The sequence below is a fragment of the Schistocerca piceifrons genome, chromosome 6 (genome assembly GCF_021461385.2).
Source record: "Schistocerca piceifrons isolate TAMUIC-IGC-003096 chromosome 6, iqSchPice1.1, whole genome shotgun sequence".
Taxonomy (NCBI): domain Eukaryota; kingdom Metazoa; phylum Arthropoda; class Insecta; order Orthoptera; family Acrididae; genus Schistocerca; species Schistocerca piceifrons.
The window spans coordinates 335,545,607-335,672,828 of NC_060143.1; the positions used below are offsets into that span (position 1 = coordinate 335,545,607).

The window sequence follows — 127,222 nt, forward strand, 5'->3', positions numbered from 1 at the left end:
ATATCCTACGTAGTTTCGGAGTATCCAGCCATTTTCTAATTTTCGCATATAATGGTGTCAAAATGTACGTCAAGCTTGATGAGTAATGGTTATGCTAAGTTGCAATTAATTTTGCTGACGATTTATGAGGCTCACATTCACACTAGAAGATGAAAACACTTTAAGCTGAAATTGATTATGTGTATGACGGGTCACAAAAAACGACTTAATAAAGAGAAGTACTGTAGTCTGAGTAGAAAAACGTTGCCTTCATACATTACACACAATGCTTTTGTTTCTAAATGACCACAGCGATTTATTATGAGACTTTTTGCGTACTCATTCTCCTACATCCTATGATTTGATATTAAGATGTACTCTGAAAGCAGGAGCATCTCACCTAGCCACTGACGCTGGAACAACTGGTATCCTTGAGGATTTTCGTAAGGACATGAATGCTTTACCAGTTGCAATCGTGAGCATTTATTTTGAATTCTCATTGCGTGCGGTTCCTTACATTTCCTACATCATTTAAGCGCCTGTTATTAAATGTTGCACCTGTCGTAATGCTTTTAAGCCTTAATTGTTCCAGAATTACGAAGCACGTTCCGTAACGTGCTCCGAGCATCAAAAAACCACGCCTCGCAGTCTTTTCATAATTTATGGGCTACGGAGCTTCAGTCACCACCTCGGTAGTAATTATTCTATCTACAAAAGATTCATTCATAGTTACCGCCTCTTTTCATTATAGACAGTAATCAGCATTTTTATCATTTAAAACCTCCATAACGCAAGTGTCCGCTAATGGTATAGTTATCCGACAAATTTACTTATCCGAGATTTGAAGACTTTTTTTAAGCAACCACTTTTAATATCGCTCTTCTACCCTGGTTACCCTGAAGAAAGAGAAGGACATAGTAGGCGGGCAGTTCGTCACGCACCGGCTGTGTAAGATATTGGCTTCCGTGATCTAATCGAGATTGTTCCAGAATGTGTATTCAGTCAAAAATCTTGGTTTCATAGTTATGTGAGATGACTGCTAGATAACGTCGCAATAAGAACCTAGCAAAAGAAGAGGTGAGGCCAAACGAGCAGAAGAAAAACTTCTAATACTACTTTCCGGAAATCAAGGAAAAAGAATATAGTGACTGTCAATCGAGATTTTATGTTGAGCACACTTTTTATATGGTGTTTGAAAGTGATTATAGACCACAGGATTTTGTATAGGAAAGTGTTGTGTCACATAAATTCGATACTCGACTATGAATGGTGACGACCTCATATTTCTTCATTAGTGGACGTTAGTAATGATGCCAGTAGCAACCACTTGTCAGAAATGATAGCTTGAACCGTGAGTAACAACATTATGCCAATGAACTCGGACTCAACACTGTTGTGTGAAGATATACGTTTCCTTCTCATTCGTACCGGTGTAACATCAAGCGAACAACGCTTTACTGTCAATAACTGAGGACGTAGGATGTGTTAAGAAGGTTAGCATTACATTCGATGATTGCCCCGGCCAGGTTGTGTCTGCGACTGCTGTTTGCGTCACTTAGCGGCATGCGAAACCTGTCGAAAGGTAGTATGTGCACTCTCATTTACCAAACACTCAACGTAGGAAATAAATTTTTGACCTCTGCGTATCATTTTTCCTTTTCTTCTACGCAATGCTGAGTAAAATCGTGTTTTAATATAATTTGATTTGTTGACTCCGCTGCTGCAGAATTCTAGAGCATATTCTCAGTTATAATACTATAATAAATTTCTGAGAGACTGAAAAGTTTATGTCCACGAATGAAAAAGGTCTCGTGCGAAACTCAGCTTGCCCTTTTCTCGTATGATATCATGCTAACTATGGATGAAGGGCAACAGACAAATTCCATTTTATTGATTTCCGGAAGGCAATTGACACAGTGCCCCACAGCAGACTGCTAACGAAGGTACGAGCATGTGGAAGAGGTTCTCAGATATGTGAATGGCTCGAACACTTCTTTAGAACTCCGTATTTTGTCCTCGACGGGGAGTATTCAACAGAGACAAGTGTATCGTCAGGAGTGCGCCAGCGTAGTGTGTTAGCGTCGTTGTTACTGCCTATATACATAAGTGATCCGGCAGAGAGGTTGGACAGCACTCTGCGGCTGTTTGCTGATGGTGCTATGATGTGCGGCAAGGTGTCCCAAGTTGAGTGACTAAAGGAGCACACAAGGTGACTTAGACAAAATTTCTGGTTTGTGTGGCATCAAGCGCTAAATGCAGAAAAATTTACGTTAATGCGGACGAATGGGAAAAACTAACCTATAATGTTGGTATACAACATTAGTAGTGTCCTGCATTACACAGTCAAGCCTTTTAAACATCAGGGCATAACGTTGTAAAGCTATATGAACTGGAAGAACATGAGGGAAGTGTAGCAGGGAAGGCGAATGCTCGACTTCGGATCAGCCGAGTATTGGCGTCGTCTTGTCGCAACGTTTCGATGAATTTCGTACCCGTCATCCTCAAGCGAAGGTGATGAGTACGAAACTCATCGAGACGTTGCGACGAGACGACGCCACCACTCGGCTGATCACCCGAGAAGAGTTCACCACTGGAATACACCGAAAAAGCTTGCAATGGCATTGGTCGACTTCGGTTTATTGGGAGATTTTTAAATAACTGTAACTCATTTGTAAAGAAGACTGCATTTAGGAGGCTAGTTTGATCTATTATTGAGCACTGCTAGAATGTTTGGGATCTGCACCAGAGCGGATTAGAGGAAAACATCGAAACAGTTCATAATGCTGCTGCTAGATTTGTTACATTTGTTACCGGTACGTTCGAACAACACGCGAGTATTAAGAGAAGCTTCGGGAACTCAAATGGGAATCCCTGCAGGGGGCATTTGAAACTGATTGCAGAACGATTCTACTGCCGCCAACAAACATTTCGCTTAAGGTCCACGAAGGTAAGGGGCGAGAAATTAGGGCTCATATGGAGGCATATTGACAGTGGTTTTTTTCCTCGCTCTGTTTGCGAGTGAAACACTGAAGGAAATGACATAGTGGTACAGGGTACCCAGACCCCCCCCCCTGCCACGCGTCGTACAGTGGATTGTGGAGTATGTGTGTAGGTGTGGGTAAGACTCTATTCATACAAAGATGGTCTGGCATATCGTGTTGCTTTGGGTTCATCAGATCAAGACTAGTACGACAGTAGGACGTGGTGCATCACATTACATAAGATTACGTTACGTTAGTTGTGTTCCATGGATCCCACGGAGAGTGGTCTCTGGTATGTAGAAATAAGTCAAAGATACACATTTAATTAAGAGGAATCACACCCATGCATAGCCGAAATTGCTAACGCACACGGTGGCACTCGATTCGGAAATAAGCTGGTTCGAACACTGGTAGTGGATTCAATTTTCACTGCCAGTATTTATCTGGCAAGAACAGGAGAAGTGATGGCGTAAATCTCCCCTGTTTCACTATACTTGGCTCCAATGTCTTGCATTACATTTGAAAACTCTATGGAGTGTCTCATGAAGTGAGAGAATATGACACTATTGATGCTGATCCTTTAAGTTCGGACGCCCAATTAGTGCTAACCGAGAGCAGTAGGCTATGTGCCGATTCAGGCTTCCACCCTCTTCCTCCTCTCATCAACAATACAAACACAACACCTTACTATACAAGCATACATTACAGTCACCTATACTCGAGAACCACACAGAAAACACAACTTTCTCATATTCACACTTAAAGGGACCATTGTGCTCGTCGTAAGAAACTCGGCGTCTGAAGCTACCACTCGGGGTTTCCCAGCCAAGAGTCTCATACGACATTACTTTACTTATTTTAAGTGCAGTGCAGTGAAACGACTTTATGTTATTTATTGCAGTGCTAAAGCAGATTATAAAAACCTGAAACTTTGTAAGACTTTCTATGGATACACAGTGTGGTTACAATTGCACATTCGTTTTTTTGAGAGGGCTCTCATGACAAACGAGTGATCGTAGGACAGTGAAACTTTCTGGAAACGTGTAGAGGCTCACGAGGAAGAGAAATAACGAATAAACCGCGGAAGGAAACATTTATTAATTCACCCACGAGTGGGTAACATCTGTTACTTGCCTATCATGTTTACCTTCCAGGTTACAAACGTTGCTCAATGCGAGGACCGCCGACCGAAGTGGCCGTGCGGTTAAAGGCGCTGCAGTCTGGAACCGCAAGACCACTACGGTCGCAGGTTCGAATCCTGCCTCGGGCATGGATGTTTGTGATGTCCTTAGGTTAGTTAGGTTTAACTAGTTCTAAGTTCTAGGGGACTAATTACCTCAGCAATTGAGTCCCATAGTGCTCAGAGCCATTTGAACCATTTGAATGCGAGGACCACCTGCATCCACGACAGTCTAGAATCGCACTAGAGATACCATTTCACAATTGTTCGTAGCACTTTTCGAACGGTGGACACACAGCTCGTGCACTACTTGAAGATTGCACATTGCGTACAGCATTCTCCGCCATGACAAGAGTAACTTCTTCAACAATTTGTGGTCCAATTGGCAGTCGGCCATTCCCAGGAGAAATTCCTAAATTACTAGTTAATCGAAATCCTGAATCATGTTCTTCAGCCACAGTACAGAAAGAGCACATCTCTGTACAATTTTAATGTGTCGGTCAGACCTTCCGTGAGAGAGCACTTGAAGTTGCTGATGCAGATATTGGCGAGTACACCGTTCATTTGCGAATTATATTTAAGAACCTCAAACAGGAGCGACTTATTTTCAGTTATCTGTATTTGTACTAGTTTAGTTTTTTAATTTTTTATGTGTTCGCGTTGTTACTCACTTTAGGGCATGGTGCAAAAAAGATATGAGGATGGTCATTACGAACTGAAACCAGTCATCGTCTAAAGAATTGATATTGTGATCAAAGACTGGAATAAAGAACATTTGACAGTCTTCCATTCTTATAACTCTGTAGTGTATAGTTCTGGGGTCTTTGCTACGGATGGGGACTTTGATTGCTGTGTTCAGATGAGAGCTAGGTTGGTATCGCTTCACGCACAGCTCCAGTCAGTGTTGACTTTGATCAGGCCGCTTGAGGTTGTTGCCAATGGACCTCACTGTGGGGGGACAGACGTGGGAATCCAGGCGACGTCCAGTACGTCCGACGTGTCCCGCTGTTGGTCCACTACCGTGGCCGTTCCAGGTATTGCCGCGCTTAAGTTGACCCCTCTCTCGGGGTCGAGTGGGAGGTTGCTCCAAGAAAATGCAGGCAGCGAAAGAGTTTCCCAGAGGCCTATAAGAGGGCCACGCCGGTTCGTCTGATGAACAGGTTTTGGGCGCTGTCTGTTGTTGACAAAGCTAGATGAAGTCGCTCACCCTGTTCCAGGGGGAAGCTCTCGGCTCGCAACGTCTGGGCATTCACTGAGGGTGGATTTACTGGTAGTAGGGAGCTCCAACGTTAGGCGCATAATGGGACCCCTTAGGGAGATGACTGCCAAGGAGAGGAAGGAATCTGTGTGAGTACTGGGAGGAGTCACTCCAGATGTGGAAGGGTGCTTCCGGATGCCATGGAGAGGGCATGGTGCAGCTGCAGGTGGTGGTTCATGTCGAAATAACAATGTGTGTCGCTTTGGATAGGAAGAGAGTATGGTTTCGGGTGGCTAGCTGAAGTAGTACAGACTGTCAGTCTTGCTTGTGAGATGAAGGCGGAGTTCGCCATCTGTAGCATCGTCCACAGAACCGACTATGGTCTTTTGGTACAGGGCCGAGTCCGAGTGTAGGATCTGAATCAGAGGCTGAGACGGTTCTGCGACCGTGTAGCCTGTAGATTCCTTTGAATTGCGCCATAGGGTGGTGGGTGTCCGGATTCCACTTAATATGTTAGGAATCCACTACACACAGGAAGCGGCTACACAGGTAGTGAGGCCAGTCTAAAGCAGATGGGGAGATTTTTTAGGGTAGAGGGTTTCGGGGAAACTACTGAAAGGGTATCAGTCTACAATCGTGCAGGAAAAACACAGGAAAGTAGACCTAGAAACAATCGACAGTGTTTTGATGATGTTGAGCCGCAGCCATGGAATACCGTTTAAAAGAGTAAACAGTCTTTTGCGTGTGTATTATTATATTTATCTTTTGTACTATCTAGATTTCGTCTCTTATGCCATTCTCAAGTACAATGCTGAAAGTTGTTAGACCATTATTATGTCATATCTGTTAAGGCAGTCCAAAGCAGATAAACAAGATTAAGACATATCTTTAAGATGTAAGTTGCATCTTAAAGACATGTTTAATCTTGTTTACCTGTTTTCACATTGTAAGAACTATAGGGGTATATAATACTACGTCATGTCGTTTTATGAACCTAGTCTTCCTTGAAGCTTTATTTTCCTTGTGGAAAAAAGTAAAAGCCTAGTTTTTCAATGGATTTTGAAAAAAATATGTGGTTGAAAAATCTGATCTTGGTGCTCATCTAGTGTAGCATTTCAGCTTCTTAATAAACCGTTTACATTTTCGTATTTCGTAACAACCATGGTGAAATGACGCTATTTGCCAACCATGTGCACTTGATTTACTGGTCTTGTAGAGAAAAAGTTTGATAGCTGGTAACTCATTCTTTGTGAGTTAAATTTAGCTAAATGTACAATAAAGTTTTTGAAATAGTAGTGACACCGATATCTGTCTCCGTTCACAAGTAAACGCTAATTGTTGAGTGGCATCAGTGCGGCATCTGAGTCATACGAAGTCCACTTGGTTTAGCGTAGTGTGAAACACTACACGATAGAAAAAAACGAATTACAGGCCATCAATGCAGGTCTAGAGCCGATCCCTCGTGTTATGTTAACGATCCATGTCTAGAAAACTCAAAATGTATACCGACGTTTTACCTCGGCGACGTCCTACTATTCTGGACAATCATCTGCTATTGTTTTACAATAGGACCCAATTTACGTCATAAATGGCAAACAATTGTTTGTTGTCCACATCCAACAATTAGTAGAATGTGCATTTCGTATATGGAACTAGAAGAATAAATTAACCTAATATGATACTTGGCTATGAATGGACTGTAATTATACCTAATTTCTTTCTAGTTGGAGATGAAAAACGCAGGTGGTAGAAATGTAATTACATTTATAGTTTCTATGTCTAAGTCTGAGTAATACGCTTTTGTAGCTGTAGGAAAGTGTAGTACCACAGGGTGTAAATGATAATATGCTTTAGATCGGCCGTATCTCTAGTTTCAAAGAACTGTGCATAACTCTTACGAGTAGTATTTATTTTAGGAAGTTAACGTAATGAAACCAAGACTAAATGGAACTGTATGTTTTATCCTGATAGCAAAAATAAGAATCAGTGTCTTCTTAAAATTGCCGTTCATAGGTGTCGTTATTACATTTTCTCTGCAGCTCACAGCTACAAAACTCCCTTCGTATACGTTCTGAGAAACCACGCGCAATGGACAGCAGTAAAATACGCCACTGCTGGAGTCACATTGAAGCAGCCAATCGCAGACCAAGTTCCAGGCCCTGCAGTGATGGTAGCAGTGCAAAATACGAATCAGCTTGAAACCTTCGCCTGGCGAGATTTGTAGTGAACAGCAGGACGAGCAGTAACGTTGCAGGTTAAATGGACCGGTAAGACTCAGTGGGACTGATTCATCATGACCGTGCCATGCCCGCAAGCAGCGAGTAGCGAGGTGGCAGTATAAACGCACCATAAGCATAAACAGGCCACCAGTATAATTGCATTGTGGGAGAAAGTGAAAGACTTAGAAGGAACAGAAAAATTAGTGATGAGCTTGTTCGTATCAGAGTTTGGGGGCCTGCTGAATGCTTGGCCTTGCTAGCGACCGTGGAAGCGAACACAGAATTCCAACTACGAAAAAGTCCATAGTCCAAATCATCTGGCTCGTCACATATACCCAGCGACGTAGTAGTTCGTTAATCAACAATTTTGCATGGAATTAGTGAAGAATGTACCGGTGCTTTGAGCCACCAGAGTTAAATGTACCAAAAAAGCGTGGATGCTACCAGAGCTTATTGATTTTGCTGTGACTACATATATCGTAAGAGTTGTATAATTACAGTCGTGTATCCAATTCCAAATATAAAGAAACCTTAAACAATTTTGGGCAATATAAATGTATTTCTACAATGGATTTGGAGAGTGGTTACCCGTCAGCTAGAAACAGCACTGGAGGATCCGCCAAGAAATGGATGTACAGTCCCTTCTTGACACTGCTATTGTTGTCGTATACTATTTAGGTTGAAAAATGCGCCACCTGTATTTCAGAGCTTGTTGGCTTGAGTTTTGTGAGGGTTAAAACCAAGGCAGTTTATGAAGCGTTTGGAGTATATAATTGTTTTCATGAAGGATATGGAGGAGCATGTGCCATGGTAAGGGAAGTATTGAAGAGGTTACACTTAGCACACCTGATGCTAAGTATAGAGACATGTAACTTCACGTTACAAGTCGTGCAATATTTTTGAAATGTAATCACTTGTCACGGAGTACAGACAGATCCTATGTTAGTGAACCCCGTATAAGATTTTCTAACACTTCATAAGGAGAGAGAATTAGAGTCATTTTTTATGTTTATCAAATTTGTGGAAAGTTTATCTGGAAATTTACGGAAGTAACAGAGTCAAGCCACTCACTGACTGAAAAAAGTATAAAATTCCTGCCGCACGGTCTCAGGCGCCTTGCCATGGTTCGTGCGGCTCACCCCCCGTCAGAGGCTCGAGTCCTCCCTCGGGCATAGGTGTGTGTGCTTTCCTTGGCGTAAGGTAGTTCAAGTAAGATTCAATAGTGTGTAAGCCTAGGGACTGATCACCTCAGCAGTTTGGTCCCACAGGAACTTACTACCGCCACCGTTAAAATTCCGGCAGACATCAGAGTATGAAGAAGTGTTCGAAAAATTGAAATAATTATTGACAACTGATTCCAGTGCTGCCTTTCTCATATTGTAAGATAGAGTTCATATTGCCTCGTGATACCAGTAATCATGCCCTTGATTGTGTATTAAGTCATGAGGTATATAGCATGGGACAGCTGATTGCCTATACCTCACCTCAGTTGAATAAATAAGAGGTAAATAATTTCTCTACACCAGTGCTCAGTAATACAAACTACTGTGCAGTTCAAAGATTGGAGCTCAACTTCTAATAGTTGTATTTTATCTTTTATTGATTACATGTTTTGATGGAGGATTGTTAAGTTTATGAAATGCCCCATGTTACTCTTTCTCCAATGGTTTGTTTTTCTTTGTGGCATCTGGTATATGTGATATTTGAAGTGTTTAAATCTGTCTTGTGAGTGATTGTTTGAGTATTTTTTAAACTGCTGGAGATACTCTTTAGGCAGGGGAGCCTGTTGTCTGGATTTATCCTAAAAAAGACCTCTTTTCCTACCTATGACAAGAGGTATTAGACCATGTGTGGCCCGAGATCCACCCTCTATACTTTCATGAATCAGCTGTACCAATCTTCCCTTCCCAGCCCTGTTTAGGTGTAGGCCATGCCTAGTGAAACTCCATCTGTTGATAGTCCTGACAGGCATCAGAGAAACATGAGCAAAGTTGGTTGTCCTCAGAGCCATCCCTAACCCCACATTGATTCACCTCACAGCTCCATCAAGGTGTGGTCGATCGTGACACCGAAACAGCTCAACAAAGTGTACGTTGGTGCCATGAGTCAGGGAAACTATCTTGTCGAGGTCACCACCTATGTCATATGTCCCATCCCTGTCAAACTGTTTCCCACCCCACCCACTATCACTACATGGTCCTCTTTTGTAAAGTCCTTACATAAAGACTCTAGGTCCTCTATCACATGACTTAGCCCTGCATTTGGCTTGAAGATACTAGTGGCCTGATATGCTGCCCCTAAACTTTCCTGTAACTGAGGGCCTACACCTTGCCCATGGCTACTACCAAGCAGCAGCATTTTCTTCTTCCTAAGACTTTGTACATTCCTAGGCTTCTTGGTCTCAGTTGAAGTGTGCTGCACGTTTCCTGCTTCTTATTATACCTGAGGGTCTTCACCACTGAACTCTGGCAGTGGTAGATACCTGTTTTTGGTGTTGATAATAAAACTGTGATATCGCGTTCTCTTTCTTCCTACCCTCCTACCAGCTGCCAGTTCCCAACCACCCTCCTCCCCCCTATCTCCCTTGATCCTTATGCGTTCCTTCCTTGCTTCCTCCAACTGTGCCTGAAGGGCACAGATTTTCCTCTCCTGTTCCCCAATCAAAATAGGAGAGGGCCTCTTGTGTTCTCCCAACATTCTCCCCACTGCATCTCCCCCCCCCCCCCCCGCCCCAGTGAAAATATTTCCTACAAGATTGGCAACAAATCCCTCAACTCACTACCCTATAAAAGCTCCCACATCTCTCAATCATGGTCAGTTTCGAAAGAATAATTAAGTTTAAAGAATGTTTTAAATTTGTCAAGAACACGAGGTTGGTATTGTGTAAACAAAAAACGACACCAAGGTCTTATGAGTGGTGGTTGTTGTTTTTGTACTGAATTAGAGATACAATGACAGAAGAATGAATTTGTAATTACTTTGTTTTCAGAGAATTTACGTTGTCAAGCCTAGCTCGTTTCTATCGAACTAGTAAACAATACGAAATGAGTCAGTTAATTACGATTTAGAAACGTTTAATTACACTTTTATTGCGACAATATACACTGATGAAACTAATAGCTGGCCTTTTTAAACGAATTTTGCACTATCAAGAAAATTTTGGGCTATGTTGTGACTATCGGGACTTCAGTTAAAGAACAAGTTTTTTCAAGAGAAAGCTCTGCAGGGACGCTAATATTCAGTTGTGTGACAAGAACGGACACTACACCAAGCATACAACACAAAGAAAATTTAAATTTGACAGTATTTCCTCTTAAATAAGTTCTTCTAGAGGACGAAGAAAATACCTGTTATCTCACTCGGCCGCCATCCTGGAAAATTTGTCCAGTGATGAAGACAAATTCCGAATGCCTATCAACAGAAGTGGATGACATTCAGTCCAAACAGGACAGCTTTGATTCTACTTAGGTGCTTTTCAGCCCAAACTGAATGCCATTCCTGATGCTACAAAAAAGTTAACAGCCAAACGGGTTTAATACGATCGGAAGAATCTAACCTTCCCCCCCCCCCGCCCCCCCCCCCCAAAAAAAATATGACGACAGTTAATCGTGAAACAAGACGTAAAATTAAAAGAAGAATTTGATATACAGAGCCAGAACATTTCCTATGAATTTACGAAATGGATATCTGAGAGAGCCGCAGAGATTAATTACGAACTGGACTCTTTGTTAAAAGTTGCTATAGAACGATCTAGTTCTTTAACCTCATCAGAACGACATGCTCCAGGGGAACTAATCCAATCTGAATTGTGTCAGATTGAAACTGCATTAGGTACTGGTCTCCTGAGTAGCGTAACAATGTCGCTGCACAGATTAGTGATACGAGGACTGTTAAGGAAATAGTGCATGAGACAACACCCCTTGGTACAAGAGCAGGTGATATTTATAATACACCGAGTCAGCTTTATAGGCTACATAGTGCCGAAGTAGATCGTGGTAGCGAATAGCCCAATCCTTTGTTATCAGTTCTGTCAGAGGTAATTTTAGTGAAACATAGGCATTTCAAATCTTTTCACATGATAAAAAGAGCACACACCTGGTCAGTTGTATAACACGCTTTAAAGCAATTTTACCTAAGACATGAACTGATTTATAAAAAATTCCGTTCATTAGCGGATTTATGCAGGGCAATACAGCTCTATGGACAACAGAAACTGTCGAGTGTTGTCAGATGTATGGACAGTTTGAGTTGGCAAGGTGTGTGCTGATCTTAATGTGTTTAATGAACAACATGAAAATCGAGTTCAGGCTGCCGTTAATGCTGTAGTGGAAAACTTTCCAGCTGTGATTCTGCTATAAACTATCCGTGTGGTGTCTACTGACTACAAAAGTGCTTACCTTTCCAATTCAGAACTTTAATATTTTCTGTGCAGCTGATAGTAAGTCACGCAATGTCAAGGCGCAATCATGAACGTCCGTAATCCTAGAAAATGAATGTTTTTAATTGTGGAAGGTTTAATGACAAATTGTGTTCTTCTTATTGAATTATTACGGGAGTGGGTCGCAAGATAATCTCTCTAATAGAAAATGCTGCCCGTCTATTGATGGAAAGACTATTACTGTAGATTTACTGTCAAAAAAAGTCAAACATGGTAAGCACAGTCAAGGTGTGAATGTCAAATTTGTTAAAACAAAAGTGCTGCATATGAGCAGTCAACAATCTCCTTGCAAGAATATGAACACTAGTGAAGATCATATTAGTGAAAAAGTCTCAGAATCCAGGTTACTTAGTTCACACGTTGAACTAATTAATTGTTGTTAATGTATGTAGATGAATTTGCAGTACAACCAAGCATCATCTGAGGTTACGAATACCATTGAGGTAATTCCTCACAGTGCTTATTGTTGTACTCCATCCTGTGATCCAAGCAGGATGCTGTTACCCCAAAAATACGTAAAATGTTAGCCTGAAAGATTATTGAGCCATCATTGACTGTACTTAACTCTTAGCAGTGGCTAAACATGTCTTACTATGTAAAGTGTTTTAAGAGTCAACCATTTTTTAACTAAGATAGTGTTGACACTTACTCAAATAATTCTAGTTTCATGATGATCAGTACTAATACAAAAGAGAATGTACATGGGCTATGTAGGATAAGTAAACACTTCACAGTTCTACATGCCTGTATATATGTCTGTATGTATGGTAACTTAAGACTGTAGTCTAAGAACAGTTTCCGAGCTTATATATGTGGATGTTCATAGACTGGGAACATAATACTGGCAGCTATATGGGCATTGAACAATATATTGTGCAACTGAAACTAGTTCACAGCTACGAAATTTGTGTTTCTCCCTTTTTTGGGCTTATGGTTGCTTTCTATTTTCATGTTATTTGGAGTCTACTTCTCGTATTCTGACGTACTGTAAGTGTGGTACATACACAGACTTATACCTGCAAAAATCAACAATGAGGTCCTATCCTTCAGTAAGTATAATAAGCTTATGATGGCATATATCTGTACATTTCAATAAAAAATGTCACATTCTTATAAATGTATATCTTTAGTGTGGATTGAAGTTCTTGTTTCCTATGAAATGCATAAATACAATATAATTATTTTTGGTTATATTCTGCATCTTGAGAAATTACGACCCATCAGGACAATAGTAAAACGTGTGTTCACCTAATATGAGAAATATTAGAGTTAGCTGCTACGAACTTTATGTGGAAATGTTTGTGTTAAAATTTTGCAAAATGAATGGTTGAAGATGCTCCGCTAAGTGATACTAGCAATTGATGACATGGACGACAAGTCTAGTACAAAATGAATGAACTGAGATTTGTCGCTCACATTTTTCAAGTTTGTAGTAAAATATATTCACAACCGTGATCCAGTCAGAGACTTCAACTCGAGATAATTAGATAAACTCTTTTACATAAGCTAGTGTGTGCTTGTCCACTGTGAGTGAACAGTAAACAGCCAAGGTGTCTGGGCTCACTGTAATGGACAGTACTGTCTGCACTTTACTTAATTGTCAAAATGGAACACTGGGCATACAATCGGTGTTGACTTAAACTGTACAATACCAATTTTTAAACTTAATCCTACAATGACACTTATCCAGTGCTTGTAGTGGCCACTGACATTTATTAAGTTACAGGTCGTGAATAGTAGACAATAATTAAATCAACGCACAAAATATACTGGTCGATGGACAGTGAACAGATCCACAAGCCTAAAAGAAAAGAAAAACAGATCCCTAATAGAACCACGGATCTGTTTAATATATTCGAATGATTAACAATTTGTATGTGTTCTCATGTGAATTTTCTGTCTATTTCAGAACAATCTACTGTCTTATGTTATGTGCTATTGATGTAAACGTCCAACTGTTTCATATAATATTGTTGGACAAGATGCAAGGCGTCTCCTTGAAATCAACCTGTCATGAAGCCTGTGACCAACTACCACTTCTGTGGCCTGACTGACTGGATCCCTACCCTTTTACAATGGGTCGTCTAGTCAACGACTGAAACTTCCTTCCTACCTAGAGTCCAATTCATCTCATCTCAACACAGAAGATCATACATTGACAGCAACTGTCCAAAATGACCAAACTTCTCAAACAAACTTTTCTAACATACATACTAACATGTCTTCTTTTTCGAATACGTTAACAAAAGTCCATGATTACAAAACTGAACTCATGTTTTCTATGGATGAAGAGATTTTCTTTTCTTTCACACCATGGGTATGAATTACGTTTTTGTGAAGATTATTATGATTTAACGAATTCCATAGAATCTAATTATTTGTTCCAAGGCAAATCATTTTGAACACAACAGTATATTCACTTCTCATGGACAAAATTAAAATATTGTTGGATACCATATTCACCAGAATGTCTGTACTTTTACTAATCCTTTTTGATGCATATGAATTTTATCTAAAAGTCAGACACTTGTGCTGGTTTCCAAAGACCTCAGATTCATTGTATGTAAAATAAGTTCCAAACTTTAAGTGGCATACACCTCCAGAGCCACACTATTGATAATAATGAATTATGTTAAGGTCGGAGGACCCTGTCCTGGATTTTAGCGCAGGTATTTCGTAGACTTCACCTTGATCGGGGAGTAAGCGAATTAAATGGTTCAAATGGCTCTGAGCATTATGGGACTTAACAACTTAGGTCATCAGTCCCCTAGAACTTAGAACTACTTAAACCTAACTAACCTAAGGACATCACACACATCCATGCCTCAGGCAGGATTCTAACCTGCGACCGTAGCGGTCTCGCGGTTCCAGACTGAAGCGCCCAGAACCGCTCGGCCACCCCAGCCGGCTAAACGAAATCTGAGAATCTAGCTTAGACTTAGTGACTAATTAATGAAGTAAATACCATGCTGTGGAAAGACTCTAATAATAATGCTTGTTTTGTATAGCCACACTCGAATAATAAGCAATACTGTTCAGTCAAATGTATCACTTATCACAAAAGTGCTATAGAAATTGGCACTCTGACCCCTTTTGTCCTGCCCTGGTTCCCCCGTGACCTCGCAAAACGAGTCATCATCCTTATCAGCGATGTCACGCATAATGCCCTTCCCACTCCCTATGTCCAGCCAGTGACATAGTGCAGTACTATAAATGTAATATGGTGGAAGTAGTCCAAGAGTATGACTGAAAATTTTAAAACGTCTTCCTTCCCCTGTCCCAACCAATCACCCAGTGAAATACTTTTGTCTCCAGCCAAAAAAAATTAAAGTTGGCGCTAATAGTGCAACTGTAATTAGCCCTCGAGGAGGAGCATTGTTTTTCATTACACAAGTGGGGACTCAATGCGCTTCGTACACATTTAGAGAATGGTGGTCTTTATGTTACCAAGGTAAATATGTATGATCAGAATTACAGTTTAATCCTAGTTTAATTAAACAACGATATAATAAACTCACATAATGTGAGCTACAGCACTGGTTAATTAAATATTAAGGAAATAGAGTTTCATTACATCACTTTATTGCCAGGGAAAGGTGTTATCACATAGTAGTAACCCAGTACAAGCATTAAACAGCGCAACTGCATCAGATCCCAGCCACCCAGTTATATGATTACTAATTATCTCGTAGACAGTGGCCTCAGTGTGGGATTGCGTTTCTAGCATGTAAGCTGGTTCATTTTCTTGCATGGATCATAAATTTTTTTCTCATATAGCTCGCTGTTTATTTTATATCACTGCTGCTTATTTGGACGTATGACAACACAGTTTATAACTGTGTTAGCTGTAGCAATAGTGAAGGAATAGGTATGAGCTGGTAATTGTGAAACAACAATGGAACGGTGCTAAGCAATTTTATTTGTGGTTGGCAAACTTTATGCATTGTCACGCCCGCTTGAGTGTTAATCGAAGATTTAAAAATACCCCTCCTCTCCATATAGCAAAATTTATGACTCAAATTTCCCATTTTCGCTCTTTCTCGATTATGGCAAGTAGGCAAACTCCTAATCCAGTAAATGATGTCTGTAACTAAACAGAAATCTTTACTCATATCAGGATGATGCTGAATGTCAGAATTTACTGAAGCCTCTCGTATTGTAACAAAATCATTCTCACAATCATCCTCCTAATCCGTAGTGCATTTTCTCAAAAGACTTGGGAAGTTCCAACTGTTTAAAAGCTGGATGGGTAGAAATCAATGAAAAAATCAGCAGAAACCCAAGAATGCCAAGAATTTTTGATGGAATTAATCTTATCAGAGACAGTTGTTATTCCAGTAGAGGTGAGAATGGGACAAGAAACTTAACCTTCTCTCTGTCGAATTAAGACTTTTACAAATTTTCTATCACTTCTATCTCAGAGAATTTGTGTAGTGTTTCTTCTAACAGTAGTATGTGTTCTTGCCATGTGTGCGTAGCTATTAGTATATCATCAAAACATGAGTACATCGAAATTGATCAAGCAGTTCATGTACTAGACAGTATCTATGGCAGGGTAAATACTCCTGAACTTTTAAGCCAAATAGCAGTACATAGAACTTACAGCTTCTTCCACTGAAAATAAAGGCAGCGTTCTTCCTAAATTCTTGAGTGAGTTTACTTGGCAGTAAGAACTTTGTGATTGGAGACTAGTGAGGAATTTAACCCCAAGAAATGTCCTTAATCGTTCTTCTAGATTCTCTAGAAGAGTTCATACAGGACTGATAACCTCGTTGATTACCCTAACATCCAAAACCAAAGGAACGTCTCCACCAGGTTTTGTAATAGTTAAAAATGGACTGCAAATAGGACGACGTAAATGGTTCATCTGCTATGATATACCAGTCAGACATCTGTTTTATTTCCTAATTAACTGCTGGTTTCTCAGACCGTGGGATGGAATAGGTACTGTTGCACTAAATCTCATAGAGACAGACTTCCGTATGGTACTGATTAGTGTTGACGACACCAGGTTTGTTACTAAATATGTGTATAGACTTTAATAATTTTTTTAACTCTATTCGTTGTGATGACTCAATAGTTGTAGGCTCCATTACTTTGACCACTATCTGGTTCTCAATATTTTCAACCTTATTACTTTGGTCGATATGCTATACATGGGCGCTATCTTGACTTTACTTGGCAGTACTCGACTTGATTTACTCCTCTCTTTAGCAGATCTGTTGTGATCCTTTGGCTGTCTACATTCAAATACTGTTTACTCATAGAGAAGTCGATTCTTGTGTCCTTCTTTCATAAAATATCTAGGTCCAAAATACATTCTAGTATCTGTCCATTTGTAATTAAGAGCGGGCATTTTATTACTCCATTTTCTAATCTTACTTCAACCTGTGCTTGGATCCTAACCTTTCACGGTTTAGCACCGATAGCAACCAGGATTCTAGATTTCTGTGCATTATATATAGCTAACTTTGTAACCTCATGTATTTTGATGTAGAAATTAGTTCTACTACTTACCACAGCACCTGTGTCAACCACAACATCAGGTGATACACTTTCTTACACTGCCTGTACGGTATCCTGTACAACCTGTTTGGTCTGATTACTTCAAACTGATCTGTTGCCAACTATTCCCTCATATCGGTAAGGTATTAATAACATAGCATCCTTACTGCATTTTATACGTTGACCCCAGTCGATTCCACGTATTGCCAACTGCAGTTCTCAAAAAAATGGTTCAAATGGCTCTGAGCACTATGGGACTTAACATCTGAGGTCATTAGTCCCCTAGAACTTAGAACTACTTAAACCTAACTAACCTAAGGACATCACACACATCCATGCCCGAGGCAGGATTCGAACCTGCGACCGAAGCGGTCGCTCTGTTCCAGACTGTAGCGCCTAGGACCGCTCGGCCACACCGGCCGCTGCAGTTCTCAATCACAACTGAAGCAATCACAGGCGAACATGTCGATTATACCACTGTGCACATGTAGCGAATAGTCTCAAACACAAATGTAGTTATCGAAATTAAATGCTGTGTCACATATTATTTAAATCAACCAGGAAATCATTTGCATTTTTACTCCATGATAGTTTACACATTTGAAGAATGCATTAAAAGTCATGACGGCTGAATGCATCCTTCAGATTACATTCGTTTTATGTGAAAGAAATGACTCCATTAGCATTGTATCTAATTAATAGTTTCGGAATTTTATTATATGTTTTTAGTGGATAAAATGTGTTTATTTAATTATGATGCTCCATAGAAAAAGAGAAGCAAAAGAAGAATGCAGAGAATGAAAGTAACAGAATATTCAAACAGTCCCAAGTAGTCCAAGGTGTCTGGAGCCAGACAGTAATTTCATAACAGCCTCAAAAATAGCTCGTAAAACTGCTTCAAAAACTGCTCCAAAAGGAAAATCTCTTTGCAGAGAGTGTATAATACCCATTCCCACAAACAGAAGGAGTATTTCCCATCATGCTAATATTTTCTTTCAAAGTTATGGAGCACAACAATCAGTCGTCCTTTCCTTTCAGGCTTTATTAAAGCAAATATAGATTTCGGGTGGTGCCTAGCCATTATCACAGCTAAAAATTACGAGACGTGCGTAGTTAGGCGATTGTATAAAAACTTTCAACTCATGGCATAACCTATATCGCTTATACATTAAATTATATACCACTATTTCACAGTTTCAATAAATGTCCTAGTACATCAGTCCCCTGTTGTTTGGGCTTCTTTTACAGTTCATTCAAGACCACTGTATAATGAAGGCAGGCTTTGCTGAGAACACATCAGTTGGCTGTATGACGCCCTCCATATGAACTACGTAATATTTGTTCTACTAAAAAACTTGAAATTTGCATAGGAATAACATATAATAAAAATCAAATAAAATTACTTACGTTGCTGTCTGACTTACTGCCACATTTATCAGTAAACATAGAATATTTAAAAAATGGTAGATTCAGTTCTTGTGATACAATTTTCTTGTTATTCTTTAAAATACAAACGTAACGTTAGATTGGTAAAAATTATTTTAAAAAATATTTACAGAACACTACGACGTACATGTTGTATACTGTGACTATTAGAATTGATTTGATTTAAATATTTTTATCTTTTGTACTATTACTCTCTTTATTTAATCATCGCAACGAAGTATGTGGTTCTTCTTATTTACTAAAAAGTTCATAGATGGCGTCCAATGTCAACAGGATTGTTGGTGTGACTTGCTGTTCCGTTATGAACGTAGAGGGTACTAATTTCTGTGCCAATTGAAACAGATTTTAATTATAAGTACAATAGAACCAATATACTGAATTGCTGTTATTAACAGTGTACATGTATCTAAACCAGTGTAACATGGAAAAAGTTCTGGGTCATATCCTTCACTGCTTCCTAGCAAGCAGTTTTCAAACAGCTCCCAAAATCTCACATTTTTCATGATGATTCGATAATTTAGCAGTTTTCAGCTAACATTTTTGTGATGGAAAAAGATCTCTAGCTCTTTTAGGAAGTCGAGGAACCCGACCTTCTCACACTTACGCAGCAACCTCACGTTAGATATCAAAGTCGGCAGCTTATGTTTTGTTGTAAGAAATGATCAATCATACTCGGTTTTCCCATGGAATCTTCTCTGTCCCACGCAACGTGTTGGACAAACCTAATTTCCTGCCTCCTTCCTGTTTGGCCAACGTAACAGGCCCCACAGTCCGGACAGTCAATTTTATAAACTCCAGAAGTATGTATCTACAGTATGTTACAAAATACATCCTAGGCTCTTTTTGGTTCCAAGACACATGGAAATGAAATCATTCTTTGGGTTGTTGCTATTATCATGTATACCAATCTGGCCATGAAAATATAGAAAGTTTATGGGCAACTGATGGAACAGGCCGAGATATATTCAAAATAACGATGTCAGTGAAGCGATTTATGTTACTGTTACCTGCTTTGAGATTTGATGATGTGAATTCTAAGGAAGAAAGAACAACTAATGATCACACTGCTCTCATGTCAGAAATATTTGGAAATTTCATTCAGAACTTCCAAAAAAACCATAGATGCTCAGATGTAAAATGTTTCAGGAAGCAGTATAATCAGCTGTTGGTTTCGTTGGCGCACTGAGGTGACCGAATGAGATGCAGAAACAAGAACGCAGAGTTTTCAACACAACAGTACAATGTTACAGATGCAATAAGCTGGGTCTCAAGCGTAAGGATTGTAAAGAGAATCGAATCTGCTGCCATTGCGGGATGCAGGGTCATGTTTCGAGAGATTGTAGCAACAAGAAGAAAGGTAGTGCGAACAACAGACAATCTGTAAGATCTTTAAACGAGTTCGGGGAGGTACGGGCCACCACTCCATCCGCCCCTTGCCAGAGACAGTGATTTCTGTTAGTTCCAGTGAAAATCAGACCGAAAATGACTTCATGGTAGGTGCTGTATATCGTGGGATAAACATCAAACTACTTATTGACGCAGGAGCAAAGACCTCATTAATGACATGTGGCATAGATAAATTGAATAAATTGAAACCGCCGCTATTAAAAGTGCGAGAGTTAAACGGAAGAAAACTACGTAACTATGGAGAAGTTGACGTAGAATTAATTCTTCGCCAAGGCCAAGATGAAGATGAAAATAAAGATAAAGATAAATACACAGCAAGGGTGCAAGTAGTTTCAAATAACGAAAGACGTTACGACAGTGTACTTGGATTTGATTTCTTGTCTGCTAACGAGGTAGAGATATTTGTCGCAGAAAGAAAGAACAGACTAAGCCATAGCAAGTACAACCTAGGAAATCGTTCTTCAGATCGTACTCACAAGAGCAGCAATACTGACGTCATGGAAATGGACCGCACAAACGATGCATCAGTTCAAACCGCCTGAATCGATGGTCAAGTTGAGCAGCCTCAGCAAACTCCCAAGAGAGCAGGAAAGACAATCTACGTTGAAGTAAAGTCATCCCGATGCAAGGAAGAAGTATGTTATTAATTGAGCGATCCGAGAAAAGTGAGTTACTGGATACAATGAACTGTTATGTTGCTAGAAGTGTAGGTGTCAGTACAATGGCGAGACAGAATGTCGCAAAATTCCTGGTTACAATAACGAATATGAGCAATGAGGATGTTGTTTTGGCAGGAGAAACGAAAGTTGTCGAGCGTAAGTAAAAATGACGTAATACAGATTCCAGATGAGGTAACAAATGCTGCGGTTATAAACACAGATTTTTGTAACAGTACCGCAAAATTGCAACGAGGAGACCAAGTTAATAATGAACTGAAGCTCAAGATTTGGAAGAAGATAGAACATTTGTCAGCTGATGAACAGAAGATTTTAGCACCTGTTTTGTTGGAGTATGCATATTTATTTCGAGAACGTGCAAATTTACCTGTTACTCATTTAGTTCAGCATCGTATTCCTACAGGGAATGCAGCCCCAATCACACAGAAGCCTTACCGACTACCATTTAGTCAAAGAGAGTTGGTAGAAGACATGGTTAAAGAAAAATCAGAAGTCTGAATTATAAAGCCAAGAGATCCTTCAGACCCACCGTGATGTTCACCTGTTGTAATTGTAAAGAAGAAATCAATTTCTGGAGAACCACAGTTCCGTTTATGTGTTGATTACCGATCTTTGAAAGCTGTGACCACACCCGACGTTTACCCCTTACCAAATTTAGTGGAAACCTTGGATTACTTGGCCAGATGTCGAATTTTTTCAGTATGTGATTTAAAAGTGGTTATCACCAGTTATTAGTGCATCCAGATGATCAAGCAAATACTTCATTTGTAACAGCAACAGGAGTATACAAGTATCTTTGTAAGCCGTTTGGACTTCGTAATGCTCCAGCTACATTTCAACGCCTGATGGATTCAGTTTTACGAGGGCTCACCCCAACACAAGCACTTGTTTACCTTGATGATGTAATAACTTTTGGTGAAAACATGAAGCAGCATACTGAGAGACTACAAGATGTTTTTGATCGTATAATAAGCGCAAACCTGTCTTTATCAATAGATAAATGTCATTTTGCACAAAGTAAAGTTAACTATCTTGGTCATATTATAACCAGTGAAGGTGTTCGACATGATCCAAAATTAATTGAAGATGGAAAGAATTTTCCTGAATCACAGAATTTGAAAGAACTACAGTCATTCATGGGATTGTCAAATTTCTGCAGAAGATTTATAGCCGGTTATGCGACTATAGGACATCCAATTACATAGCTACTGAAGAAAGGAGTCATATTTAATTGGTCAACAGAGTGCAAAAAGGCAATGGAATAACTTAAAACTGCTCTAACCACAGCCCCAGGGTTAGTCTACACAGATTTCAGCAAACATTTTATTCTTTCAACAGATGCATCCAATTTTGCCATAGGTGCAATCTTGTCTCAAGAACTTGATGGTCATGAACATCCAATCTCATTTGTTTCCAGACAATTAAACAAAGCAAAATGTAATTATACTACTACTGAGAAGGAGCTTTGAGCTTTGGTGTTTGGTATAACACATAACAGATGTTTCTTAACAGGAAGAGAATTTACATTTGTTACAGATCATGCCTCACATAAATCGTTATTGTGCTTAAAGGATCCAAGTTCCAGATTAACAAGATGGGCATTAAGACTGAGTGAGTACCAATTTAAGGTTATTCACCAACCTGGTAAACAACATGTGAATGCTGATGTAATGAGTCGAAAAGTCAATGTTTGTGTTACAATAAGTCGAGAAGAAGAGTTAAAGGCAGCTCAAGAAGAAGATCCACTATGCAAATTATGGAAAAATGATCAGCCTTTTCTCGAAATAGGTGGATTATTGTACAAAATCACTAGTAAAGGAAACCGCCCAGTTATTCCAGAAAGCATGAAAGAGCAAATAATGAGAGAACAACACGATTCTTTATTATCAGGAAATTGCAGTAGAAAAGCAACATACATTAAAATAGCTCAAATGTTTTGGTGGCCAAGCTGCAAAGTTGACGTTTTCGAGTTTGTTTCACAATGTGATTCCTGTAACAGACGGAATAATGTAGGAAAAGTAGAGCACCATTGCAAGATCTGCCAGAGATAAGAGAATCATTTGAAAGAGTAGGACCGTTGCCTAAGACTAAAGATGGAAACAAATACATTTTGACAGTGTTAGATCATTTCTCTAGATACCTTCTCATGATACCAATACCTGATCAGAGCGCTGAGACTATAGCTAATGTTTTTGAAAAAGAATGGATTCTTAAGTTTGGATCATCATTAAGTATAATTGGTGATCAAGAAACGAATTTTATGAGTGAATTACTTAAACAGACTTGTAAGCTCGTGCAAATAACTCAGTTAAGGGCTACACCAGCACACTCTGAAGAAATGGAAGAGTCGAGCGGGTCCACAGAACAGTTATTAAAATGGTTAGCCATTATGTAGGCAGCAAACACGACAATTGGTATGTCTGTTTACCGTATTTGGTAAGTTGTCACAATGCCAAAATGTACAGCTTAACTGGCCTGAGTCCATATGAGATCGTCTATGGAAGAAGAATGCATTCACCCATGGGCTTTGCACGAGCGACTGCCGGAATCAGCAATGAACACTTAAGGAATCTAGTACGCCAAGCGGCAGTGATACAGTATTGAGTTGGAGATCTTCTGTATCTGACCAACGTGGTGTTGGAAAGAAGAGTCAAGTCAAAAAGTTTAAGAAGTTTTGGAAGGAACCATATACAAGCTTGGAGGTGTTGCTGCCAGTCACTCTTAAGCTCCAACTGCCCTGTCGCTCGATTGTCGTTCATGTCAATCGTGTAAAGTCATTTTTGGATAGATTTCCTCTAGTATCTCAAGGCGACGAGGACCGAGAGAGAGGTAGACCTGCTGTTCTCAAACCCAGAAGCGTGAACCGCGAGGTTGCGGTCCAGACTTAGAGACTGAGGCATCCCCATGCTCCGAGCGATCCTGTTCCAGACACCCCTACAGTCTGGATAAACGTGTGTAGTGTGTGAGAGTGCAATCCGTGAGTTTATTTCAGCCATGTGCTTATGTGAATGTGTTGTGAAAATTTAGTACTGAAGCTGTTGCACGAGTACACAAGTGAAACTAAATCTTTTATTCCACAGGTTACCACAAGAAACTCATTTATTTTATGTTCATTTTTAACACTAGTATTTAGAACTAATTAACCATGTTCATTTTTATTCTAATGTTTGCTACGATAGCACATTTTATTAATGCTGTAGTAATAGTATCACAGAGTACATGTGTTCTGTTTGAAACACAATCAGACATGGTAGTTTCAACAAGTAATGCAAAACTTGTCCTCAGGTACAATCTGAGTGAAATCCAGCAACATTTCAATTCTGTAAAGAAGCAAATTGATCTAATTCGTTCTGTTAAGGGTAATGAGACAACTTTGGAAATGGGTACATCTTGGTGTAATAACTGGATCACAGCCAAAATTCAGATAGAGTCTACATTTACTAATTATGAACAAGAGATTTACTGCTGTTTAAAGCTTTTGCCACACAAAACTTTAATTAGGCGTAAACCTGCCTGGTTTGATTTTGGAGGGAGTATCCTTTATACTGTATTTGGTACTTTAAATAGTCGAGACCTACTGGAAGTTTACGGCAAAATATTAGCTCTTGAACAACAGTCCAGTACAGATTCAACTAACCTCTCTATTGAAATTATCATATTAAAGAATATGCAAAGAACAATTACTAACCACACAGTTTCTATTGAACAGATTGTAAAGCAATTTATCTCACACTTCCACGTAATTCGTAATGAAAAGAATGCAGATACCCAAGAACTATTTCAAGGATTAAAAGGCTGTGAGTGCACACTTAGATTTGAACACTCTTTTGTTAAGGATTACTGATAGTTTATCAAATGCTAGAATTGATGCCCTTAACTTAAGAACAGCCTTAGAAAGTAGTTCAACTGATTGTTTCAGCTGTGTACTACTACATCCCGGACAATTTTTACAGATCCTACTATCAATTGAACGAAAGCTAGATGCAACCTATACTATGATTTATCCTGTCAACTCTTACAATTTATATGATTATTATAAGTTAACCACCACACACTCTTTAGTGATTGAAGATGAATTAACTGTAATTGTTTCTATACCCATTGTTAGATCAAAGCATAATTTTGAAATGTATAACATTTATACTTACCCTGTGAAATGGAGACAGGCAGGTATTCATGTAAAGTATATACTGAATGATTATCTACTGATCAGCAAGGATCTAAGATACACTCCTGGAAATGGAAAAAAGAACACATTGACACCGGTGTGTCAGACCCACCATACTTGCTCCGGACACTGCGAGAGGGCTGTACAAGCAATGATCACACGCACGGCACAGCGGACACACCAGGAACCGCGGTGTTGGCCGTCGAATGGCGCTAGCTGCGCAGCATTTGTGCACCGCCGCCGTCAGTGTCAGCCAGTTTGCCATGGCATACGGAGCTCCATCGCAGTCTTTAACACTGGTAGCATGACGCGACAGCGTGGACGTGAACCGTATGTGCAGTTGACGGACTTTGAGCGAGGGCGTATAGTGGGCATGCGGGAGGCCGGGTGGACGTACCGCCGAATTGCTCAACACGTGGGGCGTGAGGTCTCCACAGTACATCGATGTTGTCGCCAGTGGTCGGCGGAAGGTGCACGTGCCCGTCGACCTGGGACCGGACCGCAGCGACGCACGGATGCACGCCAAGACCGTAGGATCCTACGCAGTGCCGTAGGGGACCGCACCGCCACTTCCCAGCAAATTAGGGACACTGTTGCTCCTGGGGTATCGGCGAGGACCATTCGCAACCGTCTCCATGAAGCTGGGCTACGGTCCCGCACACCGTTAGGCCGTCTTCTGCTCACGCCCCAACATCGTGCAGCCCGCCTCCAGTGGTGTCGCGACAGGCGTGAATGGAGGGACGAATGGAGACGTGTCGTCTTCAGCGATGAGAGTCGCTTCTGCCTTGGTGCCAATGATGGTCGTATGCGTGTTTGGCGCCGTGCAGGTGAGCGCCACAATCAGGACTGCATACGACCGAGGCACACAGGGCCAACACCCGGCATCATGGTGTGGGGAGCGATCTCCTACACTGGCCGTACACCACTGGTGATCGTCGAGGGGACACTGAATAGTGCACGGTACATCCAAACCGTCATCGAACCCATCGTTCTACCATTCCTAGACCGGCAAGGGAACTTGCTGTTCCAACAGGACAATGCACGTCCGCATGTATCCCGTGCCACCCAACGTGCTCTAGAAGGTGTAAGTCAACTACCCTGGCCAGCAAGATCTCCGGATCTGTCCCCCATTGAGCATGTTTGGGACTGGATGAAGCGTCGTCTCACGCGGTCTGCACGTCCAGCACGAACGCTGGTCCAACTGAGGCGCCAGGTGGAAATGGCATGGCAAGCCGTTCCACAGGACCACATCCAGCATCTCTACGATCGTCTCCATGGGAGAATAGCAGCCTGCATTGCTGTGAAAGGTGGATATACACTGTACTAGTGCCGACATTGTGCATGCTCTGTTGCCTGTGTCTATGTGCCTGTGGTTCGGTCAGTGTGATCATGTGATGTATCTGACCCCAGGAATGTGTCAATAAAGTTTCCCCTTCCTGGGACAATGAATTCACGGTGTTCTTATTTCAATTTCCAGGAGTGTATTTTGTGTGCCTAAATGAAAATGATTTGCATATGTGTAAACGTAGTCGTAAGTTAATTTGCCCTGAATTGGCAGTATTCTTAGATAGTGGAGTGTACAGCTGTGAGAAAAAATTGTTTATGAATCATCCCCCACAGGATGAATGCCCTAGGATTTTAACACATCTTTATCATCCATTTCTTAAACGATGTTCTGAAGGTATAATTTTCTCATTTAACTCCTCCCTTGACGTCAAATTTACATGCAAAAATTATGATACACCTGAGTTACCCTCTACACTCAAATTGAATAATAATGGATTAATCTTGAATGCCACACATTGTGATCTATCAGGTGAACTATTTGATATTCCTAGTGTATTGCCGACTACATTGCATACAACTGGAAATTTGCCATTAACGAGAATGTTATCTGTTTATTACAATGATTCACACATATTAACATATGAAAAGTATTCCTTATAAAGTATTTCCGAAGACAATAATTTAATTAAGGATATCCACAAAAATTTGATTTCTTCCAATAATGAGTTAAACTTCATTGAAGTAGCCAATAGAATTAAGTCCTTCGATTCATCCAGTAATGTTAATGCATACTTGTTGTCAGTATCATGTTTTTATTAATTTGTCTTTTGTCAACAGCTTTTCTCGTGTATGAAATTGTCATCCTGAAGATACACTTCTCTGTAGCGAACGTTACTGTTTCTGCAGATGAAATACATGTTGCAATGCCTTTTGATGCCAAAAATGGTGAAACACATTCATAACATGCAGGAGGTCGTTTTGAGCCACCTATGGTTGCTCTTTTTCTCTGGGGAGAGTGATGTAAGGATCTACGGGTTGCACCCATCCATATGCTACATAACACGTGGTCGCCTGCCGACCTATATGGAATGCTGAAAATTTGCTTGGTCAGTGCACGTGCGTCTGGCCGCAGTACGACACAGGGAGTAAGCGACTGGCCGCCGTCTGCAGCGCGCCATTATAACTAGCGTGGACTCGGGCGCGAATATATCTGTTTTCTTAGCTCACCATGGAGCCTTTCGATACGAGCGTAATTAGGATGTAAGACACAGTGATGATGGGTGTCCATAGCGTGCGTGTTTTATAATCAGCCTTTGTTAATAAAACTGTTCAAACTTACTTCTCGGTGTTCGCGTATTGCCATACCTCAAGGACCGATTGCTTACAAATCCTGACAAATATTTCTTCTAATTATCATCTGGGGCAAAAACACAAACAACCCCCTTATAGCTGCCTGTATTCCAATCTCTGTATTTCTATACAGTTTTTACCCTCTACAGGTCCCTCTAGTACGAGGGAAGTTTTTGTGTGATGTCATCACAGATGTTCTACCATCCTCTCCCTTCTCCTTGTCAGTGTTTTCCACGTATTCCATTTCTCAGTGATTCTCAAAAGAACCTGATTCCTTACTTTGTCAGTCTCACCCAAATTTTCAACTTTCTTCTGTAGCACCACATCTCAAATGCTTCGCTTCTCTTCTGGTTCGGTTTCCCCAAAATGCATGTTTCACTACCATACAATGCTGTGCTCCAAACGTGCTTTATAGGACATTTCTTCCTCAAATTCAGGCCTATGTTTGATACTAGTAGACTTCTCTTGGCCAGGAATGCCCTTTTTCCAGTGCTATTCTGCTCTTGATCCACCTTGCTCCGACTGTCATGGGTTATTTTGTTGCCTAGGTTTCAGAATTCCTTGACATCATATACTTCTTGATCACCAATCCTGATGTTAAGTTTCTCGCTGTTCTCATTTCTGCTACTTTTCATTATTTTCGTCTTTCTTCAGTTTACACTCAGTCTGTGTTCTGTACTCGTTAGATTGTTCATTCCATTCAGCAGATCCAGTAATTCTTCTCCACTTTCAGTGAAGATAGCAATGCCATCAGCGAGTCATATCATTGATATCCTTTCACCCTGAATTTTAATTCTGCTCTTGAACCTCTCTTTTATTTAGATTATTGCTTCTTCGATGTGTAGATTGAACAAAAGGGGCGAAATACTACAACCCTGTCTTAGACCCTTTTTATTCCAGGCACTTCATTCTTGGTCTTCCACTTTTAATATTGCCTCTTGGCCCTTGTACGTACTGTATATTACCCAGGAGCTTACCACCATTTTCTCCAGATCGATAAATCCTATGAATGTCTCTTGATTTTTCTTTAGTCTTACTTCCATTATCAGTCGCAATGTCAAATTTTCTATCTATTGCTTTTACCTTTCCTAAAGCCAAACTGGTCGTCATCTAACACCTCCTCAGTTTTCTTTCCCATTCTTCTGTACATTATTGTTGTCAGAAATTTAGATTCAAGAGGTATTAAGCTGATTGTGCGGTAATTCTCGCACTTGTCGGCTCTTTCAGTCTTCGGAATTGTGTATATGATGTTTTAGCGAAAGTCAGATGGTATATTTCCAGACTCAGACATTCTACACACCTACGTGAATAGTCGTTTTGCTGCCGCTTCCATCCATAACATTAGAAATTCGGATGGAATGGTATCCATCCCTTCTGCCTCATTCCATCTTAAGTCTTCAAAAACTCTCTTAAATTCTGATACTAACACTGGATCCCCAGTCTCATCTATATCGACTCCTGTTTCTTCTTCTGTCACATCAGACAAATACTCACCCTCACAGAGGCCTTCAATATATTCTTTCCACATATCTGCTCTCTCCTCAGAATTTTAAAGTGGAATTCCCATTGCACTCTTGAGGTCACCACCCTCACGTTTAATTTCACTGAAGGTTATTTTGACTTTTATAGATGCTGAGTAAGTCTTCCCATAGTCATTTCTATTTCGATTTTTTCACGTTTTGCCTTAGCTTACCTGCACTTACTAGTTATTTCAGTCCTAAGTGACTTGTCTTTATGTGTACCTGAAGTTCCCTGAAAATTTTTGTACTTCCTTCTTTCATCGATAAGCTGAAGTATTTCTTCTGATACCCATGGTTTGTTTGCAGTTACCTGCTTTGGACGTACGTTTTTCTTTCCAACTTCTGTGATCTCTCTTTTTAGAGATGTCAATTTTAGTTCAACTGGACAGCCTACTGAGATATTCCTTATTGCAGTATCTGTAGCCTTGGATAACTTCAAGCGTATCTCTTCATTCCTCAGTGCTTCCGTATCCCACTTCTTTACACGCTGATTCTTCCTTATTAGTCTCTTAACCTTCGGCCTGCTTTTCGTCACTGCGTCATACAATCCAATATTTGATTTCGGAATCTCTGCCTGAGCATGATGTAATGTAACTGAAACCTTCCCGTATCTCCCAGCCTTTTCCAATTACACCTCCTCCTCTTGTGATTCTTGGACAGAGTATTCGCTATTACTGGCTGAAATTTATTGTAGAACTCAATTAGTCTTCCACCTCTCTCATTTCTTGTATCAAGTCCATATTTTCCTGTAACACTTGCTTCTAATCATTCCCCTACTATCGCATTCCAATCCCCTATGACTACACTATTTTCGTCCCTCTTTACATAATGAATTACCCGTTCCGTTTCCTCACATACTTTCTGCTTGCGACGTCGGCATGTATAGCTGAACTACCGTTGTCAGTGTTAATTTTATGTCGATTCTGATGAGAACAACCGCATCAAAGCCTATAGGCTTGCTGTTGCAGTTTTGTGTTGAAGTTTTTTCCCTTTTTGTTCCATTTATATTTATTTACTGTTCAACTTTTTACTTTTATGTTGCATTACCACCACACTATCAAAGATGTTATTTACTGTACTTTTAGGCTTCCGTCCACATGTGTAGCTTCTTTTCCAGTATCGTTATAGGCATTTTAATTTCTTTAGCGACAACAATTAATAAACGTCTGAAGATGGTATGTAAGCGGATAACTGGTTGACGCAATGAAGGTAATACTGTAGAACAAAATCATACCCATGTTGTTGATCATTGCTCATTCCTCCACCGTTAGGGGCAGTTTCCCAACCCAAGGGCGAGAGAGTGCCCTTAACCTCCGTCTGCTCCTCCGCACTCTTGCCCTCTTTGACAATGCTTTTAGCTGAATGAGGGTGACTTGTTGTGCCGGAAGTTTTTGGCCGCCACTGCCGATAATTTTCATTCAGAACTGAAATGGTGGCGGGGTTCGAACCGAGGACCCGGACGTGTTGATTACTAAAGAAGCTACCCCTAGATCACAGGGACACCTCTCTCTGCTCTTGCTGTCTGCTTCCCACTATCTGTGTTCACCTCCTCCCTTCTGTCTCCACACTATCGCGCTCACCCCTGTAGGACACTGGTGGTTCTTACCCTCCACAGCATTTCTTTCGAGATCGCAACCAATGTGTGTACCAAATTTCGTTAAAATCGTTCCAGGGGTTTAGGGTGAACTTTTTACCCTTGGCTTTGTCCACGTATGTACATGTCAAACACATTACACATTCATTTAATATATTTCACACGTGTTTGTACATAATTCACCTGTATGTATAGCGAATTTCGTGATGTTGGACGCCGCCTGGTGGCGTTGCGGCCACGTGACGCCGTAACAAATGTATGTAAGTGGAAGATATGGGCTGCAAATGGGAAAATCCATTGTGATAAGAAACTTTGACAAAGGACAGGTTATTATTACTCAGACACCTTGAACGAGTATCTCGAAAACGGCGAAGCTGATCGAATGTTCACGTGAACTCTCGTCAGCATCTATGGAAAGAGGTAGAAGGACATTGAAACTACATCAAGCGCTAAATGTTGGAGTCCACGACTCTTCACAGAACGTGGAATTCAGAGGCTTGTCTGCTCTGTAAAGTAGGATAAATGGTGACCTGTGGCATCTCTGCTGAAATTCCACAACGCTGGTGCACGCACAAGTGTTTCGGAGCACACCGGTATTCGTACATTGTTCAACACGGATCTCCGCAGCAGGCCAACTCCTCCTGTTCAGACGTTGACCCAACGACAACGTCAATTATGATTGCCGTGGGCACGGGACTGTCGCGATTCGTCTGTCGATCAATGGAAACGTGTCGGCTCTTCTGGTGGAACACATTTTTTCTACACTAGATCCATGATCTTCATCGACGTGAACGGGGGGTCGAAACGTGCAGCGTGCCGCGGGAGCAGGCTAGTGGGAGCAGTATTATGCTATGGGAGACATTCTCCTGCGTTTGCATGGGTCCTGTGGTAGTAATTGAAGACATGCTGAAATCTCGGAACCAACTGCATTCCTTTATGCTTGATGTCTTCCCCGACGACGATGTCATCTTTCAGCAGAACAATTGTTTGTGTCTCGGAGTCAATTCTCGTGCATGTAGTATTCTGATTTTGATGTAGCCGTGAGGGCTTTCACGAAAATGTTTGTGGAAGGTCTTGCTCTTACTTGTGGGTTGGAAACGGAAGCAAATTATCTTTGAGATTCCATCAGGTGATATCTTTAGCAGACATCCGAAATGCGGTTTCGAAATTAAAGAAGGAAAGGACTCAAATTCGCGAGTTTGTGTCCGCATTGCACGACACTAGGCTGTGAGCAAATACAGCACTGCAGCCACCCAAGCTGAAGACGACACTTCCTCCAGACACTTCTGCACCCTACAAGTTTCCACAAGTTTGCATTTAGTGCAGATGTCTGGACTTAGAATTCTGAGGAGCGGTGAGTTTTATTGGGCACTTAAGTTAACGATTCGGACATATTTCATGCGGTGGTTAGCCTGGGGCCAGGTTTTATGTCACAGTGAATGTGAGACAAGGTAATATGCATAAAGAACAGTGTTGTTACAACAGACACACTATTAGAAGCGATTGGAATGTATGAACATTGGTGGAAGTATCAGTCAGTCTATGTTGTTTTCGGTTTAAACTGAGAATACATGTCTGCAAATACATGAGTTTGTACTGAATGGTTTGCTGTGGAACAATAGTTCGATATATGAAAGAATATAACAAGATGCTGCCTAATATTTGAAGATGAGATACATTATATATTGCTTATGTGAAGAATTCAGTGCATGCCAGCATTCAAACTTTAAAATTCTTAGTTAATCCGAAACCGAAAATTAAGTCTGACGTATGTATAGTGCTTAGTGTACTTTTTCGCTTACTTACCCGAAATAACCCACAGTGCAACAGGGCTTTTATGAACCCTGTGCCTGAGTTGGCACTACATTAGAGTTAACATGTTAACTTTTTGGCTACTCTTCTTACTGTAAGTCCTTATTTTGTATTGCTGAGTGCATTCAGGTGCTGAATATTTTGGACATTTTCTATTTCTTGTTTACGTAATAACTGTGGAAGATTTCTTTATTTTTATTTATATCTTATCAACACTTTGCTACAAATGTTTTACACCTCATGTCTCTTTCTTTTTTAATTATTAATGGCATAAAGAGCACGTAGCAACTGATAACAAAACACAAAATACAAGACAGTAACAGGCTGTAAGACAAAGTAAAAGCTAAGAAGTTGTGCAAATTCACAAATTTATTGAAGTCAAATGACGACACAATCTTCTGATTATATGGCTATTTCCATGGTAAAGATTAAGCATTAAACAGACGCAGCACCTATCTGCTGTGTTTATTAAACTTATGGAAAAATGCTGTGAAGTTATGCACCAACTAGATGTACCATCAACAACGACACAATTATCTCAAAATAAATTTCCTTTGATGTAATGTGTAATACATTTGTTAACATATTTTTTCTTTCCTTTACGTAAAATGTCGCTGATACAATGTTTTAATTATGTGGCATTCTCACCATTATAATACAAAAATACTCATGTTTCATATACTTTACAGTTTGCTGAGATTTACTCGTAATAATAATGTTTAATCTTGTGTTAAATTTCATATTTTAGAGAAACATTGGTTTGTATTCGTATGTTGGTAGTTTTAAACTATTACTCTTTTATCCGTAAATTGAAAATGACTGAGGCAATGTTAAAATTTTTAAATTTTGTTAAGAATAGTAACCAATGTGATTCTACATAGCTTCTAAATTTGTATAGTTGATTAGACTGCTTTACTCTTATATACTATTCTCCAGTGTTTGATACACAATACTTCCCATGACAGAAAAAGACATAACAAGTACAAAATTATACAGGATTTAGGTTATAATATCACATGATTGTAGTTACATCTGTGACTGAAGTGAAATGCTGCTATTGACAATCTGAGTAATGCTCTGACAGTCTTTTTCAATACTGTCTAAAATAAGTGAAATGTATGAAACTTACGTAGGTTTTGAGAATATTTTGAGTTTGGAAGGAGCCCTAATTCACATCCTGAGCCCATCGCGGAATGGAAATATACTTCTTGCAGTGCCGTCTGCTATCTATAGATAATATCCCTCCATAGTGAAAGTTTCTTTCATGGATTTGCTATCTGCGAGCATAAAAAGTCCACCACGACGGAATTCCCAGTTACATCATTTTTTTCTGTCTGCCTGTGAAGGAACATGGTATTAAAATAACAAGTGTGCTACATATGCTATAGCTCTTCTCGATAGAAAGTTCTTATGTGGCATTGCATGTAATAAGGTATCTGTCCGGAATTCATGGTCACTGAGAAAATTTCATTGTTTGGGTAGCGTTCTCTAAGTCTTCCTGCCGTTCGAATACATATGCAAACGTGATGTAAAACTATACCTTTTATGTTAAAAGACTTTATAGCTATTTTTATGGTCATACTCGTACTATCAGATCCATCTTTGGTTTCTCTGCTTATATTATTTTGACCGTATATGACCTTTATTGAAAATTTATGTGGTTTCAGGGTGAAATACGTAAGACAGCTATAAATATACGATCCTTTATTTTAGCTTGATAGCATTATCTGAGCAACTTATTTAAGTAAAACTCTCACAACCTGAAGCATGTAACAAAACAAAAGACAATACTAAGTAGCTGTATGTCCATGAGAATATGAAGAAAGTCTTGAGTGTTCTGCCTTCCTCATTCATCCACGATAATTTTTAGGTCAAGTATTACATGACTTTCGGTTTTCTGTACTTTATTCTCACGAGAAGTGATTAGAAACATTGAACGACTTCCACTACAGCGCGCCTCACGCCAAGTACCATTCATGAGAAGAGAGACGCACTCTTTACTGCTTACTGCTGGTGCGTGAAAGCGGCTATGAAAGACAGTGGATATGCAATGGTCTTTGATTTGAAGTACGCAGTACAGGAAGAGATGGAGAATGGCATCAAAGCTGTCCGAAAACTGGTGGCAAGGAACCTCACTGCAATAATTCTAGCGGTAACAGAGATGACTTACAAGCATATCTACGTGGCAGAAATATTACATTAAATGTTGTAACTGTAACTATTTGCACTGAAACATATGCGTATGTTATTTTCAATGGTATAATGCACAAATTTAGGGAGGAATGAAGTGCCATTTACGTACCGATATGTGGCTCCGCCACTTCCTTTGGAAACGTGACTGGGACAGGTTCCCAATCTTCTGCTGCTTTAATTCCAAACCGTCAGTGAGCTGTTCACTTGACACAGTATGAGCATATAGTGTTTTCTTACATAAAATTTTATTTCTGGATAAAGGATACAGATCTTCACGACATAATACTAACGAATATTATTCATGACATAGTTTTATAAAACAGCAATGCCCTGAGACAAATTTACGCTACTCTTGTTCATCCTTGAAATTCCGAAGAATGGCGAAGAATGAATATGATACATTGACGACCTGCGAAGAAATAAAGGAATAATTAGAGGCAGTTTTCAGAAAATAGTTATCTGTTTTTTAATAATTCTTACGTAATATCTTTTTAGTATCTTTTATCTCCATCAGTTCTATATGAAGATTTTAACAAAGAAAAATTCAGTTCGTTAACACGATGTTTCACCACTAGTCTTTGTTTGTAATGTCAGTGAGACAATTGTGTTATAATAAAAATGCACGTCCCTTATTGTTTGATCTTGCTTTATTTGTAATGACCTTCACAGGATCGTGTAACGTGACACTAAATTTAGTGATCAATTGTGAAAAACATAGAATAATAATTATACCGTATCAGATTATTTTAAATTAAATAACAGTTTACGGAGAAGGGCATATAAGTGACTTAAATTTTTCCATGCAACATCAGGAAACGGACGTTTGAGAAGAACGACGTGATAGTGACAATTAACTTCTAACGTATGTATAAATGCCAAACACTTTCATTCTGTCAGAACTGAAGAGACGACGGATAAGCGCAAAGAAGTTTTTATTTTCAATAGGATGAAGAGGCATCGCGTACTGAGAACGAAGCCATGGCAGTGTGAGGGATATTTCCCTCGAAGCCCCGTTTCTCATTTCGGCAACGTGCCGTAGCCACCAGTTCGCCAGACTCGTCCACTTCGATTTTCTCTCCTAGGGTTATCTAAAACAGTGAGTCTGTATTAACAAACCTGAGAGCTTAATGGTTTTGAAATCTGCCATTAAAGAGGTGGGTCTGAACGGCTACCGCCTTTGACTGCTAGTAGAGAGCTGAAAATTGTGTTCGAGAGAATGATCACCGCTTGGAGGACATGATTTTTCATAAGTGCCATTTAAGCCAAACAGAAGATGTTTACCTTGATTCTGAATGAAGAAAAGATTTTCTCTAAAATCAACATAATACTGTTCATTTGAAAACCGTCCATTTCCTCTCTCTCAGACCCAACCCTATCGGGAGAGAGGGAGAGTTTTAGTTTTAGCGAATCAAAATTTACGAAGTAAATTAGTATTTTTTATTTATCCGTAACCATTTTCCACGCAAAAATGAAAACATGGATTTTCTTGAACTACAGCACCAACTACCAAGAACGAAAACAAATGTTTAAGACAAAATGTACCTAGTCTTTTTTTTATGTAGAATCTGATTCTGCAATAAAAAATGGGGGTTCCCATTTGAAATTTTAAAGTTGCCTCCCGCCCCATCCCCGCCTTGTGGCGGGCTAATTTCAGCACCAGCAGCTGTACCCCTCGAAAATAATCAACTTTGGATTCTACACATTTTTTTGTGTGAAGTTTATTTTTCAAGTTATTCTGGTTTGTCAACTTAAAATTTACACCCTGTATAATACGCTTACGTTCATAGCCTTGTTTTACAAATTATTTAGGGGGCCATTACTTAAATTTATTCTTATTACTTGTGTTCTATTTGACATAGCTATTCTTATTCGCCTTTTTGTGAAGATTGATGAAAATGGTATAATTACCTGAAGAAACAATAAATGGCCATCATTTGTACTCATTGTCCCATCATCTCTTGTTAACACCTCGAACAGATTCTAACTTCATCCCCTCTCTTAATTTAAGCTGTTGCAACGAGGAATATCTAGAAAAGGAAATGAAAGTAATCGATGGAATGCGTGTGATGTTCACTCCATATACCTTCATGCGCCCTTGGGCTTCCATTCTAATGAAAGTTTAACTTTGTGCGTAGAACCGATGTTCATGGCATTAGTAAGCCAATATAAGTGAAACAGTTTCACATCTGTGCTAATAAGCAAGTATAATTCTATTCTTAAACACTCCACCTTGTATAGGATTTTGTAATTTATAGGTTTCGTGCAAAACCTTCGTTACAGATACACAAGCTGCTGCTGATATTTCTCTTGGAGGTACCTTACATTACCTTTTGAGTTGAGCATCTAATAGCTTTTCCAAATTCTCAGTATTATCGTAATGCCTTCTTAAATCACGATGATTAGTTGGTCTGAAGTAAATTTCTGTCTAAAGCCTTGATTTGGATTGTGATGTCATTGCGGTGTTTCGACAATTTGAAACACACTTACATCAGAGGTGTTCCCACATGAATTATGAACCACCTGTATAGGAAACCTAGTATGTTTAAAAGTCGTACAGTCTTTCTTCGCCAACGCATTTACTGAACTAATCGTCATTTCTAATTGCTTTGAATAATTTCAGCCGAATATAATTGATGACATTTGTTTGATTTCCATTTCAAGTAAGAATATATTTATCACACAATCAATCTGTAGGCTTCTCCTAAATGTGTGCAACCTCAGCTCTTAATGTACTAGATATCGTGTCGTCTGTTTCTAGAGGACCATCATTTCCCAATATTACGTCTCAGATGTACTCTTACCTTTTCTGCAGTTCTGAGGAGATTCACTGAGGGATACGGGAGATGCCTCTTGTGGCTCACATTTATTCTATCACATACCTGTGCTCTCGGCATCACTAATAAATTTAGGTCAAAATCTCTACCTGGTAACAGTGTGATATTATCCACAACAAATGTAGTAATTTGTACTATAGTGCTGAATCCATGTTACAGCTAAAATCACTCTCTTCTATTCCATGGTAATTACAATTGCGTTTTTGAGAAGCTCAGCAAGATTGCTCTGTTTGGGAATGCTGCACATGAGAAACTAAATTTTCCTCGTTAAAGGGTAACTTCTGCGCATTGTGTGCTGACTGATCCCAGAAAATTTGACGCTAAAACGAAGCCGTGGCTATTTTCTACTTTCACCAACAGCAAACTTTTTTAAAGTCAGATTTTACTTGTTCGAGATTGAGCAGTTCAGAAGAAATTTCTTGAAACGTTTGCTTCTAAAATGCAATTACTCGTATGTTGTCACAACTTGATATTTGCTCATCAGTTAATGACATGTCGATAACGTCTCTCTATCGCTAGTAGCTACACCTAGTTGTCTTCCCGTTAGTGTTCTATGTTTTCTAAGACTTGTGTTCTGTGTGTTTGTGGCAAGTGGTGCTGTTCAAAACACACCCACCTAATGCTAAGACCTCATCGTCGATTTCAGATAGGAATTTCTTTAACTGCTCATCTTTGAATTTACTAACAGACTTAATTGGTTTTATATTGCACAAAACATGATCATAATAATCTCTCGCATCCTAAAGGCCATCGATAAAGCACTAACAATTCCAGTGCTGCGGTCCATTGATGATCATCAGAAGAGCCCTAAGGGATGTTTATTAACAGTTTGCCAGTTCAAGGGCACCAACTATCTTTTCCTCGTTTCAAATTTACATTTGTTCCAACCATAGTATGCCATTACCCCGGGATGTGGAAGACATTTCGCAGACTTTTCTACTTCTCATAGGTCGAAATGCATTATTACTTGGTTTTTTATCATTGTGTCTTTTTTTCTTTTTCAGTGCTTGATCGTTTATATGAGTTCCTTGCATTCGATAGTGAACTATGATATTTATTTTCTTTATATGCTTCTCTCTAACTTCCTTACTCACAACCCATTTATAATTGATTGTCATCTATATGAAATGTCCCTCATACTCGTACGCCATGATCAGTGCAGCTATGACCAGCATGAGTCACACAAGGTTCCAGTAATGCAGAATGAGCCTCCTCACCGCCACGAAGGACTCCCTGGAGAGGGGGAAGAAGCCTCCAGCGGTGATTCGCAGAGGTCTCTGCGCGCGGTTCATCAACAGCATCAGCGACTTCTTGATGGAGAGTGGACATCCCTGCAGTGACGTCACCGCATCGTACGCCGCCAGGGCCAGGTTCTCGCTCTGCAACAGTCCACCAGATCCACTGAAATAATGACGACTGTTGTATACATAACAGTTCCATGCATGAAAACATCATGAATCACGATATCTCTGGAAGAACCTACATAGTGCGTAATGTGTCTCCAATTACAAATGGTTCAAATGGTTTTAAGCACTATGGGACTTAACATGAGGTCATCAGTCCCCTAGACTTCGAACTACTTAAACCTAACTAACCTAAGGACATCACACACATCCATGCCCGAGACAGGATTCGAACCTGCGACCGTAGCAGCAGCGCGGTTCCGGACTGAAGTGCCTACAACCGCTCGGCCACAGCGGTCGCTCCAATTACAAACAAACAAATAACGCACGGATATGTCCTGCGTTTCACGGTCAGAATAACGTTGTGAAAATTGCATTCTGAACATTATCACATCCTCCATTACACGATTATTACCCTCACTCAAACTGTAGGGGTCGCGACATATCATTTAACTGATAGTAAATTAATGTTGGCTCATCATAAAGTTCAGTCAGTAGCCATCTCCTGTTCTAACTGTACTCGACGATACAAATTATATTTAAATGAGGAGGCGGAAAATTTCAGTTTCCAGGTAATACACGCATCCCAAAATGAAACATTCACTTTGCAGTGATTCCAAATTGATATGCCCCCGCCCCAAACGCATTAAAGTTTTTTTGTCAGTGCTAATAACAGAAATCGTGCGGTTTCTCGACGACAGTCTACCAAGAGCGTCATCTGAACATGCCTACGTCTCAGGGCTTCAGTTTGCCGCTTTGAAAAGGGATAATGGCACATAGAGGCTTTCGTTTACGCTCTGAGGATAGTCCAGAGACTCAGTTGTTAGATTGTCCCCTGCAAACTTTGAACTTTGGCACAAGCATTCAAAGAAAACTGAAGAAAGACATTGGAAACAACAAATTTTTTCTCATGTATCCATGCACTGATGTTTATCAGCAATAGTTTTCGGAAACACCCTGTCCTAAGAAGGGAGTGTTATCTGATGAACTAGAATCATACAGAATGGACAGAACTTCACCAGTAAAGTTTCTGATGCTTCTCATAAATATTTTCTGAGTAATTTGACATATGCGGTCCTTGGTCTTCCATGGTTGGTTGCAGAGGAATTGCATTTATTTTGACTTCTTAATCCACACTAAAAGTTGAAGCTCAGTTTTGTTATTTGGACAGCAAAATAACTAATGATGGTCGAGAGACGATATGAAATGCAGCTTGGCTATAGCAAGGAAAGCATTTTTCTAAAAAAGGAATTTGTTAATTCTATCAGTTTAACTGTCGGGAAGTCTTTTCCGAGTGTAATAATTCGGTGATATTACAAAACAGTCAGAATTGCACAGAATACTGTTTTATATAAATGGCGGCCAGTTGCGATAGTACATTATCAAGCCATCCACACAAGTCCTACCATAGCGCCATCGTGTTTTACACTGGCCTCACTGTTTGTATGAGTGGCTAAGTGCAAGATACTGTTTGCGCACAAGAGTCCAGTGCTCTGTGCAGCATGCTAGAAGTGAGTAAACTTTCTAAATGTATTTGTCTGGAGTGTAGCTTCGTAAAGAAGTGAAGCGTTGACTATAAGCAATGCAGAGAAGTACAGAATAGTAGCTTTTGAGATGTGGTACTATAGAAGAATGATGGTAGTTAGATGGATAGGTCGGATATGTAATGAAGAGGCACTGAACCGAACTGGGGCAAAAATAAATATATGGCACAACTTGATTAAAAGAAGGAACTGCTTGATAGGGCATATCATGAGGCGCCAAAGAGTAGTACATCTGTGAATGGAAACGAGTGAGGGGGCAAAAATATCAAAAGCTGTGGTGTCACCGCCAGACACCACACTTGCTAGGTGGTAGCCTTTAAATCGGCCGCGGTCCGTTAGTATACGGCGGACCCGCGTGTCGCCACTATCAGTGATTGCAGACCGAGCGCCGCCACACGGCAGGTCCAATCTAGAGAGACTCCCTAGCACTCGCCCCAGTTGTACAGCCGACTTTGCTAGCGATGGTTCGCTGCGTACTTACGTTCTCATTTGCCGAGACGATAGTTCAGCATAGCCTTTAGCTACGTCATTTGCTACGACCTAGCAAGGCGCCATATTCAGTTACTATTGATATTGTGAATTATGTACCGTCAAAACCGACGTTCATCATTAATGGATTAAAGCTAAGTTTTTCTAAATTCTAATTTCCTTGTCATGTTCCAGACCTCACGCCAGCCTGCGTGAGCTAAAACGCGTGCATTTCGGCCTCCTTTAGTAACACGGTGTTGGCTCTCCTGCCAACCACAACAAAAGCAATCCGAGGTTTCAGTAGAAAAAGCAGGTGAAAGTGGATGTATGCTGCAACAGTTATGCAGAAACGAAGAGACTTAAACAGGACATGGCACAAGGCGCAATCAAAAAGTTTCCGTTTGAGGACATTGCTGCAGCATATCTGCAACGTAGCGCGACCCTGATGCGAGCGTATAAACACCGACGTGAAGACGAGGAATTAGTGTGGCATTTGCATGTTTCCGACGTGTTGTGGTAAACAAGGAGACGTGAACTATAGCGATCAAATGTGTCCAAACAGGACCGTAATTAAATGTCACTTTTATAACAGAAATCACAAAATAGGAAGGTCACAAACGTTGATAACCACGTACATTGACAAATTATCAAATATTCTTATGTAATTCCAGTGAAATTTTAGCTGTTGCACCCATCGTCTCAATTATTTGTTGGATATATCCCAATCTCTGTATTCCTCTACAATTTTTGCCCTTTACAACACCTTCTAGCAACGTGGAAGTTATTTCCTGATGTCTTAACACATGTCGTATCATCCTATCCCTTCTTCCTGTCGGTGTTTTCCATATGTTCCTTTCTTCACCGATACTGCGCAGACAATCTCATTTCTTATATTCTTGCTTCATTCGTCACTGGTCACTTTGCTTCCAAGATAACAGAATTCCTTAACTCCTATTTCGTGATCACCAATCCTGGTGTTAAACTGACAGCTAATCTCATTTCTGCTGCTTCTCATTACTTTTTTCTTTCTTTAGTTTACTCCCAGTCTATAATATGTACTCACTAGATTGCTCATTCCACTCGAAAGATCCCGTAATGCATCTTTGCCTTCACTGAGGATAGGAATGACCATCAGCAAATATCATTGATATCCTTTCATCTTGATTTTTAATACCGTTCTTGAAACTTTCTTTCATTTCCGTCATTGTTTCCTAGGAAAGACTGCATCCCTCAACGACGCAGCCAAACGGGAGAAGGGACCAAAGGATACCGACCACTCCCCCCCCCTCCCCCCAGCGCCCCAAATCGCGTAGAAGAAAATACAGTCGTCAAAGCTGCCGTCTAGTGAAAACTGAAAGATATACCCATTTTCTTGTCGACAGGCAAGAAGGCCATAGATTGATTTAAATTACTGATATTTCGATAGTACTACCAGCTATCGCCGATCCCTACTTTAGCCAAGACCAACTAGTGTAGAGTGTTGGCTCTGCGTGAACTCAGTTGTTGTTTTGTTGATCAGTTCAGTTATTACTTGCAGTTGAATTTAATGTAAGTGCTGCTGTTAATTGCTTTTGTTCTGTGTGATAGTTCCTAATTGTGGATGAGTTTGTAACAAGAAAGGGGAGGAAAATCAATTTCGATACGTCCAGTAACGTTATGGTAAGTTAAAAATATTCACACTCTGCTCTATTAGCTTAATTACATATCTACAGCGGTTTAATGTAAGTACTGGAGTCGTTACTTGGGACGTGGAACTTAAGTGCTGCAATATTTCAGTATTTCACAAGACAGTGGAGCGGTAAACATAACTACAAATAGCATTACGTTAAAATAACTATATAAAAGACACTTGGATTTGCCTGTGTTGTCCAAAAATCACGTTGATAAACAAAAATGGCAAAGTTCAAAATGGTTCAAATGGCTCTAAGCACTATGGGACTTAACGTCTGAGGCCGTCAGTCCTCTAGACTTAGAACTACTTAAACCTAACTAACCTAAGGACATCACACACATCCATGCCCGAGGCAGGATTAAAATGGCACAGTATTGCCAGTCTGATCACCTGGGCAGTACTTAGTTGGGGAAACTAGTTCGATATGGAATGATGGGGAGCGGTTTGTGGAGAGCAGAAGGTGTATGTAATGACGGCATAATCTATAGCTCTTTCGTTTCTAAAAGATTTTTTCAGCGGGTTGCTTGAATCGTCTGAGCCGATTGCGCCCTGCAGCCGACCTCTAGTCCCCCCCCCCCCCACCCCCCCTCTCTCTTTTCATCCATAATCTATTTACGCTTTGTAACATCATAAAAATGAAGCATTTTCAGATGTTCTATGATTATCTTCGAAGAGTAATGTTTTTAAATTGGAGAAACAATTATACAAAAATATTTTTTTCATTATTTTTGTAATAGTACTTATCTTGATTTGGGGATTAGTTATTTACTTCTAGGGTTCTAGTTAGTTATGATGTAGCTTTGCGTAAGATTTCGAGAATATGCGTAGTTCAGTGATATTTATATTGGAAGGCAGCTAGTGATCGGTCATATTGTGCTACGTATCTATGCGTAAGTATGGCTAACTTGTCGAGCGGCGAAACAGCACGTCTTCTAATTTTACTGCAAGAAAGATGTAGACTGAAATGTATTGTTAGTAATGTGCTTGGAACAGTGTGTCGAGCCGACACAACTGGCAGCTCTGAGGTATTCGTAAATAAGCGTCATATAAGACATAACGCATGTTGTACATCACAGAGGAGTTTTTTAACATCAAAGACTGTACAACTATATTAGCATGAATAACCACAAACTTGTTTGTGACGTCATATACATTGCAAGTCTAGTTAAAATCAATGCGTGAACCAATTTTAAGATCCCAGAACTGTAGATCATGGTATTTGTGTATTCCGTCTTGTTTTGTAAATAAATTTGGTTGCGATAATTTCAAGTTGACTGTTGAAATAATAATTCATAGAGATGTTATTGGTCACTTAAGAAAACTGAAGAGTTTTAATGAAATGATAATTTTAGCCTGGAATGCCTCGTTATGCTAAAGAATTGTGACTTGGTTTCAGGTAAGTTGGAAACTTAAGTACAAAATTGTAGTAGGAGAAACATTACTTTTGTCAAAAGAGGTTCGAACCCTTTAACATTATAAGTTATTCAGTCCATCATTAAGATTATTCTGCTCTGCTGTAGTGAATTTGATATTAGAAGACTGAGCTGTGTTTTGTTGGCAAAGAGGCAATATATTATACTAGAGTTTTAATTCATTTGGCAATAAAATAAAGTTATGACATTTCCAAATAAAAAAATTTAATTGCCTATCTGGGTATTTCTCATACATAAGAATACTTATCTAAAAAATAAAAATATGTTTTAAATATAAATAAAAATATGAGCTTTGTTAAAGTCCTCTTTAACAAATCGGACCATCACTTTCACAGAATCCTGGCTATATTCTTACATCCACGTCTTATCACTTTTCAATCCGAGCACTTGGTATTCCGATCTTGTAGCTCCATCTTGGTTCTTGTACGCTGCATACTGTATACGACCTGTCTTCCCCTGTAGCTTACTCCTATTTTTCTCAGAATTTTGAACATCTTGCACCATTTTAGATTGTCGAACATTAGATCTATGTCGAAAAATCCTACGAGTGTCACCTGATTTTCTTGTCAGCCTTGCTTCCTTTATCAAGCGCAACGTCAGAACTGCCTCTCACAACCAAACTGATCATGATGTAACGGATTCTCTGTTTTCCATTCTTCATACGAAGTTACAACAATTCATTATCACACTATATAAATCGTATTATGTTCTGACAATCATTTAATTATTGTGGCTGCTAAGATAGGTAGGTAGTAGGAAAGCGTTACCGACTTTGAAATTTGATGTTTGATCGTTGGGTTGCCTTTGTATAAGAACAAGGGTTAATGCAGGACAACATCCTCTACCCATCCTCTCCCTCCCTCCTATCCCTTGCCTATCCCCTCTCTCTACAGCTTCCCTATCCTAAACCATGCCACTTCCGTGGCAACTGAGCAGGCAGGGAGTTTCTAAGCCAACAAAAATTTATTTTGTACTCCTAGCCACATTTTTCAACTGCTTGTTAAGCGGCGTCCCTATCTTGGAAATACACCTATCACAGAGTTTCTAAGTCAACAAATAAACACACACACATACACAAAATATTTTGCTCTTGCAATCACAGCTCATTATTTAACTGTCATAAAAAATGAAACTGCTGACTAGAGTGTTTGCCTCTGGTGAGGATGGGCGCGGGCTACGACATCATTCTCGTCCGCTGATGATGGCGACTGCTTCATTGTCCGACTCGCTGGTTGGAAGAGGCATGTATTTCGCTTATCTGTCTACCACATATATTATGTAGCTCATAACATAATGGAAGTTTTTCGTTACATTTTCCTAATACATCCTTAAGCAGTGAGTCACAATTACTTTTTCGTCACCATAAAAGCTGTATGACATCTAGGCTTCAATTATAGTTTAAATTTTTTCTATAAAGACAACATACAGGTTACAGTTTCAATATATCATATTATCATCACATATAGGTCACAATTCCAGTCCATTACCTCTAAAACACATTGACTACAATTTCGTTTTCTTCTAAAACAAAAATTTACTGCTTAACCAATTTCTATTAGCGTTCTCTTGCGCAGACAGCTGCTGATTAGCCCTGCCATCACGAAAATGTTCCCCTCTCCGCCATATTGCTCACTGTACCGTGGTGTATAAGTATACATTATCTTTTGCCAATAATGCCAATTAAATTGGCTTATAGTGGAAACTGTAAGTAGCTCGAATCGAATAATATGAGAAATAGTTGATTTATCATGCGGGGAAGGTTGGATGGGGGGGCGGGGGGGGTGCAGGTTGGAGAGACCAAGAGACGTGGATGTGCATGGCTTAAGAGAGAGGACTGACATGATGATTTCATGTGTTTGCTCCTGCCACCATAAGCAAGCATCCAAAAGGTCAAAGGATATATATTGTGTAAAGTCGCCATTGTTTTCCTGCTCTACCCATTTAACAACCAGATTACCAGAAGCTCTACCGAGAAGTATCGACAGGCCAACAACAGCAACAAACAGGGAGAACAGGTGGCATTTCTAACTCAAATTTTTACCTTCACAACATCTTAATACAGTAATTTGGATGCTGCTGTTAGACAAATTATTCATAAAAATTTCCACCAAATACATGGAAACGATACAGAAAATCCTGTGATATTCGCAGTTGTGGCGTCTTAAAATTGGTCCCTTTTCTAGTTCTGCTCAAATACGGCGCATTTAATTGTATGAACAGATATTTTTAATGCTTTAATTTTACTTCTGAAAAATTAAAAGAACTTTAACCTTCTAAGTAAAACTGTGATGCAAATACTTTATTGCAAGCTGTTTCATATTTCGCAGTATCAGACAAAATATTCACTTAAGCAAACTTCTTGGAAAGTAAACCTGCGTGGTATTGCGTATAAGCTAATGAAAAATAGGTGACTCACTTCTGTAATGAGGTCATCCCCAAACCAGCAGTAAATGAAGAGCTCTGCAAGCATGGCGAACAAGTAGAAGCCGAATTTTCCAATCTGCTGCATTCCATCCGCACTCTATAAATGAAATGATGTTAGAAACCAGATAATAAAATGATACAAACAGAAAATGAGACTCCATTTGTATGAGTAGAACGAATCAAGTTATACATTAACAGCAAGTCATTGCAGATTTCTTTATTAAATATTCTAACACCGACTTACGACATATTGTAATCGAATCACACAGGTATCTACGCAAATTACTCCTAGAGTATTCCAAAATTCAGTTTGAAAAAAAAAAGAAGTTTTGGTTTATATACTGTGCGCAATTTAGTACAATGAGCTGTCAGCTCTGATAGCAGCCATGGCTCCAGCCTGGTTCAGCACTGAATCAAACTGAGCTATAGATGGCCGACGCCGCTTTAGCTATACGTCAGAGTCCATCAGTCACATTGGTTGATGAGGGCGGCACAGGACTGGATGTTGCCAGTGGGTGAGAGATCTGGAGAACATGCTGGCTGGACTAACCTCACAGCGGTTCAGACGACATGTCTTCTTGAGTTATCTTGTTGAAAGGTACCATCACTGACTCATCACATATAGGGCACAGCCACTGCACTTAATATGTCCGGAATGTAGCCTCTGCTGTCACAGTTACTGACATATCAATCTTGTTCCATATATAATGGAATCCCATAACATCAAATCATATTTTATGCTTTATGACGATGACTAATCTGGCAGTGTTCCTTCTCCTGAGAGCCTCCATTCGTGGATGTCTTCAACGTCATGTTCGCTACAGAACTGGGTTCTTCTGGAAAGATGATGTGTAACCACTCTTGTATACAGTGTTGTCGTTCACCAAAACAATGTCGACGTGTCAGTCTTCCCTGACGCATCAGTGGAATCTGCAGCAATGGTCACTCAAGTGACTGTCAATACTTCTGCAGATGTTGCCGTTCTATCCGTGTGGATACTTGTTTTGCCGCGCAAATACTCAGAGCCTAACTCAAGGTCCTTCACGTGGCGAGACGATCCTGCACACTTAAACTAGCAGTGCCTGTCATTTTGGTCCCTCATGGTGAGAAGCACCTCAAATCCTACATGGCGTTGAGCCTGGTCCTCTGAATCCATAGTCGCTACATTTTCACGAGAGTCGTAGCAACCCAACCAACATGAGCAGAAAACTCGCGATTCGATAAACTGCAGACTCAATAGGGCACAGTCGTGCTGCTGTCAGATTCCTACACATGCTGGGAGAGTTTCCCTTTCTTATACGCGGCATTGCACGATGTTCACGCAAATAATTAACACTCAGATGGTATTTCACAACGATAAAACCAATACATGCTCTTTTTAAAGCCCAGTGCACGTCTTAGCCAAGTGATAGAGGATGTAGGATCATTGGTTATTAAAGGGCAGAATCATGTTGTGATAGTGGGAGAAGCAGGAAACAGTATTGATAGGAATCAGGACTACATTATTGAGTGTGTCCGCAGCTCGTGGTCTCGCGGTCGCATTCTCGCTTCCCAAGCACGTGGTCCCGGTTTCGATTCCCGGTGGAGTCAGGGATTTTTCACCTGCCTCGAGATGACTTGTTGTTTGTGTTGCCCTCATCATTTCGTCATCATTCAGGAAAGAAACGAGGTTGGATTGAAAAAAGGTTGGGAATTTGTAAGGGCGCAAACCAAAGATCATCATCATTATTGAGTGTGACCTGTTAAAAATAGCATCTTGAACGAACCATACAAATGTTGGCTTGGTTCCTGCTTTTATACGGTATGATCGGTCCCAATGAACAGCTCTGTCAGGAGGGTCAGTATGGAGCTAGATCAGATGCTTTAGGCGGCTACTTTGTCAGGCATAGGTTTGCTTCCTGTTGATCCTATTGGTAGGTGGGACTTCACAAAGCGTGGCCTGCATCACATTAGGAAAGCCAAGGGTAAATTGGCTGGAACATCTTTAAGGGGACAGTGAAATCCATGGGAGTATCTCTTTTTTAGGCTAAGACCAGTGTCCACAGATTCAACACTTACTGAAATTCATCTTAATGAGAAGCTCAGACAGGCAGATACTAGATATGTTAAAATGTCACAAGATTCTCATAAAAATACAGTGAAAAATAATATTTGTGTATTGTGTCAGAATATCAGGGGATTAAAAAACAACGTAGAAGAATTTCTTGTTTGTTTAGAAGATTTAGAAACTAATGGTGGAACAGATGTACTATGCCTGTCTGAACATCATATACTCACAGATATGGAAAAGATGCAACACATGTAAGTAGAGACACGACGGAGAGAGGAGGGGTTGCCATATACTCGTATGTTAAAATTTATCATAACATTAAAAATTTAGAAATTAAAAATTAGCAACATATACGTAGAAGCGTATGCATGTGAGCTTAAACTAAATAACAGTACTTTCACAATTTTAGCTGTGTTCAGGTTCCCATTGAGAAATTTTAAGCTATTTAAAAAAATGTTCCTTGTTGTGCTGTCTGGCAAACAAAGAGAAGCAAATAATTGTTTGTGGGGATTTCAATGTAAATTTTCTGAAAGAGTCCGATTGAAAGCTTGATCCTGAAGTATTACTTGGTTCTTTCAATTTGACAACAGTTATTGATTTTCCGGTGGTACAGGAAAGCAGAACACTGATAGTTAATGTTCTTGTAGAGCCAGACAAATTTAATCAAATAAAATGCTTTTCTGTTAAGAATGATCTGTCTGATCGTGACGCACAGCTAGTTAAAGTATGTTACCTAGCTCCATACAGAAATACAAAACAGTCCTCCAAAATATTACATTCAATTGATGATTTAACATTTGCAAATTTTAGGAAAAGCTTGCAACAATTAGACTGGGATGAGGTGTGTAGGGAGCCTGATGCTAATTTAAAATTTAACTTATTTCATGATACCTTTGTGATTATGTTTGAAAACAGTTTCCCTAAAAAAAACAGTGAAACATAATTGCAAGAAACCATCTAAAAAGTCATGGCTTGCTAAAGGAATAAAAATATTTTATAAACAGAAAAGAGAAATGTATGACAGAAGGAGTAGTGATCCAGAAACAGTCAAATATTATAAAAATACTGCACTGGATTAAGAAAAGTTATTAAAAAGTCCAGAAGTATGTGTATTATCCCTCAGACTAGTACCTCTGATAGTAAAATTAAAAAAGTTTCGAATATTGTTAAAGGGAAACAGGGCAACTGAGAGCACAGGAAACTGTATTTCTATCAAACTCAATGAAAAGTTAGTTAACAAAAATGCAGAAGTATAAAAATTTTTATTAATCATTTTTTAGTGTTGTAGTGGAAATAGGATCCAGCTACTCATTAGAAAATGAAATACTGTATATGGAAGAGGCAATAACTATGCAATTTGATAAAATTGAAATTCAGCCCACCTCTCCTACTGAAATTAGAAAAATAATAAATTCACACAAAAGTAAAAGTTTACATGATACTGATGAGTTTGCAACAGAATACTAAAAGCTTGTGCCCAACAGATAATTAGAATTCTCAGTCACATATGCAGTAACTCACTGAAACAGGCCATTTTTCCAGGTAGATTAAAATATACCATTGTTAAACCACTGCATAAAAAAAGGGGATAGGTCCGATGCTATCGACTACTGCCCATTGTCACTTCTGACAGCTGTATCCAAAATTCTTGAAAAAGTAATACATTGAAGAGTATCTTCAGACATTCATAAAAGTGAAGCACAAACAAAATGTAAGTCTGCAGGCTTATGTGGCCGTTGTCACTGAAGTTAAAATATATATAGGCGAAACGGGAAGAATTGTTAAGGAACGCATTAAGGAACATGCAGCTAAAACAAAGTGCAAAATCGGCAGTAGCGGAACATCATGAGAACTGTGGCTCTGACATCGATGTGTACTGGCTAAAGAAACAAACATTTATAGAAGACTGGTCCGAGAAGCGGTTGAATTCTCCAAGAATGCATCTAATTTAAATAGAGAGGACGGCTATAGGCTTCTGGCATCGTGGTCCCCCCCCCCCCCCCCCCCCATTAAGGAAGTGAATACGCAGCCGCGGTGCGCGAGCGACATAAACAACGCGCTGCAAGTCACCTTGGCGGACAATAATATTTTGGGTAAAAATTCCCTCTCTCTTGCTCTGTCCGTTTCGAATCTAGCCAACGACGACGACCAACCAATAGCAGTAGCAGAAATTTCAACCAATAACCCTTCTCCAGCGTAAGTGTGGAATAGTGCCTTTCTATCCAATGATGATGGGCCGCCAATGGTATCCACAGGAATTAGCCAACAACGCCCCTTCTTCTGCATCAGAGCGGGAATATTAGCCTATGACTATGGCCCACCAATGGTAGCCATATGAATTTTAACCAATAATATCACTTCTCCAGCACGAATGCGAGAAAACTTCCCTTTATAAGAGGACGTGACACTCGTCTCTGACAATGTTTTAGCAGTAGTGGACACCAGAAGATCCTGAGGAAAATCCCAGCAGAGGGGACGGAACATCGATCAGTTTAGAAGAAATATAACGCAGCCTAATAACCCAGAAGATTTTAACTTCACTAACAAAATGTCAGTTCGCTTTTCCGAAAGGCTTTTCAACAGAAAATGCTATATATGTTTTCAGTGTTCAAATTTTAAACGCTCTGAATAACCAAACGTCACCCACTGGGATATTTTGTCGTCTCTTCAAGGCTTTTGACTGTGTGAATCATGAAATTCTTTTAGATAAACTTAAGTATTGTGGTATGAATGGGACAAAGTAAAAATGGTTTAATTCATATTTAACTGGAAGAATGCAGAAGGTTGAAATCAACAGTACAGACAATCTGCAAAAATTTGCAGAGTCCTCTAACTGGGGAGGTATCAAGAATGGTGTGCCACAGGGTTGAGTCTTGGGTCCATAATTGGCCTTAATATATATTAATGACTTGCCACTCTATATTCATGAAGATGGAAACGTAGTTCTTTTTGATGATGATACGAGTATAGTAATGACATCCAACAAGCAAGAATTAGTTGAGAAAATTGTAAATATTGCCTTTCAGAAAACTATTAGGTGTTTCTCTGCAAATGGACTGTCACTCAATTTTGAGGAAACACAATATTTACAATTCTGTACAACAAATGGCATAACACCACTGATAAATATAGAGTTTGAACAAAAGTCTGTTGCTAAGGCAGAATATTCAAAATATCTGGATGTGTACATTGATGAGAAATTGAATTTGAAGAAACACATTGATGATCTGCTGAAACTGTTAGGTTCATCTACTTAAGCTATTAATGTTATTTAAAATTTTGGTGATCATTAAATTAGCCTAATATGCCTATTTTCATTCACTGCTTTCACGTGGCATCATGTTTTGGGGTAATTCATCATTAAGAGGAAAAGTATTCACTGCACTAAAGTGTATAATCAGAATAATAGCTGGAGCCCACCCAAGATCACCTTGTAGACATTTGTGTAATGAATTCGGGATATTCACAGTACCTTCGCAATACCTATATCCACTTATGAAATTTGCTATTAGTAACCCATTCCAGTTCAAAAATAGTAGGGAAGTGCATAGCCACAACACTAGAAGAAAGGTTGATCTTTGCTATTGTGGGTTAAATCTGACTTTGGTACAGAAAGGGGTGAATCTACTGCCGCAAAAATCTTTGGTCATTTCCCAAATAGCAGAAAAGTCTGACTGATACCCAATCAACATTTAAAAACAAATTAAAAGGATTTCTGAACGACAACTCCATCTACTCATTAGATGAATTTTTAGATATGAAGTAGTAACAGTAAAAAAAGTGTAATGAAAACTTAGGTTAAGCTGAAACATTCCACACCATTAACAAATGTTGTATTCTCGCTCTACGGAACAAGTATTGATGTAATGTAATGTTCTCATACACATATTGTAGTTGTGATTACTGCTACCTACTTTGAGCATTTGTGTTGACATGTTAATCATCTGCATATCCATGGATGGAGGCTCTTCATGCTAATTTGTGCTTTGTTGCTTGTTATTTCACGGTATTGTCATTCCAATGGTCAGCAGTGTATCATAACATACTCTGAGACAGTAACCAGAAAATGGTTCAAATGGCTCTGAGCATTATGGGACTTAACATCTGAGATCATCAGTGCCCTAGAACTTAGAAGTACTTAAACCAAGCTAACCTAAAGACATCACACACATCCATGCCCAAGGCAGGATTCGAACCTGCAACCGTAGCGGTCGGGCGGTTTCAGATTGAAGCGCCTAGAACCGCTCGGCGACAGCGGCCGGCTAGTAACTAATAACCCTTAAAATACGAGAATTGCCCGTAAAATAAGGTTCCCAAGGACCTGCACCGCGAGGATCGCTGTTACGCGAGATCCGGCAACACTGGCGTGTACCTTGGTTGTTCCTCTCCCATTTCCCGCTCGGTCTTGGCTTGGCAGCCGTTAGAGAGGGAGCTTCCACTCGCATCTCACGTCAGGTGCGCTCTGTAATTCGTTTTTTTGTGTGAAAAAAAGACTGCGCCAGTAGGCATTCTTTCCCAGCTGTATGAAGTCTATGGAGAAACGTGTATGAGCGTACAATGTTTGCGCAAATGGTGCAGAGAATTCAAAGATGGACGTGCAGACGTCCATTAACGAACAGCATTCATTCTGGACAACCTTCAGCTTTGGACGAGACGATCGCGAAAGTGCAAGTAGCAATGCTGGTAGGTCGAAGGGTAACGGTTCGGGAGATCTGCGAGATGGTTCTTAATGTCAGAAAGACCAGCATTGACGAAATTTTGACAGATCATTTACGGTATGCCAAGGTTTCTGCAAAATGGGTCCCGAGGATACTTACAGAAGCGTGTGGAAGCAGCTCGCGAATTTCCTTAGGTCTACACAACTGATGTCAGGGAATTCTTGGACTCTATTGCCACTGGAAGCGAGATCTGGATACACTACACAGCACCGGAAACGAAACAAGAATATCCTGTCAGTGGAAAGATTCAGCATCATTGAAGCCACAGAAGTTCAAACAAACACTCTCTGCCAGCAAAATAATGGCGAGCGTGTTTTTGAACTGGAGGAGGTTATTGTTGTGCAGATTCCTACCTGCCGGTACAACAATAAGTGTGGTCTGGTCATTGCGCGGTCCAAAACAAGCGGAGTGTGTTTCCATAAGGACAACGATAGTCTGCACATCGCCCCTGTCACAACAAATGTCATCAACAAATCTGTACTGGATACTGTCACAAACCCATCATACAGCCCAGACATAGCCCCAAATGGCTTCTATCTTTTCCCTGAATTGAAGAAACAGCTGGATGGGGTGCATTACATAACCAGAAAGGGGCTGAAAAAAGAAATTTTAAGTTACCTTTCTGGCGCAGAGGCGCAGGCGTACAGAAGACGATACAGTGCAAACAAAAATGCATTGATCGCAATGGAGATTATGTAGAAAAAAGTAAAAGTCTAAGATTTCCTCACCTGTGTTATTCAATGCCAATAAACATTATTTTATGGAGAGAGGGAGCATCCAGTCGCATCTCATGTCAATATCTGAATGTCCAGCGACAGTAAAGTTCACTCAGGCAATAGACGAAACGTGTTGCGTCAAATTTAGATCAACTCACAATGGTCACATACCACACTTAAGTCACTTTGGGCTGATTCAAACAGAAAAGGAAGTTAAAGCTGCAGTATTATTTTAAAAAAAAACGCAAATTCATTTTTCTGATTCATGGCAGTGAGAGTATAACGTGAGAGTATAACGTACATCTGACACCCAATATTAAGAAGTTGTCAAAGTTCAGAATTCTGTGTTTTAAAGAAAGTGAGATAAAACTGGTACATAATGTTAATGTGGGATGAGAGAGGGGAGTAGTGTATGGACAGAGAGGAGGGGGAGTAGGAGGAGATGGAGAAATAAAGGGGGAGGAGTACATGGACAGAGAAAAGAGAGTGTAGAAGGTATATCCAAGTCCCATACATATTTAGGAATTGCGAAGCATTGGTGCTTTCACTAGTTGTTAATAATATGGACTTAACTGATTATAAAATGGAAAATAAAATAAATATTTGATGTAAAATCTGATTTTCGTAAATCCCGATTATACTGTAATTTCTTAGACTTTCCCGGCGATTTGATGACATCTCGTGGAAATCGGGTTTTCTGCCGGATATCAGCGTCTTCCAAACACGACATTTCGACGTCATTACTTGACGTCTTCATCAGGTGTTCCCTGAGACTGGCTACTTGCTTTTTTTTTTTTTTTTTTTTTTTTTTGCACTTTTCATTCTCTGCCCAGAGGGGACAGAGCGGGCTGTTTTAGGGCTTGCTATTTGCCCTTTTCAGCCATGGGTTTGTACATTTTATTTTTAAACAATTTTTACATTTGTCTTGCTACATAGTGCAAGTTTCCTTTTGGTCATTAACAATTACAAAGATCTTTAGATATTTTAACATTTACAATGGGATTTTAACAATTTCAATGATATTTTAGCAGTTTTAGTGATATTTTAACAAATACAATGAGATTTGGACAACTACAATGGTATTTTAGCAATTTCAGTGGTATTTTAACAATTTGGTTAATATTACATTACAGTTTCGTTTTTCTTCAGTTTATTTTACGATTCATTTATTCTTTGTCGTTAATAGTTTATAATTACAGATATCTTATAATATGGGTAACTGCTTATTCTACTATACATATGCATTTGTTTTGTATTTCTTATTTAGTGTACAGAGTGAGGGAGGGGGAGTAGAGGGAGTTGGGTTAGGTGTATTTTGGTGGTTCTTTGTGGGCCATGTTCTTGTGTGTTTAGTGGTGTTTGTGTTTTATGCTTGAGTCCTTTCGTCTAGGTGTGGGGGGATGGTGGTGTTTGCTGTTAGTGGTGCTAGGATTGGGGCGAAATCGGGGTGCGTCTTAGCTGTGTTGTGGGCGATTGTGTGGGTGGGTGTTGTGTATTTGAATTTGGGTTTCCTTTTTGTTCTGTGGTTGACTGTGATTAGGCCCTCCATGTCCGGTCTTTTATTTAGGATATGATTATTTGGCTCTCATTTTGGCTAATCTGGTTTGTAGTGGTTCCATTCTGGTTGTCTCATATACTTCATTGCTTGGTGCCAGATACGGCAGCCTTGCGATACTTCATATTAGTCTGCGTTCTGTGCTGTCCAGTCTTTAACTGCGGTCGTGGCCTCCTGGTGTTGCCTTCTAGGTCCGCGCCCGTGAGTGGCGCTCCCCTGCCACTCTGGACGTTCCCTATTCCGTCCGCGCCCGCTCTGGCGATTATACTGTTTCCTTTTACTCAACTTCATTGTGTATTATACAATATTAGGCATTGTGTTCATTTATTTCGTCCATTGTCGATGCACTACGGAGCATTTATGAAACTCACTACAAAGCAATGCATATCTTAGGTTCTTACATAAAACCACATTGATCTTCTTGCTCCCACTGCCATTTCTATGTTTTAACCTCCTTGCATCATCTATAAATCACTCTCAGTACATCGATACTTTTCGTTTATTTTGTGATCGGTTCTCGTTTATTACATGGCTCAATGCCCTACTAGTGATATTGCTGATTGTTTTGAGACCACTTCAGCATTCACACTGTACCACTTAGTGCAGCATTTTCCCTAACTTCTATGATGATGCTGAATCAAGTTTCTTCATAGAGCTTGGATTCTTACAGATAAGATGAAAAACATTCTGTGATAAATGTTTTAAATGTTTCTAAAAATTGCTGATGATTTCTCTCATGTAAACAATTATACAATACACATAATACTGTTTAATGCTAACTCTGTCACTGTATCTGAGATGTCTGTCTCTAGTTATAAAACATTTTGAATACACCTATGTACAGCCCAAAAGTGTATCAAACGTAAACTGAGCCGCTGCCTTAACATTATGTACCAATTTTATTACAATTTCTTTAAAACACAGATTTCTGAACTTTGACAACTTCTTGATATCGGGTGTCAGATATACGTTATACTCTCACGTTGTACTCTCACTGCCATGAATTAGAAAACTGAATTTCGAGGGTTTTTTTTTGGTAAGAAATACTGCACTTTTTTTTTTAAGTAATACTGCAGCTTTAACTTCCTTTTCTGTTTGAATCAGCCCAATGTGACTTAAGTTTGGTATGTGACCATTGTGAGTTGATCTAAATCTGACGAAACACTTTTCGCCTATATCCTGAGTGAACTTTGCTTCCGCTGTATATTCAGAAATTTTATTTCTGCCTTGTAGTCTGAATAGCCTAAAACCTTCACTTTTAGAGAAAAAATAAGAAAACACAATAACGAAAAACCTACTGGCACCACTTTGTTCATTTACTACAAGCACAAGCAACTGGAATTGTATGAAGACTAAAGCTATGAAGCCCTGAAGTACCCTATGGATCCTGGACTTCCAGTGGATCAGGTAGCGATAGCCTTAAGGTCCACATACATCATACTGTCCCATCTACTCAGACAGTCTCAGAGTGGGTCTTGCAGTGACGTCTGTGGTCGAGTTATGTCAATTCCAAGGAGAAGCCTCTACCTGCTTACTCTGAGCACTATTTGTCAATCCACACTCCATCATTACAGGCAGGTAGAGCCGACCATGTGGTCGTTGGTGTCGACACACAGTTGGACAGCTCATAGCTATCATTGGCGAGTGGGTCGTCTAACAGTCAGGCTGCGACTGAGTGCCTTTGAGATGCTGGTTTGCCGTTTTGCTTTGTGAAGCTTAGCGGCATGGCTCTTCCCATTAGCATTGAGTCTTGGGCATCAGAACAGTGTCTGTATGTAATGAAAACTGGCTTGTCATTTGAGGCATTGGCCTTGGATGGTGCTGCGAATTGGAGTCATATTGTCTGTAGCGAAAACATTTTCAAGATGCAGCTATGTGTGACACCTCTTCTACTCCCCAGACATCATGCAGGGCACATCTATAGCGACTGCTTCTAGTCATGCTGGAGAGGAAGAAGACCCGTACATACCACAGAGTGGCAGCCCGATGCCAGTATAGGGCTTGTGGATTGGTGAAGCAGGGAAAGTCTCATGGCTCATGCAGAGCATGAGCATCTAGTGATGCTCACACCATCTGCACATGCTAGCACAACGAGATTGGAATAATAGAGCATTGTGAAGGTCGTTTGATGAACCCTCTGCCAGGCAATTAAACGTGATTTGCAGAGTATCCATGTAGATGTAGATGTAGGGGTCTGTGGCAAATTTTTGTCGGTGACAGAATTGTCCAGGGGGATCGTGGATGGAAAAGGAGCTCCTTTGTCTGCACTAGGAGTGCCCAAGGACTGGGAGAGTGAAATAATTGTCCTGTGTATGAGGGAAGGTGTGGAGGTGGGGAAGGGGCAGAGGTAGGGAGAATGGGCGGGGGGTGGGAAGCCTCTGTCTCAGAAACAGTGGTGACGATCTACTTTTAAATGGTGCAAAAAGTTTTTGAGTGGTTTTTATTCCCTTTAAACTGTCTTATGGTCTTGTAAGAGTTATTTGGATGTCTAAGTTTTTAAATGCATATTTTCAGTGTCTGGGATGGTCTCATTACATGCTGTGGACATGCCTTTACACCAAACGTTTTGAAAGCGATTTTTACATAATTGTATACTCCTTTTAAAACAGTAATTAAGAACTGCTCTCATTTTTTATTATATTTGTAGATGCCAGAAAACAGTGATTTGCTGCGTAAGTGCCGAAACTTACAGTCACAGAAGTGTCTGAATGCAGTCACTCACCAGGGCGACCTGGAACATCTGGAAGCAGGCGACGGAGCCGATGGAGATGCTCTGCCCCAGCAACATTCCGCTTAGGCACCTCTCCAGCAAGTCTGCGTTCCTGTCAACGCACGGCAGCCAAGACACACGCTGTAAGATGTCAACCGAGTAGTCTTGTAGCGTGGGAAAATGAGAGACAAATTAAAAAAAATGTAGTGTTAATAAGCCAAATATTATTTTTCGACTTACATACAGTTAACAGGCATGAATCAAATCTGACTGTCACAGGTGCTCACTGGTTGTTTCTGCGGTGACTGTATCTGCGACTGTTTAATGGTTCCAAGAGATACCCGCTCTGTGATAGAGACTATCAAAATACAAATTAATCCAAGCACAAAATGTTTTACATTTTTTATGGAGACACAAGAATTTTGTGCTGGGAAGATCATTACAGATGAAGTCATACATGCTTTCTCAGAACCTAATTGGCTCATTATCTGTAAAGATATTCCACCTGCTTCTGGCAGAAGGACTGCGAGGCGTCTTCTACAAGTCTACATTTCATCTAGGGAGACTGTCTGTGGCACTTAGTGTACGCACGTTTCCTACCATGCTCCTCGCGATGTATTGGTAATGTGGAGGCCAACAAAGGAATATAGCTCTGTTCAGAAAGGTGATCTCATTGATATATAAGAGACGCGAGCTATGGACAGCTGATACCATATTTTTTCAAAGGATTAGCTCAGAATTCTGTTTTGCAGCCAAACACAAAAGTATGTATTATCTTCTATAGGTTTCTCTAAAGTACAATAACCAGGAATGCTACAGTTGGAGTCAAGAACAATGGAGGTCGAGTTTAGGCTCGTTCTGCGCACCTACGTCACGCATTATCCGACAGCCAATGAGAGTTCAGCAGTGTTCTGAGCGCTCTGCTCTGAATGCTGTTGCTAATGCGACATTAGAAGTGATCGTAGATAGTTGTTTAGTGAATTTATATTTCGTTTTTTGTGAGTTGCCGTTGCTGATGGTGGTGGTAAGTGATAAATTCTGCATAAGCTATCGAGAGACATAATTTGCAGGATACGATCTTTCTTCACGCGGAAAGCACGCGCACGTGTGTACCGCAACTGTCGCTTGGAATCGTCAACAATGCCATTGCTGGTAGCAGAGCGTAGTTAGCGTTCTTGCTGCTACTCTCTGAGTAACTGATGGAATTGTAGTTGTACTTATTTTATAATTTTGTAATATTTTGCTTTGGCCAAGTTAATGATTAGCTGCATGTTTCAGGTTGTCATGGCAGCCAGATAATGTCCAGGATTAGGCCTGTTGCGCAGATGTCAACTCTTATATGAGTTGCGTATTCGAAACATAAACAAACAAGGCACTGTTCCTGAGCTGCTTGCGGACTTAAAAGATGCCTTGCTCAATCCGGTCCAAATTTCGTCGGAAGTTATTGGTTCCTTTCCGACAGCCATGGCAGCAGCGCCAGGAGAGGTCGGTGAGTCCAGTGGGTCGCGGCGTATAGCGAGGGGTAGTGGCTTCGCGGTCGACACGAGAGCAACAGGAGTCAATCCATGACATCAGACTGGCCGGTGCGAGCTGCGACGCCGTGAGACGGGAGATCGGCGCGCCTTCCTGCGTCCGTTGAAGCGGCTGGCAGCGGAGATTCGGGAGAGCGATTTGGGGGTGCTGCTCCAGATCTTCTCGAGAAATCGCAGTTTAATAGAAGTTAAGTGATTGGTGATATGTTGTTTTATTTACTCTTGTTAAATTCTACTTGTTTTCTTGGTGAGGTCACCAACCGTTTTGCTTTGGGGTCGTCCCACCATTCTTCTCCGTTTGCCCACCCACGGGAAGGTGGCTGTTTATAAATTGGGTGGTCCGTTTTTCCCTTGTGGAGTAGGGGCGGGTTAGAGCAACCTGCAGTTCGGGTTGTTCGGTAATCTCCCTATCAATCTACCGTACGTTAGTAGCTACCTCTGTCATGTTTGTCGGATTTGGTGTGTTAACGAATTTATTGCTTGGAGTGTAACGGCCTAATACCTGAAAAAATGTTTTGAGCTTTGGAAACTTTGATATTATTGCCTATGATCTTGAGAGGCGGTACATGTGTACTGTAGAGCATGTTAACTATTGTTTGGCCAACCTTGTAGAATTTCATATAAGATTGCATTTCATGGGCTTTTATTTAAATGATCATTTTAGTATATAAAGTTGCCACCCTTCCACCATAAGACTTTTCTTAGAAGTTAAAATCAAGTTGCACCTTCGGTGGCAATGTTAATATTTTAATTGTTAGTGTTTTGTACCATTCCCATCCATCCTACAGGGGGGGGGGGGGGGGGTGCATAGTTTGTGTGCTTGAGTAAATTGTTAAAACTCTTAGTTTAAAGTAATCTAGTGTGCTGCAGATTTGCACCAGTGTAGTCTTTCAGAGGCTGTTGTTAGCGGTCGTAACTACGGCCGTGTCAAAAGTGAGCACCAAGGTTCTCTGCCCGAAAGCTCATACAGTCAAAACTTGTTTCTTTCTGCCTCTGAATAAATTGTGACTTTGATATTTAGAGGGTGCTTTCTGATTATAATTTTAAATATGTTTCCTTTAAAAAATGCTTTTAGGTATTATTAAAGTGAATAAAATTCCCATTTGTTGAAAGGAATTTGGTTATGATTTCATCAGTTACTCCCTGGCAAATACTTCCATGCTTATATAGTGTGATGAAATGTGTTAATGTTCTTGATGAATCGCTAGTAAATAAAATAAATTCTTAAGAATATTCTTGAAAATAGATCACGGTTCATTCCATCGACATGCGGGAAACGCCATCGTTTGTGGATCTTACTATAGTCAGTTGTGAGTTTCAGAGAGTTCTGCTCCATCACTGGGAAAGAATAGAGAACGGTTATCGACAACTTTGTTTCTGTTCTCGTTCCCCTTTAACTGTCAGGCTTAGTTCGTTGTGTTGGATAATTGTAACTGAGTTATTCCGAGTCATCTCTGAAAAGTCCAGAATATCTGAACTTAATAATCTTGATCATTTTGTACTTTCACAAATGAATAATGGACATGTTAATAAAAACCACCAAAGTTGTATTTCGGGTTCATTTACTGTACCGTAACCGGTTTCATTCTAAATGAACATCTTTAGATGACTTGCAGATTACAGTATGACGCAGCACGTTGTTATTTTCCCTGGACGTGCTGTTGGTTGTCCTTGTGCCAGGCAGTAGGCGAAGTGATTCAGTGTGCTGGTCGTGTCCAGAATCTGCCTTTTAGCGTTGTCTATGGCCCTTAGGCATTTCTGCCATTGTGTGAGAATTAGTTACAAAGGCTGTTGGTGAATTTTCGATTGAGTTACATGTCATATACACTGAAGCGCCAAAGGAACTGATATAGGCATGCGTGTTCAAATACAGAAATATGTAAACAGCCAGAATACGGCGCTGAAGTCGGCAACGCCTATATAAGACGAGTTGTTAGGTCGGTTCCAGCTGTTACAATGTCTAGTTGTCAAGACTCGAGTGGGTTTGAACGTGATGTTATAGTTGCCGCACGAACGATGGGACACAGGATCTCCGAGGTAGCGATGAAGTGGGGGGGGGGGGGGGGACTTTCCCGTACGACCATTTCGCGAGTGTACCGTGTATATCAGGAATCCGGTAAAACATCATATCTCCGACACCGCTGCTGCCGGAAAAAGATCCTGCAAGAACGGGACCAACGACGACTGAAGAGAATCGTTCAATGAGACAGAAGTGGAACCCTTCCGCAAATTGCTGCAGATTTCAGTTCTGGGCCATCAACAAGTGTCAGCCTGCGGACCATTTAACGCAACATGATCGATATTGGCTTTCGGAGCCGAGGGCCCACTCGTGTACCCTTGATGACGGCACGACACAAAGCTTTAAGCCTCGTCTGAACCCGGCCGCACCGACACTGGACAGTTGATAACTGGAAACATGTTGCCTAGTCGGACGAGTCTCGTCTCAAATTGTATCGAGCGTATGGACGTTTATGGGTACAGAGACAACCTTATGAATACATGGACCCTGCATGTCAACAGGGGCTGTTTAAGCTGGTGGAGGTTCTGTAATGGTGTGGAGCGTGTGCAGTTTGAGTGATATGGGACCCCAGATACGTCTAGATACGACTCGGACAGGTGACACGTACGTAAGTATCCTGTCTGATCACCTGCATTCATTCATGTCCATTGTGCATTTCGACGGACTTGGGAAATTCCAGCAGGACAATGCGACAACACACACGTTCACAATTGCTACACAGTGGCTCCAGGAACACTCTTCTGAGTTTAAACACTTCCGATAGCCACCAAACTTCACAGAATGAACATTATTGAGCATATCTGGGATGTCCTGCAACGTGCTGTTCAGAAATCTCCATACTCTTACAAATTTATGGACAGCCCTGCAGGATTCGTGGTGTCAATTCCCTCCAGCAGTACTTCAGACATTGGTCGAGTCCATGCCACGTCGTGTCGCGGCCTTCTGCATGCTCGAGGGGGCCCTCTCGATATTAGGCAAGTGTACCAGTTGTTTTGCCTCTTCAGTGTATTATGTGCATGTTTTAGCAATATTGTAGCCTGATCTGTCTCGTTTTTAACAGCAGGTCACCTGAAGTTATTCAGTTAAAACGAAATGAGTTTTCGCGTAATAAATGCAATTGAAATACAGTTGTGGCAGATTTTATTAACATTTACTTATGTGCTTGGTGTATAGGGTACCGAACTAATCACCTGAATCAGTTTCTCAAAGATTTCTAGGCATAGCTTTAAGTGAAGGGAACCACTTAGGAATATCAGATACACGTGATTCAGTTGGTGTTAGCTAAGTGAGCCCATTACATAATTTATAACCTTACAAACAGAGCGAACAACGTTCCAAGGATTAAGGGAGAAATTTTGAGAATGGAATGGAGCACTCCAGCGTCGATAGTTTTAATCTTCTGCGGACAGAGGGAAATATAATCACTGCCGACTATGCTCACCAGTTTCCCACATTTGGTGATGATTCCAGACTATTTTTTTTTTTTTTTTTTTGCAATGTAGTTGAGCAGAATTGTGTGACACCGTGAGGTCATATTTTCGTACGTTAATAGAACGTATACGCGTAGGTGAAATATAAGTTTATCGATGCACTTAGATCGGTAATCAACACTAATAGGATGAGTTGGTATCAACTGTCATGGTCAGAACCAAAATAAGAACGTACAAGGCGACAAAATTCATTCATAGCAACACTCAGCTCGGTCGATATAAAAATTAGCTCAAGAATCGAAGACTGTATGAAGTGGTACAAGTGTGGTTCGACAGAGGCTCTGAAGTTGGAAGTAAAAGCGAAGGTAATTTAAGTAAGCTGATCAGGCTGACGATACAGCAAGATCACATTATCCTAACTGCCTTTTAGGGATCATTTTACGATATTGGCAGACGATAATGCGCAAGAGAGATACCGATTCATCATTTCTCATTAAATAACGTGTCAAGCTATCGGTGGTACATCATCAGGTAGAAGAAACAGCGTGCTTTGCAAGAACTACAAATTCGCACACTAAATTTTCCTCGCAAAACAACTCCTAGATATGTAAGATGTTTCATGAGGAATAGCAAATAGTTTAGGGAGTGAGACGAATTCAAATATTCCGTACAACATGTGTCTACCTTTTATTGGTTGTAAACATATACCGGGTGATCAAAAAGTCAATACAAATTTGAAAAATTAATAAACCACGGAATAATGTAGATAGAGAGGTAAAAATTGACACACATGCTTGGAATGACATGGGGTTTAATTAGAAAGAAAAACAAAGTTCACACAATGTCCTACAGATGGCGTCGTTCGGTGATGATCGTGTGCTCAGACGCCACTTTCGTCATGCCTGGCCTCCCAGGTCCCCAGACCTCAGTCCGTGAGATTATTGGCTTTCGGGTTACCTGAAGTCGCAAGTGTATCGTGATCGACCGACATCTCTAGGGATGCTGAAAGACAACATCCGACGCTAATGCCTCACCATAACTCCGGACATGCTTTACAGAGCTGTTCACAACATTATTCCGCGACTACAGCTATTGCTGAGGAATGATGGTGGACATATTGAGCATTTCTTTTCTTTGTCTTACTTTGTTATGCTAATTATTGCTATTCTGATCAGATGTAGCGGCATCTGTCGGACATTTTTGAACTTTTGTAATTTTTTGGTTCTAATAAATCCCCATGTCATTCCAAGCATGTGTGTCAATTTGTACCTCTCTATCTACATTATTCCGTGATTTATTCAGTTTTCAAATTTATCCTGACTTTTTGATCACCCGGTATACCCCTTAGAATTTATGCTAAGAAATACTCGCAGAAGTTGTAAAGCAAAGGCAAATGATTCTGTCGAAAGATGATTTTCGTAAACCCCTCTTCCGACTTCATTAGACTTTCGGATTCCCTTGACAACACCGATTGTAGCTCTTCTGTGGTCGTTTTGGAGGGCTTTTACATGGGCAACACTACTCGTAATCAGAACGATCAACATGTCTCTTGCGTTTACTTTTTGCCGGAAGATGGATCACCAGAAAAATGATCACTTTTTCGGTACCAATTTCTCCAGACCGAGCCCCTTTAAATTTTGGTTGAAAGGTGAAATCCACAAAAAAAACCTGTGTCAGGCAGCTCAAAACTAATACTGAATTTGAAGATAACAGGTTTTAACTACTCATTTGCTTTAACTTACATTTTCTACTTATAGAGCAAGCTACCACTTATCACAAGAAGCGGAAATTCTATCCACGTCATCCTGTACCCTCGTACAGTCACCGAAAGACATACTTTCTCGTAAACTACAGCTTTATCAGCAAACAGTTGTAAGTAGGCTGTTTATGTTTTTATGTTGGTAACGCCTCGTAGTGCTCTGTATGAAAATCGCTGACTTCGCTGTATGCAGTCTGTGGCTGGTTGGACTCATTGTTGGATTATTCGCTAGTGCAGTGTTGAGCAGTTGGATGTGAACAGCGCGTAGCGTTGGGCAGTTGGAGGTGAGCCGCCAGCAGTGGTGGATGTGGGGAGAGAGATGCTAGAGTTTTGAGAGGTTACTATTAGCAGACGATCTGGACGTGTGTCCGTCAGAAAAAGAAAATTTGTAAGACTTGATGTCGTGATATATATATATATATATATATATAATGACTTTTGAACACTATTAAGGTAAATATATTGTTTGTTCTCTATCAAAATCTTTCATTTGCTAACTATGCCTATCAGTAGTTAGTACCTTCAGTAGTTAGAACCTTTTACTTAGCTGACAGTATTGGCGCTCACTGTATTGCAGTAGTTCGAGTAACGAAGATTTTTGTGAGGTAAGTGATTCATGAAAGGTGTAGGTTATTGTTAGTCAAGGTCATTCTTTTTTAGGGACTATTGAAAGTCAGGTTGCGTTGCCCTAAAAATATTGTGTGTCAGTTTAGTGATGATGAGAATAAGTAAAGAGAGAACTGTCTGAGTACGTTCAGTTTTGCTCAGCTGTTTGTAAATCAAATAACGTAAGAGTTTCTCCAGCACTGTCATTCTTTACATACAAAGGGAGAGTTTCACAGTCGCAGATTTCTGTTCCCCCTATCTGTCAGATCGTTTATGTGTGTAGAGAACACACTTCCCTCGGAGAATGCTAATGATACCCTTGCCTGCGATGAACACCCGCTCTTCAGGACCACGTAGTGGTTTCTATTACAATAAAAGTAATTCATATATCTGAGAGCCTATTTCGTGTGCTCGGACCTTCGTGAACGCTCTGCAGTGTTGAAATTATCAAACGCTCTCCGGAAATCCATGAATTTGGAATTTTCTGTTGCCTTCATCCATATTTCGCAAATTATCGTGCGAGGAAAGGGTAAGCTTACTTATACACGAGGGTTGTTTTCTAAATAGGTGTTAATTGTAGATAGAAGCTTTTCTCTCGCAAGCAAATTTATTATAGTCAAACGCAGAACGCGCTCAAGAATTCTGCATCGTATCAACTTTAAGGACATTGGTCTGTAATTTACGAGTCCGTATTGACTGGTCCGATGATGTTCTCCGCGAGTTCTTCTCCTGTGCTAACCTGTTTGTCTTAGGGCAACAGCAATAGCTCCAAGTTGTTCGTAGGATATATTCCAATTTCTTTCTTCTGCTCTAACCTATCTGTTGTAGTCGTACATTTTTCTATAAAACGTAGCAACGCGTCTCACTTTCTTTCACTAGGCCGATGGAATATGTGCTTGTGAAAAACGTGACTTTAATTAGTAGTAGAGTACAGAGCATCTATTGTGCCAACAAACGTTGGAACTTATTTGCGGATACGAGAAAGAAAGATGCGGGGAAACAGTGCAGAAGGCGTTGGCGGATGCGTAATTTGGACTGGCCAGTGAGGGGTCGCTTGCACTTTGCAGTCGTACTTTGGGGTAGCGGTGGACTCCAAAGAAGAAAGGGGCCTGGCGACAATGGTCAAGCACATAAGAAAAATCAATGTTGTTGTATAAACTCCATGCCTGGATATGTCGTTTAAGTACCAACTTATGGTTTTGATGAAGCATCACGTACGAACATGTTGTCTGAAAAGCTTTGTTAATTATCAGTTGTTGTAAGTTGATAACTTATTTGAATATAGAAGAATTATGGAGATAGTTTTTGTGATTTCGCACTGAGTTATTTAAATGTGGAAGTTCTCTTATAGCCATCGCCCCTGTGCAATCGGAAATGAAGTCAGCGGTTAAATGCGTGGCATTGCATAGTGGGACCACATCATCAAGAGAAAACAAGATGGCGACCGGGAATTTCGGAAAAGAAGGGAAGTTATTACATGGGATCCAGTAAGGACTTCGTATCTCGCAGTATATCGATCACTTTTAGTCAACCCGCAACAAGAGACAAACACCTCATTGTCCACTACAGACCACATTACTTTCTTCGTTGGGTCGACTTCTGCTTTTAAGCTGGCTAAAACAAAATATTCTATCACTATTTCCCTGCTGCCTAAGGACGAATTATCTGAAAAAAAAAGGCTCTGAGCACTATGGGACTTAACATCTATGGTCATCAGTCCCCTACAACTTACAACTACTTAAACCCAACTAACCTAAGGACATCACACAACACCAAGTCATCACGAGGCAGAGAAAATCCCTGACCCCCGCTGGGAATCGAACCCGGAAACCCGGGCACGGGAAGCGAGAACGCTACCGGACGACCACGAGCTGCGGACGAATTATCTGAAATTGGTGTCTTAGTACCTTCCACTGTCGCATGTATATTATTTTCACTCATCTCCTTGCTAGTTGTATTATCTCAAAGCGATTCAGCAGTGTTTGTTAACATTCTCCTATACTACTCGTAATTTGTCAAAACGTTAGTAAGATACATTTTCTATGTAAATATTACATAAAAATCAAGATACAAATTTTGAAAGCAAAAGACCCTATCACTCTCTTAATATGAACGTCGTGTAACTTCCAAGCATAAAAGAATACGTCATCTTTGGCTCGGTAATGCATACAAATTCCTCACTAGAGTCACACACACACACACACACACACACACACACACACACACACACACACACTGCCACAGCCACAGCCACACACACACACACACACACACACACACACACACAAACCCACCCACCCACCCACCCACCCACCCACCCACACACACACACACACACACACACACACACACACACACACACAGAGGATTTAACATAACAATGTTGTAGAGTGAGTGTGTATTGGGTGAGAAATTGAGGATAGAAACACCTGTCCAGAAACGTCACTCGACAAGATATTGAGCTTCGAAGTTATGGGGCCCAGCTTCGGCAGCTTGGCCAACCTTCTGGCAGCAAACAGTGAACCGCAAGCAGACCACGCAATGAACCTGTCACCTGACATGACGTTCGATGGCGCCTAACGCCGCACCGCTGCCTGTCACGACACTGCTTACTGGCCTGTAGCGTTACACCCAGCGTTTATTGTCCAGAGACAGGCGTCAGCCACATTATGTTCGATTCTCTATAGCGCCGTTGGGTGACGTTCCTTGTGGAGAAGCAAGGTTGCCTCTTTGAACATCTGAAGTTGCAAAAGTAATGCTATTGTGATATATAGCGCAATGTTCTGAAATAAATGAACCACTGTGCATTCAACACACATTTCTAGACAGAAACTGATATTCTTTTTCCGTCTGCCGTCACATACGACTCCCTGATACTCGTGGCTAGTTATTGATCATCATGCTTAATGTCAAGTATGCTTTGGTTTTTCAATAATGCAAAAATTTTTTCTTTATATCCTTGATTGCATATTTTCTTTGTAATGAGCTTACAACCGAAAGAAAAGTACGAGTATGTCGTAATAATATGTGAAAAAGGCACACTTCATCGAGATTTAACACTGATTATTTGTTACTATAGACAGATGTTCAATACATCTGGTCTTTTCTCTTATAGAGAGTGATTCAAAATTCCTATTACAGGCTTCTAGGGGTTGTAGAGGGGACTCTAGCTGAAGTTTTGATAAGGAACCCATGTCGGGAACTGCACGTTTTGGATATAAAATAAGTTTGAAGATGGGATTAGTTTCAAATCTTGCACTTCACGGTATGCCCACAAGCTGAGAAAAGGGCTCCGTCGTCGGTGGCAGTTGTAGTTAGTACTCCACATAACACCTTCGTCCGACTAGATACTGATACTCTCGATACTAGGAGTGTTGGTTGTGGTCCTCCACGAACATGCTACACTCTCGACTTTGAAGAGGACGTACTTTGTCAAGAGAAGTCAAGGACAAGCATTCGAAACATAGCTCTTGCCACGTACTCCACCAACACACAGATCAGAGCTCAGTGCCTCTACTCCGTGCTTACCGTGAATCGGAAGATTTGAAAGTGATCCGGTTCTCAAACTGATTTTACATCCATACGGTACATCCTGACATGGCTTCCTTATGAAAACTTCACCTCCTAAATCCCTTCTACAGGCCCTAAAAGCCTGTGATAGGAATTTTGAATCAGCCAGTACACACACGAATAAACGATCAAAACATGCATGCAACTTTCTTATAGACTTACCTGATTATTGCTTGATGGTGTAGGACGCACTTCTCTAGTCGGTAATAAAGGTCCCGGTAGTCAGTACTTTGTAGTGAGTCCAAGGGTCGTGAGGAGTTCTCTTTGCCGAGACTGACAATTTTCCTGTTGAGCAGCGAAAGTTGCATACGTAGCTGAGCGATGAGGCTGATGTTGAAGGAGTCGAACACCATGGTCATCACTACGACGTGTACGGTGTCCACCGTGCAGTAGACCCAAGTGACAGCGTAGCCCAAGGTCGTCGACACGTCGTAGGGCAGGGCCAGGATGAAGGGTAGGCCGTCGGGGCTGACGGGGGAGACCAGCCAGCAAGCTGAGAAGGCCACTCCGAGCGAGATGTAGGTCAGCGTGAAGCGGCGCACGGTGCGGCCCCGCGCCAGCAACACAGGGACGTCGTCCGCACTCAGGAACTCTGCGAAGTCCTGGCCCACCTGCCGGCGCCAACGTTCGGCGTCAATCACTGCCCGGAACAGCTTCTCTACACTAATTACTGTAAGGATTTTTAGCCAAAACTGATGACAGGTTTTTGAAACACAACAGGAATGGGCTAGAGACCAGGGTTCACAAAAATGACCACAAGGTAGCTCAGGAGCCTCAGTCGAATGCGGCTCCTGCCTCAGTAAAATAGGGCTCTTGCCTCAGTCTAATGCCACGCTTCTCCACTTAGCAATACTATGTCCGTACTTCTCATCTTGATAAAGCTGTACACAGCTGTTAGCAGTCAGTTAATCAGTCACTCTCACAGTAATATACTTGTTGTTTGTCATGCAATAACATTTGTTAAGTAAAAGTGTAATTATTGCTGCTGTCGTAATACTTGGAAATCGTCTGAGAAGCACAAATACGAATAACAGGATAAACTAATGCTGAGTGGGGAGAGCATTCCGCTTCAGAAGACAGACGCGATGTACACATGTACCTTTTGTGTCAGGAGATACTATCACATTTCAAGCCCAGTAATCTGGTATGCCATCAATATATTAATAATAATAGTTCCACTTTCCTATTGGCTTCCAATTTTAATATTGCGAAAGTGACGAAACCGTACACAGTGTTGTAGTACAGGAAGAATGATTTGACGAAACTCCCCAAGCTAGTCTATGCTATAGCCTCTCCATGTCTACGTAGCTACAGCATCTTACATCAACAGCTTACTGTATTCAGACCTTCATCTCCCTCCAGAATTTTTACCCTCGTCACTTCCTTCCATTACTAAATCGACGGGTTTGTTAGTGCTTCAAGATGTGACCTATCAACCGATCTCTTCTTTTAGCCATGTTGAGGCATAAATTTGGTTTCTCCCCAATTATATTCAGTTCCTCAAACAGGTAGTGAGTTTATAAAGAAGATTATTGCACAATTTGTTTTTATTTTAGACCCAAATCCTTGCTTGTTACGAGCTGTATGTATCCAATGACCTGGTGTAAGAGTATCTATACCTGACTGTACTACATGATATTTTTCCCGATTGTAATGTTAAATAATACGTGGATTGTACTGTAATAAATCTTTTTCTTTTTTGCCAAACGGGTATATAGCCAGTATTGCTGCCGACTGTGTACCGTCTATACCAGGTAACAAAAATGTTCATGTGAGGCTTTCAAATGCCGACATGCACAATATGATTTCACACCTGTCCACTTTATTTTTCACAAACATCATTCAGCATTTAAATATTTTCATTATTCTCATACTCAAGTAGTTCTACAAATTATTAACTACATCAGCTCAGATACCAAAATACATTGTCACTTCAAATCCTTTATTTGCAGTCCTGGAGAATCCGTTTACTGTTGATGTGGGGATGCCTGACTCGTTTTAGTTATGAAGGATTCAGCAATTGTAGTCTTGGAATTATTGGAACCTCGGCAGGACGAGGGACGAAAACGACTGAAAGGAAGATGTTGTTCAGCTACTGAATTTTGAAAGAGGTCTCCAGAAGAAAAACACTCAGTAACAAAATAATATGTCACGAGACTGACCTCAGTTTTTTGATACATTTATTTGTGTGAATCACTGTACTCAACTCTTAAGTGAAGGATGTGAACTAAATGATGGACATTTAAATAAACTTCAGCGAACTAAGTTCACCAGTTATCAGCCTAATTACAATCAACCCACAGCAAAACTAAACACGCTAAAAGGCACATCACAAAAGTGACGTCGTACTTCTTGTTGTATAATGAAATGATGTTCATTGATGTTGTTGAATAAAAATAAGTTTCTTCATTAGTGAAATAAAAATATATCTTCATTGATGTAAAGTGTTAGTTTCCAAAGAATGCAACTGTCTTCGAATTATTTACATACCTTTTCAGTTCACTCAGATAAAGTTGGTGCCCACTTCCGATATACAATGATGCAAAATAAATTCGCAGAACCAAGGCGATATGCGATGTAAGCGAAGGTTAGTAGGCGTGTTTCTGTATCTGAAAGATAATGTCTATTCAAATTTCGTGCTAGTCGCATACGTGTGGCGCTATGAAAATGAAACTTGTTTTAAATACACGATGTAACAGTCGTGAACGTTAGTTACCTTTGAGATTGGACTTGTTGAGCTAATGTTAGGTAAGAATGCCTTTAAGGCGACAAAGACGCAATTATCAACAACTCACTGAGTTTGAATTAGGTCGTGTACTGCGGGAAGCCTGATGTTCCTTCTGCGATATTGCAGAAATACTTGGCAGGAATGAAGCCATGACTGCTGGCAGCGCCGGCCGCGGTAGTCTACCGGTTCTGGCGCTGCAGTCTGGAACCGCGGGACTGCTACGGTCGCAGGTTCGAATCCTGCCTCGGGCATGGATGTGTGTGATGTCCTTAGGTTATTTAGGTTTAAGTAGTTTTAAGTTCTAGGGGACTTATGACCTAAGATGTTGAGTCCCATAGTGCTCAGAGACATGTGAACCATTTGAACTGCTGGCAGCGGTGGTGACGGGAATATACGCTTGCAAGAAGAACGGGCTCCGGACGGCCACCTGGTAGTGGTGTGAAGTATATGCAGTAACTATTGCTGACATATTCGTCGCTACAGACAGAGCGGCCGTTTTGATATTCCATACTTACCGTTTAATTTTTCATGTTATTTGAACACTTCTTTCCCTTGTACCCACTATTTTTGATCAAAGTTTATAGTGTTCTGTCTAAAAACAAAGTAAAAAACAGAGTGTATACATTACTTTACTATAAGCAGAGAAGTATCGCAATAAATGTTGGCCGGCCGTTGTGGCCGAACGGTTCTAGGCGCTTCAATCCGGAACCGCGCTGCTGCTACGGTCACAGGTTCCACTCCTGCCTCGAGCATGGATGTGTGCGATGTCCTTAGGTTCGTTAGGTTTCAGTAGTCTAAGTCTAGGGGACTGATGACCTCAGATGTTAAGTCCCATAGTGCTCAGAGCCATTTGAACCATTCTGAAAATAAATGTTGCATATATCTATTTACCAAGTAGGTAAGATACTGGAAATACAGGAACTGGACAAAAATATAGAAATACAACGAGAAATGTGTGTTTCGACATAAATACAGATGATATCCAAGCCTGCAGGTTGCTCTGTTGTATTTGACCTCGAACATCACCTTTCCAATGTCCTCAATACGTTGCAAGTGTCAGTCATGACCGGAACAATGTGTTGTGTAATTGTGAATACACTGTGTCTGAGTTTAATGAATTCAAACGTGGGCAAATTGTTGGTGTTCGTATGGTGAGTAATTTCGTAATCAAGGTAGCCGATGCGTTTGGGGTCTCAAGAGACATTGTATCAAAGATTTGTACCACATACAGAGCAAGCGGAAAAACGTCATCCGCTAAGTCGCTGGGCGGATGAAGGGTGTGTATCGAGAGATCTTGACAGGCGGTCATTGAAGAGGATGGTGACGAAAAATAAGAGAATGACAGCTGGAAAAACGACTGTAGAACTGAATGTCGCACTTGCTAACGCTGTCAGCACCAAAGCAACACGAAGAGTGTTCCATTAAGAAGGGATTGCATGGCGAATTGGAATTCCAGAAACACACAGCAATAAGGAAAATGCCCGTAACATGAAAACGTGGTGCCCAAACCATGAAACCTGCACTATAGAGAAATGGAAGAAAGTAATTTTGTCGGATGAGTTTTATTCCAGACTGTTTCCAACTTCTGTCAGAGTTTGCAGTCCAAGAGTGAAAAATGGCGAGAGTTCGGTGATGTTCTGGGCAACCATATCGTTGTATTCTGTGAGTAGCACGGTTAATCTGCAAGGTCGCATTACTGCAAGAGTTGTGTGATTTTATTGGTTGGTTAAGTCCACCGTGTGCTACAGTGTTTGTTCGCGAATGGTGATACTGTGTTCCAAGACTATAGCGCCCCTCTTCATACAGTTCGGTTCATCCAGGACTGGTTTTGTGTGCACAAGGTGAGTTGCTGCATGTCCCCATGCCACCACAGTCCCACATCTCAGTATTATTGGACCTTTGGAGTCTACTTTGGAGAGAAGAGTGCGCGATCGTTATCTACCGGTCTCACCGTTACCTGAAGTGGACAATATTTTATAGGAAGAATGGAACCAGATTCTTTTGAAAATAGTATCACATTCCTCTTAGCCCCATTGTTTGTGCAATCAGCTCGCCCACCTTTTCTTTTTTTTGAGTCATCAGTCTTCTGACTGGTTTGATGCGGCCCACCACGACTTTCTCTCCTGTGCCAACGGCTTCATTTCAGAGTAGCACTTGTGATCTACGTCCTCAAGTATCTGCTGGATGTATTCCAATCTCTGTTTTCCTCTACAGTTTTTACCTTCTACAGCTCCCACTAGCACCATGGAAGCCAGTCCCTGATGTCTTAACAGATGTGCTATCATCCTGTCCCCTCTAGTTTTCAGTTTTTTCCACATATTCCTTTCCTCTCCGATTCTGCGCAGAACCTCTGCATCCCTTACCCTATCAGTCCACCTAATTTTCAACATCCGTCTGTAGCACCACATCTCAAATGCCTCGATTCTCTTCTCTTCCGGTTTTCTCACAGTCCATGTTTCACTGCCATACAGTGCTGTGCTCCAAACATACAACGCAGAAATTTCTTCCTCAAATCAAGAACTGTGTTTGATACTAGTAGACCTCTCTCTCCTCTTTGCTCCGTCGTGTCATTGGTTATTCTGCTGGCTAGGTAGCAGAATTCTTTAACTTCATTTACTTCGTGACCATCAATCCTGATGTTAAGTTTTTCACTCTTTTCATTTCTGATACTTCTCGTACTTTCGTCTTTCTTACAAGGGAACCTCCCCATCGCACCCCCCTCAGATTTAGTTATAATTTGGCACAGTAGATAGGCCTTAAAAAACTGAACGCAGATCAGTCGAGAAAACAGGAAGAAGTTGTGTGGAACTATGAAAAAATAAGCAAAATATACAAACTGACTAGTCCATGGGCAACATAGGCAACATCAAGGGTGTTCTGGATTCAGTAGCGCCGTGGTCCTGTGGTTAGCGTGAGCAGCTACGAAACGAGAGGTCCTTGGTTCAAGTCTACCCTCGAGCGAAAAGTGTACTTACTTTATTTTTGCAAAGTTATGATCTGTCCGTTCGTTCATTGACGTCTCTGTTCACTGTAATAAGTTTAGTGTCTGTGTTTTGCGACCGCACCGCAAAACCGTGCGATTAGTAGACGAAAGGACGTGCCTTTCCAATGGGAACCGAAAATATTTGATCCAGGAAAACACGTCTGATATATTCTACACGACACTGGTGACTGCATGTGCGTCACATGACAGGAATATGTTGTCGACCCACCTAACTTGCACACTTGGCAAATGGGTAAAAAGATTCTTCTACCTTGCCCGATTTAGGTTTTCTTGTGGATGTGATAATCACTCCCAAAAAAGTGGTGAAATCATAAGAGTTTGTCACACAAACTGCAACAAATGAATGCAACAGTTTCACAGTCGCACAGTTTTCTCTGTGCTCTGTCAAAACATATGTTTTTAACGTTTTCAAATTTTTCCGTGTGTAGACCGTCAAATCCTGCATATGTCCAAGCAAATCTGAACATGTCCTGGAATTTTGGAGAGCGAAATTATGTGTGAGTGCCTCAACTCAGATAATTGTCTGAAAATAAAAATTAAAAATTTTTACTGGAGGGAGGACTTGAACCTAGGACCTCTTCTTTCGCAGCTGCTCATGCTAACCACAGGACCACGGCGCTCCTGTACCCAGACTATCCTTGATGTTACCTATGTTGCCCATGGACTACTCAGTTTGTATATTTTGCTTATTTTTTTCATAGTTCTACGCAACTTCTTCCTGTTTTCTCGATTGATCTGTGTTCAGTTTTTCAAGGCCTATCCACTGTGCCAACTTATAACTAAATCTGAGGGGGGTGCGATTGGGAGGTTCCCTTGTTAGATTTACTCTCAGTCCATTTTCTGTACTCATTAGACTGTCCATTCCATTCATCAAATCATGTAATTCTTCTTCATTTTCACTAGGGATAGCAATGTCGTCAGCGAATCGTATCATTGATACCCATTCACCTTGAATTTTAATTCCACTCCTGAAGCTTTATTTTATTTCCTTCATTGCTTCTTCGATGTTAAACATTAGGGGCGAAAGACTACATCCCTGTCTTACATCCTTTTTAATCCGAGCATTTCGTTCTTGGTCGTCCACTCTTATTATTCCCTCTTGGTTCTTGTACATATTGTACATTACCCGTCTCTCCCTATAGCTTACCTCTATTTTCCTCAGAATTTCGAACATCATGCACCATTTTACAATGTCGAACGCTTTTTGTAGGTCAACAAATCCTATGAACGTGTGTTGATTTTTCTTTAGTTTTGTTTCCATTACCAGCAGCAACGTCAGTATTGCCTCCCTAGTGCCTTTACCTTTCCTAAAGCCAAACTGTTCGTCATTTAACACATATTCAGTTTTCTTTTCCATTCTTCTGTTATTATTTTTGTATGTGACTTTGATGCTTTAGCTGTTAAGTTGATTGGGGGTTAATTCTCGCACCAGTCAGCTCTTGTAGTCTTCGGAATTCTGTGGACGATATTTTTCCAAAATTCAGACTGTATATAGCCAGACTCATGCATTCTACACACCAACGTGAATAACCGTTTTGTTGCCACATCCCCCAATGATTTTAGAAATTCTGATGGAATGTTATCTATCCCTTCTGCCTTATTTGATCTTAAGTCGACCAAATCACTCTTAAATTTTAATACCGGATCCCCTATCTCTTCTAAATCCTGTTTCTTCTTCTATCACATCAGACAAATCTTCCCCTTCATAAAGCCCTTCGATGTACTTGTGGCGACTACCGCACACGTCGATCGCAGCCGACGCGTAAAATTCGCGCCAACCACAGAGATTATTCTCCACAGTTCGCAATTATACCTACGTTTTTACTCTTTGTTGTTGATTTGCTTTTATGTATTCTCTTACTTGACAACCTGTTATATGTGATGAAATAAAAAAGAAACTTGAGTTCAGACTCCGTTAGTTTCCGATTTCTAACTGTGTTTGCGTGGGTACACACCTACTTTTACGCAACATACCCTTTCCACCTATCCACTCTATCCTCTGCATTTAACAATGGAATTGCGGTTGCACTCTTAATGTTGCCACCCTTGCTTTTAATTTCACCGAGGGTTGATATGACTTTCCTGTATGCTTAGTCGTCCTTCCAATTATCATTTCATTCCGGATTTCTTCACATTTTTGATCCAGCCGTTTTGTCTTAGCTTCCCTGCACTTCCTATTTATTTCATCCCTCAGCGACCTGTATTTCTGTATTCCTGAATTTCCCTGAACATTTTCGTTCTTCTTTTTTTCATGGATCAACTGAAGTTTTTCTTCTGTTGCCCATGGTTTCTTTGCAATTACCTTCTTTGTACCTATGTTTTTCTTTACAGCTTCTGTTACTGCTTTTTTTATATGTCCATTCTCCTTCAACAGAACTGCCTGCTGGACAATTCTTTATTGCTGTATCTGCAGCCTTCGAGAACTTCAAGCGTATCTCGTCATTCTTTAGTACTTCCGTATCCCACTTCTTTGCGTATTGATTCTTTCTGACTAATGTCTTAAACTTTAGCCTACTCTTCATCACTACTATATTGTTATCTGAGCCTATATCTGCTCCTGGGTACGCCTTACAATCCAGAATCTGGTTTCAGAGACCATGATGTAATCTAACTGAAATCTTCCCGCTTATGATCCGACTTTTTCCAAGTATACCTTCTACTCTCGTGATTCTTGAACTGAGTATTCGCTATTAGTGGCTGAATTTACTACGGAACTCAATTAGTCTTTCTCCTCTCTCATTCCCTGGCCCAAGCGTATTCTCCTATAAACTTTTCTTCCGTTCCTTCCCCCAAAACTGCATTCCAGTCCCCCATGACTATTAGATTTTTATCTCCCTTTGCGTATTGTATTACTCTTTCAATATCCTCATATATTTTCTCTATCTCTTCATTTTCAGCTTGTGACGTCGGCATGCATACTTGAACTATCGTTGTCGGTGTTGGTTTGCTGTCGATTATGATAAGAATAACCCTATCACTGAATTGTTCACATTAAGATCCTCTCTGCCCTACCTTCCTATTTATAACGAAACCTACTCTCGCTATACCTTTTTCTACTGCTGGCAAAACATCTTGCGGGAAACTGTTGGTCCAAAAGATCCACCGTCTCTTCTAGTGGTTCTCTCGCAAAAAGTAACACCATGTCCAGACTAACCATTACGTCGTATCTACCTATTATCATTTTCTTGAGCGTTTCAACAAATGTCCGCGAGTTTACCACATGATGTTCACAATGACCCAGTTTTGGCGCTAATAATACTGCAAGATGCTTTCTACACCTTTGTCTACATCTACATGGATACTCTGCGAATCACATTTAAGTGCCTGTCAGAGGGTTCATCGAACCACTTTCACAATTCTCTATTATTCCAATCTCGTATAGCACGTGGAAAGAATGAACACCTATATCTTTCCGTACGAGCTCTGATTTCCCTTATTTTATCGTGGTGATCGTTCCGCCCTATGTAGGTCGGCGTTAACAAAATATTTTTGCATTCGGAGGAGAAAGTTGGTGACTGGAATTTCGTGAGAAGATTCCGCCGCAACGATAAACCCCTTTCTGTTAATGATTTCCAGCCCAAATCCTGTATCATTTCTGTGACACTCTCTCCCATATTTCGCTATAATACAAAACGTGCTACCTTTCTTTGAACTTTTTCGATGTACTCCGTCAGTTCTACCTGGTAAAGATCCCACACCGCGCAGCAGTATCCTAAAAGCGGACGGACAAGCGCAGTGTGGGCAGTCTCCTTAGAAGGTCTGTTACATTTTCTAAGTGTCCTGCCAATAAAACGCAGCCTTTGGTTAGCCTTCCCCACATTTTATATGTGTTCCTTCCAATTTAAGTTGTTCGTTATTGTAAAACCTATGTATGTAGTTGAATTTACGGCTTTGAGATTAGACTGAGTTATAGTGTAACCGAAGTTTGAGTTCCTTTTAGCACTCATGTGGAATACCTCACACTTTTCGTTATTTAGGGTCAACTGCCACTTTTTGCACCTTTCAGATATCTTTTCTAAATCGTTTTGCAGTTTGTTTTGGTCTTCTGATGACTTTATTAGTCGATAAACGACGGCGTCATCTGCAAACAACCGGAGATGGCTGCTCAGATTGTCTCCAAAATCGCTTATATAGATAAGGAACAGCAAAGCGCCTATAACACTACCTTGGGGAACGCCAAGAAATAACGTCAGAATTGCCTCCATCGTGCCTTTACCTATCCTTAAGTCAAATTTTTAGTCATCTAACACATCTTCAATTTTCTTTTTCATTCTTTTGTATATTATTTTTGTATGTGACTTTGGTGCTTGAGCTGTTAAGTTGATTGGGGATTAATTCTCGCACCTAGCAGCTCTTGTAGTCTTCGGAATTCTGTGGACGATATTTTTTCCGAAAGTCAGAGATTATATTGCCAGACTCATACATTCTACACACCAACGTGAATAACCGTTTTGTTCCCACATCCCCAAATGATTTTAGAAATTCTGCCTTATTTGATCTTAAGTCGTCCAAACCTCTCTTAAATTCTAATACTGGATCCCCCATCTCTTCTAAATCGACTCCTGTTTCTTATTCTATCACATCAGACAAATCTTCCCCTTTATAAAACCCTTCAATTTACTCTTTCCACCTATCCACTCGCTCCTCTGCATTTAACAATGGAACTGCGGTTGCAATCTTAATGTTACCACCCTTGCTTTTAATTTCACCGAGGGTTGTTTTGACTTTCCTGTATGCTTAGTCGTCCTTCCAACTATCATTTCGTTTTGGACTTCTTCACATTCTTCATCCAGCCATTTCGTCTTAGCTTCTCTGCACTTGTTATTTATTGCATGCCTCAGGAAACTGTTGGATCCAGCGTCTCTTCTAGTGGTTTTCCCGCAAAAAGTGACACCATGCTCAGACAAACCATTACGTCGTATCGACCTATTATCATTTTCTTGAGCGTTTCAAGAAATGTCTGCGAGTTTACAACATGGTTTTCAGAATGACCCAGTTTTGGCGCTAATAATACTGCAAGATGCTTTGCCAGTCTGTAGGTGTACTATGTCTTATCTCTCATGCAAGAGTATCGTGGTGCCATTGTCAAGCATGAAAATGCTTGTCCGCACTTGACACGTGACTCTGTGAATTGTTTGTGTGTTGTTGAGGTGATACTGCCACCAGGTAGATACACGGAACAGTTCCCGATAGAAAATGTGTGGGGTCAGCTTAGATGTCTCTGTGCCAATATCTAGGATATGAACGACAAGTAGCAGCAGTTGTGGGCGAACTTGTCTCAGGAGAGAGTACAACATCTTTATGGCACTCTTCCCAACCGAAAAGAGCATGCATCCAGGCCAGAGGGGATGCAGCGTAATACTGATAAATGGGCTCATGCTACCAAGTTCGCCGCGCGGGATTAGCCGAGCGGTCTGGGGCGCTGCAGTCGTGGACTGCGCGGCTGGTCCCGGCGGAGGTTCGAGTCCTCCCTCTGGCATGGGTGTGTGTGTGTCCTTAGGATAATTTAGTAGTGTATAAGCTTAGGGACTGAGGACCTTAGCAGTTAAGTCCCATAAGATTTCACACACATTTGAACATTTTGCTACCAAGTTCTTTCTAAAGTTGCTTGATTTTTTATCGCAGAAATAACGTTAGATATACTGTCAACCTGTGAAGGACCACTTTTTCTCCTCTCCATTATGTTGGTTTTTTTCTGTTCAGTCAATGTAGCAACATATGGAAACCATGAAAATCCTAAATACTTATCCCAAACACGTGTCCAGTACCCACTGTTTTTGAGAATGACTGGTTCAAATGGTTCAAATGGCTCTGAGCACTATGGGACTTAAACATCTTAGGTCATAGTCCCCTAGAAATTAGAACTACTTAAACCTAACTAACCTAAGGACATCACACACATCCATGCCCGAGGCAGGATTCGAACCTGCTACCGTAGCAGTCACGCGGTTCGGGACTGAAGAGCCTAGAACCGCTCGGCCACCACGGTCGGCTAGAATGACTGGTCTTGCCCATACTTTGTTCCGATACTGACCTGAAGAGCGAGCCTTTGGAAGTCGCGCTCGCGCACAGCGATGTGTAGCAGCCGAACGAGCCAGATAGCGGTGGTGTCTGCCACACTGAGCGTCAGGGTGAAGACGTCGAGGTCAGCGGTGCCCTCGCGGCACATCACTACAATCTGAGAGCAGAAGAAGGTGAAGCAAATGGTCGCGAAGACGAGTGTGGACAGTCGGAAGATGGGAGCGGAGCCAGCGGGGCTGCGCGGATGCCTCATGATGGCCACCCAGTGGAGCGGCTTCAGCAGGTAGCCCAGGTCGCTGGCTGCTTCTACCGCCGCCACCGAAGCCCTCGATGGAGGAGCTGCTGCCATGGAATCCGGGATACACTACGCACACAGAGAGTTCTACAAGCGTCATTCGCTTGTAATTTTTGGCGATTTACAAAATTCTGTGTTAGATTACCTTAACGTACAAGGACAGTCAAAAAGTTTTAATTTCTTTCATCATTCTGATGCTTCCCACCGTAACTTTCCCTCCCATGCCAAGAAGGATCCTTTATTGTATGATTATATGATAGCGGAACAAACACTGGTAGCAGTTACTTCTGTAAAATATCTGGTAGTATGCGTACGGAACGACTTGAAATGGAATGATCATATAAAATTAATTGTTGGTAAGGCGGGTGCTGGGTTGAGATTCATTGGGAGAGTCCTTAGAAAATGTAGTCCATCAACAAAGGAGGTGGCTTACAAAACACTCATTCGACCTATACTTGAGTATTGCTCATCAGTGTGGAATCCGTACCAGGTCGGGTTGACAGAGGAGATAGAGAAGATCCAAACAAGAGCGGCGCGTTTCGTCACAGCGTTATTTGGTAAGCGTGATAGCGCTACGGAGATGTTTAGAAAACTCAAGTGGCAGACTCTGCAAGAGAGGCGCTCTGCATCGTGGTGTAGCTTGCTGTCCAGGTTTCGAGAGGGTGCGTTTCTGGATGAGGTGTCGAATATATTGCTTCACCCTACTTATACCTCCCGAGGAGATCACGAATGTAAAATTAGAGAGATTCGAGCGCGCACGAAGGCTTTCCGGCAGTCGTCTTCCCGCGAACCATACGCGACTGGAACAGGAAAGGGAGGTAATGACAGTGACACGTAAAGTGCCCTCCGCCACACACTGTTGGATGGCTTGCGGAGTATAAATGTAGATGTAGATGTAGATGAACCTCTTCATCTCAGAGAAACACACCCAACATCCTCAATAATTTATTGAATGTATACGAATCTCTGTTTTCTCTTACAGTTTTTATCCTTCATGTTTGTGAATGGCATTGGTAAGCAGCGATTTGCAGTCTAACACAACACTTTATCAGTCATAGGTCACATACCGAACTATTCAGCTGCCCATACAGCTGGGTTTCGGGCAACCCACAACGCTTTCAAATACCATGCACCAGATTTTCACATTCTCTCGTTCGCTGTGCACAATCCTATGAAAAAATAACAGGCCCTCGTGGTACGAAATTTTCCGTAGATAAATTTTGTATTGGGATCCTTTTCCGCTAGATGCTGTAGTTTTCGAGTTATTCAAAGACCTACAAAAGCGATCTTCAAAAGCGTTCTTCTTGAATAACTCGACACCCGCGGCCTTCAGTGAAAAGATACTCCAGTACAATATTTAACTACATTAAATTTCCTACAAAAAGGTTCTGTTCATGTTTTTATTTAGGAGTAACAGTTTGCACATAGCGAGCGAGAGGACACGAAAATCTAGCCTGTGGTATTTGAAGGCGTTGCGGGTTGCATAGAAGTAGCTGAATCATCCAGAATAACAAAAGAGTTGAAAACAGGTGATCAGCGATACTAAATCAGCGATATAAATACCTTTGACTACCTCAGTTTCCACCATCGTCCAACCCTGCTCATCCTCTAGTTGGGTGGGTGATCATCTGCACTGGACGTGCTGTCTGCTTTGCTTATGACGTAAGCAGTATTGTCGTTCTTATTTTGTTGTCTCTTCCCTCTATATATCTTTCTGTTTTACCTTTCCTCCAGACATGTCGTGGGCGTCCGTCCTCTTGAATCAATGTCAGGTCACCAGATAGGAAACCAACGTATCTTACTTATGTGCCTTTAAATCGTGAAAGCTCCTAAGTTCGAGAATATATTCCTTGGTCCATCTTTTCCAGAAGTCGTCTGCTAGTTCCTGCCGTAGTTAAAAATTTTTTGTCAGATAGTGTGTGGTGGTAGGTTCTGGTACAGTTGGCACATTTAACAGTCCTTCACCGACCCGAAAGTCTACCAGTGTCAGCAATTCTATGTCATCTCCTGAAGATTAGACTTTGAGTTTACTGCAACTTCGATCGTGACCAAGGTAGTGTAGAACTATTCTGCAGTTAGTCCTGATCATCCTGACACTTTCATTAAACATCACTTGACGGTGCCACCACCTCCCCACCAAGACACCCTTGTTGCAGTGAAATTCCAAGTGATTTCCTTTTGGCTAGGAAGCGATAGGTCTCTGAGGTGGTCAGTAAATTCCATGGTTCCGACAATTGTGTGTTGGTGACTTGAAAGGCCTTCGCGTTATCTGTGTAGATGGTACGACAATCCACTTCTACTAGCGAATCTCTGTAAAAGCATAAAAAATGTGTCGATATTCACATTGGAACAGAGTTTGACGTGTAGTGTGCCTGTTGCTGCGCATGTGAATAGTGTTATATGGGCCATGACTATTCTCACGCCTATGTTGACGTAGAGAGGACCTGCAAGTGAGAGTGAAAGTCTTGGGTGGTCTCATTCGATCTGCAGGTGTGGGAGGAGGTGCTTCAATTTTTTGTCCTCTTGGAGTCATCATGATCTTGCATGATGAACATGTATTCACGATCTTTTTAATGGTTTGAGGAATTTTAAATATCAAAAATTCTTTTTGAAGTTTGAGTAAACAATTTGAACACTGAGATGCTGAAGATCAATACGTGTTGGCAAGATGACGAGCCTCGTGAAGCGAAGTGATGTGTCAAGGAGTATTGGTTACTAATGAGATCTGCAAACCGTAATCTACCTCCTAGATGTAGGAGTTCATCTTCAGTCAATAGATGAAGTGTTCAATTTTAGAGTCTTGCGGCATCGCGTTACCGTTCTTCTGTGCATGGATTTCATACATGATACATTTGATCCAGTAGGTGTGTGCGTTTGTGAGCTCGACTGCAGTCAACTCTCCAGTAAGTTTATCCTTGTGACCAATCTCACGTGTGAAGCGAAGGATCCGACCCATTGTAATCTCCAAAAGGAATTGAATTAGGAAATGTCTATGTGGCTGGGAAGTATAGTAAGTGTCATCACATGTTTTAAGTTATTTCTCTCACCTCGGAGCTCATGACGCACATTTGGAGTGCCAGAGGGTCAATATTCTTCTGCAAGCCATGGTGGTCATTTCCACCAAACATGCCCAAATTGGATTTGATCACCAGAAGGCCCCGTATTAGATGATCCACAGGGTTATCATGCCCAGGAGAATGTCTCCACTGACTAGGCGACTTATATGTTTGAGTTTCTGTTACAGATGAAAGTCTTTCATCAATTATCAGCACTTCGTATCGAGTGTAAGGTCACTGTAGCGTCCGTCCACAACACTGCGTGAGTAATGTCGTACCCTGCAGCTGTACAGAAATATCATAGTAATCGTTCTCCCATAAATGTACCTAGAAATTCGAGACGTGGCAGTGTTATCTTTCTCACAGAGCAAGTCTGTTCTTACAACAGGCTAAACGAATCGGTGTGAAACACTGCGGATGTAGAGAACCCCGAAGCATCACAAAATACGTGAATCTAAAGATCACGATTTTTAGTAGTAGTTTTGCTTTGATTGACACAGGAGAGAATAGTCCCAGCCGGTCGCAAAATTTAGCTACCATCTGCAATAGTTTCCTTTCGGTAGTAGGCCCCTTAGGTAATTATTCTGTGACATCATATGTGTTAATGTAGCTGTCAGTTGCCGTGTTCCAATACATGTACGCCTGAAACTTGAGTATCGGTAGTAATCTTTCACCCTTCCGTCTCCATCTCTTTGTAACTGATCTGAAGTAGTGACAATTTCGCTAATTGAAAGTTCGTTAGCTCGTAATACATCGACACCTTCATTGCCGTCATCTGCGCCAAACGCGAATTCATCAACATTGTTGGCTAGTACATGTGCGGCGACGGGAAACGCGGTCTCATGTCTATGAGCGTCTTCTTTCAGCGTTCCCGAGAGCAAGAAAGGACTACGTGTCAGGCTGAATGGAAGTCTAGTGAAATGAAGTCGTTACTTCGTTCGTGGTATGGTAGCTTCTTGACTATCTCGAAAAAAGTTGTGTCAAAGAAATCTTGTCAAATTTCTGTCGTCTTCGTGTAAGACAAGTTGCAGGACTTTTCGCGTGATATAGATAATAATAGGCACTGGATGCCTTCGAAACCATAACAATAGAGTAATTTAGTACCTCCTCTAACGTATTGCTGAGGGAGGGTGCGTTGATCTCGTGAGAACATGCTCTATTTTACCAACTGCCTGACGTGTAAGGTAAAAATAGTGTTAAATAATTTTCCAGGAGAACAGAGTTATACATGCTTCTTTGTAATGTAGAACGTAAGACGGCGGTAACCGTCCCTTAAGGAATCATTGCTAAGAAGTCGTTTACGTAAATTGCGATATCTGCTCTCTGTGTTGAGTCACTCAGTAGAATGTAGAATAATATTTTGTTCCTTGGGTAGACGAAAGATTCTTCGATGATGAAGCACAAGAAAGTTGCTTGGAATTCTTGAAGGAGGTGAGAATTTTTATTTGTCTTTACTGTATCATGAAGCGCAGTTACGCCAATTGTCTCTAGATCCCATATAGGTAGTAATTCAGCGTCGGTGTGCATATGAGCCTGGAGTACACACTTAACAACAGTTGAATTCCCACAGACTGCAGGTCTGCTCCCCCTCAGGATCAGACCGAATATGCTGCGAAACGGAACAATGGTTTTAGAAAGGCATATCGGCAGACTTTCGGTGACAGTCCTCCAGCATTGATCACTACCAGTTAAAATCTCGATGGGCTTATCTTCTTGACAATCTGCCTGTGGATCAGATACCTTCAGTGCGTGAACAGGTGCCATAATCTTAATATCATGTTTTACTCTGGCCTAAGGCGTGAGGCAGCGGTCACATTCATAGGCGCAGATGTAAGTCGAAGAATTAGTTCACACTACTCTGATTTCGAAATTCACAAGGTTAGGCCGTCGTGAAGAGCTAGTAAGAGCTAGTATTGGACGTGCAAGCACTTCGTAACTGTCATTGATCGAAGGCAAGCAGTTTCAGATCTTCTATTAATGACACTGCTACAAAGACTGCTTAGCTTCCGTTGTCTAGCACAGGGTTTCTCGAATTGTGTCGCGCGAAACATCGGTGTTTCGCCGGAAGTGAATATGTGTTCCGTGGAAAACTATAAATAGTATGGCTTTTTTTCTCAATTTGGTGACACTAATTAATATTTTAAATTTTATTATGAGCTCTGCGATGTTGGACATGATTTAAAATTGAAGTAACCCGGAATAAACAGTTTTTTCCAATATTTAAAAATTTTATTAACCTTCAAAATAAACAAGAAGTTCCATCAAAGCACCAGGGTTCTGGATTCTGAAACTATTCCGTCAGTAGAAAAGTTTGGGAACGCCTTGTATAGTACAAATCGAGTAGGTTTTATTCTGTTGGTCCTACAATACGCACTTGGGCTGTTTGCTAGAATGCGAAGGTAGGTGTAGTTGCGTCTGTTTTACTAACAGAAGAGACGTTGCTCTGTGCTGCTCGGGTCCTACACGTCGCATTTTCGACGCATATCGATTTCTTATGCGGCTTTTTACAGTCGCCACAAAATGCTGTGCACTTCTTCTTACGATCTAACGCTTTATGTTCTCTGTTTTGGCATAAAAAACGTATTTTACTGCTTTCAGTTTCTGTTTTCGTTCGGTGACATCAGTAAGTTTGTTACATTCTTGGAGCCAATGACCACTTTCTTCGCAAAAGACGCAAAATGGACAGTAATTTTTGTCGCCTTGGCTAATGTTCTTTTTCGGATTAGGGAGTACGTGAAGGGCTGCAGCCGTGGGAGTGGAAGTTAACGTTTCATTGTCACAGAGGATCTTCTGTGAAACAAATGCTGTGTCTATTTCCATTCCTATAAATTCCATCAACTGAAGTATGTTGACTTCTGAAAGATCGGTTTGCTTGACACGAATAAGCCAGCGTCGGCAGATATAATTAGGAAAAGTTCTGAGAATTTTTGGTGCTAGTACACGACCATTACATTTACGTATTCGCTGAGTGCGCGCAAAGCTTGGATGCGGCGATTACGGTCGTTAAATGTAAGAAGAAGCGGTTCTGGATTCGCAGAGAGTATGTACCAGGAAGGCATAATTTGTTCTATATCTCTGTCAGTAAGACAGTCAGGTCCTCTAGGGGTGTTTAGTTGTTCTTTGCAGTCTCATATTTACGCTCACTGGAACTTTCCACATTCTTAGCAGTAGAAAAAATCTCTGGGAAGGTACTGTATACCAAACTGGTTTGCTTAAGACGAGTAGACAGTTATCCAGCCCAGAGATAATTCACAGCATAACTGTGAACATTGCTGTTTGGTAGATATTGTAACAAATTTCGAAGCTAAGTGATCAACTACTATAGAACATAGCTTTATTACCAGTTACAGTCCCGTTACCTGACTGGATTCACTCCAACACAAGAGACATTTACTTTAATTCTCCAGAAGATGGTGGTTTAGACCACATGCTAATCTGACTTGATACACTCTAAGGGAAGAAAGGAAAGAAAGAGAAAATATTGCACCATTAAAAAATTATCCGCAAATGTTGAAGATCGGTAAGTGTGATATACATGTACAGACAAACAAATGATTACTATTTTTGAAAACTTGGGTGATTTATTCAAGAGAAAGTGCTTCACAAATTGAGCAAGCCAATAACACACAGGTCCATCTGTAGCCCTTATGCAAGCAGTTATTCGGCTTGGCATTGATTGGTGGAGTTATTAGATATCCTCCTGAGGGATATCGTGCCAAATTCTGTACAATTGATAGGTTAGATCGTTAAAATCCTGGGTGGTTGAAGGACCCTGCCCATAATACTTGGACCGTTCTCAATTGGGGAGCGATCCGGCGACCTTGCTGGCTAAGTTAGGTTTTCACAAGCACGAAGACATGCAGTTGAAATTCTCGTTTGTGCAGGCTGGCATTATCATGTTGAAATGTAAGCCCAGGACAGCTTGCCATGAGGGCAAGAGCACGGGGCGTCCGAATAAGGTCGACGTACGGCTGTGCTGCAAGGATTTTGCGGATGACAACCAAAGGCTTCCAGCAATGAAAGATATGGCACCCCACACAATCACTCGCAGTTGTCAGGCCATTTGACAGGCGACAGGGATGTTGGAATCCCACAGCTATCCAGGGCATCTGAAGACATTTGTTCCATCTGGAATCTCATTGACTGGCGTAGAATTTTCTTTAGTGAGGAGTCCTGCTTCGAAAAGAGCCCCGATCAAAAGGGAAAATCTGGAAGCACTGCGGAGAGCGGTGGGACAACAACGTGACTTTCGCCCGCCACAGGTCCCAAAAATCAGGAGTGTTGGTCTCTGGTGCCATATCTTTTCATTGCCTTACCCCTTTGGTTGTTATCCTTGGCACCCTTATAGCATACTGTTAGGTCGACGATATTCTACACCCCGATTTTTGTAATTCACGGTAATCCCTGATGGGCCCATATTTCAGCAAGGTAATACTCACCCACGTATGGAGTGAGTTTTTGTTGCATGTCTGTGTTTACCAAAACCTGCCTTGGCCAGAAAGATCGCTGCACCTCTCCACAGTCGAGAGTAGTGGAACAATATATATTGTGGCGCATTTTGTGTGGGTTGCCTACATCAGGGGCAGGTATGCACTCAGGGGCAAACCTATTGTTCTCCTTTGATTGGCAGGTCCATAACCTATTGTTCTGCTAAAAGGATCCTTCCTTTTGATCGACAGTCACTTAACTTATTGTTCCCCCACCCTGTCCCACTCCCCCTCCTCAGGAAACCTCCCCCCTCGCTGCTATAGGTACACTTTCAGGTCTGAGTTATTGGAATAGGCCCCTCTCACTCTTATCAGTTTCATTCACTACTTAATTAAATTGATTAATTAATTAACCCCTCATGCACTGGCAAACCCCCTCCCCTCCCCAGTTCTCCCCAAACATGGCGGGAAGTTCGAATTCCATCAGGACGATGCAACACACCATGGCTACCTCCACTAACCTAAGTCATCCGAGCGCCACCTCTTCCTAGTGATTGGCAAGAAATGGACTCTGCTTGTGCTGGATACGAGTCTTTATTTTCAGATTTTATTTAAACAATTAGAGGCAGTACCGACATCAAATGTGTTCATCCCAAGGTCTAGAGTCCAACTGACCTAGTACATAATACTGCCACCAGAGGGCACTGTCGCAAGATGGCGGTCTGGTGATGGTGGAGAGAAAGGCTCTCATAACGGGAAATCGAAGTGTATATTGTTTATTTACAGTTTGTGGAGGTTGGATTACTCTTATTCATCAATCTCTGCTGTTTGGAAACATGTGGGTCTTGTAAGAAGTAATTACAATGAGGAAACATGTTGCATAACCTAATGTATGGCATGGTACTCTAGGTGTCTTAACCTAATGTTTGACCCTTTGTCGGCACTTAACCTATTGTTCTGTTAAGTGGTTTCCCATGTCACACCATTTCCTTAAACTATTGTACCGCCTTTGATACCAAATTATGTAATCAGTTACGTCCTCCCTCCACTTTCTGGTACACTTTTCGAATTTCACATGCTTTTGAACGTCATTTCTGGCGCACTCTTATTTGTCACCCACCTCCTTAGACCATTGTACTGCGTTTTACATAAAAATTACGCAAATTTACCTAGTATTCTGCACTTAACCTGCTGTTCTGCTCCATGTCACCCACTCACACACACCCTCCCCTTAACTATTGTACCGCTAACACCATGTTGATACAAAAATATTCATTCAAATTATTTGAATCGATATTCTTCACATGTATGGGGTAGCTTTTTTAAAATTTGCAGCACCGTGTTGGTCAATGAAATCGAATGCCAAACCAGATGTAGGTGTCATTTCGGGTCCCACCAGGATGAGGCGGTGGCATCTCTTTCATACATGACACCCGAGAAATACCTATTGAAACATATGTTCACCTAGGCACCATTACTGGCATGATGATGCATAGCTGTGGTGTGGGTCAGTGCCAAGATGTTGCAATGCTTCCCAGAATAACACAGGGTGCATTCTTCCTAGCAATCCTAACTCGACAGCCTGTCCGTCACTGAATTTACCTGTTAAACTGCTGCTGCTGGTGTGGGAGCACTGTCCGTCCTTTTCTTTTCTGGAAGACGAGACTTTCAGGGGCAAAAACTATTTTTTACACATCGCCATATTGCACTGGTAATGAAACCCAGCAAAAGTTGTCTACAGATCATCAAATATATACAAGACTCACAAGATTATTGTGAACCAGGAACATATTTACCAGTGTAACTACAATTAAATATTACGATAGCTGCTGCAGTCTGACACCGATTGATTTACAGGTAATGTCTCCTCTTGACTGCTGTGGTTCTGGAACGAATCTCAGCATCTATAGCGCACATAATTTTCCATGTAAAAATCTCTCCCATCCCCTCGCAGTTATCATTAAGCTGAATCTATACATCCCTCACAATAGGGCACACACACTCATTTTCTCTGGTCGTGCCACAACATAAGCCACAGTAACATTACACTGCTAAATATACACATTTTACACAAACAGTGCAGTGATCTTTTATATGTGTACAGCGCCCAAAAATATTATGGTATACCTACACTCACACCAGCTATATATCTCGATTCTCCTCAGTCCTAGGAAATTATTTGACGAAGTCTTTGAATCAGCACTTCTGGAAGGTGTTGCAGCCTGCCGAGATTCTCTCAAAAAGGTGTTATGAAGGACTGGTGTCTGGAACTGTGTGTGATAATGAATACCGTACCTGCGGACTTAATGCTTGGTGTACTGTAATCAATATCACTATCTATAGAACAACAAGGAAAATGCGAGGGTAGGCTTAGGGGTGCCAATAAGGGGATATATTGTTACAGCCGTTTTGCCCAGCCTGTTTGTACACTATAGCAGGTCCAGTTGAACACTGGCATTGCTATATTATGCAGCTGTTTTTACATCATTTGTGTAGCTATTGGCCACCAGACACTCGTACATATGCCGTGACGGCAGACAGCATAAGCACTTACACCATAGGTATACTCGTGAAACTAGATATTTCCCGCGAGGTTGGATGGTCATCCACTCCCAACGCGTGACCAGAGCGCCCTCAGTGGATCGAAGTCACTCTCAGAACTACTGTTCAACAACTGATGTTTCCCACTCAGTAGCCGGCCGAAGTGGCCGTGCGGTTAAAGGCGCTGCAGTCTGGAACCGCAAGACCGCTACGCTCGCAGGTTCGAATCCTGCATGGATGTGTGTGATGTCCTTAGGTTAGTTAGGTTTAATTAGTTCTGAGTTCTAGGCGACTGATGACCTCAGAAGTTAAGTCGCATAGTGCTCAGAGCCATTTGAACCATTTTTCCCCCTCAGTACAAATGTGTTACTATTTCTCGTCCAGATCTGCTTGCTTGCTCGCTTTTCTACACACATCTCCAGACTCTGGGATTACAAGAACATATCTAATTTCGCATGGTTTGCCAGAATATCATATCATTTTCGTAATACTTCTCGATATCAAGCACACAGCAGTATCGTACCGACTGCTCATGCAACATAATTCCTAAGATACAGACTGGAAATTATTCCTCTACAAACCCGAAACTTTAGCCAGGTGGAGCATGCTGTAAACCACTGAGTAACTAGAAACTTATCTGTGAAGACCTTTACGTGAAAACTCGAAAAAAATAGAGGAAACTGATATTTCGACCCGCGAATACCGATATCGGTGATGTAACAGATTCCATATCATCCCTGTAGTATACAAAGTCAACTAAGGTGTTTCTCATGTCTAGAAAACCAGCAAACCTCTCTTCCACCAGTCTTTCTCCTGATAGATGCACACACCACAAGCGATGATCCCTCCACCAAATCAACGTGCGAAATGTGCAGAAGCAGTCAACTGAAAATCTACATGGGATGGAATAATGGTCCATCACAAACATACGTCCATATTCAATCTTCTCAAATTTCCAAGCGATCACGAAAGCTGCCCAACGCATACTAAGTATTAGTTCGCTGTTAGGCCGTCTAGAGGACGACACAGTTAACGCAGTCACATTCCTGCATTCCAACAGGCGTTTCCATTTGGACAGATCCTGCCGTTAACGGGAAACGTGAATCATACCCACCACAGACCACACATAGACAGAATTATCCTACATAATCGCTCAAATGTATATTTGATTGCTATATTTACAATTAAATGTTAGGATTTCCGTTTCAGTTGAATGACATTCGACAAAGAGCGAAGTATCGGAAATACACCCTGCTGACTGCTGTGGCTCCGGAAATAGAAATATCTCTACCATTCTTATGACCACATCAAATCCATACCTTCCTTTGCACATGTTGGAACACAAACACATACTTTATAAGCCTGATACTCAAGGTGAACCTATCACACATCTCCTACTACTAAGTATAATACTTCATCAATAACTGATTGGTGGCGGTGTGAAATAATACTGGCCGAAAATCCATGATGGGTGGACATGTCTAATAAGTTTTCTTGATAGTGGTAGCACTGTGTCCTAGAAAGAGAGGCATAATCGTTTTACAAACAGCGAGACGTTAAGAAAAAACACAACCATATTACCATCACAAGTGGTCTTGGTTCTACAGGTGCATACAAGTATCCATGTTAAAAGCTACACCCGCTTTACAAATATAGGTACGATGCTGAATGAGGAGGTTTTTTGTCCAGACAAATACCGTGACAGTGATCACTAGAGTATACAGTATCAGACCAACAGTGCACTTACCCATCGCCGACGGTGCAACATTGTAACAAAATTACCCAATTCAGAAAGTGATTCGGCTAAGGAAAGTGGTATGAAACCAGGATTTGCAACTCCCTCATGCCACCGCCGCTAGATGTTTCTCCAGTATTTGTAACGCATTCTGTCTTGATGCCATGTCAGAGGTTTGGTGATATACTGACTGGGCTATAGGCAATGCTTGACTGAGAAGGATCACAAACAGTAGTAGATGGTGTGCTGATTGAGCACATAAGAAATGTACACTAGCTTTTCAGATCTCTAGTGCTACGCTATCCGCTAGAAATGCTGTCTGCGATTTGGAATCAAGTCCTTCCGTTCAAGCACACTCCTTTCTTTGATCCTATGGAGAAGTCTTTTAATGATTACAGCCACTAGTGAATTAGAAATATGAGAAATATCCCTCATACCTAGAAACGAGTCACATCTCTCGAACTTATCTGCTACAGTAAAATTCCAGCCTCGTTTTAGGTAGTTCCTATGCATCATGCAACAGCCCTCTCATGATGTGCGCTACCATCCCTGCAGCTTTGCGCCTCTGGTAGTTCCTATGTAAGTCGGAAATGAGTAGAAGTTGGAGGAAACTATATCTACCACCATCTGCATACCGTGTAGAAACATGCTAAGCTGAGTTACTGCGACAGGACTGTGTTTTGACCATTTGATGTAAACAGGAACAGAGAGAAGGACGAGGATTTCTGCTACTGCACTTTAGTGCACCCTCAAACTACATACAAGTGCAACAGATCCACGTCCATTCACATCTATATCCCCAACATGCTGTCTTCGTTATTCTGTACCATCCAACAGAGAAAAATTACGAACTATAAAAGCTCAACTATCTTCATCTGATAGAGGAGATTTTTATTGCATCTCTCTACCCTCATATACTGAAAACAAATACCACATGCGTGCAGACATCGAGCACATGTGACGATCCTATTAAATATACAGGTACTGATCAACTGCACAGACCAGTTTGAAGTTTCATCACCTGTACAGTAGGAGGATTATCGTATCCTGTGGACTATACTGTAAGTCACAAGAGACGCCCCCTGTGGCCCTGTCTCATTGTTTGAAACATTGTTATTTTTCTGCTCTAACACACTTTGTACACTGCCAGACATTTTGTTTTTCCGTCGCGACTTCGAGGTCTGTGTCAGGCTCTAAACTGACATTAAGACATTTTGAACCATGGCCTCTCGCAGACAACAAGGGCATCACCCCAAGGTACTGTTACCCAAGATGTTGCACTGTGACACGATTGATGTCATTCAATATGGCTGCTGTGACGTCAGCTGATGACACGAGTACCGTTACTCAAGATGACTGCAAAGTGCCACACCACCCTGCCAAGCCCCCCTGTCTGGAAGTTTGCATTTTGGAGGGAAGATGGGTCAACTGGGCTACCTCTAGACGTCGCATGGTGTAAATCACATTGTTAGTGCTGTTACAATAACACACTGCACACACTGGATGATTTTTAAAAAAAGTCATTTACAACAGAAGGAAATTGGAAGAGTTTTTCTAAGCTGGCATGGGTTTTCAAACTACATCATAGCGAGTATGGTTACTATAGTTAAGTAGGCTAGGAGAGTATATCTGCAAGGAAGACCAGGTACATAAGTAGCTGTTGGCATCCCACTTACAAGGGAAGGCCACGACGTTGGGATCGCAGATTTACTTCAGACTTGTACGCCTTTAGTAGACCATTGAAACAACACAGTGTGCAAGTAGTAAGGTGCATCACTCTGGCAATTCCGAGAAAATCGCAAGAGAAGTTTTACGTGTCTGTTATGTAGCTTATGTGTCTGTGCGTAGGTGCTGGATTTAGTGCGGGCGCTACTTAAGACGAAAGTGTATAACGCCACAGTTCGACTCGCGCTCAAACGTAACTTTTAATTTACATTTCGTTCATTACTGATCATATTACTTAATTTATGTGGCATTTGAGTGATAAAATAATTAAAAGAAAACATGTGTATCTGCATATAAAGTTTTAGTGAATTTCATGTTATTTGACTACTTACTATTTTTAATTAATTTGGATTATTAGGACAAACTTATTTATAACTATCGACAAGTAAATTGAGAAACGCATAGAGTTTTCTTCAAAATGTGTGCCTGTGGTGATTTGCGAAATCCCTTACACCAGCAGTCTGGTAAGATGTATGAGTATTGTGTGTGTGTTATACCGGGGACCTAGAAAGACGGAGACGCTTCGTCCCGCTGTAGCCCTCAGTGGTTCACAACCCCACAACAGGCCTCAGTAGTCCACCCACCCCACCGCCGCCCCACACTGAACCCAGGGTTATTGTGCGGTTTGGCCCTTACTGGACCTCCTTCCCCCCCCCCCCCCCCCCCTCCCCGCTCCCCACCCCGGAAACGTGTCATACCAGACAAGTGTAACCTCAAATATTTGCGTGGTAGAGTAAGATTATGGTGTACGCGTACGTGGGGACAATGTTTGCATGTTTGCGCAGCAATCGCCGACATAATGTAACTGATGTAGAACAAGGGGAACCAGCCCGCATTCGCCGAGGCACATGGAAAACCGCCTTAATACATTTACTGCCATGATGAAATTTGGACCATGCGTTGCTATGCCGCATTGAAATCAGAAATATTACTTCTGAAGCCTTCCCGCTCGGTAAGAAGCGCTTTAGATAGCGCGGCTAGCCGAGCGAGCAGTCTGGAATCTCGGAATCACTTTGCAACTCGACGCTTCGAGCTGTAGTCACAGAGACAGACTCAAATTGGCAATTAACCTGCGTAGCAGTGAGACATTGCTAATGTAGCAAGAACGAATAGTGTAGCTCCAAATTTTGTGCATGTCACGGAATTTACGCTGGTGTTATACAAATGAAGATGACTCTCTGTTCTTCGACCACTAAAGATAACAAATACAATGACCATTCGAACCATCGTCTCGTTCACAACCGTCTTACAAACTTAGAACGCTAACCACTTGACCACACTGACTTCTTACAGCCGGCACCTTCGCAGAGATACATCAACTACGCGTAAAAATTCTCTGTCGATATTCTCGAAATTGCCACAGTAGTGCTCCTTTATACATTATGTCGTTTTAATGGCCTACTAAATGCGCACAAAATTTGAAGTAAATCCGTGATCCCAAAGTCGTGGCCTCCCCTTGTTAGACAAAGAATTGACATCATCTTGTTCCATTGTGAGGGAAATAGAGGAATTATGTGTGAACTATAAGCAAAACGTAGTTTTTTTATGGAACATCTGTTGAAACAGGGGGCAGTATCATCAGACACAGCAATACTAGCTGGAGAAATATATTTTGTCAGTCCAGAACATTCCTCTCCATGATACAGTAAGATGTACTGTATATCCAAAGTTCGTTCCTCTTGGAGGACGATCTAGTTCACCTGCAGGCTTCATTCACATTATAAAGTAGAACCGCTGGAGCATAACTACGGCTTCTATACGTAGCAGTATAGGATATGGATGGTGAGAGAGCGGTTCCCAATAAGAATTTATTTTTGTGAAGAGTGATAGGCGGCTTGGACATCAATTACGCTATTTGTCAACCAACTTACTGCGGTCGGATTCTTGCTGAGCTGAAATTTCAAACAATGTTGTGTAACATGTTTACCTGTGGTTATGCACTAGCGGCAGCTCCACCTCCACAGAGTTTCTTGTTACTGGTATGGACAATTATATATATATATATGCTGGTGGTACGCATTCTGATCACTGATCATATTGCAGTGCTAAATACATTGCAAGTATGGATGGGAATATGTGTGGGTGAATGGTAGGTTACATAAAGGTACTCTAAGCTGTTAAGCTGTCATCAGAACATCATTAGTTAGACAATAATACCTGTGTGTGGTGTCACAATCGTCGAAAAAACTTGCATTTGCAGTATGTTCCACTTTATTGCGAAAGGATGCAATATACTTGTCAAGCTGCGATTTAAGCTTCACTTTACCAAGTCGTCAGCAGGTAACGATTGCTGGAATAGAGGCATTGTGTATAGTGGAGGCGCTTTTTGTTGAAAAAATCGGACTGAGTGTACTGTGGGAAGTATATTACTTATTACTTCCTCCCAGATCATGATTCTTCGGATGTGACGGAATTGGAGAATACTAGAAATCAAATTTTAACATAATACAAATAGCATGGGTATAGTTGGAGTTCGGTGCTCGTTAGCGGTTGCAAGTCAATCGGAAAGTTCCTTTCGTGCCCGAATGACTGATGGAAAGACGCTGTGAAATCAAACATCGAGAATCTGTATAAAAAAATTGGCCTTTGGGGTAAATGATGTATGGAGGAAAAATATCGAATAACATTACTTTCCATCTCGTGAACTGCAACCGAAAACTGATACCTCAGGAGGATAGAGGACTGACAGATACAGACAGTAAGACTGATTGACGTGGAACTGAAACCAGCACCTTCTGTTACACAGCCTTGCACGGCTATCTGCGCTCCTGTGGCTGGGAGTAATTATAAGTCAATATCTGTATACCAGTGCAGCAGAAATAATGTAGACCTGCCCTAAAGACGCAAGATGATATTGCTGTAATGGTGAGAAAGCACGAGTAACGTGAAGACGAGTATCATGAGAGTTCACTCGTCGGTGCAAATTGCATATCTGATAGAAACACACAACAGTGTGTATTACCGTCCCATTATACTACTAGCAATAAGTCGATGGAAAAGGCAAGAGCCGTAAAAACTTGAATTATTTATCAACTACATGATACCTACTCAGTATGATTTCCACTTCCAAGTAATATGTTTCAATGTGTTAGGGGCTATCTACACCATATGTCAGAGATCACTGTGATATTACATTAATTTGTAAATGCATTTAGAAAAGTAGTCATACTTGTATTCTCTTTGAGGGTTTTTGGTATAAATTAATTTATCTGGTTATGTGAGACTATTAAAAATTAAGTTGGATGTTACCAAAATTACGTAAAAAACATAAAGAAAGAGATTTTTGCGTCTACATGAATACTACTAGTTTGCGAAAAATCGTAAAACATTTCGTATTTACGTTGATCCCTGTGTATATCTTTCGAATGATTGGGGAAGTTGGTAGTTGGATCACGAAATAAACACCAAGATACTAACGCATGTGGACGTCAGAGCGTTTCCAGCGTTCCATCTCCATACTCACTGAGAACTGTTTGTAACGAAAGAGTTTTGAAACAGATCATCCACTTCACATCTTTAAGAAATATACGTTAATGTGGCACATTGGACATTGTGCATCTTGTAACACAGGAGTCGTTTGTAAAGTTAGGAAGTCATGGAATAAGAACATTTAATGGGCACTTGTTCGGAAAAGTTCTGTTCGGAAATTCCACATGGGTGTTATATGGAAGAGCTATCAGTGTAAACCGCCGTAGATGTGGAATGTTTTAACAATACTTTAGGCAGGAAATAAGAGGTACAATTAAAATCCGCAAATGTCCTCGGCTAGGAAAATCGCAAGAAGGAATGGAACTAGCTGTTAAAGTGATATAGGAGGTATTTTGCAGCCAAAAACATAGATACATATTAGAATTAGAGAACATAGTTTCTTTGTATTTGTCAAATTACTGGGTGGAGAAAGAATTGGATGATTCTAATGTTTCTCTTAATTATAAGTTAAAAATAAGTTGGATGTCATTGAAAATACACAAAAAACGTAGAGAAAAAGTTATTTTCTGTGTGTAAATGTATATGCAAAATTTAATAACAGATTATGTTCGAGAATATTTTTTTTCCATAGCGTACTAAAACTTCTGCTAAGTTTCCTATTTACAGTGATCTGTATGTAAATCTTTTGGATGTGGGAAAGTGGGTAGTTGGTTAACGAAATAAATACCAAAGTATTAATGTATATGGGCGTCAATGGGTTTCCAGAATATCCACCTCCACACTCACTGAGAATGCTAAAGACTGTATGGGAATATAACAGTATAGAACATAGGTTACATTAGGATGTTAGCAACATATCTTGAGCCTTAAAAACCGCATTGTATGTATTTAGAAAAGATTCCTAATAATCGCAAACATTCGGAAGAAACCTCCATACCAGATTACACATAAACTCCTATACTGGAAGACAATAATGGCCAATCCATCAGCAGGCAGACGTTCTCAAAGACACATAAGATTTAAATCTGACAGAATCACACAACTAGCAGCATCACGCCACTATGAAATAAAAACTGGCAATTCAACTACACTGCCATCACTGCAGTATGGCGAACACGCCCATACACCAAACAGTAGGTTACCATAAAATTACGTTTCTGTGGAGATCGATGTATGTTATATAGGTTACCATAAAATTATATTTCTGTGGAGATCGATGTGTGTTATATCAACGAATTTCAACGAAATATAACACCTAGAAATTAATGTATATGAGCCCACAAGACAAGATCACTTGCACTGTTTATGTGTTCGTAATTTACCTGTACGCCAGCATAGGTCCGCTTGCGAGCGAAAAATGAAGCTCGGCTTGTGTCTTGTGTAGCTAAGTAAAGTGTGACGCTTCTCTTACTGCTACTGGTGTGCAGGTTTAAAGAGTGCGACACTGAACCTGTCAGCTGGATGAGTTTCTTTTCAGTATAAAAAAAAGTTTACTGAACAGAAGAACTTTGCTAGTATGTGGAATATTAATAACGGTTAATTTCCGAAAACATGCTTCGCAATTAAATGTGTTAATACTGACAACTTCCTCATCTGCTCATCGCTTCGACAGTTATCGCATTATCTGCGTTAACCTTATTGCTGCCAGATTTGAGACTGCTTTCTTGATCGTTACCCATCTCACATACGCGTGATTTCCGTGATCATTGAGTTAAGACAGGCTGCCTGTGGAGCTTTGTTTCTGCTCGGGCGGTGTCTGCCGATACTTCCCCTCGGCCGGTGCTACCAGCAGTTGTTTGTGAGCACCCTATCTGGAGAGCTGCGTTGAGACGAATACGTGCAATAAACAACAGCACTTTTATAGTTTGTTTTTAATTAAATGTATTCTTCCTTTCATATCCACAGGTGGCTATGTTGCTTACTGTTTACAAATATACTATATTCTTTTAGTGTCCAACTTCCGGAGGATACCATGACATCATTTTGTTAATACTCGTGGTGGTAACTGCTTGCAGTATGCATTTAGCAATGTGTTGTGAATGTGTATATTCTTGCTTTTCCATTGTCATTTACAAGCCTACTAGGCACAGTTTCACAGTGGCGTCGTACACTGATGATGGAGAAATAATGGGGAGTGCGTATTTGTTGTTAAATAATACTGGGCAGGAATTGTTAAACATTGAAACAACTTGTGCTTATATGTGTGTTTTGGAATATCAGCTCATGCCTTGTAGGGCTCACAGTAGATGCAATGATGTTGTTATAGTATTTCTGCCAATAGGACATTTTAACAATTACGCTGTAGGACATCATACACACAGGGAATGTAGGGATGAAGTAGATTTGGTATATAGTAAGAGTTTCTTTAACTGTCGTCTTGTGATATTTTAAAGTTAATAATAATAATGTTGTTAATAGTAATAATGTAGGCTTGGTACTTAGCAACTGCATTTTTGATCTTAAATGAGGCAGTACAAAAATTGTTTTACATACCCTGCTGCAGTACTTGTTCAAGTATAAGGGTGGAGCTGTTGGTATTTGGAAAATCAGTGAAATTGCAACAAAAAACGATGGGAAGTGAGAGAGTTTACAGAAAATTAGCAATAATTTGCTGCTAATTATGTTAATTAAGATATGAAAGTAGAAAGCAGTACATTGAGCTATTAATTACAGTAATATTGATGACCACTTTTAAGTAGGATAACACCTTGTCACACATTTCGCCTAGAGAAGTAATATTTTCCACCACTTTGCAGAATATGCCATGACATGATAAGACTATAATAACTCATCCGTCAACTGTAATGTGAAAGTATTTTAGCTCTTAAATTACGTAAATATTAATAGCCATTGGGCAGAATAAGTCAAAATGCCCAATAGTTGGCAGCTAATCGTGTTAATTAATCAACAAAATGAAGTTAATATTGGTTACCATTTTAAGCAGGATAAAACCACGTCAGACAATTCGCCTAGAGAATGCTAATATTTTCCAGTAGAATAACTCTACTGCTGGCGATCCTTCCACTACAGCATATGGACCACGAGTGACGAAGCTCACGCAGTTGTTCTAGTAATAAATGGGAGAATTGCAAGCTTGACTCTTATAAGTTTAGGAAAGAGGGATGGAGATTTCCACCAGCTTTCTATTACGTTGTTGCCTCAGGCCCGTGGTGATGGTGGGGCTTCTGGCTTCATTGGGGAGGGGAAGGGGGGCGACATCGGTGTAACGTAACACCGGAAGTGACTGTAAGATCTTTGTAGGGACCAGAAACCGCCCTGCTTAGGCAACACCAAGTAATGTTACGTGGAAACTTCTTATCTTTACCTTACGACTCCTGAAACCGTAGCTGGTACTCTCCAGTCGCTTTCGGTTTCTTATGTTTCGTAAAACAGGAAAAAGAGTTCGCATAACTTTAAGTGGTGTTACTTGCGTGGTAAAGTGGTATGGCGGCATACTGATGATTACTGGCCATCCATGAATAGAAGTATTTAAATGGAATCGGTATGTATGTTGCTGATTTCCCAGATACATCTCGTGATGGAATGAATATTCCAAATTCTGTTTTGTACTTTGCCTAATTGATTGACACAAATTCTATGCAGCAAGAGGAAGTCTACAATCTTCCAAATAACAAAATACAAAACGGCTTAGTGTCTGCGAGATGCGATTGTCAACAACGGTGGACAGATTAGAAACCATAAAAAATTTGTGTACAACTTTATAATTTCTGGCTGGTCGATGAAGAATGTCGAAAGGCGGTGTCTTCCTTTCATTCGGGAAAATAAATTCTCGTACACTTCCGGATACCCAGTACTATCGTGGCATCACATACATCGTTGTCATCAAAATAAGCAACGTATGAATTAGTTGTGATTCTGTGGTACAACGCAGACTGGAGACGTTAGGGTTGTGATGAAGGAAAGAAAATAAAGTTTTTCAAGTTCAAATCCTATTACGTTAGTGAACATCAGAGAAAATATTAAAGTTATTTGTTTATCAGTATCAGCTTTGATTTCGGGTTCTCACTAATGAAATAGCTCGAAGTGAAAATTACTCTTTCAGGCCTTTGAGCGTCGATACTCTCCCTATTGTATACTTTAACATTACATCATGTTATTATTTGTTACGCGCTCATTAGCAGCTTATAAGGAACAGCAGCTATGAAACATGGTAGCATACAGTTAAGAAGTAAGTGCGTATCCAGTGGAAGTTGCAGTGTTTTCATATTTCAGAAAATAGTTCGTGATGCTCTTAAAACTGTCTCATAATCTGTTTCCATTCGACAAAATCACACCCAGAAAATAAATCTCCCCCAAAAAGTTGTTTCCTGTTTCTCCCCTCACATGTGATACAGTACATAGATATCGAGCGCAAGTTCCTAGTTTTACTGGAATCGACGCAGATTTTTGCTGAAACATACACCCCTCTAACATAATTCGTGCATGTTGCAGCCGTTTCCTACATTAAAATTCACACTGCCCTCTTGTTTTGCTACGTTAAGTACCACTTTCGGCGCTAAAATTGGCATCTAGTCTGAAAAAATACGAGAATCTTACCTGGCCTTTTTCTCTGTAGCACAGTGAGCGCCGAGGATTTAGCTGGAGCAGCAACTGTTTCACAGCGTCCTCTCACGACAGACAAAGCTATTTAAGATGTCAGGTGTGTCGAGATGTCCGCTTTCTTCCTATGATTTAAACATGTTGTAATTAACATCGGTTCATAAACTCTATTCACCCAACAATTATTTTCGTATTACGAACGGCGCGTTTTATGACAGCTTCGGAAAAAAGTAGTAGTCACGTCTTGCTCCTCTGCATACTAAATGATAACTCGAAGTGGTAACTGCCCCGTAGTTAACATTTCTACAAATATTTCAGTGTCCTCACTGTCATTATTTTGTCCGTTGGTCAGTGGAGGTAAGCACAATAAATCATTTATTTGTAGCCTTCAGTATCAGAGAAATGATTTACTTCGGTAGCTTTTCCTCAACCAGGAGACCCGTTACTTAATCGAACTTTGGAAATTCCGTCGGCAGTCACACCTTTCTATTTCTGTTCTCTGCTTCTTACGTTTCATTTACGACGTTCTCTTAGACGTAAGGGGTATTATTACTTTGTAGAGGGTAATTACTGTCTTTACTAGGAATAGGAACCTGAAGAATGTAATCAGGTCGAACAACATCTCAGAACTCTGTGCTTGAATTTTGAATCCTCGAGACGACATTTCTGTATTTTTAGCTAGATCCAGACAAAGTTTTCAAATACATGTGTACTAGCACTTGTCATTCCTAGTGCTACCAACATTATTGCATGTCTTCACTTCATTCTTTTAATAAGCACACACTATACGATGACAGCAGTTTCCGAGATGGGGCTCTTTAAAAGAAATTCTGCCATAATACATAACGGGAGATGAGCAATGATCACAATGAGAAAAATGGAGTATGACAGTGGTGATGAATAAGATGATTGGTGCTGAAATAGCAAAAAGAAAATAAATTCGAAACAATCGTCTAAATTGGTGTACACATCGCTCAGTGGTTGGCCGGCCGTAGTGGCCGAGCGGTCCTAGGCACTACAGTCTGGAACCGAGCGACCGCTACGGTCGCAGGTTCGAATCCTGCCTCGGGCATGGATGTGTGTGATGTCCTTAGGTTAGTTAGGTTTAAATAGTTCTAAGTTCTAGGGGGCTGAAGACCTCAGAAGTTAAGTCCCATAGTGCTCAGAGCCATTTTTGAACTCAGTGGTTGTATCTTTCAGAACGTGGAGTAAATTTTTCTTCATGAAAAATTTTAGGAATATGCTATCACTCCATGGGCACATTACAAAGTGTATATGCATATAGACAGAAAACAATCGTTCCAAATACCATGCACCAAGCAACATAAAATGACGTAAGATTGTTTATTTAGTGCTTTCTTTGCTAGAATACGTTTTGTCATTTTCTCTCGAATGTTAAAAAATGTAATGTAAATATTTATCTGTACTATTTGATGACTATTAAAAATAAAGTATAAACGGTTACATTGTAAGTTAAAATTAACATAAATCTTGGGAAAACTGTCACGAATCTGGAGGTTCTCAAGTATAATCAGATGAATAATTAGAGAGTGAACGTCCAGCCAGCGTTGGTTTCGTCAGACAGACACACAATTATCACACTAAGGTAGTACTTGGAAAGTCTGTACCACCACCCTGAAATTTGTATATTATCATATCGTACCTACGCTAAACTCTATATGCAAAACCGGGGACTTTAATGAAATACCACACTTAGATCTGAAAGCACGTTTATCGCGAACACCAACATATGGCCAGAAGAGGACTGAACTCCTGGACGGAGCATGATGTTTTTAATACAAATATAGAATATTCCAGAATATACAAAAACCATAAACGTAAGAAATCTCTAGCAACTTCCAGAAATGATCATTACTGAATAACAAATAATTCTTGGGCGTATAGTTCGTCTGATGCTACTAAATGAAAGGCTATTTTTATTGTTGCGTGTGCGTTTCGCTTATTTTGATTTCTGAAGCATCTTCAAGGGTCTGTAATAAATATTTCTTTTCGTATATGTTCATAATAATTGTATTCTATAATAAGAGATCTGTTACTACATTACAGTATTTTGTTATTCTCTTGTTTTTAGCTGAGAAATAATTTTTTATAGCACATCATTTGTTTCTGCTTACGGTTCGTACTTTTATCAGTGCATTGTTATACAGGGTGTATCTAAAAGAATCATCCGATCTAAAAAATCATAACTCTTATATTATTTGAGATATGTACGGGAACAATTTACTGTTGGAAATAGCAAACTCTCGAGTTTTTTTATGGTTCCCGCTATGTGGCGGCAGTATGTTCCCACTTCAGTTCTAGTAAAAGTGGTGTCGTAACAACTCGGAAGCGTTTTGTGTTCTACGTTTTGCGCAGTGCGGGTCAGTAATAACTGTTCAGCGTAACTTTCGTACTAGGTATGGCGTGGATCTTCCTACAGCACAGAGCATTGGACGATGGCATGAACAATTCCGAGAAACAGGTTGATTGTGTAAAGGCAAATCGCCGGGCCGTCTCCGAGTGCCTGATACAGACGTTGAACGCATCCTCCATAGTTTCAGAAGAAGTCCTCAGAAATACGTTCGCCATGCTGCTGGACAGCTCAACATGCTCCCGATGTCTGCCTGGCGTGTGTTACGTCGGTGTTTACACACGAAACCATACAGAATTCAGCTACTGCAAGCTCTTCGTGAAGGTGACAAACAACAAAGTGTGGAGTTCTGTAATTTCGTTTTTGGCAAGATAGAGGATGACAGTTTACTTTCATGGTTAGTGTTTAGTGACGAGGTAACACTCCATTTCAGTGGAAAGTTGAACCGTCGTAATTAGAGAACATGGGGTACGGAACAACTATATGAAGTTGTCCAATGTGAGAGACTGATTCGAAAGACTTCATTTACCAACAGGGTGGGGCACCAGCATCTGGAAGTGTGGGAAATTTTGAAGCAAAGGATTACTGAGTGATTGAGCGATCGCATTGGACCAAATGATTTAGCCTCACGTTACTGGCCTCCAGGGTCACCGGACCTTACTGGATGTGATTATTTGTTGTGGGCGTTTATAAAAGACTTTGTTTATGTGCCACCATTACCAACAACAATGAGTGAACTAAGACATCGCATAAAAGCATCTGTGGAAGCTGTAACTCAAGACAAGCTCACTGCAGTGTGGGAACAATTTGAATATCGCACGCATCTCAAGGGGGAACATGCTGAACACCCATGATAAGGTATGAAAAAAAACTTTTTGAGTTTCCCGTACATCAAAAAACAAAATTCATTGTGTATGTTTATCAGTTTCAGAAATAAAGACGTGGCAAATCGGATGATTCTTTTTAATGCACCCTGTATAAAGCGGTTATTATACAGCGTGTTTCGAAAATCGCCAGCAAAACTTCAGGAAAAGATTCCTCATACAACGAGAAGAAAAAGAAGCTACGTCTGAATGGGGCCGGAAATGCATCACTACAGATTTATTGGACCTTCATTTGCTTCTAACAGTACGCCTCGTTAGACGGGTGCTAGTGTGCTTGCTTTCCATACAGCGGGTCTGGGTTCGATTCCCGGCAGGGTAGGAGATTTTTCTCTGCTCGTGGACTGGGTGTTTTGTTGTCCTCATCATCATTTTATCCTCATCACCGGCACGGAAGTCGTCCAATGTGGCTCCGGCTGAAATAAGAGTTGAACTTCCCGGGATGAGGCCTCCCGGCCAATATTACCATATGCTCATTTCCATTTTTTTCCCTACTAACTGTTACGTATCGGGGGAAACGTCCAAAGTGAGATAATCCTGCCTGAACACATATCTCCGTTCGTCGCCTCATTGAGTTTTGCACGATCAAAAATGCCTCGTGCAGTCCGTACTGTCTGAAAGACTGCCACAGTATCTGCATGAAGAATAGGTTCATCCACAACAGCAGCCGAATACACGAGAGGCTTTACGTGTCCCCACAGGTGCTTAAGGCAGGTGAACGGGGTAATCATGCAGTCGGTTCACGTATACCTATCCAGTGCCGTGGAAAATGTGCATTCAGGTGGCTCCGGGCAGACAGACAGAAATGTACGGGAGCGCAGTAGTGCATGAAATACTGTTGTCGACTGGATGCAAGTCGCGTGTCTTCTAAGTAACGCTTGTAACCGGCGTCGTACATTTTCCTCTGGCAACCAGTACTTTTCAGCGTTCACTGCATGACAGTAACAAGCTCGAGTAACTCAGTAACTGTCGGCCGCAGTGGCCGAGCGGTTCTAGGCCCTTCAGTCCGGAATCGCGCACCTGCTACGGTCGCAGGTTCGAATCCGGCCTCGGGAATGAATGTGTGTGATGTCTTACGTTAGTTAGGTTTAAGTAGTTTCTAAGTCTAGGGGACTGATGACTTCAGATGTTAAGTCCCATAGTGCTTAGAGCCATTTGAACTATTTTGAACTCGGTAACTATGCATTTCCTGAGCCATGCTGTCATAGCCTCTTTTTTTGTATTATTATATAAAGAACTCATTCCTGAAGTTTTGCCGTCGGATTGTGAAACACCCTGTACACAGAAACAATTACAGGGCACTGAAGACGTTTCACAAATAAAAATAAGCGAAACGCGTATGGCACAGTACGAACTGCCTCTTATTTAGTTGAATTAGACTAACCACATCCCCAAGAACATAGAAACAGGTAAGGAGCAACAGAAAACAAAAAAAAAAAAAAACCGCAAAGAATCATTTGTTGAGTAGTTCGGTTTGAATCGGCGACACACAGTACTCCAGCAAACGACGCTACCGCTACACTATGTTACGTGCAGCACATCTTCTCAGGATATAATGGTTAACATCAGTTAAATAGGATTAACGAATTAGTAAGAATGATAATTAGATGTATGCAAATCACCATTAAGATCAGTTATTCATTGTACCATGTACCAGTCATATATACAGCCAATGTCTCTATCGGTCAACCAGAAAACAGTGGTTTCGCTAACCATAATTTTAGTTAATATATGTCATAAAGGGGTGGCGGAAAAAAGCGATCCTGGCATAAAAAAAATACCTCGCGCACCAATCCTCTATGAACTTTTACAATCTCCACGGCAGAGATTTTTTACTGTCGAAATGTTCCGAGATTTAATTTTAGTGATATTACAAAATAGTCTTGCACTGCCGCGAAACATTGTTTCTCATCTCTTTTTTAATAGAAAAATCACTATTTCATCCTAGTCATGTGTATCAGTGTCACCGCAACGTTTTACAGATTTTCTGGTGTTTCTGTCATATTCTTTTTTTCAGGATTATCCTTTGGTTTTTGACGTCGTACCTCATTACATCTTATCCGTTTGTCACCCACTGCTGGATAAATGTCCCTTTGATACTTCTCCATACGTCACACTCTTCATTCGTATGGACCTTTGATCTTTTATGAACTGCTGTTTTTTTCCGTATGTAATAACACGAATCTATTGTGAGTGTCATAATGAACCAACTATGTAAAATCAGCTGTCTGCATGCTATGCACACCAAAGATCAAACGCATAAAAAAAGTAAAACTATGTTTCTCCTACATCTTTCAATGTTCGTTTGTTCACCATTTGTTAGAGCTCCGTCTTGCTCTTTTCTCATCGCTTAAAATTCAACAAAGAAGGTATTTGAGACCTCTTCCATCGGCGTGTCTAACTTATGTCCATTTTAATATCAGTATTGTCACTGCCCCTAAACCTCTGATTCATTAAAGAATCGCGCGCTCATGTAAAAAAGAGCTTAAAACTGCTGATTACATTGTGAACGAGATAATGTGTTAAATATTTGCGTTATGGATGTAAGCGGAAGAAGTTTAAAAAAAGATTCGTTAAAAGTTTTTTGCAAATACGCTGAGTGCTCTCATTATAGAACACTGTGTCGGTATAGTCTTGGTAATTTAAACTCCGATGTTAGCAAATGCTACTTTTTCTCCCAACTCAATATGTGTGACATCATATGTTCTGAACTAAGTGTCGCACAATGAGAGAATTTTGCAGGTACATTCAGTGGTATATGTGGACAAGCGATGCAAATAGAGGTAGCAGTAAAGAAGTAATAAATTAAAACGTCATGCCTGATCTGGCAGTTTGATCTGCAGGAACAGCGAAAATGTAGTAAGCGATAAACTTTTTAGCTTACATCATTTTGTGGACAGTGTCACCGAGAAAAAGATTCGTAAAAGTTTGAAATTATGTGTGAAGTTTGTTGCAAGTCACTATGTGCTCTCATTTTCAAATGATGCGTGAATCTAGTGTGGGTACTTGCACGCGGTCCATTACGCTGCCTCAAGTCATGTGCACAATTTCTAACTGTAACATTTGCCTTACTGTGTTAAACCTTTAACACGCTGCACCGTTTTAATTTTTAAAATTAGGTCAATATTATATGAAATAATGAAAATCAAAATTTTGTTGACCCCGGAAGGTGTTCGATAGACAACCTGCAGATCGGATTGTGCACTTTGAACATTGAATAGGTTCAACCGTTCAGTAAAGTAAATCACGGGGCTGTTGTATAAGCCATTTGATCTTAGACCAACACAGAAAATGACCTCAGATAAAGCTTAACTCGGAAACCTGCGTTGTATAAACGATGATCCCAGATTAAATCACCGTGAATTACTATAAGTTTTGATTGACAAAAATTCGCGGATCAAAGTCAAGTTCAAATGCAATCGTCAGCTTGCAATGTAGTGACATTACAAAACAACGGTTTTGTTTTGCTCCTATATGAATTGAAGTAATAACGAACTTGTTATTAACACATTTATATATAACTACGCGACTTACGCACTGTTGAAGATCGAAATATTTTTTTGATCTATAAGGTTAGGTTAAGGGACTTATCAGCTGTGTATGTAATAAATGCAGATAATAACTGATCTCATAACAACGTTGGAGACGCTTCGCAATTTATATGATTAATTTACAGACATTTTATAGACACTCAGCAGCAGAGTAGGAAAGGAAACTTCCAAATATATGCTATGATCAATTACTTGTATTGATATTCACAGCAGCAATTAATGTTTGAACGTCTGTTATGAATGTGCTCTCTAGACTCTAGAAGCGGCAACTACACAACGCCTATTAATTTTTGACCTATCGGAATACTTGCCTAAACTGCTATGTGCAATTGCATGTCAATTGATGAATAAGACATTGAAATGAATTGATGAATAAAACTTTTAACAAATTCGTATTTATCAGCCGTTGCTTACGTCACTGTTTCGGTAGTTCAGAGCATGCATTTTAGGCTCACGTGTAAAAGAACTCATGTTCAGCTCCAGGTGAATTGTAGGACGTTTTCTCTCCATTTTAAGTTATTTCCGCTGCTGTACTGCCCATAAAGATAATTGTAACAACGCTACGTTTTGAAACCAAACCACACTTTTCGTTTTCAAAACGTTCTGGGCCATTGTGGTAGGTAGCATTTTGTGTGCAAGGAGCTTACGCGATGTGATTTATATTGTTTCCTTTCATTTACAGATATCTGAGTACTCCGATGTTTCTACTGAGGACGACAAAGGGCAAACACATTCTCGAAATTAAGTGATGATAATTTAAGTCGAGTTTCGCTTGGATAAAAATACTGCACAGCAGCTAGAACTACGAAACCATCGACTGACTACAATGTGCATGCTTCTCTTAACATTAATATTTTATAGTGCACGAATCTTTCAGATGATTGTTGACGATTTGTTTAAAATAGAGGCAGCAAAATCTTGCGCAGCTGTCCACGAGGAATCAGGCTGCATTGCCCGACTGTCGAAGGAATTCACCAAAATGCATGATGACATGCGGAAAACCCAGTGTGGTTTTTATGAAATACCACGTTTTCCTGGTGTTTTAGGTACTGTGGGCTGCACCCACATCCCCATCATATCTCCTGGTGGCAAGAGAACAGAGATATTTGGGAGTCGTCATAGGCGGTTTTCTGCCAGACAATCATCGATATATTCTATAATATTACAGTTGAAATGTCAAAACTGTAGACTAGTGTGTAGGATATGGTGTGTGATATACTCTGCAGTTTTTATTGGATAATGTTAATGGACATTCGTTTTTAAGAATTTGAATTTTTAATTACTAGTGTACATATAACGCACCTGTTCTCATAACGTAATCAGGCACTAAAGCTGGAACTTTACAACTTAAATCTGCGGAAACGGCTAGTAAAACGTATATAACAGATTTTTATTTAAGCTCATTGTTACTTCCAAATTAATTTTTCAATTTTACGTTAACTTAGACTGCTCTATTTTCCTCATAGTGTAAACGATAACTTTGTTCGGACACAAGACAAAGAAAACATGCTGCACAGAATTGCTTAGTAAGTGATTTTTAAGAATGGTGCCAAATTTCAGGATGTTATGTTTTACAGTTCCTGAGAAAAGGTACAAATGGTTCAAATGACTCTGAGCACTATGCGACTTAACTTCTGAGGTCATCAGTCGCCTAGAACTTAGAACTAATTAAACCTAACTAACCTAAGGACATCACAGCATCCATGCCCGAGGCAGGATTCGAACCTGCGACCGTAGCGGTGAGAAAAGGTACATTATAGCTCAAAAATATCATCCTAGGGCAAATGTCATTTGAAGTTATTATTTCAGTTTTTAAAAATCTTTCCATATTATATCCATAATCTTCATCCTCTTCCTTCTCTTCCTGTAGCATTCTCTTCCCCTGCCTTCTTTGCCTAGCCAACTTCTACATATTTTCGTTCTGTGCCAAATCGTTTCATCGACGTTTCTGAGTATCTTCAGTGGGAATACATCTTAATGGACACAAATACTGTTTTTGGACAACACATCCATATATGAGGACTGTAGCTCTCATTTACACATTTTTTCAGCAGTTCACGGCTGGCTAGGTATCTAAAAGTTTGCTTTGTAACGTTTAAAATGACAAGTGAAAAACCATGCTTACGGGAGTATGGCTGACTACTGGCTTGTGACTGAAGATCTTTGCACCACGATATGTCACAAAGGAAGTGCTGAAGATTCTTGTCTGTGGAATGTTTGTGGAAGAATGTTACTAACGCTACTACTTGCTGCTTTGTTTTCACACAACGTACATTGCCCCTGATGGGTTTTCCATACTGAGTTTGTAATGTGTGGATTTCTTTGCCTGACAGTCTGTTAGTACCTTCCAGTAGCTTTCCGTCTTCTAATTACCTGCCCTTCATTTCTTTCACAGCCTTCTAGATACACCTGCCGTCCTTTTAGATTATGTGACTGAAAAATAACACAAAACAATCTAGTGTAGAGCTGGTGTGGATGAGAGCACGGAAAAACGCAGTGTGGCAGGCGGAAATGGCCAAAGAAATTTTTTTAAATATATTTCTAGGCAGATTTCGATTATGAATCTTTAAGATATCATTTTAAAAGCATAACTAAAATAAATTTAGAAATAAAGAATTCCATATTTTTCGGTTCTTTCCCTACATCTGCCTTTAAACGAGCAAGGAATCTCAGATGCTAAGCTTATTCAGAGCATATTGAAACGTGCAGAAAGCATCGCGGATAACTTAGGAATGACAGTCTTTCTATGAAGAAATTCCAGAACCAACAGAACATGAAGCTAACAGGAGTCACAGTGCAATGAGTCTGGAATTTTTTAACAATATATTTGCAAGAAAACAGTTAGATCGTTTCCTTGTTGTCTTCAGTAACTTTATCAGGTTTTTTCTATTCCATTGTGATTTTATTGGTCCAGTACGATTTCCAGCAATAAATCTTTTTTGCAGGGGTGGAAAGTCCTTTTTCTGCTTATTTCCCTCCATTTTTACAGCACAAAACCTTCGATAATAAATACTATGTATGTACAACGTGCGATTAATGTCTGGGTTCGAGCCGCGCGGGATTAGCCGAGCGGTCTCAGGCGCTGCAGTCTTGGACTGTGCGGCTGGTCCCGGCGGAGGTTCGAGTCCTCCCTCGGGCATGGGTGTGTGTGTTTGTCCTTAGGATAATTTAGGTTAAGTAGTGTGTAAGCTTAGGGACTGATGACCTTAGCAGGTAAGTCCCATACGATTTCACACACACATTTTTTGTCTGGGTTCGAAGCCATACAATATGTGTATCTATGGAGTGAGTACAGCCGACAATGCATATTCACAACATCAAATGTGGAGAGTCACGTGGTTCTGGGACGACACTGGCTGTCTACAATTTGAGGTAATCGCGAAACTTGGATAGTACACGTATTCGCCTTGTTTTATATACACTACTGGCCATTAAAATTGCTACACCACGAAGATGACGGGCTACAGACGCGAAATTTAACCGACAGGAAGAAGATGCTGTGATATGCAAATGATTAGCTTTACAGAGCATTCACACAAGGTTGGCGCCGGTGGCGACACCTACAACGTGCTGACATGAGGAAAGTTTCCAACCGATTTCTCATACCCAAACAGCAGTTGACCGTCGTTGCCTGGTGAAACGTTGTTGTGATGCCTCGTGTGAGGAGGAGAAATGCGCACCATCACCTTTTCGACTTTTATAAAGGTGGGATTGTAGCCTATCGCGACTGCGGTTTATCGTATCACGACATTGCTGCTCGCGTTGGTCGAGATCCAGTGACTGTTAGCAGGATATGGAATCGGTGGGTTCAGGAGGGTAATACGGAACGCCGTGCTAGATCCCAAAGGCCTCGTATCACTAGCAGTCGAGATGACAGACATCTTATCCGCATGGCTGTAACGGATCGTGCAGCCACGTCTCTATCCCCGAGTCAACAGATTGGGACGTTTGCAAGACAACAACCATCTGCACAAACAGTTCGACGACGTTTGCAGTAGTATGGATTATCAGCTCGGAGATCATGGCTGCGGTTACGCTTGACGCTGCATCACCAACAGGAGAGCCTTTGATGGTGTACTCGACGACGAACCTGGGTGCACGAATGACAAAACGTCATTTTTTCGGATGAATCCAGGTTCTGCGAAACCCTACATTTCAGCAGGATAATGCACGACCGCATGTTGCAGGTCCTGTACCGGCCTTTCTGAATACACAAAATGTTCGACTGCTGCCCTGGCCAGCACATTCTCCAGATCTCTCACCAATTGAAAACGTCTGGTCAATGGTGGCCGAGCAACTGGGCTCGTCACAAAACGCCAGTCACTACGCTTGATGAACTGTGGTATCGTGTTGAAGCTGCATGGCCAGCTGTACCTGTACGCGCCATCCAAGCTCTGTTTGACTCAATGCCTAGGCGTATCGAGGCCGTTATTACGGCCAGAGGCGGTTGTTTCACCCAAATTGCGTGAAAATGTAATAACATTTCACTTCTAGTATAATATATTTGTCCAAGGAATACCCGTTTATCATCTGCATTTCTTCTTGGTGCAGCAGTTTTAATGGTCAGTAGTGTACGTTAGTGCACATTTGGGTTTTAGTAGCAGCTATGGTCCACTACTGTCATTGTTACAGAAATATGTGAAAGGAGGACCAGTTACCCTTCATTAGGTATGTGCAAAAAATGTATAATTGTAAATGTTATCTTGACATCAGGTACTTTAAACGCTGAAATATATCGAGACACGGTATTGTAAAGTCTTGTATTGTAGAGATACTTTCTGCAATTTCATGGCCATATGTTTACGAGACAAGAGCTAGATAAATTTGCAAATGTGTTTGAGGAAACTGTCAGTCAGTGCGCAGGTGCTATCTTCATATGCAAATAAAATTTACACATCACAGTCTGATTAATTTCCTGCAATTCATGCAGGTTCTCAACCCGTTGAGTGTATCTTAGCATTTCTGCATGAGACAGTTCCCTATATATTGTATTTGTAAAGTAATTAATTAGAATAGATTCGACAATATAAGTCACTGCAAAAGAAAACCTAAAAGAAATATTGTTGGTTGTCACTTCTTTTATTACTCCAAAATTCAAGAATTGATCGTGTATTTTTTATTTTTTTGTGTGCAGTGTACGGTTTTACTTTCCTGATGAGACTGCGAAAAAATGTGATAGATATTTTACATGTCTATAAAAATCAGAGGGGTGCATAAAAAAAATTGAAAATCTTAATGGACAAGTGGATGGTGCAAATCTCTTACCACATTTACTGGAACACTATCATAGCTCCAAGTTCGTTGTTGCCGTCCACAGTGTCATTGTAACGTAGTTAATCAGAGCAGAGATTCGACAATATTAAAAATTTGCAACAGGAAAAAAAATATTTTTTTTCTGTCACTTTTTCTCCAGTTACCGAAAAAAACCTAAATAAAGTGGAATTTGTTCTATGATACTGTTGCGAAAAAGCACAGTACCAGTACTCTTCACACCTTTAAGCCAATTTCAGTGAATGTTTCTGTGTGGATATCGTATGGTTACAGATACTCTACTACTCAAAGGTAGTGCTATGTAATATTAGCAAGTCATATTTACATCACCACCACTATGGGCTATTATTGGGATATAAACTGGTAGAGAGGGATTAATTCATTTTTCTTATATATATATATATATATATATATATATATATATATATATATATATATATATATATATATATATAGCCACTCAATTCAAGGCCCATGGATTCACAGTAACCATCCCATTGCCTTTGGGACACTACTTACCATTTGTCATTTTACATAGAGATAGAATGCTTTCTGTTAGTTATGAAACTCACATGCACATAAATCACATAGTATAGCTTTCTATATAAATAAAACATAAAGTTATGAGTATTTAGGGTTTCCAATGTGCTGATGTGAGGTTACCACATTTGTAAAGGGCTGTTACCATTATTTCATGGTGTTCCACATGTAAGTTACATTCAGTGTGTAACAAAAGTGTATGGCGCAAATTACGGGACACATTCCTCATACGCAGACAAAGAAATTATGTTATATGAACTTAGGTTTGGAAAAGCTTTGTTTCCATGTTACATTTTCTCGAACTCATTAATCATGGGAAACACACAAGAACAGACCGTTGTAATTATGGTGAGCATGCTCTCTTCGTGACATCTGGTTACGGTGTGCACAGCCAGTGCTTTGTTTTACATGTTCCTGCTGCCATGTGATGTATGTCATTGCTTGTTTGTGGATAACATCAACTGTTCAACGATCACTACGACCGCTGCAAGCAAATGGCTTACTGTGTAGATTTAATCACTTCACTCCCAGAATTCTGAATTCGTCACAAGCCCAAGGCCATGTCGCTGCCCTATGAAAGCTATTCACACACCACCCTCCATGCCCTACATCCCCATGTCCCCTGCACCTACAGAACGCCACCCCCTCACACCCCTACTTGTCGATGTCATCGTGCTTTCTGCCAGTGGCCTGAAAGCTTGACATCCAACCAAAGTTAATTTTTATAATTCAAATGTGTGTGTGTACACATCTGCCATCTGCACTTTGCCCAGTATAAAGCGTGGCCAACAGCAGCAGCAGCACCAACCAGCTGCAAAGAAGAAGACTATCAATTATTTTGTCAATCTTTTTTGTTATTAACAGAGTCAGTTTACGTGAGGGCAGCAACTAATGTTTTTCTGCTTCCATGCAAGACTTAGAGACAGCAGCTGCATGTTTATTTTACATATGCGCTGACCTATCGTCATAAATTAATAATGTCATGACATTCTGTGTTTATACTTAAGGATTTTTGTCATTGTTACAGATCCTTATCCAGTATCGACCAATCTGCAGGACCAGGACACTCAGGTGTTCTGTGATGTACTAGTGCCTCAACAGGAACACCAGCCACTAGCCACAGGCTGTCTTCCTAATCAACAGACATGGTTTCATTGACGTATTTAACGACACTACTGCAGCCAGAGCTACTATAGCTCACCAATCCACAGATATGACCCACAAAAGTACTGATCTCACTAATACTTACAGTGTGATAGTGAGTGGATCTAAGCACATCACTGTGTCTGTCACCAGACTGTGACTTTGATGTGATAATAGAAGCGAACAACACACATTGTGTTGGTACTTGAGTTCAGTATTCATGGTATGAGTGGAACTACATTTGTAAAGTGAAGGAATATATAGAGAGGAATATGGCGAATGAGTAAGGTTTGATAGTAGATACGTATAGCAAATATGTATGTTGAGACAATGGCAGAATTAACTTCATGGGATGTGAACATATATCTAGAACATACAGGTGCTGTTAAACTTGAAGTCCTGTATTATCAACGTTGAACCTATCTAGCCCTCAGACGCTCAGTTCACAAATGATATTCCAATGTATGTATTCATGCCTGTTGGACTCAGTGCAATACAGGCTGAATTTAAGGCATATAGAAGAGACCTTTTTGTTGAATACTGTGATTGAAAATAAGTGTATATATGTATAGATTTATGTACAACAATATTATGAAAAGAAAAGTTGGTACTCATCATATAGCGGAGATGCTGAGTCACAGAGAGGCGCAAGAAAAAGAATATCATAATATAAGCTTTTGGCCGACAACGCCTTTCTCAAAAATAGCAACAGGCAAGGCCTATTCCACCTCACTGGGCATGTTAACACACAAGATATACGGTTATGGTCACTGGAGAATCCCTGAGCTATGCTTTAAGCTCCAGTGCATGATCCGAAAATTGAAATTGGGGTAACAATATCCAGAAATCGCATTATTGGACCATTCTTTTTTAAGAAATCGTGAGTAGTCAACGTTATAATTTAATGCTCCACGATTTCAGTTGCCAGATAAAGGAATACGAAATCAACTACTCATGGTTTCAGGAAGATGGCACCACTGTGCACAGAGTTTACTACATTATGCAGCTTCTGGAAGAGTCTTTTGGGGAACGTGTCGTTCAAAAACCATACTGCTTCTTCGCTCGCCAGACCAGACACCGAACTGTTTTCTTTGGAGAGCAACAAAATCTGTAGTACACTGCAACGCCCCCGCATGTTTTGTAATTTAAAAACTGAACTAACTTTTTATGTGTTAAGCATATCACAATCAGATCTTCAGAAAGCGTTTTCCAATCAAATTAAGCAGGTTCAAACTTCTATAGCCGCACATGGACGTTACTTCCAACATGTGCTGTAACTGCACAAAAACTTTCTGAACACCACGTATAATCAGAAACTAACATATGTTCAGGTTGGTTCTCTGCCTTTGCAAATCAATGCTCACTGTGGAATATTTATTTTATACCTATGGAAGCCCATTTCTTTTCAGCTACAGTGACACATTAAAGTACATGGGTGTGTGTGGAACAATTTCTTTAAACTTTACGTGTCAGAAGCGTTTCCAAATTCTGCTACATCTACTTACATACTCCGCAATCCACCAACGGTGCGTGGCGGAGGGTACCTCGTACCACAACTAGCATCTTCTCTCCCTGTTCCACTCCCACACAGAACGAGGGAAAAATGACTGCCTATATGCCTCTGTACGAGCCCTAATCTCTCTTATCTTACCTTTGTGTTCTTTCCGCGAAATGTAAGTTGGCGGCTGTAAAATTGAACTGCAGTCAGCCTTAAATGCTGGTTCTCCAAATTTCCTCAGTAGTGATTCTCGAAAAGAACGCCTCCTTTCCTCTAGAGACTCCCACCCGAGTTCCTGAAGCATTTCCGTAACACTCGCGTGATCATGAAACCTACCAGTAACAAATCTAGCAGCCCGCCTCTGAATTGCTTCTATGTCCTCCCTCAATCCGACCTGATAGGGATCCCAAACGTCCGAGCAGTACTCAAGAATAGGTCATATTAGTGTTTTATAAGCGGTCTCATTTACAGATGAACCACATCTTCCCAAAATTCTACCAATGAACCAAAGACGACTATCCTCCTTCCCCACAACTGCCATTACATGCTTGTCCCACTTCATAACGCTCTGCAATGTTACGCCCAAATATTTAATCGACGTGACTGTGTCAAGTGCTACGCTACTAATGGAGTATTCAAACATTACGGGATTCTTTTTCCTATTCATCTGCATTAATTTACATTTATCTATATTTAGAGTTAGCTGCCATTCTTTACACCAATCACAAATCCTGTCCAAGTCATCTTGTATCCTCCTACAGTCACTCAACGACGACACCTTCCCGTACACCACAGCATCATCAGCAAAGAGCCGCCCTATCCAAAAGATCATTTATGTAGATAGAAAACAACAGCGGACCTACCACACTTCCCTGGGGCACTCCAGATGATACCCTCACCTGCGATGAACACTCACCATCGAGGAGAACGTACTGGGTTCTGCTACTTAAGAAGTCTTCGAGCCACTCACATATTTGAGAACCAATCCCATATGCTCGTACCTTAGTTAGGAGTCTGCAGTGGGGCACCGAGCTTTACGGAAGTCAAGGGATATGGCATCCGTCTGATACCCTTCATCCATGGTTCGCAAGATATCATGTGAAAAAAGGGCGAGTTGCGTTTCGCAGGAGCGATTCTTTCTAAAGCCGTGCTGATGCATGCACAGCAACTTCTCTGTCTCAAGGAAATTAATTATATTCGAACTGAGAATATGTTCGAGAATCCTGCAACAAACCGATGTTAAGGATATCGGTCTGTAATTTTGAGGATTTGTCGTTCTACCCTTCTTATATACAGGCGTCATCTGTGCTTTTTCCCAGTTGCTCAGGACTTTAAGTTGGGGAAGAGATTCGCGATAAATGCAAGCTAAGAAAGGAGCCAATGCAGTAGAGTACTCTCCATAAAACCGAATTGGAATCCCATCAGGACCTGGTGATTTATTTATTTTCAACCCATTCAGCTGCTTCACAAGCCCAAGGATGTCTATCACTATGTCCTCCATACGTTAATGTGTACGAGACTCAAACGGCGGTATGTTTGTACCATCCTCCTGCGTGAAAGATTTCTCAAATGCTAAATTTAAAATTTCAGCTTTCGTTTTGCTGTCTTCCGTTGCCAGGCCAGACTGATCAGTGAGTGACTGGATGGAAGCCTTCGACCCGCTTACCGATTTTATGTAACACCAGAAATTCCTTGGGTTTTCAGCAAGATCTTTTGCTAAGGTATGACGGTGGTAGTTGTTGAATGCTTCTCTGCAGGATGAGAATTGTACATTTTTCCATAGTTTGAAAATTTCAAGGTCTGATGTCGCTAATTATCACATTGCTTTTATCACATATTTTAGTTGTGGCGACCCTGCGAGGATATTTCTCTTCTATGAACCCTCTGATTCATTGTTATTACAAATAATTGCATTGAATGTTGATTGTATCAGTGCTCTCCAAAATTGACGATTTTGGTGACGCCTGCCATGATCTGGTTCTGAGTTTTTGTCATGTCAGGGTCCTCCAAATTGATTCATTATTGGCCTACCATGCCCAGATATAGAATTGATGTGTCTGGTTTTCTTTGTGCTTTTCAACATTTTACTTAAATGTTTCACTTATGTTATCAATACTTGTGGTGAGAAAATGTAACTTCATATTTAGATTCATCTTTTGCAATCAGTTTACTAAGTATTTACATTTTATCTGTGTTTTGGAGTTTGAAATTAAGATGGTTACAACTGTGCTGGTGAAGTACAGAGTTAAGAATTCAGGCTATTTGTGATCACTGTGTGGTTTAAAGCAATCCAGTGCAGTGAACTGGTTGGATGTGGCGTCACTGAGCTGTACTTGAAAATTTTATTCAGATTGAAATATATAAGTGACTCATGTCTTATTTTGTTCAGTTCAGTGAATAGGAGATTATTTTTTGAGGACTACAGAATGAAATTTGTTATATTCTGATTGGATTTCTCCATATTATATCGTAATTATTTTTTAGTGCGTGGGAACAATAATTTTGGGCTTTAAAGGTAGAAATTCTTTTTGCAGTGCTGATTTCAGTTTCATGTACATACCTTTTCTCACATGGATATGGGCTCATTCTAATTTAATTCTGCTTTTAGAGGAACGTGTCCGAATCGGTACTTCTGTTCAGTTTTATGAATCAGATATTAGTAAGTGGAACCATTGGCTTTCCACAGTAGTAGTAGTAGTAGTAGTAGTAGCTTTATTCATGTGTAGATCTCTTTTTACAAGGATATAGGACATGTCAAGTATTTACAAATTTAGATCAATTTAAAATAAGCTAATTCGTATACACATATATTTACAGAATTATATATTTAGAGACAATCATTAGATTAACTAATGGTATAAAACACATTTTTTACAAATAACTTATAAAATAATGTAATGCCACATTGTTCACTCATAACCTACTATCAGTCACTGCACACTCTATACACACAATGTTTCATTTACTGCACACACACACACACACACACACACACACACACACACACTCACACACACTCACACACACCACACACACTGGTGATCTCTGGGCCATTTTCTATACCACACCTTCCCATTTGTTGTCCTGGAAAACTGAGTCAGCATCCCTCCATAATGAGCGAGATGTTGAGCTCAGAAAGAGGAAGAGATGTTAGTTTTGTGCTATGCATAGTTTGGGCATAAGTATTGCTAGAAAGGAAAAAAGAAGGAAAGAAACACAAAGTGAAGGTGTTATGTTGGATATTTTATAATCATTATTATTATTATTTATCTGTGTAACATTTGTTATCAAACCCCTATTCTGTTTTAGCTAAGTAATCCCTCAGTGTGTAAAATTTATTGCATAACAGGTACTTTTCAGCTGCCTTTTTAAATAAGTGTATTTTTGCAATTTCTTTAATCTCTTTTGGTCATATATTGTACAGCTTTATTCCTTGGTAGAAAATGCTGTTTTGAGTTTTATGTTTATTTTTTCTTGGTAAATGTAGGTTGAGTCTATCTCTTGTTGCATTGTCATGGACAGAGCTATTTGTGCAGTAATGACCAATGTTATTTTTGATGTGTACATCTGGCTGCTGAATGTATTCACATGGAGCATTTGAAATCCCCAGTGTTCTGAACAGATCTTTAAAATGAGCTCGACTAGTATTTTTGGTTGTTATTCTTATGGCTGTTTTCTGGAGTTTGAAAATTGTGTTCATATTTTGTGCATTTGTTCCCCAAAATAGAATGCCATAGCTAAGAATTGAGTGTACATATGAATAATATGTAACTAAAAGACATTGCATGTTACACACTGATGACAGAATTCTAAGGGTATAACATGCTGATGACATTCTGTTTCCAAGTACCTTAGTGCATTCACACCACTTCAACTGAGAATCAATATTCATTCATAGAAATTTAACATTGTTACACAGTCTATAGAGGTGCCATCTACATTTAATTTAACATTGAAATTTTTCCTCTTCAAACTGAAATTCATGGCATTAGTTTTCTTTATGTTCAATGCCACTTTATTACTTATTGACCGATCATAAACTTCCTTGAGAGTTTCATTTGCTTTCTCAGCAAGGAGTTCTCTTGTTTTCTCAGTGATTGTAATATTACTGTCATCATCTAAGAGGATTTTTTTCACCATGAGTAACACTACTGGGAAAGTCATTGATGTATGTAAGAAACAGTATTGGTCCTAATATGCTACCTTGCGGGACCCCTATATTAGTATATTTTGATTCCGATAAGTGTTTTACTAAATGTTTAGATCTATTTGAAGTATGTGTTATCTCTACTCTTTGTACCTTATCTGTTAGGTATGATCAAAACCAGTCATTAGCTACCCCTCTTATTCCTAATGCTTCTAATTTATTTAATAGAATCTTGTGGTTGACTGTATCAAACCCTTAGAAAGATCCAAAAATATGCCTGTGACACACTCATCTTTATTAGGAGCATCAAGTACAACTTTTGTAAACTCTACTATGGCTGACTCCGTATTTTTGCCACTACAGAAACTGTTTGTATTTATTCAGGTAATTCATTAATCTGTCTTTCATAATTGCTTCTATTATTTTTGAGAATGCTGACAGCAGGGAAATGGGTCGGTAATTCTCTGTGTCTTCTGCATTACCTTTCTTAAGCAAAGGTCAAATCTTGCCGGTTTTAACTGCTCTGAAAATGTCCTTGATGTGAAGGATCATTTATTATATTTTTTAAGGGACCTTGTATAACCCCTATGCATTGTGTCAATACACACATCGGTATTTCATCTAAGCCTACTGACTTTTTATTTTTTAGTTTTTGAATTGTTTTGCTGACTTCATTCTCAATGGTTGGTGGTAACATCATTGTATTTAGTGCAACATTATTTACAGGTGTTTTTTTGTTTGGGGGAGTTTTTGCTGTAACTTCTCTGCAATATTTGAAAAATGCTCGTTTACATAGTTTGCTTAATGCTGTGGATCATTTATTACTTTATCCCACCCCCTTAGCAGTATGTTATTCTGCATTTGTTCGCCTCTCCCCGTTTACTGTTTTATAAAATTACAGACTGCTTTGCTTTCATTCTCTGCATTATATATTATTTTGTCATTAATTGACTTTTTTGCAGCTATCAGCACCGTTCTATAGATCTTTTTCTATCTATGATAGAAATTTAAGAATTTTGGATCATTGCGAATCTTTTTCATGGAACTGAGGTGTTTAAGTGTTTGGGAGGACTTCTTAATACCTGCTGTTATCCATCTGTTTTTGTGAGATGTTGATACAGACATGCATACTTTTGGAAATGCCTTTTCAAAGTTCAATTTAAACAATGTGGAGAATTTAGAGAATTTCATATTCGCATTGGTTTCCTTATACGCTTCATCACAGATTTGTTTTTCTACTTGTTTTGAAAAATCTTTTGTATTAATTTCTGATAGATGTCGTTTGTAGGCTTGTAGTTTAGGGAATTATGTTGTTGAGCCGTGTGCGGCTCGTGTTGATGCCGCTCATAGCTTGGAATCTTGTAATAGCGATAGCAGCGTCTCGTTTTCTTAGTGTGTTCACTGGCGCCACTATGTTTGCTCGCCTTGTCTGTCCGTGATTGGCAGCAGCAACGCTCATTGCTAGCGCTTATTGTGGTACCATCTTTGAAGCAGTAGTGAGACCCGGACAGCGGGTACTCGCCCAACCGCTGGCGACACACATACACTGTCTGACAGAAGGATGTGGTCGCGAGAGTGCACGACCACGTCAAGGCCCGGATTCAGCAAGCTGTAGTTGAATGGACCGTGATATTCGAGTAGTGCAACTTTCACCTGTGTGTGTGTGTGTGTGTGTGTGTGTGTGTGTGTGTGTCCACCCATCAAAGTGATCTCATGGCAATAAGTGGTCAGTCGACGATTCGTACTGGAATCCCTCCCGTGCCTGAGTGTGGACGACTGCTGATTGGTCATTTGGTCGGTCGTCAAAGCGGACGACGTGCAGTTGGTCTTCCGACCGCTTATGGCTTCTCCGTGTTTGTGCCGACTTATAATTCGGCCTTGCTGTTTCACAGTGACTGATTTTAGTATTGTGAGTTGTTGCTGGAATTATTTTCCTAGATCCGTGTATATCTTGTGTTTTTGAACTAGCAGTTATTTTAATGCTGTCCGCGAACGGAAATCAGTTTGGTTGGGACGCAGCGGTGAGCAGGTCCTTGCAGCGCGAGGGCAAACCGGGGACGCTGGCAGCGTGCTGCCACTGCCAGATTGAGGAGTAATGCGAAAGCGACGAATTCGTTGAGTGAAGAGTTAACTGCTAATGCTACGTCGACTATTCTGAGATCTCGCCTTTGGTCGGCAGGTTGTTGCTCCCAGGGCCGCTGAGCTTGGCGGCAACGAGTGAAGTGTTTCGAGGTGGTGAAATATTGCAGCCGTCTTTCTCTATTTGTTATTCATCATTGAATTTAGTATTATTATTGTCAGTGAAGGGCAACCAGTGGTATTTTCTTCCTTGTGGCCGCTAACAACCCAGTTACCTGCCCTGGAGGTTAGCATACTTTTCCGGCAGTGTACCTCACCTCGTCATGTTGATGCTGTCAGACACATCGTGTAGTTCGACGGCTTCTTGTATCGTACTGTGCATTTTTTTTTGGGGGGGTCTATCTTGGTTCTAGTGTTTCCTTCGGCCTTGGGTGTTTTCTGTAGATTTAGTGCTGTCCGTCTCTTTGCTCTTGCCTAAAAATATTCCATCGTTGTACCGGTGATCAGACGCTGGGATTGGTTAGTCGGTCGGTCAGCGCTTAAGCTGCCTCTAGTTTGAGTTGCCATCCTGTTACGTGAGTACAACTCTTGGCTACCTGTCTCACCTTACCTTATGTTTGAGTTACCTTCCCAGACCGACCCTTGAAACACTTGCTGATAACCGCTTTTTCTGATTCATTAGATTCTGATGATTGTTTTAAGGATATTTGTGATTTTCTAATTATTGTTGGTGTGGCCTTCAGCCGAGCAATAACTTCTCTTCTTTCGTGATAAGGCCTTTACAATAAGTTTTTTTAAAGCAAACTTGTTTTAACAGCAAGGTATTTGTTGAGATGTGTGCTATTTGGAATTGTTTTCCTGATTTCTAATTCAGGCCTTCAGCCGTTGTTGTTTGAGGTTATTGTTGGAATTTTTGTTGAATTTTTTTTCATTTATAAGGCCTTCAGCTATCATAGAATTTTTTAAGAGATTGTTTTAAATTTTGATGTCTTTAAATGAAGTTTACGTATTTGTTGTGCAACAGAGAGTAACTGATTGCGGCCCCGTCTACAGTTGTAACATTATCCTGCCCCATCCTGAGAAATCAGCTCTCAGTTGTGAGACAGGTTTGGTGAAATATTTATTGTAGAGTCAATTTTGTGAAGATGCGGGCCTGAGAAAATTCAGCCTTTCCCGGCTGGAATCTGATAATCAATGTACTGAGATACATACCGTAACTAACAAAGGAGGCATTTCTAGACAATTACAGGATGTTAAAATGTTGAGCATAATGTAATTTACACCATCTGCTAATTTATTTGCCTGGGAGATAGGTACTTGGGACGTGAAAATCTTATATGTGAAGCACGATCTGAAGTATTATGATTATTTGAAGTTTTGTAGTTCAGGTAGTACTTTTGTTAAATACTCTAGAACGCGTTTCTGCAATGGTACTTTGTTAAAATTTAAGTTTGTTCTCTGAGTCCTTAGTTTTCTGATTGGTCTGATACGGCCTGGCATGAGTTCCTCTTCTGTGCCAAACTTTTCATCTTGGAATAGCACTTCCAGCCTATGTCCTCAACTTGTTGCTGGATGTATTCCAATCTCTGTCTTGCTCTAGAGATTTTATCCTCTGCACCTCCCTGTAGAGACATGAAAGTTATTCCTTGATGTCTTAACAGATGTCGTATAATCATGTTCATTTTTATTACCAGTGGTATTTATATATTCCTTTCCTCGGTAATTTTGCGGATGACGTAATTTCGTACCTTATCAGTCCACCTAATTCCATTCAGTAGCGCATTATCTCAGACGCTCTGATTCTCTAGTGTTCTGGTTTTCCCACTACCATATAATGTTTTGCTCCAACCTATTCTTAGATCATCAAATTAAGGCCTATAGTTGATATTAGTAAACTTCTCTTGGCCAGAAATACCTTTTGCCAGTGCTAGCGTGCTTTTTATGTCCTTGCTTCATTTGTCATGGGTTATTTTGCTGGCCAGGTAGCAGAATTCCTTAACTTCACCTACTTCGTCATCCCCAATTCTAATGTTTCTCGATATTCTCATTTCTGCCACTTCTCATTACTTTTATCTTTTTTCGATTTACTCTCAATCTATATTATGTACTCATTAGACTGTCCATTACATTCAACAAATCCTGTAATTCTTCTTCACTTTTACTGAGAATAGCAATGTCGTCAGCGAATCTTGTGCGTGATACCGTTTCACCTTACATTTAATTCCACTCTTGAACCTTTCTTTTATTTCCGTCATCGCTTATTTGACGTATTGATTGAACAGACGGGCCGATATAGTACACCCCTGTCTTACTCTTTTTCAGTCCGAGCACTTCGTGCTTGGTCTCCCACTCTTATTACTCTCTTGGTTGCTGCACATATTGTGTACTACTCGTATTTCCCTATAACTTACCCCTATTTTTCTGAGAATTTCGAAAATCTTGTACCATTTGACAATGTCGAACGCTTTTTCCAGAGTGACAAATCCAATGAGCATGTGTTGATTTTTCTTCAGTCTTGCTTTCGTTATCAACCGCAACATCAGAACTGCCTCTTGTACCTTTATCTTCCATAAAGCCAAACCGATAGTCGCCTAACAGATGCTTAATTTTCTTTTCCATTTTTCTGTATACTATGCTTGTCAGTAAAATGAGCTGTTAAGTTGATCGTGCGATAATTCTCTCTCTTGCTGTCTTCGGAATTGTATGGATAATGTTTTTCCGAAAGTCTGATAGTACGTCGCCTGTCTCACAAATTCTGCACACCTACGTGAATAGTTGTTTAGTTGCCACTTCCCCCCAATTATTCTAGAAATTCTGATGGA

At 40.5% G+C, this 127,222-nt stretch overlaps 1 protein-coding gene across 1 annotated transcript; it reads right to left on the reverse strand.

Moving 5' to 3' along the window:
* Nucleotides 1-35,300: 35,300 nt before the first annotated feature.
* LOC124803301 (odorant receptor Or2-like) lies at nt 35,301-81,500 on the reverse strand. Its single transcript, XM_047264484.1, has 6 exons — nt 81,165-81,500; nt 69,561-70,009; nt 58,494-58,593; nt 46,725-46,829; nt 39,006-39,167; nt 35,301-35,363 (listed from the first exon to the last, which is right to left on the reverse strand). The coding sequence occupies exons 1-6, from the start codon at nt 81,498-81,500 to the stop codon at nt 35,301-35,303; spliced, it is 1,215 nt and encodes a 404-aa protein (XP_047120440.1).
* Between the last annotated feature and the right edge of the window lie 45,722 nt (nt 81,501-127,222).

Coding starts and splice junctions, on each gene's coding strand:
- LOC124803301 (XM_047264484.1), bottom strand. CDS start 81,500: ATGGCAGCAGCTCCTCCATCGAGGGCTTCGGTGGCGGCGGTAGAAGCA. Junction 70,010..81,164: donor TCCAAAGGCTCGCTCTTCAG/GTCAGTATCGGA, acceptor TGGCGCCGGCAG/GTGGGCCAGGACTTCGCAGA. Junction 46,830..58,493: donor AGATGTTCCAGGTCGCCCTG/GTGAGTGACTGC, acceptor TTTCATTTATAG/AGTGCGGATGGAATGCAGCA.